The sequence below is a fragment of the Enhydra lutris genome, unplaced genomic scaffold (genome assembly GCF_002288905.1).
Source record: "Enhydra lutris kenyoni isolate GAN:26980312 unplaced genomic scaffold, ASM228890v2 scaffoldscaffold28, whole genome shotgun sequence".
In the NCBI taxonomy this organism is placed as follows: Eukaryota; Metazoa; Chordata; class Mammalia; order Carnivora; family Mustelidae; genus Enhydra; species Enhydra lutris.
The window spans coordinates 21,406,474-21,550,652 of NW_019154112.1; the positions used below are offsets into that span (position 1 = coordinate 21,406,474).

The 144,179-nt window shown below is 35.6% G+C and overlaps 1 protein-coding gene across 2 annotated transcripts; it reads left to right on the plus strand.

The window, feature by feature from the left end:
- The first annotated feature begins 3,714 nt into the window (after positions 1–3,714).
- LOC111152343 (bone morphogenetic protein 5) lies at positions 3,715–118,966 on the plus strand. 2 transcript variants are annotated; one of them, XM_022510845.1, is made up of 7 exons: positions 3,769–4,258; positions 63,444–63,636; positions 81,715–81,863; positions 102,281–102,475; positions 113,420–113,496; positions 114,686–114,796; positions 118,381–118,966. In XM_022510845.1, the coding sequence occupies exons 1-7, from the start codon at positions 3,769–3,771 to the stop codon at positions 118,528–118,530; spliced, it is 1,365 nt and encodes a 454-aa protein (XP_022366553.1). In that variant the 3' UTR covers positions 118,531–118,966. The 2 variants fall into 2 exon arrangements, with proteins under 2 accessions (XP_022366554.1, XP_022366553.1); XM_022510846.1 differs by lacking the exon at positions 114,686–114,796 and having other exon boundaries at positions 3,715–4,258; positions 118,381–118,530.
- The last annotated feature ends 25,213 nt before the right edge of the window (positions 118,967–144,179 follow it).

Here is a 144,179-nt window from a genome sequence, read left to right on the forward strand (position 1 = left end):
CTCTCTTTTACATGTGCTATGTTTTTGGCTCAAAAAGAGTGAGCTGAAGGCAGTTTAATATCACAGAAGCTGCTGTGTTCTGCCTGTGCATGTATATTCACCAAGAAGATTCTAGAAGGAGATGTTTTCCCCGAAGTCTCCCATTACTGGCAGTCTTTCCAGTCTCCTCAGCAATCTCCTTTCCACCCTTTCTCCTCATGCCCTCCAACACGATCCAAGATAGCTGCTGCTTAAGGATTTTATGATTGCATTAACATTATTTTGGACTATTTTCCAAACTTGAAAGATAATTTAGGAATGCAGATATCATGTATATTAGGTATCTGTCTTTAACTGCAGTCATGTCTTTCACTGAGGAACTTTTGTTTCAAGGAGAAACCAGCAACGAAACCAGAAGTGAAATATAAAGACCCTTCCAGACAAAACAGATTTACAAATGTTTCAACTTTCTTTTGAACAAGTTTCTTCTGAAAGGTTGTCTATTGGATGTAGGTTGTTTACATATTCGTGGACTAAATGCGTCAAATTTTGGTGAAGGAAAGAGAAAATGAACAGAAAGAATGACAGTAGAGAAGTACCTCTTAGCTGGATTCAATTGTCTCTGTACCCTACCAGAAGGTCACTCCCATTAGTATATAGCCCAGGCAAATATTACATTATGAGAGGTAGGTTTCTACGCAGGCTCCTCTTCTTGAAATGTAATTATCTTTAGGAACAATTCTTGAGATGCTTTGGGTGTTTCTCCAGTCCCACCTTCTTTCTCAGCATATATTTATTCAGTATGTTCAATGACTTATACAACTTTTAAATACATACTCTGAAATTTGGAATGTTTATACTTTGCAGTTACAGATACTTTATCTTTCAAATTGCTCTCATGTATATAAATACACATCTACCTGGGAATCCAAATTATGTAGTAAAATACATTTAATTGAAAATGAATCTGGCTTTTCATTTGGTGGTTAGCATTTCCCCTTTATTCCTGGCAAGTTTTTTTCTTCTTTATTTTCTTTCTCTCATTGCACATGTTGATCCTTTTGAAAAATGAATGTTTGCCAAATCTAGTTTCAGTTGGAAGGGAAGGTTGGGGGAGGGTGGATACTAGAGATTCTGACCAGAAATATTGGCATCTGATTTCCAACACAGAGGTAGGCTATATATGCCTGGTTAAGTGGTTAAATCACAATGACACTGATTGTTATTATAAATCATGCTTTGGGAAAATGAGTTTTTGTGACTCGTGACACCTAAACTCACTTTTATTTTTCATTTGTATCTTAGGAAAAAAAAAAAAAACGTGTGGAAGATAATAAACGTTGTTTCTTCCTCTAGTTTGGCCAATTTTTACTTGTAACTTTATGCTGTACTCTAGAGACATGAAGCGTATTCAGAACTTGATCATTTATTTAAAAATGTAGAGAGAAACTGTAGGCTTTAGTTGGGATTTGTTTTCTAAACACAGAGAAAAAGGTTTTTTGTTTTTGTTTTGTTCTTTTTTTTTTGGTCTCGACGTACTTGATTTGAATCCACAGCAATGACCAAAAATTCTTAGGTTGATTTGGACAGGAAATAAACAACTTCAAGAATTGTAGTGGTTTAAACCCTTTCTTATTGAAATAGTATCCCATCACTTGCTAACAACCTGCACTATCGCTCTTCATGTGGTATCGATTTTATAAAGGTGCTTCATGTATGTTGGTTCTTGGGTCTGCCACTGTGTGTCCGATATGGCTGCTAATAAAGAATCTTCAGTAGGGCAAATATGAAACAGCATTGTCAAGTTTTGGGGCAGTGGGTTTGTATAAGAAAAATGAGGCACACGGTAAGATTCTGCCAGCTCTTTCAGATATCTTGCCTTCACCAACAAACTGAAGAGTTGTGAAAAATATGCCTTCGCTTTAGACACTCAGAGGAAATATTTAAAAAGAGATTAAACAAGAAACCAGGCGCCTCTAAGTAGAGTAAAAGAAAAACATTAAAATTTCATAATAGTTCTAGAATTTGCTCGATAAATCTACACTGGTATCAGAATAATGTCCCAGACAATGAAAGTACTGTGAGCCCTAAGGTTAAGTGAGAGCTTGTAAGGAAAATTATAGCTGCACGAAAACATTGTAGACTTCTAAATTTTAAAGGCATTAAACATAAAGGATAAACACGTACTTTGCTCATTTCCTTGGATTAAGTATGGTATTTTAGAAAGGTGTGCACTTTCCCCATTATACCCATCAAATTTTGAAAACTCAAATTTCAATCTGCATGTAGTCATAGAGAATATTTGACTTGTGTTTATTTGCATGCGTTAAAACAAACCAAAGTACTGAGTATAACTTATGGGAAAAATCTAATTTGTAAGTCTGTTTACATTTCAACTGAAATGTCTTAAGAGTTAAGAATCATGACACTGTATCTTGGGGTATTTGTCTTTCAACCGTAACTGACTTAATAAGAGAAATGGAAATATATTTTTCTGTTTAAAATTTTTGTATTTAAAGATCATTAAAGCTGGGCTATCTCATCACCATTATTAAATTACTATAACTACTGCTTTGGGAGCTAGAATATATTTACTGCTGATTAGTTCTTTACTGTATTTTATTCTAAAAAGATCTGACTGTCATTAAGAAACAACAAATTAACCTCAATTTACAACTCTTCCTTTTATTTTTTAAGAAGTAAATTTTAATAACTCATAAAAACTAGAAATAACCTCAAATATAGAACTGAGATTTATGTTAATTTAGCCACAACCTGAGACTTAATATAAGAGTGTATTAAATGTGTACTATGAAAAGAAAGATATAAAAGAGTACTCTATAAAACTGGTGGCAGAATTTTCAGTGTGCTGCTTAAAACTGGCTTTGCCCCCACCCCAGGACATCTATGCCCCATGTATCACTGTGCTGTGTTAGATGCGTGGCTATAAAATTGTGAAAATGAAGACTTTTCTGGTAGCAGAAGGGTTAAGTTCTTTTTGCTTTACCAGTTTCAAATTACAATGAGAAGCCTCTTCTTTCCCAGCAGGGTTGTGCTTACATTACTCTTTAGATCTCCCTTGAAGAGGGCTGGTATATTTGTGCCTGCTGGAGGTGGAATTAACAGTTAGAAGGAGAAAGGGATTGAATGGACTTACAGGAAGGTTTTCAAGTAAATTCAGGGAAACACATTTACTTGAATAGTACAACCTTGAGTCTTATTTTACACTAAGACGACACAAAAGATGTTAAAGTTATCACCAAGCTGCCGGACAAATATATATTCCAACACCAAGGTGCAGATCAGCATAGATCTGTGATTCAGAAATCAGGATTTGTCTTGGAAAGAGCTCAAGGGTTGAGAAGAACTCAAGAGCAAGTGAAGATAACTTTGGGAACTACAGTTTATCAGAAGATCAACTTTCCTTGATTCAAATACCAAAGGCCTGATTACCATAAATTCCTATAGGAATGCATAGGTCATCTGATCAAATAATTTTATCTGTCTTCTGCTACATCAATGCAGCAAAAACTCTTAACAACTGTGGATAATTGGAAATCCAAGTTTCAGCTTTCTTAGAAATAACTATTCTTGACATATTCCAAAATATTTAAAATAGGACAGGAAAATCAGTGAGGATGTTATGTTCTGAAATGTCACTGTCATGAAGAATAGGTAAATTTGTTTTTTCAGCTACTGGGAAAACGCACCTCCTAGGAACTTAGATTTTTTTTTTTTTTAAAGAGGACAAGAAGGACTAAAAATATCAACTTTTGCTTTTGGACAAAAATGCATCTGACTGTATTTCTACTTAGGAGTATTGTGGGTTTCCTCTGGAGCTGCTGGGTTCTAGTGGGTTATGCAAAAGGAGGTTTGGGAGACAATCATGTTCACTCCAGTTTTATTTATAGAAGACTACGGAACCACGAAAGACGGGAAATACAGAGGGAAATTCTCTCTATCTTGGGTTTGCCTCATAGACCCAGACCATTTTCACCTGGAAAACAAGCTTCCTCTGCACCTCTCTTTATGCTGGACCTATACAATGCTATGGCCAATGAAGAAAATCCCGAAGAGTCGGAATACTCAGTGAGGGCATCCCTGGCAGGAGAGACCAGAGGAGCGAGGAAAGGATATGCAGCTTCTCCCAATGGGTACCCTCGTCGCATACAGTTATCTCGAACGACTCCTCTGACCACCCAGAGCCCACCTCTAGCCAGCCTACATGATACCAACTTTCTGAATGATGCTGACATGGTCATGAGCTTTGTCAATTTAGGTATGTTGTTCTTTTATTTGTTAAACGATGTTATTACTAAGTGGAAGTTTTTCTAATAGTAAAGTAGCAGCCTGGTAGGTGGTCATGTTTATATAAAGTCATTTTCTGTAACTCTCTTCTCCAGCTTCTGTTTCCTCTCTTTCATTGATACAATGTAAGATTTTGCTTTAGGCAACAAAGTCATACACACAGGTACATATATTTAATTTTTTAAATATGAAAAGCTAAAATTAAACACTTATAGTCAGGTAGATTTAGGTCCTTGAAATCTTGTTAAAATTTCAGTCATGCTTTAATGTGTAAATAAATAAGGCAGTAGTCTACAAAAAAGGAAAATTTATGAGGATAGCTGTGCTATGGGCAAAAAAATAATAATACAAATAAAAAAGAAGCGTTTGTAGATTGAAAACTAAAGTGTCTTTTTGGAACATTTTTTTGTTAGCAATTTAACAAACATGTAAGTATACATTTATTTGCCACCTAAAAACTCTCATTTGGCCGAGTCAGCTATTGTGAAAATATCAACATACAATTAACTAAGATCAAATAATTCTGAAAAAGATTACTATCAAAGATTTTCAGGGAGAGATTCTGAAAGTGTGAAAAATACTTTGGAAAAGAAGCTTCAAACTAACATTTCTTAACTTCTTAATGATGAAACGGTATCATACCCATTTGATTGTTTCCAGAAGCAAGAGAAATATAAAACATGCTATGATGGTCTCTACTTATGCAAAATCTTCCCTTTCCTTTAGGATAAAAAAAATGAATCAAAAACTTTTTTGATTAGCAGCATTATTAGAGAATACTTTTTTAAAAAATTATGTTTTACTCAAAGCTGATATTTTTGTGGCAGATTTAAAATATTGACAATATCAAATGGTAAATTAGTGCCCAGTATTTCATCTCTTAAAAATATTAAGGAGTTACCAATTTAGAGTGATTTCACAGGGCTGTATTTTTAAAAATGTTTTAGTAGAGACTAAAGATGAAAATTCGCTATCTTCAGACATTCAAAAAAATAACGTGGTATATAGTCAGTTTTGAAGACAAAATTTTATGAACAAATGTAATCAACTTGAAAGAATTAGAAACATTTTAATGTAAGAACTTTCGAAACTTTGTTTGAAAACTGTAATCTGCTTTGACTTAAAATTGACATGTTTTATCATACTTAATTAAAAACTTCCTTGTATAACATCTCAAAGAAAATAGTCTTTGAAAAGTCAGATAGCAACAAATTCAAATACATGAATGTTTTTGTAAAACATGTTGCTTCATATGCTCTGTTCATTTGCTCTTCGCAATCCTAGCATGAAGGATAAGGTGCTTAATAAATCAAGTTTCGTGTTGCTAGAGACAGAGGTCTCATTATTATAAGTTTCAGTAAGTCATCATTGGTTGCCCTAATCAGGTGTCCTGGAGGCCTTTTCTTCTACATACAATTAACAGGTTTCATTTGGAACCTTCAAGCCATTGAAATATGGTTTAATTTTAAATTAGTTTGATTGCTTTTTCCTAGTATAAGTGATATGCAATGTGGCTCATGGGATGTTTTACTTTGTTGCAATTTCTAAAGTATTATTCAGTAATTTAAAGGAGTTTTAATATTCTAATAGAAGAATTTCAATCTAGCATGATTTACATATGCATAAAACATATCACTGAAAAAATTAGTTCCGGTCACCTAAAATCTGACAGGGCAGACTGTGTCATGTATTTTAAAAAACAATAGCTCAGTCATGAATCTGTTCTAAAATATATATTTTGTTGAAATCAAATATTTTGATCATTCACAAAAGAAATATATTTGTTTTAGGAAGGAATTAAGTAGGATTTTTGAATCTGTATGCCATTACTTTTTATACATTTACACAGAATAAGAAAGCCAAAAACAATAATAAACAGTTTTAGTCAGTGACTTTTAGGGCCATTTTTATCATTAAAGTATACTTATATTTTTAAATCAATGAAATTTTGGTTGTATTGTTTGGATTATAACAACAAAGCAGTTTACTAACTATACCATGAAACACAATTATTTATCTTACTCTAGAGAAACAATATTAGATATAAACTTCAGAAGATATTTATTTTTATCATGCTTGAACTGCTGAATAGTGATTTATCCTCAATAATGAATTGTATTGCTTTTTCTCTATTTAATAATACAAAACTAAATGTCTCATGTAAAATTACTGACAAATTGATTCTGGTACTGAGTTTTTTCTAGTAGCCTCTGAGGAAAATTGAACCACAACTTTATTTTAACCTTAGACTGTGCCTTCTAATATATCCAAAGCTTACAATCAAACACTACTTAGTAAAATGTTTTAACTTCTGTATTTCTTCCATAATAAAATAGGTCAAAGCAGACTTAGAAAAGGTTAAAGTGTAATATCATGATTAACTGCACTAAGAATGTCAGTGGTTCTTAATGTAACATTCATTAACAAATAGTATTTTTTTATGTTCTTAAAAGACTCAGGAGGATTTTGTTCATTTATTTATGTTAGTATCTTAAAAGATATGCATATTGTGGAAACTAAGGGCAAATGATCAAATTAGCCATAAGCAAGGGATTTGTATTGAGGAAGTCACCTGGATATTTAAATATGTGAAAAGAATCTGTTGACAGTTCCCATAATAAGCTGAATTACACTAAAAAGATATGTCCTTTATAAAAACACAAATCTGTGTCATTTTCAAGTCAAATGATGGATTTTCTAGAATTATCTTGTCATTCAGAAAGACATTTTTTCTAACGTTAGTTTTGCTCATCAAGATCAATTAAACTCTGAATCACTTAACAAAATAATCTATTTTTAAAAATTCCAGATGAGATTAATTTTTTTTCATAAATGAAAAATAGATGAGAATTTCCTAAAAGAAAAAATAAAATGTGAATAAATTGCCTTAATGCTGATATAAACAACTGAACATGAAAACAAGCACCTTATTTTGACCTTTAATTTGTTTAAGTGATTTGGGTACTCTGAAGAGACAAATATTAATTATTGTGTGAAGAGAAACTTTCCACTCTATTGGATTCATTATTTTTAGGCCAATTTTTGTCAGTCTCTAGTGTTCAGCTTTTACAGGTTGACTCTTCTGCTTTGTCCCTAAAACTGTTGATCATTCCAGGCGTCCTTGCTCAGTCAATACCATGTCATTTCGTTGAGAACAAAAATATCTTTCTAGTAAATCTTTTCTTTTTTAATCATCTTTTTCAAAAATATTAAGGATCAGTTTATACATCAGATATCTACGCAAATAAAAGAAAAGATTAGGGAACTTGTTTGCAATTTTTAAATAAATCTGTTTACATTAAGATAAACATGTAGTGTATTTCTAAGATCTTTTACAATTTTGTTTGATTACTTGGCAATAGTACAATTAAAATGATACAACACGTGGATGTTTTAGAGGAAAGCACAAAAAACAGTGAAACAGGAAATTTACTTTCATGGTGTTCCCTGTCTACATGTATTTCTCTGATAAAGATGGAGGGTTTTTTGTTTTGTTTTGTTTTGTTTTGTTTTTTTAATGGTTTCTGGTCAGTTGACTTGGAGTCAAAAACTTCTTAGATATATTTTAAGAACATGTATTAATTCTAAGGGATGAAAGTACATGAATGTGTTGCTTGGATTTTTTTCATATTTTATAACAACATATTTAGCATGTTAAGATATGAAATAGAAAAAAAAAAATACTTTCAAAACTTTGAGTTAAACCCTTCTCCTCTTACTTCCCCAAATCATTAAACTCTCCCGGTACTGGAAGAAAAAAATGCTTATGTTCTCGTTTGACAGGTTTGAAAGACATCATTGATATTTATTGTTGCTTTTGGCTGACTCAAGTGCCCAGTGGAGAGGAATTTATACACAGATCTACCTAAAGATGCCTATCTGTGTAGTCTCTCCAACAGGGTTATTAACACTTGTGTAACATAAACTTACCTATAAACACATGCAAGATTTTTTGGGGGGAGGGGGCAGTGATGGGAATGTTGACAAGATGGTCTAAAACCATTATAGTACATATTCATAGATCCGCCTGGAATAACAAATGCTAATATTGGGTGAAACAATACTTCTTTTACACCTTTAACTTTTGAAGAGAGAAGAGGCTTGGGAGGGTGGAAATCTTTCTACTCTCTTCTTTAACAACCTTTTGCATTCATGATCGTGACCCAAGGGATTCTTGTTCTTTAAAGCCATATTATTGTCAAATGACAGGCATGGCTGCAGTGATAGGTATAATCATATAGTTTAATTAAAAGATTTTTCCTAATGTTAATAGCCACTCACAAATAGCCAGTTGTAAAAGTTTATTCAGAATTAACAGCTGGAACTGTGAAGGTATGATAACATAAATTCAGAGGGCATGGGGTGGCCTCACCCACTACTTCCAGTTCCCTCCTTTCATCCATTTTTTCAGTATTGCCTCCCTCTCTCACCCCCTTCCCTCACATGACTTGGCCTTTCCTCTTTAGTTCGATGGTCTCTACCTCCAGGCTTTCTTGGCACTCCTCTCTTTCTGTCCCCACCCCTTCCTGGGGTCCGCTTTTGGTCCTTGTTTCTTCATAGCTGGAGGCTGAGATTAGCTGAAAATCAATTAGTTACAGCTTGATCATTTAGGTACAGTCTCCTGTTTCTCTGGAGTTGAAAAGGAAAAGGTTATGATGTGCGAATTGCAGCCTCCACCCATCAGGAGAAAAGCTCCCCAGGGCATCAGAACTTCTCTGGCTGTTGCCATCCCCTGGAACTATTTCTCCACCATCCCATTCTTCTTTGCCTCCTCACCTCTCCCTGAGGATCCCATTGACAGAACTTAATTGTTTTTGCCTTCCCTATTTTATTACATAATTAAAATTTAAAAGGGGAAATGTAAGGGAAAGTTAGAAAAAAATAAGAAAAAACTGCAGCGCTGAACAAAGATGACACAAAAAAAATGCAATTCTGTTAGTTTATGAAATGCTTTAGCTTACATCATTTTTATTTCACACTCATGGCACATCCATGAAGAGATTAATTCCTTTCTTTAAGTTGAGAAGATAGGAGGACGAGGTAGGATAAAAGGATCAAGAGCAGAGAACAATGAGGATGAGACAGAGAAAGAAATAAAATACAAATTTTCTTAAAAAGCCCTTGGGAGAAAGAAAATGAATGAAATGAGTCATCAGAGGCTGGTCTTGGGGTGTGCAGGTGGAGGGCGTGTTGGGAAATCCTCAGTCCACCTCACTATGACACAGCAGCTAATTCCACATCCCAACCACATCAGCTCCAGGGGAAAACCCTTTCATCCTTCCACACTAAAATACCAAAGTGGGGAAAAAGGAGGGGGCCCTGTGTGTGTGTGTACAAGGAGCATACAGACGAGCTACTCACATTTACAGTCATAAATAATGTAGTGGCTCAGCTTGAAAAAACCACAGGTTAAAGGAAGAGGCTTCCCTGACGCACGGAGAGGGGCTGAGATCAGAGGAGCCACTGAAAGGGTTGGAGCCAAACAATGAATCCCTTGTTCGAAGCCATATTTATGAGTGCTTCTTTGCACCTTAAGTTCATATTTTATTGGCTGGGCTGTGGGATTTCCCCATTTGCTCATCTCTTGAAATAATACCCTTGGCTGAGATCTCCTTTAAAATGCACCAGTCAGCTCTGACAAATGGCTCATTTATTTGGGGAAAAGGGGATGGTGTGATTTTTTTTTTTTTTTTTTTTTTTTTTTTTGATGTCTGATAGGAATATGTAAGGTCCAGTTGTGGATCTTAAAATGGTGACAGTAAGATAAAAATAATAACTGGAGTAGTTACCTGCCGTTCTCCGAGATGTCTGTAAGAGTCCACATAATCAGGTAGTCACTCTTGACTGGTAGGAGTCTTGTCTAAATTAGTACAATTATAATGTCTAAATGAGTTAAAATGGTAAAATTATAATCTAAGAAAGTGAAAACAAAATCTATTGAAGTGTGCGACGTTTAATATGAAGGGAAAAAAAGATCTCTGATTAGTCAGAAGGATCTCTAGAGGTTTTGGGGAGAAGGAAAATGACAACAACCCCCCATAACCAAGGAGAGGGAGGCAGTGAGTTGCGTAAACATTCCATTACAAAACTTAAAAAGCAAGACCTTGTCTGGTTCTAAATAATTTGGTATAGAGACTAAACTAGGGTGTGCGCTGTTTTATAATTTCTAAACACTGAGGATCCCTGTCTTCATGATGATGTGGCCTTTCGTTTTTCTTTTTATAAGCCGCAAAATATTGGTGCTTGCAGGAGAAGAAGCAACCCTGTATTTTAGAAATACGTGAATCGAATTAAACTCTCTCTTAGTGTGTTTACTTCTTTCTGGAAGTAAATAACTTTTATTGTTCTTGTTGTTTCCCAGCTTTCCTCGAGTTGTTAGGAATAAAGAAAAAAGATTGAGAAAGGCAAGATAAGCAGATTTAAGTCTCATCTAGATTTTATTCAGAACTAAGAGGTCAAAAATGAGAGGATTTCTTAACATTTACAAACCTGTTCAGCTCTTCTTATGCTGTATGATATGAAAAACTCAATTTTGCTTGCTATGCACAGGTGTTCCGTCCCTATTGTGACTTTGTGATTAGCCTTCCTATGTAGGAGACACTGTTATTGCCAGTCTTAAGTGCGTGGCCTATTACGGCTCACATGGCTTCAGGGTTTAATGATAGGTTAAACGTGATTGTGTTCCTTTCGGTGTTTCTATCGCAGAAGTAGAGTAGCAAAGAAGAAGCTCCAATGCCTGAATTGGAGTCCCATATTCTACACCTTCTAGCAGTGTGACCTTGGGCATGTTACTTAAATCCTCTCTGTGTCCCTGGTTCCTTACCTAAAACATGCCAATAATGAGCATGCCTTCCTCATTGGGGGTGGAGAGGATGAAATGAATGAATACAAATGTAATTTTAAGAATAGCAGTTGGGACATAGTGAGCCCTCAGCCAAGAGCTGTTAAACTGTTACCAGTGTTGCACTTATCCCAAGTCTGCTCTGGCATCTGCAAGAGTGGCTAAGTAGTCTGTGGAGCCCAGTGCAAAATCAAAATCTGGGGCCTCTTGTTCAAAAATTATCGAGCATTCCAGCCTAGTGGCAGCAGATCATAAGCTCAGGCATGAGGTCCTTCTGAGTGTGGGGCCTGTGCAACTGCCCAGGTGACCTTCCAGAGAAGCCAGCCCTGCGTATTTGATTACATGTTGTGACGGCAGGAATCGTGCCCTATTCATCCTTTCTTATCCTCAGGGGTGGATCAGTGTCCCAGAAGGAAAGAGAGAGTATGTGCAAGCTGAATCATCTGAGGAGAGTTTACCTAATGCTGTAATGTTGATCATGCTGTGGGTAGAGCTTTCTGGCAAAATAGGGGATAATGCAGCTCCAGAACAGCAGAGGAGCCTTCTGTCAGTCCTTCTGGGCAGGGAGCAGAAACCATTACCAGAAAACTCAGAGGAGAGCTGCGTGGGGAAGATATCCTGCCAGGAACTGTGGCCTTTGTGAGAGGAATGCCATGCAGCCAATCCTGAAATACTCAGCAGGGAGGGAAACCAAGGACTAAATACTCAACCCCTACTTTTCTGCCATGTTCTCTTCGGCACCAAAAGCCACAGAGCCCTGGAGCCTCCTGGTGGAGCTCATGGCAGTCAGCTTCCTGGTGCTGAGAGCAGAGGAGAAAAAAGTGGAGAGCGGTTCTTGAGGCACGAACTGAAAATCTTCGGCACGAATCGGTAGATGAATATTAAGTGTTTAGTCAATGGAAGTTCCAGAATTACCTCAGTTTCAGTGCAAGTTAGTTATATGTCTGTGTGTGTGCATATATTTGTGCACACATATGTTAACCTTTGCCCTACTAATTTATTATAAAATTCAAGATAAAATCATGATTTCGTGTAGGAGTTATTAACTTCACCAGTTGGTGAAATGGCAGAATAGACATGATGTGTTGAAAAACTTTTAAATTGTATAGAGATCAGCAGGATCACATGATATATTAAAACTATTTTAGAACAAACTGAAATTAACAACAAAAACCAAAAATCCCGGGAGAAGTAGCACTTGCAGATCCCATGACAAACGGTGGACTGCAAACGCCAACCAGAAAACTCCGAATAGAAAGCACCAGTTCATGCAAATACACAGAGCAAATACCAAAAACAGACGATTTTTTCAATCTTTAGGTCTGCTCGTTCTCAATCTTATGTCTTCCTTCCTGAAGTGACCCATGACTGTGTGTTAAAGCATTTTGAATTCCGGGTACAATCAGACGATCTCCTCCCCAGGTAATGTAACAGGCAGAAATGTCAGGATGAGGCAAATTGGGATTATTGTTGTTCTTTGCTACCCTCAATCTCTGGCAGCTTTCTTGGGACTCAAAGCCATACACCCCCCTCGCCCCCATCCTTGAATCACATACAAGCGCACAGGAGAAAGGTGCCTTTCCCGTATTGTCTACGTTCCCCTTCTAAGTGCTAAGGATGGCAATTTTAACCCGATTTTACATCTGTAATTACCACAAGCCGTGGAAGAGAGGGTTCAACTTGGAAACTGTGTAGGCTCTTCTACAAATAACCTTGATGCAGACACTGAAGACTTACTTAGTGAGGAAGAAGGAAGGTCGTCAATTAGATAGGCTTTATGGCTCCTGTTATAGATGTTTTCTTTGCTCAGAGGGAACAGGGATCATTTAGTTCTTTAACTGTCTCCGTAGGGTGTAAGTGTAGGGGTTTTGGGATACCAGCTTTGCACAGCTGCATATCCTTGAGCAAACTATGTCGCTTTACTGGGACTGTTGCCTTCTCTGTCAAGTGGAGGTCCTAATACAGAATTGTACTTAGGTGAGGTTATAGGCCTGTAAGCCTCGTGAGAGAAGTACTCAATGCACAGCAACCACTCTTGCTACAACTAGTTGTACTAGAATTGAGTCTATGGTGTTCTAGTGTCAGAGGAGATCGACACCCAGGCCGCCAGACTGACAAATAAATCCTTGCTGGAATTGTGGAATATTATGCCCATGACTTTTCCTCTACCCAAAAGAAAATGAACCCTTGAATTTCCTTGACTCTGTCTTGGAGTTGGACTGTTGGTAGATTGCATTCCCTCATCTGGGTATCCTGGAAAAAGAGGCCAGTCCTCGACAGAGCCTATAGGTAACTGCGGGCCTTCCCTTTGAGCTCCCAAAGGCAACAGTTTCTGTGATGTACCACTGAGAGGGGCTTTTCATGTTACCTTTGCTCAGATTCTTCGAATGAACCCATGGTTTTACTTTAGTTCCAGATATTATCTGTCCTATTTGTTTGTTACGGGGAAGGGGAAACTGATTGTGGCCAAAGGGATATTATACAATTTGAAAATATTTGGTTGTGAAGGCATGGGCACTCTCTAAAAGACCCTTTGAAAGAGGAAAAAATGTCTTGAGTTTTAATGCTAATTTTCGTAAGTCAACTTTTTTTTTAGTTTTAGTTTTTTAAAAAGTTGATTTATGATGAAAATCTCGGTGAATAAACTCCTAACTGTAAATAGAAAAGCCACTCTGTTCAAATGATTACTCAATCCAGGAAATTTTCATATTGTATGTAATTCAAATCATGTTTGAATTTGTGTTTTTCTAATTTGAGGCAGTTCTTATTACTATTTGTATTATCATAATTTTGTTTCTATTTAATACCATTTAGCTTTAAGTATTTTGACTTTCCTAGACTGGGCTGTTTTGTTTTGTGTTCAGATGACATTCACATTTTTTTATTACTTTTCTTGAATTGCTTTCTGTTATAATATTTTGAATTAGGATGGGAACTTATGGGTTTAATCAGGAAAGTTGAACAAACGGCATACATGTTTACAATATACATATTGTAAAGTCATCACATTGACTTTTGATATTTTATAATACATTGAGTGGGGAAACCTGAATTTACTGTTTTTTTTTTCATTATTTGATAGCATGCTGAAAGATGATCTACTATTTCACTGTGATGAGTAATGTTCTTAAAATAAAATATGGATTCTAACTATATATATATTTTTTGATCTATTCAAATCAACATGTAAGATTTTTCTCTTCCATATTGCTGTGTCCAAACAGTTATCATTCTACTGTTAACAGTTACTTTGAGGAAGAATTTATCCAAATTAAGCAAACCATTATCATTCCAGCATGTGTGCATGTGATACATTTAAAATATAGGACATTGTCACATCCATATCATTTAAATTATAGTATAGTTGTAGCAGTAGTAATTAAAGCAACAAAAACAACAATAAATATAATTCTTATGCCAGAAACTGGACTGAGTGATTTGCATATATTATGTCAATTAATTTGCATCTCAATTGTATGCATAAATATTTTTCTTCTCCTATTTTGTTGATGTGAAAATTGAGACATGAGCAGAGATTCAATAACTTACAAAGGTCACCCAACTGATAAATGGCAGAATCCATACTGGCACTGTGATCTGTCTGGCTACTGGGATTTAGCTCGGTAACCTACTTTTGAAAAAGGTGTAATTTTTAATCGCAATGACGATAATGGTTTATACTTCTGGAAAGCGTCATTATGTACCTTATGTGGTTTTATCTGCATTGTCTAGCCCTTGCGGAAGTAGATACGATTCCACAGTTGACAGCTCTGGAAACTAGAGCTCTGAAAGGTCATTCATTCAGTCGTTTGACAAATAGAAGCTGATTACCTACTATGGGGTCAGGCACTGTGCGAAAGACTGTGCCTCTTTCACTGCCAACATCACAAGGCAAGAGGAGCGAGGTCTAGGCCCAGAATCCCTGGTTCTTGTGCCAGGATTTTTTTGCTCAATGTCACATACTTTGAAAAAATCCACACAAAAATTCCAGCACCCTGTACAATTAAAAGCACTCACTGACATTATCTGCAAGAATGTGTTTTGTTATTTAAATAACCATGTATAATGAACCTTCTGGGTATGGGGAAAATATTTTTTCAAATCTCAATCCCTTTACATTAATTTAAAATAAATAAACAAACAAATTAAAAAAAAAATAAAAGCCTGTTACCAGCAAACAGAACATTGGGAAGACTATTCGTCCAAAAGGCATAGAACACAGGTAGAACCCAGCTTCAGCAAAGCTTGGGGGCTCTTTCAGAAACCTGTATTTTTTAAGCTGTGGGTTTTTTTTACTTATACGGAGGCTCTGGTGATTTTAAAGGTAGTATTTAAAAACACTGTTTGCTTCCTGCACATTCCAGAAGCATACATTGGGCTTAAGCACTCATCGTTTTTTTTTTTTTTTTGTGTTGTACTGAGGAAAGAAGGGCAAAATGTCATAGAGTTTTTCAAAAAGAAGTTGTTTGATCCGGGCTACATCTTGACCCCTGACCTTCACTTACTTCTTTGTTTGTGTGCTAACAAGGTTGTGTCCAGTGTTTACTTTGTTCCTGTACACACTGAACATGATGTGGATTCAAGTGATACTCTGAGTCAGTGGAGACACATTTTCTAAAGTCAAAATGGGTAGAGAGTTCCAAGAATTGGTATAAAGACCTCTTTGCTTCCATTACTTTGAATTTACTCAGGATATTAGGCATTAGGCAATTATTGCTTCACATATGATGGGATTATGAGGGAAAATGGATTAATATTTTACTAGTGGGTTACTCTTCACCATCAGGCTGCTGGGTCCATGGAGTAAATATTGCAGCAAAACACAGATCCAAATCTGCTGGCCCGCCATCACGGAATAATCATCATAGCTACAAAACACCAGATTCCCCAAGTGAAATACTAAGAAGAGGAGAAGAGCTCAAGGCAGGTCATGATGTCTGCTCTCCTTGAAATTCGTGTCCTCCAGGTAGCCCTTATCCAGGGCTTGGGAGGTGCCAGACAGGGCGCTAACAGCATTTCAAGTATAACTCAATTAACTCTCACAACATGAGCCCAATCAGAGATGAGGAAAGTGAGACCCAGTGATGTTAAGTCCTTTGTCCCAAGTTCCACATCTCGTAAGAGGAGGAACTGGATTCAGAGTCCAAGCTCTTCACTGCTGTGCTGGGTCGTCTTTGTGAATGCAATGGGGAAGGTTGTCACTGGGACATTGTTTAACCTCCTTGTAAAGTTCTATATATTTCCCCATCATTTCAAGTATTGGGATATTTTCACTTCATTGGTCATGTTTTATATTTTAGGGAAAAATTGTGAAATAGTGAGATTGCTAAGAGTCTTATCCCTGGAGGTGGGCTCTCCCAGGACTTTCTCCTAACTGGGATGCTGTGGCCTTTGGAAAGAGGCAAATACTCACAATACTCACAGGCAGAGGGACAGGCAGCACTCTGCAGACACCAGTGGTACCGACCCTGGAGCCCTGCAACCAACTGAGGAAAGGAAATGTGATCTGTGTTGATTCCCAACTTCAGAAGATAGACTTGGCAAGAAGAGGAGTAATGCTTAGCAAAATGGAAGAGAGGCAGAATATCAAAGTTACAAACAGTAAAAGACCTCAAAAGCTGTCGTCGGAGACTGGCACAAACCAATAGTGGGTTCATTTGGATGCTGGGCAACTACCAGTCTGCTGGCCAGTATGAAGGCCCCTGGAGCATGGTGTCCAGCCTTGGATAAATGTCCTTGGCCTACCTTTTCTGACCCAAGCCTGTATTGGCCAGAGAATCTCATGAGAAGACTGCTGAGTGAATGTTTGGGCTTCAGGACCCCCTACAACCTACAGATTAGGAAATTCCTCTTGCTGTAGGTAACCTTGGCTTTGTCCTACTAGTTATGGCTGACATCTCCTCTGTGTTCTATCCAACACTGAGCCCTCCATGTTTAATACATATCTCTTAATCTGTGTAGCAGCTACAACTTGCGTGTGTAAAATGAGCTCACTCATTTCCCCAAACCACATGAACGCTAAATACATTCTTTCTCCTCCTCGGGTGTATTATGAATTAGAGGCTAAGGCCTTGAGATAATTAATTTTTTTTTTCCAAAAGGAAGCATTTTGGGTTGACAACATTTCTCAAAACAAAGTGATGAAGCTCATGAAGATAATTCATTTTCAGCTCTCCTCAGCAATCAAGAGGAATTATAAAAAGCAAGTATCATAGCTAACATGTCAACCTGTATCAAAACTCCTGACCGTTAATCTCTGCTTTGCAAAGCAAGCCAAGTGATAGCAGCAGAGTAAAGATGAGCACTTAGGATGTCACCTGCTAGTCTGTGTAACTATTCTGTCTCTTTATCTCTTTCTCTATTTGGCTTTACCTGACCACACCTACACAACCTATAGATTGTAACATAAAAAGTATCAATGGTCTCAGTATTTGATTTTTAATTATTCAAACTGAGATGTACTTAGGAAGACATGTGATAAAATGATTGCTCAGGAAGAGGTCAAAAATCATGTTTAGTTTTAATTCATCTTCATTGATGGTGACTAAATAACTAAGGCCCATGTTGACTCATAATTATTTAAATCTCTTGGGCACTTCAATCACAATCAAACTCTTTGTCATTTTCTTTTTTTTTTTTTTTTTTTTTAAAAAAATTTTTTTTTTTTTTTTTTTTTTTTTAGATTTAGTTATTTGAGACAGAGTGTGAACCAGTGGGGGGAGGAGCAAGGGGGAGAATCCTTAAGCAGACTCGCCACTGTGCACAGAGCCCCACGCAGGGTTGTTTCTCACCACCTGTGAGATCATGACCTGAGCCAAAATCAAGAGTCTGCTGCTTAACTGACTGAGCCATACAGATGGCCTTCCTAAAGTGTGTTTCTTTGAAAGCATTGCCATGTCTTCTTAAGAGTTGTTATCTGAAATTTGATAGTCAAATCAGCGTGGACTTTGCTGAGAAATGGTAATTAAATCAATTTCGATATTTCCAAGAGGAGACTTCTCAGTATCTTTATTGTGCTGATGAGCATTGTGAATCTCCTCAAGGAGGGATGATCGCCTGGTTTCATAAGCACTTTACGCTCTGGGACTCGCCTAACAGAGCACCATGGTGCCTAGTGTAATGGGGAACTCATTCTGAGAAATGTTCTTGCATGTGGAAATACCAGTTCATAAAAGCCATTTTGGAGATAGGGCAAGCAGGGCATTAAGATATTTGTTGATTCTGTGGTTACTTTACATCCAGATTAAAATGAAGCAGGAGAAACATTTTAATTCCACTGTCTAGAACCAACCATTCTTCAAACTTTCATATATTTTCTTCTATACTTTAAAAAAATACAACTTTTTCATCAGGTTGAACAATGTTTGTATAATGTATTATACCCTTTGTTCTTTAAAAGGCTTTTTTTTTTTAACCATTTAAGTATCACGAATATACAATGTTATATTAGTTTCAGGTACAGGATATGGTGATTTACAATTCTATACATTATGCAATGCTCACTACAATAAATGCAGTTACTTTCTGTCAACATACAAAGTTATTACAATATTATTGACTGTGTTCCCTATGCTATATTTCTCATCTCCCTTGATTTAGTTATTTTATAACTGGTAGCTTGTACCTCTTAATCCCCTCACCTATTTCACCTATCCCCCCACACCTCACCCCTTTGGCAACCAACTATTTGTTTTCTATATCTCTGAATCTGTTTGTTTTGTTTTGTAGATTCCACATATAAGCAAAACCATATGGTATTTGTCTTCCTCTGTTTTATTTCACTTAGCATAATACCCTCTAGGTCTCTCCATGTTGTCATAAATAGCAAGATTTCATTCTTTTGTGTGGCTGAATAACACACCACATCTTTATCATTCATCTGTCAATGGGCACTTAGGTTGCTTCTATATCTTGGCTATTGTAAATAATGCTGCAATGAACATAGGGGTGCATATATCTTTTTGAATTAGTGTTTGCATTTTCTTTGAATAAGTACCCCGTGTGGAATTACTGGATCATACGGTGTTTCCATTTCTAAATTTTTGGGGAACCTCCATACTGTTTTCCATAGTAGGTGGATTTACATAGGGAATTTACATTCCCACCAACAGTGCAATGGGGTTCCCTTTTCTCCACATCCTCACCAATAAGTTTTATTCCTTGTCTTTTTGATACTAGCCATTCTGACAGGTGTGAGGTAATACCTCATTGATGTTTTGATGTGCATTTCCCTGATGATGAGTGATGTTGAGCATCTTTTCATGTGTCTGCTGGCCATCTGTAGGTCTTCTTTGGATAAACGTCTGTTCAAGTTGTCTGCCCATTTTTATTTGGACGTGTGTGTGTGTGTGTGTGTGTGTGTGTGTCAAGTTGTATAAATTCTTTACACATTTTATTTTTTATTATGTTCAGTTACATATTTTAAATGTTAACCTCTTATTGGATAAATCATTTGTGAATCTCTTCTCCCCTTTTGTAAGTTGCCTTTTTGTTTTCTGGATGGTTTCTGTAGCTGTGTAAACCTTTTTATTTTGGTGAAGTCCCCATAGTCTATTTTTCATTTTGTTTCCCTTGTCTGAGGAAACATATTTGTAAATACTTTGCTAAGGCCTATGTCCAAGAGACTACTGCGAATGTTTTCTTTTAGGAGTTTTATGGTTTCAGGTCTCACCTTTTAGGTATTTAATTCATTTTGAGTTTATTTTTGTGTATAGTATAAGAAAATGGTCCAGTTTCATTCTTTTGCATGTAGCTGTCCAGTTTTCCCAGAGCCATTTATTGAACAGACTGTCTTTTTCACATTATATATTCTTGCCTCTTTTGTCTTTTTGCCCATAAGCATGGATTTATTTCTGGGTGCTTAGTTTTTCTTATTTTTTAGTATATGATTTTTCTTGTTTATTTATTTGTTCTTTATGAGCATATTTTTGATGACAAATATTTCACCTCAATAATTCAGCATTTCTATAAACATTCTTTCATTACAGGACATGCAGTTTTTCCAGTTTTTACTATCATATACTCTGTTACAATGTTTATCTGTATCTGTAAGTTTTGTAAACATCGCTGACACTTTCTGATTATTTTCTTAAAGTATGTTCTTAGAAAATGAATCATTCAATCATTGTTTTTTTAAATCTCCTGAAATATATTACTAAATTGTTTTAGTAAATTTGTTTCTTTTATACATGCAACAGCAAGTAAATGCTAATGCTATTTTTATCAAACTGAAACCTAAATTATATGATATATTTACATTTTTAATAATCTAAAACTCATGTTTTTAAAAAAGTTTATATTTCTTCTAAGATTGATTTTTTTTACATGTCTGTTATCCACTTATATTTTCTCTTTGGGAAGTTCTATGTTATTTTTGTTCATTTTTTAATTTGCCTTATTTCATGGTTGCTTATGCTTAGAAATCCCTCCTGTGACTAAATATTTAATAATTATTCACCTTTTTCCCATTTTTATGCTTGATTTTTACTTTTCCCCTAACTTGTCATTTGCATATAACAGTCACATAAAAACATTTTCAAATACTTAAGAGTTTGTAAAATCTATCTCCCACATTCCATTTTAGAAAGAATTGCTTGAAGGCATGCCGTGGCAGATTACTGAAATAGAAATTAAGAAAAATGGGGAATTCATGGTCTTTGAGGAGACCCAGTTTGAGAATTAAAATCAGCTGAGCAAATGGATTTGCTCTAAATAAACTTATGCCCAAATGCTCTGTAATTTAATTATAAAACATGCAGACACATATGACCTAAGAACAATTGGAATGCTGAAGTGTCCCAAGTATCTCATAGATTATACTACTTTAAAGACTCATTTTGGGATTGCAGAGAAGGAGTACTAAATACATGCATGTATTATGTTTTAATGCACAAGCAATTACCAACATTTGGCCACAAATTACATCCCCCAGTTTAGTATCCAAGTTTGATTTTTGAGTCTGAGTCTTCATTGCTTATAAGAAGCCCAAGATATTTCAGAATCACTTTTTTTTTTTTTTTTTTTTTTTTGGTCATCTGCAGTTATTGAGATGATCCCAATAATTGTGGAATATTCACAATCCAATTTCAACTCCTTGACCTCTTTTGCACCTTCTAGGTTGAGAGGGATATCTGAGGTTATGGAAAAATCCCAGGGTACATCTGTGTATTTGTTAGAGTAAAATATGGTCTCTAAATTCATATTTCTTCATTATACACATTCATCATTTTATCCACCTCTCTTAGCTTTGAAAAGTTTTCCGTCATACATAGTAACTTTTTGAGTTTTGACACTGTAACGTGGTATAGTTTTGAAAAGATATTTCAGAAACAGAGATCCAAATTTAGATATGATAGTGTGCTAACTACAATAGTAATTGGACTGAAGTGACAATCAAATAATTAGATAAATTCTGAATCAAGGGATGCAGACAATGTCTGAGGGCTGTGCAAGTAGAAGAAAGCAGGGGTCGGAATTTTATGATAGCAAGCCTAGAATTCCAAGGAAAATAAATAACATGAAGCAGAACCAGTCACTATGATCACAAACCATATAAAACTCAACCAAGCTTTAGCACTGTTCTTTATAAGGAAAGTGAGAAATCAAAATGCATAAAACATCCAATTCTGGAAGGATGAGTACAAGTTGGTAGAAACAAAATTGTTATATGAACTCCTACCACACATTTAAAACTACATAGTAGAGCACATATACAAATATAAAGTAATGATATACTTGAATAATGTAATAAAGTTACATTAATTGACACATCTCAAGGATTGCACTTTGAAATATATTGATATGTGTCAGATGGCATAAAGATACACATTTTTTGAGAATCCATGGGATGTTTAGATAAATCACTAATCCTATGACATACAAATTCTAAAATATAAAAGTTATGGATATCCAGAAGCACCTAAAACCATGTTTAGCATCATCAGTCTTAGGAAAATATTAATTAAAACTGCAGTAAGATGCCGCTATGTGTCCTAGAAATGGCTAAGATGGAAAAATGAAAAAAATAAAAAATAAAAACACCAACCAGTGTTGGCAAGGATATAGAACTCTTAAAAATTGTTGGCAGGAATGCAAAATGATAGGACTATTTAAAAAAAATCGTGAGTTTCTTATATATTACACATACACTTGCCATTGTGATCCAGAAATCTCACTTGTAGATATTTACTCTAGAGCAATATTATCCTAGGTCACAGAAAAACCTATACATAAATGCCAATAGAAACTCTCTTCATCATTACCCCAAAGCAGGAAGAATTAATTGTCCTTTAATAACTGAATGGTTAAACAAATAGTAGTGCATCCATTCAATGAAGTTCTCAACCATAAAGGAGAGAACCATTAATAAATAGTTCTATCTGTTTATCTAAAACAGATAAATCTAAAACACATTTTGCTAAGTGAGATATATCAGACCCAAAAGGCTACATATTGTATGGTTTCCTTATATTAAATTCTGGATAAAACAAAACTCTAGAGATGGGGAACACATGAGTGTTTGCCATGGATTAAATGTAGACAAGGAATTGACTACTAATGGAGCTTTAAGACAGTGACGGAACCATTCTGTATTTTGATTGTGGTGGTGGTCACAGAACTCTGCATTTGTCAAAAGCCATAGATCAACTAACATGTTTCATTTGTAAAAGTAAATTACAGGGAGAGCCTGGCTGGCTTAGTCTATAGACCATGAGACTCTTGATCTCAGGGTCCTGAGTTCAAGCCCCATGTTAGGTGTAGAGCTTACTTAAAACAAAATTACAAAGAGATAGGTATTTCATATGTCATATTTATAATTACATATTCATAAAATATAGATTATCTTTTTAAAAAATAGATCTTTTGGCTAAATTAAGAGAGAAGTTAAATGTTTAAAGAATAAGATTTAGAAAATGCCATAATACATGAAAATGTATCAAAACAACAGTGGTTGCCAAAACTAAACTCTGTGATAAATTCATGCCTTCAGAGCTTGTGTCCTAAAAGGAAAAATGGAAATATATATGTAGATAAATAAATTAAGTATTCTAGGCTGGCTCAGTCATGACCCCAGGGCTCTGAGATGGAGCCCCACGTCAAGCTCCCTGGTCAGCGGGGAGTCTGCTTCTCCCTCTCCCTCTGCCCCTGTTCCTGCTCTCTCTCTCTTGCTCACTTTCTCTCCAATAAACAAATAAAATCTAAAAAAAAATAATTAAGCATCTATTCAATTTACCACATAAATCCTAAAAGAGTGACATAGAAATAAAGACAAAATGTACTGAATGAGAAAACAAACTGTAGAAGTAAATAATCTAAGAGCTGTTAATTCAGAAGACCAAATAATCAACAAGTTTCTGGCAAATATTAGCAAAATAGAAAAGAAAAATAATACAAAGAGAAATAATATATAATTATAAATATTGACTTAACACTTTATAGATTACTACATTAACTCTCTGCTAATCAGCTGAAAATCTTAATGAGCTACCTCAGCAATTGAGAAACATGAATAAGTGAACAACATTGGTAATTATTAAAAGTTTGCCCAAAACATTATTTTTCAAAGGTTTGAAGCTTTGTCATTCGTGGATGGGTGGGAAAAAAAAAATGAAACAGAAAGTGAATGCCGCATAAACTGGCCCAGAATGCTAAAAATATGGCTACCTAGAAATTTTTAATAAATCAGCATACTTGGATAAGAAGATAGGAAAAAGAGAGAGCTCCTTTACTGTATAGCAGAAATCTTAATTAAAATTACTTGCAAATCAAATTAAAAAAATCCTGTGATAAAATCTTAATTAAAGTACTTGCAACATGAAAGTAAGTGTAACTTCAAATAGTCATTTAACTTTACCAGTTTAGCTTGATCCTAGAAATGAAAGGATGATTTAGTATCAGGGAATCTGCAAATTCAATAAATTATATGATCTTAGTTGATGGCATACCTAGAAGGCTAGACACTCAGAATAGATCATTTTAACATCTTGCTTCTCTCTATGACGGATTATTTTCAGTAATAATTGTGAAATGAATCCAGTAAAATAAAACCACAAAAATACAGTAAAACGTTTTTTATTGAATGACATATATATGTATATATATACGCGCACACACACACACACATACATATTCGTATATATGTATGTTTGCCAATAAAATGATTTAAAAATTACAGTATAAGAAAAGAGATACTAAATTAACATTTATAAATCCTATTAATGTATTTTTTTGAAGAAAAATAGAGAAAAATACTGACCAATAACAACATGTTGGTCAAAGACACAAAAAATAACATTAGAGTTTCTGTTTTCAAGCTTTCTGCAAATGATTTTTTTTTTTTAAGATTTCTATTTACTTGACAGAGAGAGAGAAGAGAGATGACAAGTAGGCAGAGAGGCAGGCAGAGAGAGAGGGGGAAACAGCCTCCCTGCTGAGCAGAGAGCCCGATGCAGGGCTCGATCCCAGGACCCTGGGACCATGACCTGAGCCGAAGCCAGAGGCTTCAACCCGCTGAGCCACCCAGGCGCCCCATCTGCAAATGATTTTTTTAAAACCTATCTTAGTTATGTTTGGCAGCAGTATAGTTATTTTTGTCAATTTGTTTTCACTCCCACTTGATTGAAGAATAATTTCTATAAATTTTAATTTTGAGAAGTTCCATTTCATACAACAACAGACATGCAAATAGTTAAGGAAAGTCATAAACATATGGTTAAATCTATTTGAGATTCACAAAAATCCTATTTCACTTTTCTAGAAATTACAACTCTATCCATCTGTGTTTCCTTGGATTACTTCTTCTATTGGCTTTCAAGTGTTGTCATGTTTGAAATATTTCTGCTGAAATATCTTCCCCAGAAAATTCATAATAAAATTCTGTTATTTGGTAAAAACTTCTGAAGTTCATAATGGTTCAGAATTGTTTGAGCTTGCTCTGGGTGCTATTTGTGTCACCAAGTCATGTGGCACTACATATTTCTGCATTTAAACAGATTAGGTATAAATAATGGAAGCACAGTGATTGTAAAGGAAAAATATAACTGAACTTAAGTTCTTACCCATGTGCATCGGGGTCGACTATTTAACCAACAGTTCTCCATATTAACCTCTACATAATACAGTGTTTATTAAGGGATAAATAATAAAAAATGTGCTAATTTAAAGTTTACATACATATTAGGAAAATACAACAGTAACAATAGCAACTTTTTTGAACTTTGATCAACACAAAATTATTTCTGGGAGAAATATTTTATCACTCACACTGTTTAGAGTTGCGGAGGTCTGGTGATAATAAGAAGCAAAGTGACAGTGTTGGTTGTGTTATTGTCTTTAATGAATCCCTTTCTTTCCTGGCCCTGGTGTGGATTGTTTCAACTGCCTACTCTTGGGACACCAGTGGTCTTAATAGAAAGTTAACGGCACACAATAAAAAGTCAATCCTTGATTTTGCTGGAGAGAGAAAGCTAGGAATGGAAAGATATTTTACTCACATGGCAAAGCCTATCACAAATGGACAGTACACATTTCAACACTAAAGACCTATTTAAAAAAAAAAAAACTAAACAAGATGACAGCATCCCACCAGTAATTAACAGGTCTGGAAGTCCTGAAAAATGCAACAAGTCCAACCATATACAGTTAATCTTTTTGTTTACTTGGGGAATCTACTGAAATTGTACTAAAATAGATCGGTTTGGCTATATGAGCATACATAATTCTAAAACTAAAAACACACAGAGTTCTTGAATATAAACAACCAATTAAAAATCTGATGAGAAAATTACATCCCAATGACAGTGGAAAAACTAACATAAAGACATGAAAAGTTTAATTGGAACCCTTAGCAAGAACATGTACAACCTTTATGACTAAAACTTTACATAAATCAAAAAGCTTTAAATAAATTCAGAAGCAAACCATTTTCCAAGTGAGAAGAGAGATGGAAAATATTGTCTTTGTAAATGAATATGGATTTACTATTATTCTGATTAAAACTCTTAACTGAATCTTTCTTGGATTTTGACCAAACATACTCAAGTTCATCTTGAAATGAAAATTAGTTAAGATCTAGTTGAAAAGGAAGTCTAGGAATCTTCTTATGAAATCTTAACATACATTGTAAGGCCCCCCCCCTTTTTTTTTGGTTCCTCTGCATTCTTCTTCTTTTTTTTATTTTTTTATTTTTTATTTCTTTTCAGCGTAATAGTATTCATTGTTTTTGCAATACACCCAGTGCTCCACGCAATACGTGCCCTCCCCCATACCCACCACCTGGTTCTCCCAACCTCCCACCCCCCGCCCCTTCAAAACCCTCAGGTTGTTTCTCAGAGTCCATAGTCTCTCATGATTCACCTTCCCTTCCAATTTCCATTGTAAGGCCTTATCAAGTATTACAACACATTATAATGAGGTAATCATAGAAGCAATGCAATATTTGTATATAACGACATATATATCCATGAAACAGAATAGCTAAGAAAGAATCATTACTATGCACAATAATTTAGTATACAATAAATGTGTACTTACAAATAAAAGTGGCATTAATATTCATTTAATTAACCTTATTTTGACAGATGATATCGTATTCATTTTAGTTGTGTAGCATGATTTTCATATATGTAAATATTGTGGAATGATTGCCATAGTCTACTTGGTTAACCTCTGTCACCACATAGAGTTACTCATTTTTGTGTATGTGCTAAGAGTTTTTAAGATCTACTCTATTAGCAAGTTTCAAATATACAATAGAGTATTTCAACTATAGTCATCATGTGGTGCAGGCTAATGTTTATTTTGAAGTATTCATTAGGGGAAAACTTCTACATTTAATGGGAATGGAAAAAATCTTGGAAAAAGGAGATAGTTTTTTACTATATCACAAATGAGCATTTTTTTCACCTAAGAAGAATAGAATTAGAAGATCAATATCAATTGATTAAAAAAATTGTAAAAAACAATAAATAAAATATAAATGTTACAAATTAAATGTATAATGAGCTTATATAAATTAGCACAAGCACAAGGCTCTAATAAATAAAATAGCAGGGAATATAATAGAGATATGGATCAAAGTACTGTTAAGGAATAAACAACCACTTATGCATGTGTTTTGAAAATCTATCACAGAATTCCCAGGAGGAAATGACCAGTTTCCTCCAGAGAACTTTTTCTCTGGGAATTTAATTGGTAGTGATTTTCTAGTTTTCTTTCTTGTATTTGCTACCGGTTTTCAAAAGGGCATATAATGATTATGCATTTTTATCATCAGAAATATATCTTATTAAAATACCTATACCAAAATTTCTTTACTTTCTGTATTTTATATAGGGTCCAGAATTTTCTGCATGCCTTCCACTCTTTCTTATTGAGCACCTATTATTTGCAGATCAAGATTTTTTATGTAGCCGGCTTCCTGAATTGGATCAACTTCAGTAGAGTGAGGGTAGATAGATAAATAAACAGAAAAATTTGCTGAATTTTCTTAGGAAGTGCTTGATACATTAAAAAAAAGTTTATCCTTAAAGCCTTTTTTTTTTTTTGGTAGTAGGAGGTATGAAAATCTGGGTCAGTGCCTTTTTTTTCCTGCATTTACTGGAAAGTTAATAGAATCTCCAACTCTCTTGTAGACTTATGCTCAAGGTATTTTTGCTCAATATGGTGTTTTGCTCTTATATGCGCAAGATATTTTTGCAATGAAATATACTTCTTAAGGATCTGATATAGCCCAAACTTAAACAAAGAAGGCTTTTCATTCTTTTAAAGCCACATTTCCTTATGATTTACTAGAGGAAACAGGTAGAATTCTTCTATCAGATGCTTTCTATGACATCTGATCAGAGTATGAACAGCCATAACTAGTGTTTAAAATTAACAAGTACTTTTTGTAGTACTTGATCCTTTTATGTTGATTTTTATTTTTATCAAAATTATACATGCATATGTTTTAAATTATGACATGAAGATTTTTTAAGAAAAATAAGAAGTACTCTCTATTTTCCAAGCCCACAGATTACTTTAAAATTTGATGGCTTTGCTACCCATATTCCTCTCCAGAAATATTCTAATAATATTCCCTGGGGTTGGAAGCCTGCTTTCCATACCCCTTCCAGAAGTATTACCACCCCATACCTTCAAGGAGGAACTGGTTTTGGATCCCCTCCATAGTCTTGGGAAATCTTTCTGTTCCATCTTGTTTCTCCTATCTATTTCCCCCAAAACAAACAAACAAACAACAACAAAAAACAGAATGGGAGGTTGCCTACAGGCCACCTCTGTTTTCTATCATAGAGCACAATCATCCCCTGAAAGAAAAGATAGTGCAAAGACCTATCTGGCTGTTTGGAACTGGGAAAGGAGAATTAAGAAGAAAATTATAAACAGCTTTCTTTTTCCTTACTCTATTAAAACTAGTCAAAGATGCAACAAACCACAACACTAACAATTTGTGCCACTACGCATTCTATGGAATATACAGAAGTATGGGACACAAACCTCCTTAAGGAGTTTATAGCCTGTTAGAAAGGTTAAAATAATAACTCTGGTAATAACCACCTAATACTATATACCTACATGCATTTCACAAAATGCTGGAGGGCTGTGTGTACATTTTATCATTTAAACCACTCTGCACTCTGTCAAGTGAGTCCTTTTTTTGACTCCCCATCTGCGGATGAAGAAGTCAGAGCTTGGAGAGGTTAAATAAATGTGCAAAGTCACATAACTAATAAGAAGATGAACTTGGAACTTATTCTACCAACCACCATATCAGACAGTTTTCAGCATTAGTAGATGCTAAATAAGTATTGAGCATGGATAGTTAATGATAGAATTTGTGATAACAGATATGTAGCTTATATGGCAGTGCTGCAGTCAAAAAAATAAATTATTGTTGTGAGGGTTTTTGGTGGAAAACAGCATGATCACTGTGAGCAGAGAGACAAGGGGTGATGGGAAACATGCACAGAATAAGGATCACACTGGATCAGGTTTATATTGTCTAGAATTTGGGACTGCAGATCTCTGTGGCATCGAGTAATGGCTTGAGTAGTGTGAGGATATAGGAGCATGCATGTATGATTGGGGTCCAGAGCTTCTGGTTATGGAGTTGTGAAGAGGAATGTTGGAAATGTGTATATAAAGTAAATAATGCATATATATAATCTATAAATGAATATACGTATGCCTGAATGTATATATGTATATATGTGTGTGTATGAGTGTATGTGTGTATAGATATTTTCTGTAAAGTGAAAACAGTTAACTTTTTTTTGCCATTAATGAATATTTTATTTTTTATTTTTTGTTTTTAACAAATATCCTTAATCTGTGAGCAGCCAAATATTTTTTTCTTTATAGGCATTCACTCTCTTAGTTGAATTTCTGATTAATTATGTTATGTAAAATACCTAACTTTTATATACTGCTTGCCATTCATCAGGCATGTTCTAAGCAATTTCTATCTGTTATCTCATTTAATCTTTAATAAAAAATATTTTTAAGTGCTATTATAAATCCCATTTTATGAATAAATAAAATAAAATATACAGAAGTTAAATAATTGGTCAAGGTTGTACAATTAGTAAAGGGCAGATGGGATTTAAATCCAGGTTACCCAAAACATGGTGATGTATTAGAGATAAACCTGACGTTTCACTCTAGGTCAAAATCTAGAATAAAAATATAGTCCCGGCAGATTTTGACAATTACTTTTTGTACCATGAGAGACTCCAAGATGTTCTTTGGCCTTAAGTTCAGGAGGAAACAAGTTGATAGGCCAACCAGAAAATGTATTGCAAGTTTAGACTTTATTAATAGATTATCAAAAGTAGGGTGGGGCAGCTGGGTAGCCCAGTCGGTTAAGCTGCCAACTCTTGATTTTTGGCTCAGGTCATGATCTCAGCGTCCTGGATCAAGCCCTGTGATGGGCTCCACAATCAATGTGGAGTCTGCTTGAGATTCTCTCCCTCGCCCTTTGCCCCTCCCCCTGCTCGCTCGCTTGCTCTCTCTGTCTCTCTCTCTAAAATATTTTTTTTTAAAGTAGGGTGGAAATAATTCTATTCTTATTGTTGATCAGATCAATCTAGGATTGTTTTCATTAATTTCTAGTCCCCATGATTTAAAAGACAGGTAGGGAAAATTCAGTAAGTTCACGTGGGGTGAGTGTAGGTTGTGAGGGTCGTTATCCATCCCTCACTTCTAGTCATTGTTATTGCAGTTTTCACCACTAGAATATGAACTCCGTAAGGACAGACACTTTGTCAGTTTTGTTTCTTGCCATACACCCAATCCCCAGAACTGTGTCTGGCCCATAGTGGGCTCATAATAGATATTTATTGAGGGAATAAATGATGACCATTTAGCCCGGAGAAGGGAAAATGCAGTGAGGTTAATTATTATCATCACAGATTTGAACTGAGTTTGCATAGAAGTGTGGTTAGACATAATCTGGAAGAGCCCTGAATGATTGGTTATCACATTCGAGCTCAAGATGAGGAAGCATTTTGTAAATATCCCAACCGCGCAAAGATAAAATAGGCTCTTACAGGTAATGTTCATTCCCTGATACCAAAGGTACTCAAATAGTGTCTACGTAATTTCTGAGTTAAGATTGAGAGGGGATCGTGGGCAGACTAGACACATTTTTTTTTTTAAAAAGATTTATTTATTTATTTATTTGACAGAGAGAGAGAGAGAGAGAGAGAGAGATCACAAGTAGGCAGAGAGGCAGGCAGAGAGAGAGGGGGATGCCGGCTCCCCACTGAGCAGAGAGCCCGATATGGGGCTCAATCCCAGGATCCTGAGATCATGACCTGAGCCGAAGGCAGTGGCCCAGCCCACTGAGCCACCCAGGTGCCCCAGACTAGACGCATTTTAAGAGCAGGTTTAACTCCACATTCTTTCATGACCAAAAAAAAAAAGAGAAAAATGACTACAGCAGCATCCTTTGTCCCACTTGATGTGTGGCCCATATTTAGAATCATAACATTTTGGGGTTGACAGACACTAGAGATCTTATAGAAAATGAAGTTGAAAACTAGGCAATGATATTATCCCCCTGCAACAAGCCCTCTGTAGTCATCCACAGACCACAGCATGAAGTCCCAGCTCCTCAGTCATCAGCAAAATATTTATTAAGCTCCAACTACATACCAGGCACTGTTTTCAACCCTGGGGTCATAGCAGGAAATGAGATAAACAAGGAGTTTCTTCTCACTGTGATGCCATCTGCCATCTGGTAGCTACACTTATGTATATGTGTATGAATGTATGTGTGTATATATTGAATTTATGAATAGTATGAATATATTGGACCATGAGTAGTGTGCCAATCAGCTAAACTTTGTGTATTCCTTAATGACAGAGATAGAAGATAAAATATAGTGACTGGGACGCAGGGCTTTCTTTGTTTACAAATTCACATTCTTTTGGCCTTTGAATGATTATACCAAAGTGACAGCAGTTGGTCAACCAGAAACCAGGAGTCAGCCGAATTTTTGCAGGATATTTATTCATACATTAGGGTGGTCTTCCAGGAAACAGAACAACAAACAGAACGTTTTACAAGCAGTGTTATAGAAATATACACAAAGAAGCATTCTGGTTGAAAGTAGAAACTTTTGGCCTTACACAGGGATGTCTAAATGTAGCAGTTTTGACCAAGAAAGTAAATAGGAGTCTTTAGAAAGTTGCTTTAAAAATAATGGCTTAAGAGTTAAACTGGCTATGTTCAAATCATTTATCTTTATAAAAAATCTTAACTGGAATACAATTAAAAGCACTTTCATTGGAAATATTAATGATCTCTACAAAAACACTGTAATAGTGATGTGATTTGCCCTAGGAGTCCTTTTCAAATTTTGGAGTGTAGTCTTTAGTTTGATAACATTTTTTAGAAGATTTTATTTATTTATTTGTCAGAGAGAGCACAAACAGGGGGAGCAGCAGACAGAGGGAGAAGCAGGCTCCCTATTGAGCAAGGAGCCTGATGTGGAACTCAATCCCAACACCCTGGGATCATGACCTGAGCCGAAGGCAGATGCTTAAAGGACTGAGCCACCCAGGCATCCACACATTCACAATATTGAGACGTATCACTGATATTTTGTGAGTGGAGTGTAAGACACTCAATAAACATTTCATACAATGAAGAATTTTCTGCGTCTTAACACAAATTTCTGATCTCCTATCAGACATGTCCTGTAGATGAAAAACTCAAACCTAGATTCTAACCCCATTTGACATCAAAATACAAAATACTTTTACATTTTTACATAGATTGGCTTCTTCATTAGCATATTTATTTTTCATATCAAAGAATGATTGTATTTGCTTGTCTTTGTTGGGTTCCAAATGTTCCAAACATTCCAAAATGTTCTATTTTGATAAATACCAGGGCTGATGGCAGTGCATACATTCGAAGCTGTTGCATGCCTGGTGATGTGCCCTTCTGACAGATTCTACTGGATAGATCGATTACTGTATCATAATGACTTTATATTGATGTTTTGGAAACTATGAAGGTAGGTAGGATACAATACCTAAGAGTTTTATTTCAAGATAGAAAAGGACACATTACAACATATTTAGCATGAAATGAAATGTTGGGTCTGCCTGGGCAGTCATGCACGTAAACCCTGGGCCCCCTATAGAAGACTACAGGGGCTCAGGTGCCTTTTAGAATGTGTTGACTGAACCCAGTTCCTGTATTTTCTTGCTATGCAAACTTAGGCAAGTAAATCTCTTGGAGCCTCATAGTTCGCATCTATAAAATAGGTATTGCAATTCTCACTAAGTGAGAAAGTAGAATTGTAGCTATACAGAGCTTGGGACAGATCTGGTCCAGAGTTAGGCCCTGGTGGTTGCTTTTTCTTTCCCTGCTTTAGGCAAGGGATTTCACCTTGGAACTACCACTTAACTACAAATATTTACTTTCCTGATGTGAATATTATCAAAACAATATAATCTACCCACACCTAATTATAACATCAGCTAAGGCTTAAATGTAATATAATGGAAGAATAAAACATAATTTATTCTTAAATATTATATAGTTAAATATGTAATGACTCGGGGTTTACTTCAGTAGATGAAATAATAAAATAGAAGCTTGTACCTGCTAGGAATGGAATATTGAATTTAAGACACGTAATATCAAAAGCCATTGTAGTAAAAAAACACACTGAAATAAGAGAGCTGACATTCAGGGGAATCTGAGCATATAAACTTGTGTTAGGGTAAGTAACGAGAGTAGTAAGTTAGGGTATAATGATGTTATGAGACTTTCAGGTTGCCATCTTTCTAATCTCACTTTGGGCAACATTTTTCTCTAATAATATAATGAGGACCAACCCAAACAACTATTGTGTGTCTTTGATAACATTCAGCAAAATATTAACAAAACGAAAGTTACCCAATCAGTACTGGTATTTCCCTTCCCATTTTATTTACTATGGACATATCACATTTAAATTATACATTGGCTACAGGATAGAGTGTCAAGTAAATGATTCAATAATTTCAAGTCAGCACCTTTATTCCCCTTATGTTTCCCTCTCTATGTTGAGCTTTTGTTGAATTACTCATACTTTCATGTAAGTTCTTGTGAAAACTTTTAGTATTATTATGTACTAAAGAATGGCCAGTCTATATTTATGAAGGTTAGCTTGGTGGCCATTCAAAGGCAATGTGGGGCCTGAAAAAATTCTTCCCTACGAGAAACTCTTGGCTTGCTCTTTCTGCTAAATGTCTATGCTCTGTACATTTCTCAAGCTCTCTGTAGGAACAGCATTGCTTCCTCTGAGATTTTCTGTACATTAGAACATTGGGGATCGGGAGTGGAGTTGGGGAGGAGAGGGAACTGGATTTGCTGTCCTTCTTCCCAAATACATTGTTCTATAAAGGTAAGGGCATGAGGAATTAAAATAGCTGCTTAATGGTACAATACATGTTTTCCAAGAAGACTGACTTGGGAAAATTTGATAAACGGAGCCTAAAGGCTTCATAGCTTATCTTCCAAGTCCGGGTGGGACAGAAGCACCACACCTTGCTCTGTGAATGACAGAAGACCAGTTCTTGTTTCCCTGTGTTTCTCTGAAAGTCTTCTTGCTGTAGTTTTAAGATAGCTCAACCTCATATTTTAATCCAGGTAAATATATTGGCTTTTTAAGTAATTTTAAAGAACACTATTACTATCACCCATAGATCTGCCTAGTAAATAAAAAAAAATCTTAAAGCTCGTGGGAGACACTCATCTTTATAGTAGATGAAGTGTTGCATATTCACACATTCCATGGAAATCTCACCACCTTTTGATTATATCACTGTATCAAAGCTTCCAGACCATAATTTTGTTTCAAGAGTTGCTCCACAGACCCATTTTAGGTTTAAGGTGAATTTTCTGCAGAGTGATTTAGTTACTTGCAGATGTCAAGTAATTTGTATGGTAAAATCATAGCTTGGAATAATTCATAAATTTCCATGTTTATTTTTTATTGTCTCAGCATATCTGATTTGTTGTGAAACTCAAGTTTCTTGGCAAAAATATAAATCTCATTATAAATATCCATTGAAGTAAATATGACAGCTCTGTTTCTTATTATGTGCATGTGCAGTGTAAAGATATTAGCCATAAAATTTGGTGAATGTCCTCTAGGGGATTTCAGATTTTAGTATGTTTTAAATAACTTGGAGAATAGTATTTGTTTATAGTTTTTCATGTGTATAGGAAATAATAAATACAATTGACAGTCATGTACATGGTGAATTAAACTGAAGCTATATGATATATATAAGGTGTCAGTTTTTTGCTTTTGAAATGAACTTAAAATGAATTTAATGTGTCAAAATCAATATTTCAAAATGTGCATTTTTTTAGCCAAACATCTAAGTCTTTTAGAAAATATTTTGGTAGGTGTTAAACAGCATAGTTACTTTTTTCTTACATAAGTTTTTGTCTTGAATATTTTACTTGTTATGAAATCGTAAGTACTTTTCTGTATAATTTCAAAATTATACTAGAGTTAAACTGTATGTTTGCTAGATTTTAAAGGGCAAGAAAACAAATTTTCAGTAGATTGTGTAATTTATAAAATTATTAATGAAAGCATTGGTATTCTATTTATCGAATACACATTGAATTTTAGTGATCTGCTGCGACCTATTCTGGAGTCTGAAGTTTGGGGAGAAAATAGTGTAATCTGCTCATGTGTAGATCTCACAAAATAACCCTAAAGGAAAAAGGCTATTCTAAAAAGGAAATTTCTTCCAGTTTAAATACATGACGTTAAAAGCGAGTTCACAAATATGCATAATCTGTTATAGCTATCACATGGCATAACTTCATGATCCTGTATCTTCCCTCTGCTATAGTTTTTATTTTTTAATTGAAAAAAAAAAACCTTGCTGTCTTTAGATTGATATTATAGGAAAGAAAACCCGACAAGGTTTTTATTCCATTTTCCACATCAAAATTTGATTAATGAGGCATGATGACAGCAGCACAGTTAAAAGAATTGATAGATTACCAGTGGGCCATCTCCAAATTCTGCTGCTTTTCCTTTTCTGGCTGCAAAAATCTTTCTGGGGGAGATAGTTTAATGGAATGGATGGAACAATCAACTTCCAGGCTCTTGCCGTGTTCAGATGCTTTATCCAAAGGGTGGTGGAAGCTTCATTAAACTCAAAGTAACTTATCCTGTAGCAACAAAACTGATTAATTGCGGGCTTCTCCCTCAGTCCCTTTCCCTCAGTGTATATGTTGGTAGAGATGTGAAGGGAGCTATTCATGGTCAAGTCTGACTTTTTGTGAGAACCCCGGGACTGATACTTATTTAAAATTTAAGAACAATTCCTTTGTAGTCAAACAAAAGTGCCATAATCTGAATTTTAAAATTATTCAGAGAATTCAAGTTTCTTTGCAGGATATTAAGGCTGTTATTTAGGGCAGGATATTAAGAGTACCAATTCTGGAGTCAAGCAAACCTGACTTTGCATCTTGGCTCAGACAGTAATGGAAAGCCTGGTTAACTCATTCAATATTCATTTATTAAGTGAATACCATGGGCCAGAGATTGCATTTGATATGATACTGTGCCAGATAAATAATTTCTGCTGTTTCAGATTAGTTAATTCAGACTACTCCACTGTACAGTGTAATAATTCCTCCATCCTATAAAATGGTTATATAAAGCTTCACTTCAAAGCTAGTATTTAATTTTTCTTATCAATAGAAGAAAAGAATTCCACCAATGTAGAATCTAGGCTATTACTTATTTCAGTTTTTCAGTTATTAAAGTTGAAATAATAAAACCGAAAAAACAAATGTAACAAATTCATCAGTGTGCTCAAATTACCTTTAGGTAGTAACTTAACTTATTACAGATCCTTTTATCTAAAAGTATTTACAGCTTATTTGGCTTTCACTATTCCTAATGATTGTGCTTGCAGAAGAGCCATCTAGTTCTTTAAAGAGATAGAGGCAGGGGAGCCTGGGTGGCTCAACTGGTTAAGCTCTGGCTTTGGCACAGGTCATGACCTTGGGGTCCTGGGGTCAAGCCCCCTCCTCCTGCTATGAGCCCTCCAAGGAGCCCCCATGAGCCCAGGGCCTATCTCCATACTCATCATCGAGTCTGTCTCTCTTTCTCTCTCCTTCTTCCCCTTCCCCCAGCTCATGCTCTCTCTCTTTCTCAAATAAGTCAATAAAATCTTAAAAAAAAAAAAAAGAGATAAAGGCAGGCTGATCAGTGTGAAATCTAAGGGCCTATATGTTAGGGAACTGAACTTGGAGGAAAAAAAACATTAAATCAAATATTATCAAATGGTTAAGACAACATGCAAATTTTTTAGGCTTTTGCTCCAAGTACTTAAATACCTGATGGAAACAATTTTTTAAATTTTATACCTGCATCAGGCAATCTAATGAACCAGCCAGTCTGCTTTAAAAGCTAAACGTTTATCAGTTAAGGCTAAAAATCATTTATCCTAACAGGGGTTACACAGAAAATAAAATGTTTTTTATATGGTGGAATGTAACCATGGACGTTATGTATTTCTTATTTGATAGGCCTATAAAAAAAGAAAATCTAGACAAGTCTTACTTTGTTTTTATTATTTTATTTTTGGCCTTTAAGTTTTCATAAGAATCAATGTCAATAGCTAGAAAATAGATTTAATGATGTCAATTCTTAAGAGATTGTCTCTGTTACAAGCAAGCAATTATTTTCTTTTTAGTTTCACAACAAAAATTAGATGAGTGAGGAAAAATAATTCTTTAAAGTTGATATATATTATTTTGGCTCAAACAAAAAATGATAAATAATATTTTTACCTCTGACCGTGACAGACTAACAGTCTTGGTCTTGAATTTTCAATGTTAAAAAACAGAACAAAACCAAGCAAAATAACCTATGAATCTGGAAAAACATGTACGAGGCAGTTTTTCTAGGCATCATTTCTGGGCAGTGGAGGCTTACAATCTTCAGTGAATGAGTACATGTGATGTGAGACCCATACTGGCTCAGGTTTTCTACGTGGAGGCATTCTGGGGAATCATATAGAAGAAGATAGAGCCTAAGCTAAGAGCAGCAGCTGCTGAGTTGAGGAAGTAGCTGATTGGAGTCTGGGGCTCCTGAGGCAGTTGGGAAACTTCCTATAGATGAGGGAACTTTGGCGCGGCACTTCTGCCCTCATGAAGTTGGTTAAGGGTTGGCTCTGCATGTACAGATTGAGACTCTGTGAGGCCTAGCAGAGAACATCGGCTCCAAGGATGACAAACAGATGGTCAAGTGATGGGACATGCAAGAGACCCACCCTACTCTAGTCCGGTAAGAGTGTGGAGACATTGCTGTCTTTGGACATGAAGCTAGCAACCCAGAGAGGCCATACTTTAGAAGCAAGGATACATAAGATAGGGCTTATAACTAGAAGTAAAGATAAACTAAAACAGTTCTACTTTGAAAAAATATTGTAATTTATAGGTGTGTGGGTGGCTCAGTCCGTCAAGCGTTTTCCTTCAGTTCAGGTCATGATCACAGTGTCCTGGGATAGAGCCCAGTGCCAAGGTCCTTGCTCAGAGGGAAGTCTGCTACTCCCTTGGCCTCTGCCCCGCCCCCTGCTCATGCTCTGTGTGTCTATCTTTCTCTCCTCAAATAAATAAGTAAAAATCTTAAAAAGAATAATTTTATATTAATGAAGGCTGACAGGATTAAAAGGATTAATCAGAAATGTAATTGTCTCTCAAAACAAATCTCAACAGATTTTAAAGAATGAAAATGTATGAACTCTCTACAATATAGCATTCATAATCATGGCTAAAATAATGATGTACTCTAGAGGAATGAAAGTGGAGATATTTCAAAGCAAGGCGACTTGCATTCTAAGAAACTCTAGAAGAAAATATTCAAGGTCAGGCAAATGATATTCACATTACAAAGGACATCTACATAAAATCTCCAGTTAACATTATACTGGGAGATGAAATATTGAGTCATTTCCCTCTGAGATAAAGAATAAGGTAGGGCCACCTGGCTGGCTTGGTTGGTAGAGCACACAACCCTTAATCTCTGGGTTGTGGGTTTAAGCACCACTTTAGGTATAGTGATTACTTAAAAATAAAATCTTTAAAAAGAAAAAAAAAGAATAAGATAAGAATATCTATGCTTATTATTGTATTAGAATACTTAGCCAGTAAAATACGTCAGGAAAATAATAAAAGATACAAAGACTTAAAAAGGAGAAGTAAAACACTTTATTTGCAGACAACATGTATATGTATAAAATCCTTTAAAAAGTTCTACACAATCACTAACAAAGATTAGTGGATTTAGCGAAGTCACAGCATTCAAAGTCAATATAAAATAATAATTGTATTTTTATATCTTGGCATCAAATGATTGGAAATTAAAATTTTAAAACGCTGTTTACTATAGCATCAAAAATAAATTTAACAAAATATATACAAGACCTTTATACTAAAAACTAAAAAACATAGCTGGAATAAATTAAAGAGATTTAAACAAAGGAAGGGATAGATTGCTTTCATGATTTGGAAAGCAGCTAATTTATACATTTAATGCTAAGCCAATTAAAAAACCAACCATCTTTTAAAAAGATCTAAATTGATAAACTGCCTTTAAAATGCATGTGGATATGAAAAAGACCTGGAATAGCCAAAGTAATCTTGGAAAAAGAAGAGCAAAGATGGAAGACTTGTGCTGTCTAGTTTCAGGATTTAGTATAAAGTTACGATGATCAAGACAATGCGCTATTAGAGTAAGAACAGGCAGATAGAGCAATGGAAGGGTATGGAGAGTTCTGACATAAACCTGCAGAATTACATTCAAAGAATTGTTGACTAAAGTGCCAAGGAGGAAAGGAAATTCAATGGGAAAGGAAAGTTTTCCCCACATATGGTGCTGAAACAACTGGATAAATGTACTGAAAAAATGAACCTTAACTCCTACCTCACACTCTACATGTAACCTGTGAGGCATCGTATAGATTCATAGCATGAAGGAATTCATAGAATCCATACAGATGGATCACAGAATTAAATGAAAAAAAATTATAATGCTTTTACACCAATATAGGACAATATCTTTATGACCCTGAAAGAACTAAATAACTTGTAACACTCTCTCCCTCCTTTTCTCTTTCTCTCTCTAGATAAATAGATAAATCAAACTTCACCAACATGAAAAACTTCTCTTCATAACACACCACTAAGAAAATGAAAAGTAAAGTCGTACCCCAGAGTAAACATTATCAGTTTACACAATTAGCCAAGGACTTGCATTTAAAATGAATATTGTATTCCTACAAACAGTAACAAGCTAACCCAATATCCAATAGTATATTGACGAGAAGACCGAATAGACACCTCAAAAACAATGATAGCAAAAAACATGAATATGTTTATGCATGTATTAGAAATGTTTATGAAAATGTATATAAATGGGAGAAACGAGAAAGTATGGAATATCATTTGCTATTAAGGAAATGTAAACAAAATACACACTGACCAAAAGAGCCTAATTTTAAAAAAGCAGCTGATGTTGGTAAAGATGCAGAGGAGCTGAACACTCATGAGTGGGAGTACAAAATGGTACAACTACTTCAGTACACTTTCTGGCAGTTTTTCAGAAAACTAAAAATACATGCAATATCCAGCACCCCTGCTTCTAGGTATTTATTTAAGAGACATTTAAAAAAATCTATGTTCACAAAAAGACTTCTACTAGAATATATATAGGAGTTTTATTCATATTATCTTATTTGAAATGACCCAAGTATCTGTCGATCAATAGATTTATCCATTCTAGGTAGGTTAAGATATATTTGAAACATTGAATAATACTTGAATAATTCTTTGTATATTTAGAGAATGAACAGATACAAAACATGAATAGATACAAAAACATGAATGAATGAATGAATCTCCAAGACATTTTGTTGAGTGAAAGAAGCCAGACATTTAAGCAAAACTAAGTTTTTAAGATAAGATTTTTTTTTTAAGATTTTATTTATTTATTTGTCATAGAGAGAGAGAGGGAGAGAGAGCAAGCACAGGCAGACAGAATGGCAGGCAGAGGCAGAGGGAGAAGCAGGCTCCCTGATGAGCAAGGAGCCCGATGTGGGACTCGATCCCAGGACACTGGGATCATGACCTGAGCCGAAGGCAGCTGCTTAACCAACTGAGCCACTCAGGCGTCCCTAAGTTAAGATTTTTAAGGTAAAATTAAAAGTAGTTATCTATGGTGACGGGGATTGACTGGAAAGGGACATGAGGGAACTGTCTAAAGCGAAGTAATTTATGTATGTATTTTTTGAGGTAATTTATATTTTGATTGGAATGTTGGCTCTATGAGTATATTCATTTGTCGGAATTCATCAAATTATGCAACTGCAGACCTCAAGATCTGTGCATCTCACTGTACAGCAATTATATCTCATTTGACAAACAGTTCCATTGGGACATCTGGGTGGCTATGTTGGCTAAGCGTCCAGTTCTTGATTTCAGCTCAGGTCATGATCTCAGGGTCATGAGATTGAACCCCACATGGGCCCCACATGGTCATGAGATTGAGTCCCACAGAGGATTCTTTCCCTCTGTCCCTCTGCCCCCACACTTGTGTGTGTGTGTGTGTGTGTGCTCATGCGCACACTTGCTTACTCTCTCTCAAAATAAAGAAATTCCATTAAAAAAACTTAAATATATGAATTTAGGCAATTAACTCCACATTTTTTTACATCAATGCGAAAATGACCTTCTGGTTGCAAAATGCTTTGGTATAGGCAAAGTATGCCAGAACATACTTCATGTATATGTACTGTATCAGTGTTGATGTATGTGTGTGTACAGTATATATGTGTCATGTATGCACACACACACATACAGATGATCCTTGCTTTTGCACTGTACTGGGTTAACTGAAATTTGTGTCTGTCAACTGTGTCCTTGCTTTGCAAGCTTCTGGCTTCTGTGACGTCTGAGACCATGGCAGAATAAGACAAAGTAAGGACACATTCCAATATGTACAAATTTCAGGTAACGTGGTACCATAGAAAGTGAGCCTGCGCTGTGTGTGGGGTGGGGGTGGGGGAGAAAGGAATGAGGGGAGTAGTATTTTTAGGGTGTGGATGGCCTATAGCGGCAATTAAGAGGTTGTCATTTTACTATATTCTGAGTTTGCTGGAATATTAGCAAACTTTACCCAATATCACTTCTAGTTCTTAGCCCCTGCCAACATTTCAGTTGTTTATGAAGTGTTAGAAAGTGTTAGAAAGAGATTTAGAAAACTGCCACAAGAAATTTAAAAAATGAAGAAATACCTTATGTGATGTGGGATATTTAATGTGTCCTAAAAGCCATCTAGGAGTTAGACAGAAGATTGAATATATATCAGTGATTAAGTATGAAAGCAAATGGTTTCTCTCCATGGTTTAATATTTTCCATATTATTTATTTTAGAAAATATTTAAAACCATCTAATTTAGAGAGTAAGTTTAAAAATCAGATGAATAATTATTAAAGTATCTCTGGTGAACAGATTATACAGGGAGAATTCAAATTTTATTGCCATAAATACCACAATATTAGTAAGATCTACTACTAGAAAAAGATTCCTAACACTTCATCTATTGGTGCATTTTTTTTTTCAAAATAGTTCAATGTAATAGCACTCTAATATTTGCCCTCTCTGTGGTTTCTATATACCTATTTGTTTTTTTTTTATTTAAAATTTTTTAAATTAATCATTTTTAATTTATTTTCAGCATAACAGTATTCATTGTTTTTGTACCACACCCAGTGTTCCATGCAATCCGTGCCCTCTCCTATACCCACCACCTGGTTCCCCCAACCTCCCACCCCCCCACCTCTTCAAACCCTTCAGATTGTTTTTCAGAGTCCATAGTCTCTCATTGTTCACCTCCCCTTCCAATTTCCCCCAACTTCCTTCTCCTAACTCCCCATGTCCTCCATGCTATTTGTTATGTTCCACAAATAAGTGAAACCATATGATAATTGACTCTCTCTGCTTGACTTATTTCACTCAGCATAATCTCCTCCAGTCCCGTCCATGTTGCTACAAAAGTTGGGTATTCATCCTTTCTGATGGAGGCATAATACTCCATAGTGTATATGGACCACATCTTCCTTATCCATTCATCCGTTGAAGGGCAGGCATCTTGGTTCTTTCCACAGTTTGGCAACCGTGGCCATTGCTGCTATAAACATTGGGGTACAGATGGCCCTTCTTTTCACTACATCTGTATCTTTGGGGTAAATACCCAGTAGTGCAATTGCAGGGTCATAGGGAAGCTCTATTTTTAATTTCTTGAGGAATCTTCACACTGTTCTCCAAAGAGGCTGCACCAACTTGCATTCCCACCAACAGGGTAAGAGGGTTCCCCTTTCTCCACATCCCCTCCAACACATGTTGTTTCCTGTCTTGCTAATTTTGGCCATTCTAACTGGTGTAAGGTGGTATCTCAATGTGGTTTTAATTTGAATCTCCCTGATGGCTAGTGATGATGAACATTTTTTCATGTGTCTGATAGCCATTTGTATGTCTTCATTGGAGAAGTATCTGTTCATATCTTCTGCCCATTTTTTGATATGATTATCTGTTTTGTGTGCGTTGAGTTTGAGGAGTTCTTTATAGATCCTGGATATCAATCTTTTGTCTGTACTGTCATTTGCAAATATCTTCTCCCATTCCGTGGGTTGCCTCTTTGTTTTCTTGACTGTTTCCTTTGCTGTGCAGAAGCTTTTGATTTTGATAAAGTCCCAAAACTTTATTTTGGCTTTTGTTTCCTTTGCCTTTGGAGACATATCTTGAAAGAAGTTGCTGTGGCTGATATCGAAGAGATTACTGCCTATGTTCTCCTCTAGGATTCTGATGGATTCCTGTCTCACGTTGAGGCTTTTTATCCATTTTGAGTTTATCTTTGTGTACGGTGTAAGAGAATGGTCGAGTTTCATTCTTCTACATATAGCTGCCCAGTTTTCCCAGCACCATTTATTGAAGAGACTGTCTTTTTTCCACTGTATATTTTTTCCTGTTTTGTCGAAGATTAACTGACCATAGAGTTGAGGGTCCATATCTGGGCTCTCTACTCTGTTCCACTGGTCTATGTGTCTGTTTTTATGCCAGTACCATGCTGTCTTGGTGATCACGGCTTTGTAGTAAAGCTTGAAATCAGGTAACATGATGCCCCCAGTTTTATTTTTGTTTTTCAACATTTCTTTAGCGATTCGGGGTCTCTTCTGGTTCCATACAAATTTTAGGATTATTTGCTCCAGCTCTTTGAAAAATACCGGTGGAATTTTGATTGGAATGGCATTAAAAGTATAGATTGCTCTAGGCAGTATAGACATTTTAACAATGTTTATTCTTCCGATCCAAGAGCATGGAATGGTCTTCCATCTTTTTATGTCTTCTTTAATTTCTTTCATGAGTGTTCTGTAGTTCCTAGAGTACAGATCCTTTACCTCTTTGGTTAGGTTTATTCTCAGGTATCTTATGGTTCTTGGTGCTATAGTAAATGGAATTGATTCTCTAATTTCCCTTTCTGTATTTTCATTGTTAGTATATACCTATTTGTTAAAGCTTATTTTGAGTTGTGTGAAATTCCAAAATGCAATTAGAAGGAAAAAGGATTAAGGGGAACATGTATATATTCATAATTTATACAGTTTGACAGAGGTGTAATAGCAAAAGTACCATGAAAATATGTGATTTTATAGAGGTTCTGTGGGATAATAATAGGACAGAAAATATTTTTTAAAAGATATAAATAACTTGGAGATGGCTCTGTTCTGGAGAACACCCACAGAAGTTTTTAAAGTAGCTTTTAATGAGACAACTTAAAAAGACTGGAATGATTTAGCCCAAATTAAATATCCATCTTTCTCTCTCTATCCATCCATCATCTCTCTAAAATAGTTGTATTTTGTAAGATAAAGGATTATTTTAACACTTGTAGTTAGACAATTTTAAGGAGTTCTTCCCATGCTTTCAATACCAAAAAAGCACATCGGATAGAACTATACCATAGAAATGTGAAGAACTTTGTTTATAATTAATTAATTTTAGTTACTCAATTAATTAAAAGTAATTAACTATTTTAGTCAATTAGTTTTAGTTAATTTTAATTAAAATTTTAAATTCAAATTTATTAAAATTTTAATTAAAATTAACTAAAACTAATTGACTAAAAACTAATTGACTAAATAAAATAAAACCAATTGACTAAAATTAATTAATTAACTTCAATTAAAAATTTAATTTTAATTAATTAATTTTAGTTGATTAACTATTAATTGATTATTGTGTTTAATTAATCAACACAGTATTTCTTCTGATTTTATTTTTTATATCCCCCAAGTTCCATATAAGAAGTGTGTTTAAATTGTACTGTGAGTAGGTATTTAAGATAGATCTATGAAGTTCCTAATATTGATATTTCACACTGGACCAAGAAATTACAGAGGTACAGCCTGGTGAGTCCAGAATTGTCAGCACTCTCTGGAACGTGTTAGTCGGCAAACCCCAGTCTGGGGGTGGGAGGGCAAACTAGATAATCTGGGAGGTCTTCCCGTGATACCTACTTAGGTGTGTGTATGAAGGGGGATTAATATTCTCCATCTTAGTGACGATCAACTGGGAGTCTACAAAGTCAGTAGATGAAAATCTTATTCTTACTACTATTCATCACAAACTAGATTCACTCAGACTATCAAGTCAGATTTTTATGCCAGACAATGAGACTATTACTTCTAGCCCTGAATCCCTTTAGAGTGGTGGGGGAAGGTTTTTGTTTGTTTTTGTTTTTGAGATAGGCTCTCTATTCTTTGAAAAATAATTCTCTGTGTGTACATGTTACAGGATTTGGTTAATGTTTACTCCTTCTTGATGTTAATAATTTTGTTGTAAAAATTCAGTAACCATCACTTTTAAAATTATTTTGAATTTTAGTTATGGACTTTATTTAGTACTGAATTTAAAAATGCATTTGTAGCCCTTAATTCATTATATCGCAAACTTTAAAGCTCAATAAATACCACCTGTAATTATTTATTAATAATTGTTTATTCTCTGCTGTTTTTATGAGTGTTTTTAGAATCTTGATCAAGTTCACACATGTATTAATTTTATTTTGTTTTGTCTTAAAATTGAGCCATGTATCTTACATGTCAATAGATAAAGAAATGTTTTTTGCTTTTTTTAAAAAGATTTTATTTACTTATTTGACAGAGAGACAGCGAGAGAGGAAAGACAAGCAGGGGGTTTGGGAGAGGGAGAAGCAGGCTGCCTGATGCAGGGCTCAGTGTGGGACTCAATCCCAGGACCCTGGGACCATGACCTGAGCAGAAGGCAGACGCCCAAGGACTGAGCCACCCAGGGGTCCTGATAATGAAATGGTCTTATGCATCTATTTAACATTTACTGCAGAAAAGAACAAATTAAGTATTTAATGGTGCTAAGACCTAGTGAAAACATACCAACAGTAGTGTAGGTTATATGCCTATTCTTTAGTTCTAAACCAGTGCTGTTTAACTTCAAATTTACCTCTCACTTTGGTTTTAAATTTAAGTTGAAACTGTTTGTAACACTTTCCCCCAAATAGTTTCTGACAGAAAATTCCTTTCTTAGTCCCCTGCCACTGAAGTGTTTTTCAAGTGTTACAAATCTGCTCTATCTGTTGCCTTTCCTCTTGAACACAATGAAGGCTACAGTTGGGATTCTAGAAGGGAAAAATGGGTTACTAGAAGTTGGACAGAATCCAAGCCTCAGACAGAGAGATGGAAAAATAGAACTATATAACCCTGAGCCCTGAACAATGCAGTTTAGTCTTAAGCACAAAAAATAGTGTCTACAATATGTATTCTGTTCCCCCTTCACAACTGCAAGCTGATCACTTTGTATAAAATAAGTGCCACTAAATACGAAGATTTGCAATTTGAGTTTATTTGCAAGATAGTATGTTGTGTAAAGGTTAAAGCAACATTGCTTAACCAAGTCAATGTTTTCCTGTACATGTGCATTTTAAATCAGTTAGGAAGTTTTGTCCCATCCATGTTACTTGCTTTTGTAAGGTTTTGATGAAATCTTGAATTTTCTTACCTTTTTTACTGTAGGGAGTTTGGTGGGGTGGGGTGGGGGCAGGGATTTGCGGAATGGGTCTTGGTTCTCCTGCAATTATATTTTAGATGGTATATTAAGTATAAAGTAAATGCTTCCCTGCAAATGGAGTTGTGTCAAAAATACTAAATAGAGGGGTGCCTGGGTGGCTCAGTGGGTTAAAGCCTCTGCCTTCTGCTCAGGTCATGATCCTAGGGTCGTAGGATCAAGCCCCATATCAGGCTCTCTGCTCAGCGGGGAGCCTGCTTTCCCCTCTTTCTCTGCCTGCCTCGCTGCCTACTTGTGATCTCTGTCTGTCAAAAAAAAAAAAAAAAAAAAAAAAAAAAAAAAAATATATATATATATATATATATATATATATATATATATATATACTAAATAGAGATTTCTAGTCACAAAGAAAGTTACCTCAAACGAACTGCATCCTGAATTTTACACCATTTGTTTGGTATATTATGAATCTGTTTCTGAAATCTCATCTGTGCTGTCAATTTCACATGGTCTTTTATTTTAAAAATGTATCAATGAGGGTATATAAATTGTGAATTTTACTTTTCTTGGAGAGTTGCATTCCCCATAACACACAGTATAATATCTACCACATGCAAAGTTTCAACAACATGGTAGTTGATTGCATTTTTATAGCCATAATCTCAGTGAATGGAATATAGACCTGAAAAAAAAAAGAAATACATGGACTAGCTGAGTGTAAATTTTCCTCTGAGACAATTCAGAATCTTAAAAAGATAAAGGCAGCCTTCCATGTTAGAGACAAGAGGGAAGCAATGTTAAACACCTGAGTATGTCATTTTATTTATCAGACTGATGTAGATAACATATACTTTTATTTCATTCTTTTCTCAGAATATAAATAGGAGTAAATGAAAGGCAGGATTCAAGGAGAGGGGAAAGGAAGTACCTGTTCTTGAAATCTAGCCATTTTAAAATGGCTTTAAGAGAACCATCAATTTCACATTTTATTTTTTTAATTTTAAAAAAATATTTTATTTATTTATTTGACAGACAGAGATCCCAAGTAGGCAGAGAGGCAGGCAGAGAGAGAGAGAGAGGGGAAGCAGGCTCCCTGCTGAGCAGAGAGCCTGATGCGGGCCTTGATCCCAGGACCCTGAGATCATGACCTGAGCCGAAGGCAGAGGCAGAGGCTTAACCCACTGAGCCACCCAGGCACCCCGACAATTTCATATTTTAACAAGCAAGATGTTAATCATTGATGAAAAAAAATGCTCTAATTTAATTAATTCTAATTTCATATTTCTTTCTGCAATCTTTACTTTTTTCTAGAATCCAAACACCTCAGAGAGCAATTAGCCAGTTGCCTATAGGAAAAGAACTTTCTTTACTTCCCCTGTCTCCCCTCTGTTCCCACCACTATTCTCTACCTAAAGTGGTGGCTGGATGATAAACAGTCAATAAATGCTAGCTGAATTTCTCTTCCTTCTTTCACAAAATACATACTACATTAGACAAGACATTATACACTTAGCATAATGTCACCTACTGTTTTGTGTTAATTATTACAATCTCATAATCATTATCATTGATTCTCCAAACATTCTAATATTATTAAATATCTAAGCTTCATAAATTCATTAGGATTTTATGACTAAATATAGAATATCCCATATGACTTTGAGTAAGAAGGAGATACACTATAGGTTCTAATTTCTACACCATCATTAATATATTTAACACCACAGACTTTGCTTTATTCTTCTGAGGTTGCTCTTTTGCCTACATGTTCTGTGACATCCCTTACTCGAATTCATTAAGAAATGAATATTAATGAGTTTGCCTTACTTACTCTCTCAGATGCCTTCAGTGTCTTTTTCAAATGAATCCTGTTAACTGTTTCCATTATCATTGTTAGCTTTCCCCTGTTTAATGAAGAGTCATATCACTGTTTTCAGCTTTAGCACGTTTCCTTCAAAAGCAAAAAGGAACAAATCTCGCTATAACTGGAAATATGAGAACCATATCTCTGTGATGAGATGGCTTTTATTGTCACTGTGTATTAGGAGCAATGTGGAGCAGACCACTCAGTGATGTTCATATGCTTTCAGGGTTATGCTTGATTTTCCCTTGTGATCACATATCAGGGGGTAAGAAAATAAAATGGAACTTGAAGGGTATTTTCTTTTTCTAAACAAGAGGAATTCATGGTATACTTAGATATGATTGTAGAAATAACACTAGCATTTTGCAGAGTCTAAATATCCCATACAGTACTCAATACCATGAGGATTACTGAAAATGCTCCCTAGCTTTAAATATTGCAAATCACTATGATTTATTTGTAAAGGAAAGACATCCACAGGAAAAGTGAGAGACAGTAGAATATTGAAATTAGTAAGAACACTGAGGCAGAGCATAAATATAAAATTTCAAAAAGAAATTTTGTAGCTTCTTGGAATGTTTCCTAAGAGGTACCCTGATGGGGTCAGATCTGGATTTGAAACTGCTCTATGGATTACTACTGTATGCATGAATTTAGATACATTATTGTTTCCTTGATTGCATATTTTGTATTTTATCAGCTGTATTTCACATATAAGTAAACATAAAGCCAACTGCTATAAAAAGTAAAACAAAGCACCATGCTAGCTATTTAAGTAAAATGTTTAGGTAAATGTTTCTGGAAGTTGAGCTAAACATAGCCTCTGAATAAAATTGTGGTTTAGTTTGTTTGACAGTTTTTAAAGGCCCCTTTTTGAGGAGATAGTGCCCTGGGAATTTGTTGGGGGTGGTGGTTGGTTGGAGTGTAGCAAGGCCAGGTCAACTGAAACATAGTGAGAAGCTATGAGCTTTTCCATAGTCTCAACATCTAGGCCCACCATGGTCAGCAACCAGCTCTGAGAAATAAGTCAAAAAAAGAAAACAAAAGACAGAAAAAGATTACTGTGAGAGGAAGTGACTATTCTCAGAGCACCCAGGCAGTGGGACTTTCAGGAGAGAGCAGGAACTTTATAAATATATGTCAAGAAAGCAACTTATAGGTACTAGTCTGGTTTGGGCTCACCTAGGTTTTGTCAGGTTCAAAGAACAGTATTAATGGGAAATGCCGTCTTTGCAATGTTAGCCTTCATGTTGAGTCACACCCAAGATGGGCTGTTAGCCTAGTGCCTGGAGCACAACTGTCATCCTGAGATATCCCTTCAAAATCATTCTGGAAATTATCTTTGGTTCTCTTGTGCTAAACCTCCTTTTTCCTATGGCCCATGCTTTCATTTTCTTTCTGGTTTACTTCCTCATTTTGGTGGTACAACTTGTATAGGACATTCCAAAGAAATTCTTTTGGGAATCAGATTTTTAATATCTTCCATGGCTTAAAGTATCCTTATTATGCCTTCATATTTGATGGCTAATTTAGTTGAGTCTGGTATTGTAGGGTGTAAATAACTTTTCATCATGATTTTGAAGGCATTTGCCCCTTTGTCTTCTAGATTACAGTGTTGTTTTTGAGCAGCTGGCATCCATTTTGATTCATGGGTTCCTACATATGTGATTTGTATTTTGTCTCTGGGAGCTCGGAGAATCTTTCTTCACAAAGCAGACACTTTCAGTCCTGAAACTGTTACGCTTTTGATCAGTGAACTGAATTAATTCTTCAATAATTTCCTCCCTTCCCCGCATCTCTCTTTATGGAATCATGACTATTGGGACCAGTTCTGGACTCATACTTTTCTTCCTCCTTCTTTCTTTGTTTAGTCTTCCTCTCCTGTTCTGTTTTGCACTCCTTTGATTTTGACTAATTGCTCTCCTTTCTGAAGAATTTTTCAACTTAATATTTCAAACTGAGATTGATTTTAGCCTTATTTAAAGAGATATTTTAGCAATGACTATGTGTTTGTTTGTTTTACAGCATCTTCTTGTTTCATGAATATAATATCTTCTCTTAGCTCTCAAAGGATATTATGGTAGCTTCTTAGTAGTGGTTTTTTTTTTTAAGTTCCTTCAAATTCCTCTTTTAGAGAGCTACTTTGTCTCTCTATTTGAAGGTAGAGAATTTTCTCAGATACCTAGTGATCTTTTTGTTTCTCTGCTTTTAGTCAATAGTGAGAGATTAAAAAACTGATTAGAAGATTTTCACGTATGGGTGGAACTTGTCAGTATCATTTTCTCTTTATGATATTCTTGCTTTGCCATTTTGTGGAGACTGAGTCCTTCTTCTGGAATGGCCAGATTTCAAATGAGAGGATTCTTCAATTCTCTTGTCTGCAAGTTAAAAGCCTGGCTATCAAACATTATGGGAACCAAATAGGGGAAAGAGGCCTGGGAACTCAGCATTCAGTATTCTTAAGTTTGTCTGGTTTCTCTGTTTTCAGTATGCTATCACACTCTCACTATACTACCAAACTCTCACTGTGTCTGCAGATGCCAACATTTCCTCTTGCCAGAAAATTTCCAAACTGAGACTCAATGGGGAAGAGCAGTCACTGAGCAGCACAGATGTGGAGCGCAATCTAAGAGTCCACCTCCTTCTTAAACATCTAGTACTCAGGTGTCCTTATTTTAACCTCAAACTCATCCTACTCATTTCTGGAGGTACTAGATAGTATCAGTTCCTGACCTTTTAGAGTAATATGTGGTTTAAATAAGGTTGGTCTTTAGCTTTTCCTATTGCTGAATTTGGTTCTTTATGAAACAGTACATATGAGTTAGTTGGATGGATTATTAAATAATGAGGAACATGTCAAATTTTAGCAACAAAAATATTAGGATACAGACTTTCTGATAATTGATATAAAATTGGGTTTGAGACTCAGGAAGTTGTTAAATTTGAACCTAAAATGAGACAGTCCACCTTGGATCTCAGAAGACTTATTGTTTCTTCCAGGTGTGCATCTTAAGAAACTTGGAAGGTTTGTATAGTTTGAACTCAAAACCAGATATTGCTCAATGATGAATTTTGCTCTGAGTTTTGTGGTTGACCCCAAATCCCAATATAAAGGAGAAGCCCAGGAGTGTGAAACCAGATCGACCAAAATCTGAGACTGTTCCTATGAATACTCTGAGACCGCTAAGGGTCCCTCGGCTCTACTTCCAGTGTGGTCTCCTTCAATAAATGTGGGAAGATCGTATAATTTCTTTATTGATTTTGGCACCTGTTACATCTTTATTAAATCTAACACATGTTCTGAAGTAGGTCTCCAATTACAGAAAACATCTTTTAGTTCAATGTATAGATTCATCTAACACCATTTTAATAATGTGCTATAAAGAAATGTTAAGCAAGTTATGTACTATCTGTCAATGTACAGACGGATGGAATAAACTTTAACTTTCAAGGAAGATGTTAGACAAACATAACAAATAAAAGCAGTTATAGTATTTATTTTTTGAACCGAAAAGTAACTAACAAAAACAAAACATATTTTCGAAGGGAGCAACTATTTTCAGTAATTTCGGAATAAGATTAAACAATTATGAACATGTTACCAAAGACTTGGTTATATATTTTATATATATACAGTGGAAGAATGAAATTCTTAAGCATTTTTATAGAGAGAAAAATCAATGAGAATATATGAATTATATTCAAAAACTACATAAATATTACCTTATAAAGCACATGAGTAATTCTGGAAATTCTTTTCTTTTCTTTTTTTTTTAAGATTTTATTTATTTATTTGACACAAAGAGAGATCACAAGTAGGCAGAGAGGCAGGCAGAGGGAGAAGGAAACAGGCTCCTTGCTGAGCAGAGAGCCTGATGCGGGGCTCGATCCCAGGACCCTGAGATCATGACCTGAGCCAAGGCAGAGGCTTTAACCCACTGAGCCACCCAGGCGCCCCTGGAAATTATTTTCAATACAATTTTATTAATAACCATAAAATGAAAACAATGCTATTTAATTTTTCTATTACTTTTTTCTCCTTCCCCAAGAATAATATGTCCATTTAAGAATCATAGAGATTCTATTAGTCTAGCATATATTTTTAAGTTTTAAGATAGTTAGTGAAAACTGAAAAACAAATACATGGCATTGAGATTCTAAGTTATCATTGTTTATTTGAATTCCTTTCAAAGAAGAAAGGAGAAAAAAGGAATATATTGTTAGGAATAATAGTACATTGTAATATTGGCAGGACTCATTTAAGAATAAATGGTTGAAGGATTCTACTTTTGGCTAAGTTGGAGTAACAGGGTCTACATACGCTCCCTCCTGAAACAACCAACAAACCAAAAAGAGAACCAGAGGTTGACTATATATTCCTATATTCATTCATTCCACATGTATATTGAACACGTACTACGTGTCAGAGGTTGAGGTAGGAATCGAATGTACGGCAATGAGCCAAGCAAAAGTGTTGCTGTTCTCAAGTTTAAAATCTCGTGTGGGAGACAGAGAGCAAATAAACACTTCCTAGGAAACAAACAGACGCTTCCAAGGCTCCTTATGGTCCTTGCCTAAGCAGACAGATAGATAAGCTACCCTTATATTACTTAGAGTACATGTGTAATATATTCTATATATCATTCTATTCCTTTTCTTAAAAACCTGTAAACTATGTAGTTATGTCTCTAATAACCTTATATGTCATTAAACACAATCACATTTCTCTGTGACCTCTTTCCATCTACCAAAATTCACTGATGCAACCCATTTGGTGGCAGCAATTCAATTTGCTTTTGTTTCGAAATGACAGACTGAACTGCAGATTGAACTTGAGTGAACTCTATTAAAGGTATTGTATCAATTTAAAATCTAAAGCACTAAATTTGAGAAAGACATTTATATGTTCAGCTATAAAAATTCTCATGTCCTTCATACTCTGTAAACTCTGCTTTAAACTTCCTTTTACCCCCATAGAGAAATTCCAAACAAATTTATTCTGGTTTTTCTTTCTTCCCATTAAATATAATTCTTTTTTGCTGGATACAAGGTTTCTAAAGTTCTCTGAAAGGAGCAATGAGTACATTAAAATTGTGATATGAAAAAAAATCTTTATTATATAAATAAAGTTATGAAAACCCTGACAACTGCTTCACTTAGGATGAGGTCCTTCAGTTTGACATCATGTGTACAATGAGATCAAAATTATCTCTGAATTATAACCAAAGGAAGTGAGAATAGATTTCAGGCTTGGGGAAGGGCTGTTGAAGGGATAATAGACTTTTGATGTCTGTCTTGTCACAGTAGCACAATAGCTAATTCCTGTGACTCCTGACCTTTTGTGTCTCCTAACCAAGTATTGACATTAATCTACTGCTTATCTGTCACCCACCACATTGTATAGTTCCAGTCTCTGTTTTCAATTATCAGTCATTAGAGAAGGCACTGAGCAATTTCAGAAGAAAACTCACAAAACCTTTGACCTGTTTTTGTCAGATAACCACAAGCATTCACTGTAGATAAACTATCATAGCGTTGTAGTCAAGATGTAAAGGAAGGTTCTTTGCCATATCCCAACTTACTGTAACCTCTGTCACCTTCGGATGGCTAAAAATCAACTGTTTTATTTTACTGATGGAACAGAAGAATTCACGAGGTCATTCAGTGAAATCTGGTGAGATTAGAATGGTTGACCTCTAGCTGCCAGGCAATCTATAAAACCCACAGATTTTTCTACTAAAGAAAACATGAGAACTAAATATTTACCAAGAGGTGATTATCAGACAGCTGTGCTTTTCTGTTGAGTTCTTATAGACAAACACAAACTTTTCTCAAATATTTGTACACAGTGTGATGGAAATCCATTATTTAATTACTAAATATACACACTCATCACTAAATAATCATTTATTACACAAAGTGAATTAGACAGGTATTCTGTATTTACCCTAAACTATTTTTGAAATTAAATATTAATATTCAATCTACAAAAGATGAACATTTGTTTTAAATTCCAACTCATAATTTCTTGTATAAAAAACTTCTTATAAATGGGGCGCCTGGGTGGCTCAGTGGGTTAAGCCTCTGCCTTCGGCTCAGGTCATGATCTCCGCATTGGGCTCTCTGCTCAGCGGGCAGCCTGCTTCCCCCTCTCTCTCTGCCTGCCTCTCTGCCTACTTGTGATCTCTCTCTGTCAAATGAATAAATAAAATCTTAAAAAAAAAAACAAAAAACAAAAAAAAAATCTTCTTATAAAAATCAATAACAAAATATTTTCTGTGCTTTATGATGCATTGTTGTCCTCAGGGGGAAAAATAACTAAGTGACACTCAGAGTCCCTTAAAAGAGAGGTGTCAGAATCAGTAAATTTGATTAGAGTATGGGTAATATGTGAATGTCAAAATATGCACAACGGTGTTCTCTACTTTACACATGTGAAATAGCCAAGCTAGGTATCAAGTAAATACAATTATTTTCTATCCACTCTTGTAAAAATCTAGCTCTAGCCTGAAAGTTTTTAACTCCACTATAATGAATTTTAAAAACCCATAATATTAATCCCCTTTATTAAGATACCTATATTCCAGATCCAGTGACATTTTGATAATCAAAAAGGCTGTGTTTTTTAGGACAGGTAGCAAATTTTCTATACTTAAATTTTATCTACCATTTCCCATATACAAAGTTCTGTTTGGCTTTTATTCAGGAATATAAAGATAAGAAGCAAAACAAGAAGAAAACATGGATATTTCTCTAAAATGTCTTAACCATGGGTGACATAATAATACAATGCAAGTGGAAAGTGATTAATAGGATAGCTACCGCTTTTTGAGAACTTGCTGTATTCTGGACACTTACACTAAGATGCTCTCAAATATCATTTAACTTTTACTACACACTGGAGTAGACGTTTTAATTATCTATCTCCATTTTAAAGATGGATAAATAAAAGCATAGGGATGTTGAATCACTTTCCTAATATCACACTCTTTACTAAGTTAGGTAAATTATATTGAATTCAAGGTTTTCTTACCTCACATCCAGCACTCTTAATCATGCCATGTCCATTATCTAAAGGGAAGTACGGAAAAAGTGTTATGGGGTCCTCAGCAGGAGAAATTAACATGGACAGAAATTTTTGTAGTAGTGTTTGTGGTATTAGAACTGGAGATTTTTAAAAAAGATTTTATTTTTTAATTTGCGGGAGATAAAGAGTATAAGTAGGGAGAGAAGCAGACTCCCCACTGAGCAGGGAGCCAGACATGGGGCTCCATCCCAGGACCCTGGGATCATGACCTGAGCCAAAGGTAGATGCCACCCAGGTGCCCTGGAACTGGGGATGTTAAGTAAAGGTGGATTTGAAGTTCTGAAAATGGGGAGAGCATCTTAGAGAACAAGGTGAAGAAAACCATCAAGTTAGGACAGGGAGAGGATTATTAAGGCATCATTAACTCTTCCAACTTTCTTTCAAAATTGAGTGTTGACTATATACTTGCCTGTTATATTGATTATAAAAATATAAGTTCCTGTCTTTAATTATTAGAAGATTGAATAAATGGAAAAGTAGCCCAGTAGCTATTTTTAGGATAACCAAGATGAATATATGTGGAAGACAAGAAAAAGAAAAGCAGTCCTCTGACAGCCAGGGGATGGACTGCATCCAATAAGGGAGAAGGAAAAAAAAATTGAAATGTATTAATTTTATCAAATAAAAATGATTAACTTATTGATATCATAGTTTATTATTATACAATATATCCATTTTCATGCCAATGCTCAATCTGTAAAGCTATCCTTATAGTAATCTAGATAACTACTGAGGGCTGAGTGCTGGGTTCCTCCAGTCCAAGGGCAAGTAGAACACACATCAATTTACCCCAGTTCCAAGCTCTCTTTGTACAAGATTGAATTCTTTGTGTTCCTAAGTCGCTTATGTTTGTTAAAGCAAAATAACATTTAGATATTGGATGCTTAATTAAATTTTATAAATTTCAAAATTACATGTATTCAAAATTGATTCAGGAAACCAATCTGTTTAGCCATTTCATTAAAATATTTAAAGTATTTAGCCATCTCACCTTTCTTTTGAGATTTCCTTCTCTATAAAACTGAATTCAGGAAGCATTTATGAAAACAAGTAAGAGCATTTTAACTACAGAACATGTGAAAGCCAATTGAATTGTTCTTTGAAACAATACGTTCAGGGAGACAGTTTTCTCTCCTTCAGGTCAAACCTGACTGTGATGTTAAGAGGCTCTTAGGGTTTCTGGAATCTGGAGTTTACCACACTCTCTGGAATGGTTATCCCTTCAAAGGAGCATGTGTGTGTGAGCTCACCAATCAATGAATAGGCCATTCTAGGACCAGTTTATGTTTCTCACTGGACTAGTCTGTGAAGGATGTCTTGTGAAGTGATACTTCTGGGTAGTCACATGTTATCTTTGCCTTTTTCCCCCTTTTACTTTAAAATGCAACGCAGATAAGTAATAATTCTATGAGTAATCGCTTAATGATTTTTTGCACTCAGCAGCAAACCATGATCTGTACTCTTTCAACAGCTGGTGAGGCTCCTGGGAGGACGCTATCTTTGCCCTGCAGCTACTGATTCTATTTGTGTCTTCCGTGTTATAGCCCTTGTGTGGGAGATTGAGACTGATTGCCTGTGAATGCGTCTCTTGAAGAGGGCAGATAAATCACTACAGAGATAAAACTGCAATCCTCTGACAATTAATTCTACTCTTCAGATATGGTAGACATGAAAATCTTTAATCGGGACATTTCCATCCAATCTTTACTAATGATAAAGACATTCAGAGAGGTGTCTGTCTGGGAGTGAGAGGGACTGCAATCAGTCATGAACTTCTGTTAAGTCATACCTCAGCAATAAAAGGGTCCCGTGTCTGTCTTTAAACAAGAGAAGCTTAATCTTTGCGAAACGTTGGCGATTTAGAGCATTTAGAATGTAGTTTGGTGCTTCTGTTTCTTTTAACTGTTTCTTTGTACTGTCAGCCCATGAATCATGGAATGTGAATCTTTTGATTCATATTTTACCTCTTGGATGCTTTGATGTGGCCACTTTTTAGAACCAAATAATAATAATAAATTCTCTGGTTCTGTCAGCATAGGGGAGCTTCTGGTTGCTCCAGGCAGTTCAGGTAGATGCAAGTGTTTGGAATAGACGACACCCTGCTTCCTAGAAGAGAATATTCACCACCATTGTTGTGACTGTGTTTTGAATGGTAAACTATCAATTTTGCTGAATTTTTGGTGGTTTCTCTGAGTATGCACATATATATATATATATATATATATATATATATATGCAGGAAAGCAACTGCTTTTAATTTTTGCAGAACACAATATTGACAGCCATCATGTCACATAAGTAAACAATCCTATGTTGGGAGATTTTTTTAACCTTTATGGTGATATTCATTGGCGTGCACCTAGCAATCTTCCAAACAAGCATGTATCCTAACTGGCAGTGGGAGAAGAGTGGGTGGCACTCGTGTACTACTGTATGACCATTAGCAAAACATGGCCTATGGACCTTGTTAGATATGTAGGCAGATATGAAAAAAGCAGTCTGGGCAGGTCACTGTGTTCTCTTTTTAAATGCAATTTTCATAAATGAATTGATTGATACAGATGTGCATTTTTAATCTACTTATGTGTGTTCCCAAACTCTCCTTTCCACTTCCCAGCAGAGAAATGGCGTCTGTGGTATGGGATAAAGGAATGGTCTTCACTACAGAAAAGGGTCAACCTCCTGACCTCAGTATGCTTTAACATATGTAATTCTATCCCCTTGACCAATCTGGATCTGCATTCAATGAGCGAAACCTCCTGCCTTCGTTTTTGTTTTTTTGTTTGTTTCTTGTTTGTCCAGTGATTAAGAGAGTCTTTTCTAGAATGCAATAGGAATGTAATTATGATTTTATGGAGTCACATATTTTAACCTGGCAATACAGATTTTGTTAGAAATGATGATAAAAATGATTGAGGAATCTTATGGCATTTAGTGGGTTTAACATTCAACTTAAAGAGTGATTTGAGAGAACCAAATAGTTAATACAATAGGAATTAAAAAAACAAAAATCTTATGTTTCTGATTTTTTTCTTGTTTATTTGTTTATCTTTTAAGCTTTCCAAGCCATTTATAACTGCAGTGGGTTATAATACACTGCATATATGGTGAAACAATGCTTAATATGTACCCAAATCATCAGATATAAACACAGCAGGGATAGCACCTATAAAAATCTTACACTTAAATATAAAACATGTCTGTATATTCTTTTTCATCTATTTTGGGAGGGTAGTTTTGGTAGTAGGTCTGGTGGAGAAAATATTGGAATATAGAAAGATCCAGTTGGTCAGTTACATTTATTTTTAAATATGGTTGTAGTAAAAGGATGATCTTGCATACTAATACAGATGTTATATAATATTAATTCACGTTATAATTACAATCACATGCTTATTCATAAAAATTTCCTTAGGTAAGAAATGGCATCAATATTAAATAAGTGAATATAACATGACATTTACTACAATAAAGATTGGAGGGACTGAGTTCTAGAAGAATGAGCAGAATCCAGAAAGTATGACATCTTTTATGGAGTAGGAGCAACATAGAGGAGAATGAAAGCTTCAGAAGATCAACTTTGCTGAGTGATAATGAGATAAAACAAACAAAACTACATCCAAGAAAACCAAACAGTGTTATGTTGTTGAGGACTTGGGAACTGAATTTTTTTTTTTTAATTTTATTTGTTTATTTGACAGAGAGAGAGAGAGTGAAAGAGCATACACAAGGAGGGGGAGCAGTAGAGGGAGAGGGAGCAGCAGGCTCCCCATTGAGTAGGGAGCCTGATGTGGGGCTTGATCCCAGGACGCTGGGATCGTGACCTAAGCTGAAAGCAGATGCTTAACTGACTGAGTCACTCAGGCACCCTGGGAATTGAATTCTTGACTGTGGAATGAAATTTGCTCTCTCCCAATTATTCATAGTGGGCTTTGGGGCAAGTTATAGAAACTTAGAGACATAAGTAAGGTCTGAGATTAAACGAAGCACGTGCCAAACCAATGAGAGTTAGAGAAATTATCATGCCTTTCCTCAATAGGTAATGCGGCAGGACGGCACTTAGTGAAGAGATAGAATCAGATTTTCATCCAGTCATACAGTCTTCGGTTCAGTATTTCTTAGACTTCTTTGGGTCAAGTGTTATTTGTGTTAGATGCTAATTAACCATTATTGATCAAGCCCTTATTCTCCAGCCTATTCTCCACCTTTTTGCGTCCTGCTTGAGAAACATTGTATAAATATAGTAGCTATGAACTAGTCTCTAAGTACAGAACAGTAGGATGTCATTACATAGGTGGTATGGACATTGAGCAAAGATTTATAATAAGCTTTAGAAGACAGACATCTGTTATCACCTAGCTGTCATCACCCAATTTCTTATTCTTAAATTAGGGGTATTAATATTTGACACTTCCCTAGCTTTGCTCTTTGAGGTAACTGAGATTACCTTGTGAATGTTGGTGAGCATCATTAGGAGTGCAAGGCTATATATATAAATACACATTTTATTCCATTATTCACTCCAACATGTCCCATGAAATTTACTAGTGCAATTATAATTCAAAGCAATAGGATATAGGAATTTGAGTCACTGGACAAATCTGCACTGCAACTTTATTTTGTGTGGTATATTTAATATAGAATTTTATTAAACTCTTTGAAAATTTGTCCCCTTAAGGGGTTAGGTTAAATAGCCTGGATTAAAAAACTGAAATTTTAGAATAACAGCTGAAATTCTAGCTTTCCACCTTATTATATTAACATCTCACGGGGGATTCCAGAACAGTAGATGACTTTACATAATATGAATTCAATACTTATTTGCATTATGCAGGTGCATGCTTTAGATTGGATCCCAACAAACTCACGTCTCAGGCTTTATTTTGAGGACTGTAAGTTTGGTTTTTTTGGGGGGTTGTCTAAATTTCAAATATAAAATTGATAATGAAAAATCACACGGCAGGGGCGCCTGGGTGGCTCAGTGGGTTGGGCCGCTGCCTTCGGCTCAGGTCATGATCCCAGGTCCTGGGTTCAAGCCCTGCATCGGGCTTTCTGCTCAGCAGGGAGCCTGCTTCCTCCTCTCTCTCTGCCTGCCTCTCTGCCTACTTGTGATTTCTCTCTGTCAAATAAATAAATAAAATGTTTAAAAAAAAATCACACGGCAACTGTTATTTAGAATTTTAAATATTGATTTTCAGAACAGAAAAAATGTATTTTTGAATGCCTGGTTGGTGCATTTATGAAAAAATATGCAATTCCTCAAGCAGAGTCTGGAACAGGGCAATCTAGTCAAACACATGAACGTTTCTGCAGCAAAGCAATAAATATTTATATAAAGTAGGATAAATAGAGACTTTAAGTTGCCTCAGATCAGCTAATTTCCAGTTCTCCTGCCAAATTAACTTGAAGCCAAACATTCATTTTTCAGAGCTTTTTGAATTTTCAGCTTGTATATCTGGGATTTCAGATTTCATTCCTTGGTGGCCTTAAATTCTTGATTCATATTCTTGGGTATTTATTCTGTCTCCTCAGTTACTCATCTTCAATGTGAAGATAATAGTAGAAACTACCTCACTGGTTGTTACAAAGTATAATATGTTGCTCTTAATACAATGCTTAAAACAGGACCAGAATATAATGGGGGCTATTTAAATACTGTTTTATAATATCATCTACTTCATTTAAATCAGGATCAGAAAAGAACAGGTTTGCAGTGGATTAAATTCAGTCCACTGTAAACAAAAGCTGTGTCAAGTTTTAACATGACAAGTTTTAAGGCACTTTCCGTTAGTAGATATCCAGTTTGTAGGCATTTTCTACCCTTGCACTTTCCCTCTCACACAGCCAAGTTGGGAGAATGGGCAAATAGAGCCATGGGAGAGGTGTTCGTACCAGTCTCTTCTATTGGCAATAGAAGTTTAGACAGAAAAGAGGTGTAAATTATGGACTAAAATAGCATCCTAAAAATGAGATTATCTTCCTTATTTAGGGAAAAGTTGATGGATGATCTCTCTGGCAGTGGACCTCTCTTAGGACCGAGATAGTGATATTTAAAAAAACAAAAAAAAAACCAAAAACCAAAAACAAAAAACAAAAAAAAACAAAACATGACTCATATGAGGTGATGTCAGCCAGAGAGCCCAAGAGCACCATCCTTGCCAAGCTCAACGGGACAAAAATGCCCCCATGCGTAACTTATATTTTTCTTTGCTGGCTTAGTTATGGGAGGTAGAGATGGAGATGAGCTCCTTGCTCTCCTAAACAACCTCCTACTCCTGGGCAAAATAAACTGAAGATTTTTTTGAAGTATATAAGGCAACAAATCATGCATTTCTTTGTCACGAGCTTCCTCACAGACGTGGAACCCATCTGGCCGTGGAACACAGAGTTCTAGCTTCCTTGGCTTCCACAGTCATTCCTGGATGGTCATGACCCTCTTCTCTCTTCCTTAATATTAATCTTTCCCCTAGTTTAAGACCCCAGGTTTCAGATATTTATAGCAGTGTTGATATGATTTTAATGAACCCTCTCAAGATATTTTCATATCTTCATGCAATTTTTTCAACTTGTGAATTCATTTATAGAACTTAAACATTTTTATCTTCTTGTAACAAATTTTTGGCCATGAAACATCACTGAGAACATGCACAAGTGCTATTACAGGCTGTAATTATGAGATACCTCGTGCATAGTGCTTTGCAGTGAGATTTTTGTGATCCTGTCTTACAGTATCCTAGATAACGGAGATTTTGAGAAAGCTACCAATATTGAGAAACATAACTCCATCCAATGATAGTGCAGTACTAAAAAAAAATGAGTCCTTTGAATAGATAATTCCTTAAGAAGGCGTTTGGTGCCCAGTGGCTATAGACTGTTATGAAATGACACTCTATTTTGCAAAGCCAGGTTATATAATAATATGCCTGGCACTTACTGTCCTGAATTCTTCAACATTCCATCATGTTCCCAAGAGGAAAAGTTCTCTGACTTCATTTAGCAGGAAGGTTGTTGAAGGGGGAAAATATGTTTCCCTGTATTTTGAGTAAGAACAGACAGAGGTCTTTGGACGGCTTTATGCTGCACCATGGGTAAGGAGGTTGTACTAAACAATCTATAAGAAGTAATAAAAGTGCTATTTTTTTAAAATAAAAGAACATTTTATTTGCTAAAAGGAGAAAAAAAAATTCTGGGGAAGGCATTTTTGGAATACTCTTTCTTGTGAACATGAATTTGTTTCATTGACTTGACCTTTATAGTGTCATAAACATGGTCCTTATGTGCCTGCAGTTTCTCAGTCCTTCCGATTTTCCTCCCTCAGGTGTGCTAAATCTCATCACTGACTTCACCTGGATCCCTGGGGGTTTCTATAACTTATTTCTAATTCCTGTACGAACCCTTCTGTGTTCTGGTACCTGATACATGTTAGTAATCATTTTACAACCTTTGCTTTTTAAAATATTTTTGGATAGCCTTTCTATTTAAGATCCAGGAATTTGTATGAAACCACTGAGGTTATATTGCTTCTGAACTAAAGGTTGTTGGTTTGTGGAATTTCCTTCCACTGGAAACATGTATGGGTCTGTGGCTCTAGTGTTTTCCCAGTTTTATAATATCCTACTTGTTTGTTTTCATTTTCAAAGCTGGAGCATTTACTATTAATTTCCATATTTTATAAAGGACTAACTTTTTTCCTTCCTTCCTTTTTTTTTTTTTTTCCTTCTTCAGTTGAAAGAGACAAAGATTTTTCTCACCAGCGAAGGCATTACAAAGAATTCCGGTTTGATCTGACTCAAATTCCTCATGGGGAAGCAGTGACAGCGGCTGAATTCCGAATATACAAGGACCAGAGCAATAGTCGATTTGAAAATGAAACAATTAAGATTAGCATATATCAGATCATCAAGGAATACAGCAATAGGTAATGACTTTATATCTAACTTACTATGCAAACACAGGCTAATTGTAGTAAAAATCACTGATAACCCATGTGATCTATCAAATCATCTTTTCTTTGGATGTAAAGACATTGAAAACCAGGTATAGACACATTGAAAGAGTGATTGATCTGAAATGTGCCTTCCACATTCCCTAGATAGTCCTTCCTCTTGACACCAATCTGTATACTAGATGGTCTCATGCTTCCCAGGCCCCTTGTTTCATTTTGTAAATGAGAAAACTTCCATTTTAGTATGCACACATAAAACCGATAATTAAAATGATTTAAATAACTTGGTGTTTTGTAAGTTAGAGAAGAATAGCGTTATTACTCCCTGGCATGAATGTAAATTGCCTGTGTGTATTTATGTGTATTTTGATATAAGGCATTACCTTTGTAGCAGGTTCTGACCATTAACCTTTATGTCTTCTGTCTGTAAAATGCTTAATTCAAAATGGTGCAAAAATGAACAGATAACCTGAAATACTAAATATATGGAAACTTCAGTTGATAATTACCGCAAGTGAACTGTCAAACAGAAGAGTTGAAAAAAAAGCATAGTAGAATTCTCTGACCTTTCCTCCAGTGAAGAAGTCTCTTGGTTAACACCTTTATAGGTGATAAGCTACCTTTGTTGGACAGTTCTTCTGTTATCGTTGTTTTTTTTAACTCTTTTTTTTTTGAAAGATTTTATTTATTTATTTGACAGGCAGAGATCACAAGCAGGCAGAGAGGCAGGCAGAGAGAGAGGAAGGGAAGCAGGCTCCCTGCTGAGCAGAGGGCCTGATGCAGGGCTGTATCCCAAGACCCTGAGATCATGACCTGAGCCGAAGGTAGAGGCTTTACCCAATGAGCCACCCAGGCGCCCCTGTTTTTTTTTTTTTTTAACTCTTAATTGATATGTCATATTCAGGTGAAATCTTTCTCCAGTAGCTTGCAATCATTAGATCTAGATCTATCCTTTGGTGAAATGGTATGTCATTCTTTGATGAGATAGATATTTAAAGACAGCTATCTTTTCCCCTCCTATGCTCCTCCCTCTCCTTGTTGAATATTTCTAGTCCCTGATGTTAAGATTTTTCTTGGTCTTTAAGAATGCCAGAGTTCCCAGTGGGTACTCAATGGGACAAGAGCCCCTCATAATGCTCAATGAAGAAAAAAAATAAAAAGCTTCTGAGATCAAATCTATTTGAAAATCCTACCTGTTAAACCATTCTTTAGGAAGTTCACAATGCACATTAGAATATTAAATTCTTAGGGGCACCTGGGTGGCTCAGTCATTAAGCGTCTGCCTTGGGCTCAGGACATGATCCCAGGGTCCTGGGATCAAGTCCCGCATCAGGCTCCCTGCTCAGCGGGAGGCCTGCTTCTCCCTCTCCCACTCCCCTCGCTTGTGTTCCCTCTCACTGTGTTTCTCTCTCTCTGCTAAATAAATAAATAAAATCTTAAAAAAAAAAAAGAATATTAAATTCTTAGAAAAGGTTTAGAGTAAAGAAACCTTGTCTTCCTCAAAATTATTTGACTATGAAATCTTTTTCTTTGGGTATATAATACTTAATACCCATGAAACACTGTTTCAGCCAGACAGATTTTAGTAAGTGCTGATCTTATTTTAAGAGCAGTAACTCCAAGGTAGATAAATCTTGTGTTTGTTTCTTAGCTTAAACATTTACTAGCTATTTGTCTATGGGTGGATTTTTGTTTGTTTAAATCTCAGTCCAGTGGTTTCATTTGTAAAATAAGTATACTAAATTTGGGTGGGGTGTTGTTTTTGTCAGAGAAAGAACCTGGCATATCACATTGTTTTTTTAATACTAAAATACTAAATATATTGATATTTTAATACTAAATAATGATGGTGTCTTTAAAAATTAAGTGATGAGAGGGGGTGCCTGTGTGGCTCAGTCTATTGAGCATCTGCCTTCGGGTCCTGGGGACCTATGTAGTTGGGTTCTTAGAGAGGAGTCTGCTTCTCCCTCTCCTTCTGCCCTTCCCCCTGCTTATGCTCTCTCTCTCTCTCAAATAAATAGATAAAGTTAAAAAAATAAGATTAAGTGATGAGAAGGCACCTGGGTGGCTCCCTTGGTTAAGTGTCGGCCTTCAGCTCATGTCATTATCCCAGAGTCCAGGGATCCAGCCCAGTGTCAGCTTTTATTTAAATCTATTGTTGTATATGTTCAGGATATTATTTTTTAAAATATTTTATTTATTTATTTGACAGACAGAGATCACAAGTAGGCAGAGAGGCAGGCAGAGAGAGAGAGAGGAGGAATCAGGCTCCCCGCTGAGCAGAGAGCCCGATGCAGGGCTCGATCCCAGGATCCTGGGATTATGACCTGAGCCGAAGGCAGAGGCTTTAACCCACTGAGCCACCCAGGTGCCCCAGGATTTTTTTTTTTTTAAGATTTTTTTTATTTGGGGGTGCCTGGGTGGCTCAGTGGGTTAAGCCTCTGCCTTCAGCTCATGTCATGATCTCAGGGTCCTGGGATCGAGCCCCGAATCGGGCTCTCTGCTCAGCGGGGAACCTGATTCCTCCTCTCTCTCTCTCTGCCTGCCTCTCTGCCTACTTGTGGTCTCTCTTTCTCTCTGTCCAATAAAAATAAATAAAATCTTTAAAAAAAAAAGATTTTTTTTTTATTTGTCAGAAAGAAAGCAGAAGCATGGAGAGCTGTAGGTAGAACAGGCAGAGCAGGTAGAGGGAGAAGCAGGTTCCCTGCTGAGAAAGGAGCCTGATGCAGGACTTGATCCCAGGACCGGGAGATCATGACCTGAGCCGAAGGCAGATGCTAACTGACTGAGTCACCCAGGTGCCCCTGCTCAGGATATTTTTAAATGTTATCCACTGAACTAGCCATCCATTTCACTTTCTTTCACCTCTATTTTTTAAGTATGTGAATTGCATAACTTAAGACATAATAAACATGATTAAAAAAAGGACTACTAGAAGAGACTATTGATAATAATTTATAGATTGATTCCTGATCAATCCATGCTGATTTTTATGAATAATACATGTGGGAATATTTATGGGTATTGATGCTTAGCTTATCAGATTTCACAGTTTTGAGAATTTTAATTTCTTCAAACAACGAAACATTTGTTTATCTTGAAATTTTGCTAATTCTCTAATAATACCTGGTTTGAAAAACATTGCTCTCAGTGTTTCTACAACGGCATCTGCATGTTTTTTCAGTACTCTTGAGTATAATTTGGCTAAGTCTTTACTTATTTTAACATGTGTTTAGAGCTATTCTAAGATCCGAGATTTCCTACTATCCTTGATATTTTCCCTAAATCTTTGAGAAATGATTTCTAAAATCTAAAGTACATGTATATATTTGATTGATACTCTCTTGACTTGCCATTCTAAACTCTAAGATAGTATAGATTGCAAAGGTTTCCATCCAATTTACTGAATAGCATTTATAAAAGTTCAGTTCAGTAAATTAAATTCCATGTCAATTCAATTCACTTAAGTTGACATTCTTGAAATCTACTATCACGTATTGTTGCTGAATTGTCCTATAGGTTTATGCTCTACTTACTGTTTTCTGTGGGTTTTGTTTTTGCTAATATATATAGGCTTTTTCCCAGTTATCTTTTTCAATCTCTGAAACATGCAAACTCACACACGTATACCCTACATTTCAGTTTTATATACTATTGATCAGCTGAAAGAATCTCTGGCAAAATGCTTTCCTTGTCTTTGAAATAGGCATTCATCCATTACTAGAGCCTCGTTCATCCAGTGTAAGAAAATGCCTTGTCTTTGTCATACATCCAGGACTCACTTTTTGCACTCCCCTCTTTGTTCAAAATATATCTATGTAAGGGATGGCTGATATGGAAACAGCACATGTGCCTCTTAGAATATTTCAAGTTTCCATGTGGGATTTCAGCCACCTAGAAAATAGTGATGTATACCAATAAGAGCATGGACTTTGGAATTCCTCTATGGGGGAAGCTGCTGTATATCTTAGGATCTCAAGTTTACAAATATGAAAAGAATAAAAACAATAATAAGTATTTCAGAACAGTAGAAGTATTGCAGATGATTTGAGAAGAACTAGTGCTTATCACAGTACAAAGACTATAGTTGATACTTTATAAATACATTGGTCAGCATATACTCATATAGCTCAGTAAGAGTATCTATTTTGTAAGGGTTTAGAGGATTATATCCATAGGGGAGCCAAAAGTAGGTGGTTATTACAGTAACAATAACTACCATTTATGGATACCTGTTTTTATGTACAGATCAAGTAAGTAATATGATGCCAGGTGCCTTTACTTAATAAAAAAACACCAGATCTTTGATTCATAAAAAAGCAATTGGTACATTTTTAAGTTTATTAATGAAATGAATATCACCCAACTTAACAGCAACATCATGGAAGCTATCTCTGAACTTGCCCCTGAAAGCATATGTTAAACAAATAATCAAACTCTTCTTTGAAATACAGTTGAAGAGTGATGGAGATGGGAGACTAGTTATTTATGAATTACAAAGAAATATCAGAGATGTAGACAAACTGGATTCACATATAAATGTTTACTACAGTATTATTATTTGCAATCACATAACTCGTTAAACAGAAAATGTCATACTTCATTTTATGGAAAATGGAGGTACTATACTTTATATAACAAGTAGAAATGGTGTTTTAAAAAATATTTGATAACACTAGAAGGTTCTCAGACTATAACATTAATTGATTAACATATGGGGCGTAACTATACTATTTTAAATAAATTCATATGGAAAACAGATCAGAAGGAAGCACTGTTTATTGCAGTCTTGTGGGTTTGAAATTTTAATTCTTACCCTTTTATGTACTTTCTAAATTTTTATAGCTAACATTGTTTTTATAATCAGAAACAAGTTTAATTATAGTTGAGACAAAGACAATAATGAAACAACCTCATGCTACAGATTTCTTTACAAAATAGCCTTCCCAAGGTACTCTTGCCAGAGGTAGAGGTGGGCAAAAACCAAAACAAAACTGAACAAAACACTAGCATTTAGCAGTAATTTCTCTTACTTTTAATTAAGCTGCAGAAGTCACTTGTCCCCCACAGAAAATGAAGATAGCTAAGTAAATCTATATCTTTCCTTTCCACTAATGGGAAGTTATTGTGCCAACTGGGAACCTTGACTTTAAGTCTCTGAAAGTGAGGAGGAACAGATTAAAAGTACTTCATTTATACATCATGTCATCACAGTTCAAACAGAAAAAAAATTTAATTTTAAAAAGTACTTCTGAACTGGGTATTATATGTACATGATGAATCACCAAATTCTACTCCTGAAACCAATATTACACTATATGTTAACTATCTAGACTTTAAATAAAAACTAAAAAAAAGGTACTTTTGAAATCCAATTATTATTATATTTTGTTTAGTATTACTTATCTATGGCTTCATATATTTTTTAAGTCAAGAACTAAAAGGGAAGTAGGAAAAGAAAAAGAGGCTAATACTTCTGGCCATTTTCAAAGCTAGGGTCACCTCTTAAAATTTCTATGTAAAACTTCTATCTTCAGACTTGTGGGTTTTATTTTGCTTAGTGTTTTGAATTAAACTCAGAAACAATTGAACTGTCAGTGCAGACCGTTCTTCAATACAGTGCATTCAACAATGCATCTGTAAATTTCACATACATAAAGCTCACTTTCCCTAATGTTATTATTGAGGAGTGTTGTGGTGGGGATGCTTGAGGAAACTCAGACTGATGTTTTGTAGCTATGTTTTATATTCAAAACATTGTCTAATCTATTAACCATCTAATATATGACTTTTTTGACAGTGTTAGGCAATGAAAATTTTTTAAAAGACCCATTATGTCATCTCTTTCACATGTATTTATCTTAGTGAGACTTAGAAGTCTTAAAATAATATGTTCTAGTTCTACCATCTCCCACCTCTCCCATTTGTTCCTACTCATATTTAAATGTGTGCAATTTAAAGGAGCGTTCTGATATTTATCCAGATTTTTATTTTTCTTGGTAAAAAGTTAACACACTTTGCATCATTTCACTTATTTAGCCTTTTCATATAAGGCTGACAGCCCCAGATTCTATATAGAAGGCCTTGCTCTTCGGTCACACCTCATATATCTGACATTATTGGGAAATGAGGTTTCCACATGATTGAATTTTCCAGATAATTCAGCTGAGGTCGGCATGCTTTTGCTGAGCGCCTACCATGTAGCAAGCACAAGGGACATAAAGCCGAGTAAATAAAATCTCCAAAGCTCATAGCCTGGGGGCTAGGGGCTGTGGTGGGCCTGCCGCACACAGACTTTAATAACTATAATACAATGTGCTAAGCACTATGATGTAAGTATGCACTAAGTGTTGTGGAAACACAAATGAAGGGGAAATTAATTCTTCATGTGGGAAGGTGAGGGACCTTAAGGGAAGCCACTGAGAGGAGTGCACCCTTGAGCTGGGCTTTTCAAGATGAGTAGAATTTTCTATAGTTGGAGGTAAAGAGACTTGAGAGGGAGAGGGAGAGGGAGGAACCGAGAGACAGAAACAGAGAGAGGGGTGTGTCCTAGGAGAAATATCCCTGAGTATTAAAATGTTTAAATGTATAGAGAATTAAATAATTCAAGTAAAACTATCAGTGCCAATATCACTGTTACTAAGGATAGCAGCCGGCAATTATCCATTTAATGAGCACTCACCATGGGTCTGGCACTGTGCTGAGTGCTGTACTTGAATTAATTTCTTTACACACATATGCACATGCATATGTATGCATGTGCCTGTGTATGTACATGTATGTGCATGTGTCTGTGCACATATATGCACACATGTGCATACGTATGTATAAATGTGCTATGCAGGACTCAACCTTTTCCTAATGTTCTGCTATGAATATAAATTTTTGTACTCCATTGTAAAAACATTTTAAGCTAGCCTGCTCGATGTCATTAGCCACCTTCACTACTTGGATATATTTAGTTGAGCTGTCATCATTCCAGTTCACAGTCAGCTTCATATTTACATCATCTCCCCCATCCTGTTTTGCTAAGATTTGTGATTCTTCTGTGGACATGCTTCAGAATGTACACTGACAATTTCCACTCAGGAAGACTTCATGGGCTCTTGAGAGCAGGATAGCAGAGCAGGACGCTCCATGGCTGGTGCCATTTTCTCTATACAGGCCAGTACACAAGCACAGCTTGCGTCTCTTCGGTGTGCAGGGATTCGTGCTCCCTTTCCCTGGTTCTCAGCGAGGACAGTGTGGGCTCCAGGGAACATTTTGCAATGTCTGGAGACATTTTTGACGGTCGCAGTGGATGAGGGTGGGAGGATGAAGCGCTAGTGGAGTCTGGTGGGTAGAAATGCTGGGATAGTGGGAGATGCAAGTAAACCTTCTACAATGGACTTCTCCTCTACCCAATAGAGAGTGCCCTTGATGTCCACAATGCTGAGGTTGAGAAATCCTGTTCTATTTAAGAGTTTAAGCTATAAATTCAAAAAATGGGCATAAAGTGCTAGTCCATCAATTTTTTCTTTGACTAATTTCATATTTTGCATCCTAAGACTCATAGCACGGAATAGCTTTTCAAGTCCTAAGAGCTCTTGGTGCATGGCTTATTGATTAGGAGGCATTAAAAGTGGTTGGACGATCTGTAAGAGTCTTACTTCTTTGTTTCTTGTCGCATGAGGGGGCCTCCTATGTGTATATATATCTCTAGTAGCACATGTTTAGAATCTCTGCAGGGGAAAAATATGGGATGATATAATGCCAGGAAACCTGTTAAACATTAACAATATCTTAGCAATTAAAAAAAAAACTCTGCAGAAAGAAAACTGAATTTTCATAGTGAGAATTCAACTTGTTTTTCTATTTTCCCATGCTTGTCATTCAACTTCATCTAATATTATTATTTTACCAGTTTACATTTGTACCCTTGAAATGTAAATACAACATTGAGTTAGATATTCTGAAAATTGATGCTCTGTGAGATTCATAGAATTTTATTATTTCACATTTGTTTTGGTAGAAAAAAAATCAGCTGAAAATATCAGTCAGCTGACAGAGTCAAATTCTAACACTTTTAAGCTAATGTTGTTCCTGAAAGAAACTCTTGGCAAAAATTCCAGAGAATATAATTTATTAAATTGTCCCCTGTTAACATGTTCCGTACTAGAGTTGTACATTGGGCTCCTTAAATGTTGCTGTGATATATATGTCAAATGCCCAGAGAAAGACGTATGCTTGGTCCTTGGGTGGCTGTCATTGCATTTTTTGAGACTTGATAAGCTATTCAAAGGCAAAGGGTGATGGAAGGAGGTGAAATACTTGTAACAGTAGAAATTTTGTAAAGACTGGAGAAGTCCTGCAGACTGTAAGGTTCATGTCTTATAGAAATAGAGGAATGCCACTTTTCCTCCAAAGTTTATCTGTGTAACTTCCAGTCAATTTCTGAAAGCTTTTCTTGACCAAGTTTAGTGCTTGGTGGTTAGATTATAGAATGATTACACTCTTGGTTAACTACTTCTTCTCTCTTTATATTATATAATATATAATGTATGTGTGTATATATATATATATATATACACACATACACATGAATAAATAAATCTAACTGAAAACATATTGAACTGAAGAATATTTCTCTTTTGTTATCTCTTATTATTGATTATATAAATAATATTACTTCCTTTTGATAAGTTCTCAACTTAATTTTTTTCCCTCTGATTTAGGGACAAAGATCCATTATGGATTATATGCATCAATAAATGTTACTAAAGTTAAAGAGAATGAATGAATACCTATATCTAAAATTTATAATTACAGGTTATTAAAGAACTTTTGCAGTAATAATTGCATAAATCACTTATGATTCTAATTATGCCACCAAGCATAATATATACTACTTATTAATATATATACTTACATGTGATAAATGTGCTTTGGTAAGAGAATAGTAATTATAAAAAAAAGAAAATAACAATTTTAGTTTGCAAAGCATTTCTTATTTGTGCATCCTTTCACCTCTGCAATATATTTTTGAGATAGGTATTATTTTAATCTTTACTTAAAGAAGAAAAAACAAGTTCAGAAAGATGACTTAAAGGGCATAATTGTTCTAAGCAAAGCCAATGTATAGCAAGTCATTGTTGAAATTAAGCAGATACCAATTCCACCTACAACTATGATTCTTTGCTTTATAAAGGTATACTTATAAAGAAGATCATTATAACTTTGCTTTAAATCCTCTCACTTTCTTATATTTATTCATCCCTCAACTCCTGCAATTTGATTCTCATAATCCCATTCTACTGATTATCCATCAACATCAGCCACAAACAGCCTCCTGGTTACCAAATCTTACAGACACTTTTTCATTCTTTGATACTGCATACCACCTCCTATTTAATATGTGAAACACCCCAACTAGAGAACTGTATTAGTTTGCAAAATCTACTGTAACAACTTATCAAAAATTTGAATGGCTTAATACAACAGAAATTTGTTTTCTAACAGTTTTGGAGGCCTGAAGTCCAAAGGCAAGGTTCTGCAAGGGCCACATTCCTTCCAAAACCTCCAAGAAAGGATCCTTTCCTGGTAGCCCCAGATATTCTTTGGCTTGTGTCAGCATAATTTCAATCTCTGCTTTTGTCTTTCTTTAGCTATCTTCCTTCTGAGTGTGTCTGTCTGTGTCTCCTCTTATAAAGAGAGCAGCCATACTGGATTAGCCCCACCTGATGACCAAATCTCAACTTGATTACACTGTAAGGACCCTATTTTCAAATAAGGTCATATTTCTAGGTGCCTGGGATTAAGACTTCAACATATCATTTTGAAGGACACAATTCAATGCATAGCAGGGAGTATGTCAACTAGTGTTGGGTAAGAGCAATAGAATCATATATGTGATAAAGAATAAAGGACTTACAGTGATTTGTCTTTCTGCCATTGTGGGACCTGGTTAAAGAGTTCATGTGAGGCTGTTGCTTCTGCTTCTGGTGATGGGTCTGAAGTTTGTAGTATAGGCAACTGGGAAGGGAAATGGATGTAGGGTAGGAGAGCATGAAGAGAAATAACACCTGGGGGGATAAGCTGGAACTCCAAGGACATATTGGAAACCATTCTACTTCTCAGAAAGACTCAACTTCAATGATGTGAGTGAGCCGTAGGGTAAGCTGGTAAACTTCACCATGAGCTCCACATACCCTTTGTTTAGGATGTGGAAAAAGTGAAGGGGATGACCTGGCAGGAGGAACTGTGGGCCAGGATTTGGAGAAAGTGATGTTACTGAGATCCAATGGAAGATGGAAAAGCACCAGACCCAGCTGCTCCCCACAATAAGGTGAGCCAGCAGATCAGCAGCAGTGCATGTGAGCAGGAGGAAACCTGGCACTTTACCAATCTTCCAAGCATAAACTTGGCTGCTGCTTCCCTTCAACTCCTGCACAGATTTCTTGTATGACTAACCTTAACATAGACACAAACAGGGAAGAGAATTTTGGGAGCCTGGGTTTCAGTTTAGCTGATTTGACAAAGTATAAAACCACAGCAGTCCATCTTTGTCAAACTGACACCAACACATACATTCTATAACCATTCATACTTTCCAAAAATATAATAGGCAAATCATTCTCTGATTTTTTATCCATCTTTGGATGTTATTCAATACTTTTCTAGCTGGGTCATATTGCCCATTTGATATCCTGTCACTTCAATACAAAATATGAAGTTAGCTACCATCAAAACTACTTATACTAGATGGGAAGGGAAAAAAAGAATTGGTTCATAGGGTACAAATACATTAATATCAAAATAAGAAAGGAATACTCACAACTGTTACAACCCTCGCTCTGTACCTGGTCACATGGTGGTAGTTGGTATTTATAATTTCCTTTTTCTGCTATGTAATCCATATCCTTTTTGTTTTCACCAACCACTACTGCCAGTCATTGGTCCTTATCTAGTGAAGTAAAAAAAATACTCATTCTAGAAGTGTCTGGGCCATTAGTAGTAATGCCTGCATTGAGCTCTAGTTTTCCACTGACTTTTATCATAGGACATGGGAGAACTAAAGGGTGTTTCAGGTGAGGTCTTATATTTCAGACATGCTCCTTTCTCATACTGTGGTAGAATCAACCTAGTTTCCTCTTTGATACTTAGGGTTGATCAACCCGCATACTATAGCAGCACTTTATCAGCTTGTTGATTCACTGGCCTGAAGAGCCCAAAGTGACCACATGGATGTCTCATTTTCTAACTTAATGGAACCACTGCTAAGCTATTAATGGTACCATTCTACTATTAGGAACTAAGAACTCTGGTCCAACATTTTGGGGCCAAGCAGCAACGTTTTTGCTCATCGGATCAGGAAGAGTGAGTAAGAGGAGCTACTCCTGTGTCTACCGCTTGGTTTCTAGACTCAAGAGAGAGGGCTGTGAGAGAAATAGTCATATACTGGTTGCTGTTATAGAGCATATAAATCTTCCTGAGGATATTAGTCCATTTGTATAAGACACTGATGACCAACTGGAGGCTTCAGTCTTCAAAGAGGCCATTTCCTTGTCCTATCAGGCCATCTGCTACAAGGCAATGGGTAACATAGTAAGACCAAAGAATTCCATGAGCATGAGTCCATTCTGCACTTCATTTGCTGTTAAATGAGCTTTTTGGTCAGAAGCAGCTTTGAAATTCCATGATAGTAAATAGGGTATTCTGTAATTTCATGGATAGTGATATTGGCAGAGACCTTATAGGCAGAGAAGGAAAATTTGTATCCACAGTACCTATTCCAGTGAGAATCAGTACTGCTCTTCTATGATGTAAGTGACTCAATATAATTGACCAAATACAAGGTAGCTGTTTAATCCCTCTAGGGAATGATACCATAAGGATTTATTATAGGGATTTGACCTTATGCAACTGTGGAAGTTAACAGTCTATGTAAGGCGGTTGCTCTACATTTGATGCTGGGCCTAAGATCCTCAGAGAAGGCTGGAAGAAAAGATGGGTGAGTTGGGGAAAGGAAGGACAAAGTAGAACCTGAAACAATGATCTGGAAGGCATGAGGACAAATTGGAATCGATCTTCCAGTCTCCAATTTCAATGATGCAGATGATTTCCTTGCTATCAAATCTTTCCGCATAGATATGTCCTCATGTCTGACCCTGGATTCAGAGAAATTGAACAAGAAGATTCACTGGAATCTGAAGGAGCTGCAGGCTTACCTGCTGCCCCACACCAAAAGGGTTAACAAGCATATCTCGACAGTATGCCTAAGCTGTAATAACACTTGAACATGTGGAAGTCTTCCAAGCATAAATATGGCTACTACTTCACTTTCACTTTCCAAATCTTACCTAAATTTCTTTTGTGGCCAACCCTACTCCAGAACCTTACAAGGTAGTTACAGTTTAGTTAAACTGATACAATATAAAACCCACATTGGGAGTCAATATATGTTAAACTGAAAGAGTGAGTTAGTGAGTAGATGGATGAATGGCTTTACAAAATGTCTCAGGTCACTCCTTGGCTCAAATTCTACCATCTTGTTTTGGGTTGGTGGCTCCTCTCAAACTTTTGGTATTCCAGTCCAAAAACCACTTATCTTTTGGTATAAGGAAAATAGTCAAAATATAGTTGGGACTAAAGAGAGCTGCCATTATATAAAACAAAGTGTTCTGAAAGTGAAATATGGAGAACTGAGATCTGCTCTCCCATTTGGCTGAGTAACCATAAGAAATAATTTGATCTCTCTTTAAATTTTCTCATCAATAAAATAACAGTTTGGCTCAGTAATTTATATTCCACTTAGTTTTAGTATTCTTTGATCAATTTTTATTACCTTCAGAGGTAGAATCTCAGACTAGCTAATTTCACATCAGACATTTTTCATCATAATTTTTTATTTAGTTTTAAAATAAGACTACTCCCTTTAGTCAGCTATTTAGACAGTAGAGAAAGTTAACATTTCCAATGATCAAAACTGCATCCATACTGGGCATGTCTACATACTATATATGCCTGATCATACAGAGAACATATAATCATGATATGATCATATAAAGATGATATCTGTTTTACCCAAGTAAAAGATCCAAAAAATTGGAGAAATTGAATATTTATATAATGGATTTATTTTAAACACAGCTATATAATGAATGCAGTTAAATAATACAAAAAAGTTTACTCATATAATTATGTGTAAAATACTTATATAGTCATATTCCTTGTTTACTCTCAAAATATATATGTGAAAGCTTTTAAACTTTTTACATGCAGTTTGACATCATGTCTATCACAGTATTTTAGGTCATGTGTCACAATACTACAAATCACATCATCTTCAGATCCATCTGTATTGTCTGAAAAATAGCATTTTTTTCAATCTGTGTATGATGCTGGCATTGGAAGTAGTATGTTATCAAAAGCACCAGTACATACACATTTGTTGTTATTATTGTTTATTTTTAGGCTTTTCTAGAAGGACAGATATTATATCCACAAAACAATTTCTGACTCTATGCTTATATAAGTGATTTTTAAGAGAGTGACTTACAAAGACAATTACTGGATTTTTCAAGACAACACACCCAGGAAGAGTTACTGAATTTCCTTGTGTGTCTTCTTTTTCTCTGCCTCCTTCTTATCCTCTCCTTCTTGCTCCCACCCTCATTCTTTCTGCTCCTTCCCTTATCATTGTTCTTCCTCCTTTCTTCTTTAGTTGTAACCAATTCTATTGCTACCATCTCAAAGAACCCCCAAATAATCTTGACTCAGGTCATTTGATGGTAATGTGACTCCACAAATAAAACTTTCCCAAATTTCACAGGTCAAAATTAAACAATTCAGAGCCATCTGTGTTATAACACACCAAGTAAAACTTCACCTGTAATTTTCCTCTTGTGCATAAACAATGAATTTTGGAACACTGAAAAAAATAAAATTAGATTAATAAAAGATATTCAGATTATATTACATTTGGTTTTTTAAGGAGGGGTTACCATAGTATATTTTAAACATTGTAGAAACTGAGACAGGAATTCCTTAATTGTTCAAGCTCTGTCTGATCCCCAGATCCTTTTTTATCTTTACATTACACTGATATCTACATAATGATGGTAAGATAAATTTTAGCTCTTCTCTTGTCACATTCTTAAATATATAACCTTCATTTTCTCATTCCATCAATCTATATTTTTGAGTTGTAAGTATGATGACAATTCAAAGCTTATTAAATTTTGGCTCCTGCTGTTCAGTCCTTAGTAAAGTACCTATGCTTCCTACCCTTCTGGTATTTTCAGATTCCCAAGGCACATATGCAAAACTCTTTCCTCTCTCAGTAAAATGAAAAGCACCCTTGCTAATCAATATCTACAGTCCACCAATTCCCATTACTAAACATGTTTAAGCCTTTGGACATGATTAAAGTAAGTTCCATGCAAATGTGTACCAAACTGTAAATGTGTGTGTGTGTGTGTGTGTGTGTGTGTGTGTGTGTGTGTGTGTATACACATACACATACATATTATTCACCTTTGAGTAACTATTTTTAATATATTTATATATTTCACATGTAAGAAGTCTATATGCATGCTATAAATCCTTAATCTGTTAAGTATAACTCTGTACTTAACACTTGCATGATGACTTCATTTAGCTATATAAGAAATTGTTATGCTGATTTATATCATAGTCTAGACAAGTGTTCAAATTCTTTCTGAAAAAGAAAAAACAAATTTTAGTAATGATGAATTATTTTAATCAGTATAAGTTTACTTTGACATATTTGTTTTTGAAAACATTTCAATGTTGATAATTGTTGTAACATAAACATGGAACATTCACATCTCTCCCTCAAATCATATATTGAAGTCTGAGCCTCCAGGACCTCAGCATGTGACCTTATTTGGAGATAGGGTCTTTAAAGAGATAATTAAATTAAAACAAGGCAATTAGGGCATCTTAATAAAAAGGGAAAATTTGGACCCAGAGACACACGGAGGGAAGATGATATGAAGACACAAGGAAAAGATGAACAGCTACAAGAGACAGTGACAGGTCTAGAACAGATACTTCCCTCATCACTCTCAAAAGAACCAGCCCTACCTACACCTTGATTTGGACTTCCAGCCCCCAGAACTGTGAGACAATAAATTTCTGTTATTTAAGCCACTCAGTCTATGTTACTTTGTGATGGCAGCCTTAGAAAACTAATACAATACCACTGTGAAACATTTGCTTATACACATCCATGTAAATGGACTCTATTGCCCTTGCTAGAATGTAGATTTTAATTTTAGTTTCATTGTTATGATTATAAACAATATACAGAAATTTTATTATGGATTTATTTCTGCTACAAGTAAATATATTTTGCTACATATCTATTTTTTCTCTACTGCATTCCTTTTAAATGAATTAATATTTTAAAATATCTTTTATTAGGTATTTCCAGAATTTCTATAAAAACTTCAGGTAAAAATAGTAAGATGAGACAACTTTAACAGGTTTATTTTATACTGTTCATTGGACATAGTATTTCTACTATTTCTAGTGATGTAAGTTCCATTTTTAGTGGAGTAATTTTGTACTTCAAAAGAAATCACATCTAAATTTCTACAGAATGGGTAGGGATTTATTTCTAAGAGACTTCTATGAAAGGAACTACATGAGTGAAAATTGCAGAATTGTTACCGTTGTGTTGATTAATAATAGACTTCATTCTTCCAAAGTGTATTCTGTTGCTTGTGGGTAATACAGAAGAACTTCTAGAAGAGGAGAGAGGAAAAATTAAAGAAAAGAATTTATCAGTCAAAAATAAAATAGCTTTGGTCAGGAATAGAAACCATGGAGCTTATGAAAGCAATGGAAACTTCAAAACTTTTCAGAGGGGGAACTAGAAATGTATGGATTTTTCAAACTACACCGTCTGCCTAGATTAACCTTCCGATGAATTGCAAGTTGTATCTCTGAAATTCAGATATTTAGGGCTTGCTTGAATCCTTTGGCTGACACTTTTTCTAAATATATCCATTAAAACTGAAACCATTTTCTTCACAGACATGCTTGAAAATTTGGGTACCTGGATGTCGATAATTTGGGGATTTTTTTTTTCTGGAAAAATACCACAATCTCAAAATAATAGAAAATATTACCTGGATAACTACTTAAAGATACTTGTTACTTAGTGGAAATTGTTCTCAAATTTTACCTCTTTGTTCTTTTTTGTTCTTCAAGTGTTTGTTTATTTCAGGCCAAGTGTGGCATTATAAACTCTGCAGACTTCAGTAGAACATTGATGCCATATTTCAAATTGAAAGCAGGCTTGACAGCAGGGTAGCACTTGAGTATTTCCCAAGCTACAGGGTGACTCCTGTTTCAGAACCCGATAATGTGATTAAATTATTCCAATATTATAGTTTCAAAAGATATTTACCAAATATCTCAAGAATTTAAGGATAATTTGTATTTCTCAAGTTTTGTTTACTTGATGAGTTTTCCACCTTAGGAAGAAGAGGGACAGTTTGACTGATATCCCTTCTTAATATGAATAGAATGGGTCCTGAAAATTCAAGTCAGAACTAATGGAATATTTTCATTGCGTTGTAGTTTATGCTTGCCATATGTCTTTGGTATCTCAAACTAAGTCCCATGTTAGATATGAAAAGATGTCTGTACCCCTCTTTTGGTAAACATTGTGATTAAAGCTGTGAAGGAGAATGAAATTTGCATCAATGGGATTAGGGTACCTGGATGATTTAAATAATCATAATGCCTTTATTTTAACTTCTCTAGGTTAGTGAAAGAATGAATAAATTAAGTTGAAATAAAGAGAATGAAGATGCAGCTTCTGAAATATTAAGAATCTTCACTCTGTTAAAACAGTTAAACTTTCAATGATAATAGAGTTTTCTTCTTAAATCATATATATGTACATATATACATATATATATACATAATTTGTTTTTACTCAAAATTTGCTTTTTACATTTTGTAAGCCACCTTTGAAGTGACTTGTGTGATGCAGCTAGATGGCAATGCAGAATATTATTTAACATGGGTGATTATGACATAGCTTTGCCTTTCCTCGTATAAATAATATGTCCTTAAACAGATTTAGCACAGTATCAAAGTCAGAAAAATACGTAATAGTGTATGTCTATGCTCCTTTGAAGAAGAGCTGCTGTAAGGATTAAATGTTGGGCATATGTAACTTTTAGATCAGAGGCTGCCTGTAGTAAGGATATCATAAATTAAGCAGTTCACTATAACTCAACAAATATTCATACATTTGGAAATTTAATGCTATAGTTAAGATTGATAAATGTTAATTACAGTGACCCTGTGGAGACTATTCTCAAACATATGCGTTGGTAATTATAGCTGATGTTAAAGCAAGTCAGGGTGTATCTGCTGCTCAATTCGTGGGATTGATTCATCCTTTAGTCCAATGGTGTGGTTTGAGAGCCTCTCTTGGCCTCTGCTATCCGTAAAGTAACTTTATAATCAAAATGGAAAATGAAATGAAAAATAAAGATATACATTATATAATGGGAAAAAAAAACAAGTATAATGAAAATGAAAAATAAGGGAAAATTATCTCTAAAGCAGATGCTTGCCTGCCCTTGCTCCATTGCTTTGACTGTCCACATTCATCGAAATTAGAGTAGCCACTTTCTCATCCATTTCCACTCAGTTTGATCCTTGCTAGTGAACTTGCCAGGAAGGGCTGCTTACAGACAGGAGTTTCAGGGAACACTGATTATCAGAGCCCAAATCTAGATCACTAAGTCAGTTTGTAAGGGCCAGTGAAGAGCAGGAAAATGGAAATTACTTTCAGGTATTACTAATTTGCACCAGACTTGGGTTGTGGGCCCAACAATAAAACGTTCTGTATCTTATTACTCATCACTTGAGTCACTTGTTCCTCTTGTTCTTTAATTAACTTTTGTTACTTTTTTTAACTTTTGTTATTTTAAAGAGTGCCTTTGGAATGTTTTCACTTAAGTATAGGAAATGATCATCTTCATTCACACTCTTAACTTTTTTTGTTGTTCTTTTTCTCCGTAGGGATGCAGATCTGTTCCTGTTAGACACAAGAAAGGCCCAAGCTTTAGATGTGGGTTGGCTTGTCTTCGATATCACTGTGACCAGCAATCATTGGGTAATTAATCCACAGAATAACTTGGGTTTACAACTCTGTGCAGAAACAGGAGATGGTAAGCAATGAATTTCAAATATTTTTTGTGACACTAGTTTTGACACATTGAGAGTTATAGCTTTCCATACAATTTGACCAAGATAGAATAGATTGTTTTATACTTACAATGGGCAAGGTAGCACCTGCCATAGAATAGTGCGATATATTAATTAGTTAATTGATTTACAAGCGTATTTTCCCGACACACGTTTATTTTAAGACTTTATAGTAGGCACAGAGGAGTAAAGAAGAATTAGATATTGTTTCTCACTCTCAAGGAAAGAAGTTTTTAATCTAGTATTGAAGACCTGTGCACAAACAAGTAGGACTACAGTAATATAGTAGCTCCAAAAGAAAGCTATATACAAAGGGCTATGAATCTATGTCCTGATTGTGATGGTAGTTATACAACTATGTAGTTTGTAAGAATTTATAAGCTGTGCATTGGAATAAATATTATTATGTGTAAAAGATATCTCAAAATAACTAAAAATAACAGTTATATATAATATATATATTATTGAACACAGCTTTATATATATAATATATTATATATAGTATTATACAGTGGTGCTAGGGAAACAGGAAAAGGAGCTACTAATAATACAAGGGGAGAAGGGAAGATGGAGATAGAAAGAGGCACAAAATCCTGCAGAAAATATCATTGTTAGGTCTTAACATATTCCAATATTGGGTCTAAGACAACAGCTCCAGAATCACCTGTGGGGTAGAAGGGTTTTTAGGAAATCTTCATTTTGAAGATGCTCCAGAAATTATTCCTGTGCTCACAAGTATTCATTGAGCACCTGTGTGTGGTGTGCTTGGCTAGATGCTGGAGATAAAATGGTAAGCAAGTGCAGAAACAGTCCCCTGAGATTTTCAGTTGAGTGAGTCTCGAGTAGTGATCACTTAGTCATATTAGTGAATGGGTGATACTGCCTACTGAGATGAGCCCAGTGGATTTAGAAGTGTAGAACTGTGAATGAGTCTGAACTACAGTCTTAAAGATCAGGAAGACGTGATTGGGGGAAAAAGTCAGGGGCAGGCATTTCAGACAAATGGAAGAGAATGGGCCAAGACTGTGGTGAAAGGGGTCTTTCCACATTCCAGCAGGAGGCCAGGGAAGCAAGGCCAGTTTATTCAGAGATTGCTGTCCTTTGATCACTCAAAGAGTCCAAAAAGTTTAATTCCAAATCTGGACTTTCAAATCATTTAAAATTATATTTCTCATGATAAGAGTATAGAACATAATTTATTTAATGATTTGTGAGTACTTTTTATCTATTCAGAAGTAGACCTAGTGGATTTCCATTGTGCTCTTGCCCCACATCCTGCAATGTGAATACCAGGCCCAGGGAAGGTAGTTTATAAAAGGATGATTAATTAGAGGGCGTGCCTTATTTAAGCTTTACTGCCTGGAGTTTTCTGCAGGCTCAAGCAAGAGACACATTCAGTAGCTCTAGAGTTTGTCTTACTCCATCCTCTGCTGTATTACACTAAAGCCTTGTTTAAAAAAGACAGAGTTAAGTAGAAGTTGGGTCTGACTTGGGTTTCTTGCAAAGGGGTTTATTGCTATAAGCAATAGGACCTCACAGTAGCATTGTTTTACCTCTATAACCAGATTTACAGTGTAAGAATAATACTATAACCAACGTTGGTACTCCAAGGATTGCATATATGAAATGAGGTTGACAGCTACAAATTAAATTTATTACAGAGTTCATCTAGTGAAAGCTTCATGCTTCAGATCTTGACCTAGAAAAAGAGTTCTTGGTGTTATTGATGAGTTTCAGACATTTTCCCACTACATCTAGACTTCCATAGATTTCAATTACAATGCTGAATTTTAATTTTTTTATGAACAATTCAAATATTTTGAATTGTAAGCTATTTTCCAATTATGACTTTGAGATTACCATTAAGGATTTTCAGAGTTCAAGCATTATAAAGGAAGACAGAGAAAAGCCCATATTTAAATAATCTTGCAAGAATTCTTACAATGTCAAACTACTGTACATTTGTGGTCAGAAATGTGACTGGGAAATCAGTACTGTGGGGGTGAGCAGTCGTTTCTTCCCTGGTATGTGGCCCAAACAAGAAAAATTAAATTAGTGGTGTGTACTTCTCCCAGTCTTCTCCTTGGGGAGATGCTTGAAATGTTTAACTAAACAACTCAAGAGATCTGTGAAATATGATCAGCCTTTTCATTCCCTACCCACTCATACCCCACTTGAAAATTCTGAAATTTCTCTCTTGTTTTTCATCTCTTCCTAAGAATATGTTATATTTTGGAGTTCCTTTCCCCTGATTTATTTCTCTTATATATTAATTTGACTTTAAATTATTTTGGTATTATTTATGGGGGGTTTTGTGTTTGCTTTTGAACCTAAAATAAGTATTTCACTTTTTTTCAAAGGCTTCCCAATCCTTTATTTAAGTGTTAGGTTGTCTACAGCCTTTGTTGCTTTTCTTTATCTCTTTAATATTGTCTGATATGAAAATATTAAAATGGTTAAATATGTTAGGCAAGCTGGCTTTGTGCATTTCAGCAATACTTAAAACAGATTTTCAACAGAGCTGGAGCATATTTGGTCTTGAGAAATAAAGTGACCTCCCCTGGCACCTTAGTTTTATTAACTGCAACCTCATGGAGAATCTACTTGTGACATTTCTCTGTAAATATGGATAACCAGATGCTTCAGCTTATTATTGCTTCATTCATTGCTACTGCTGATGTTCTCAACATGATATTGTGATATTGCTTCAAACAGAGCAGACAAAGCCAATTCTGCATACATCCATTTGTTGATTATCTACTTATCCATTTGTTTGACATAAAATTACTGAGTACCTATACAGGGAAGACATGTTAAAGGGCAATATAATCTTAGAGACAGACATAGGTAGCTAATTTTAGCAAAAGTAAAGTGCCCTAAATGCTAAAAATAGTGGTATCCTCAAGACACTCCAGGAAAATGGAAGAGAGAGGGTTAATTCCAAATGGGACAGAGCCTAAAGGTCTGTGATTCAGGTAACTTTTAAGCCAGGTCAGTTGAGTAAGATATTTTTAAAAAATGGAGATGAGAAGAGAGATAGTTGTGGAGTGGTGGTGAGATCAGGAAGAGGGAATCCATTCCTGGATGATGAAATAATGAGACTAAATGCAGAGAATGGCAAAATGGCATGGTATAGTCTGGAAAAAGTCAATAGTTCAGAGTCGGCTAGAGCAACTTTCACGTCTAAAATATGACTGCAGATGCTATTAGGAAAGTGATTTGGAGGCAAATCATAGAGGGAAAATGAAATCTCACTTATGTATAATATATTCTTGTTGCTTGATCACACGTCATAAAAGAACCAGACCTGCTGCTTTACTCAATCACAGCAACACCATCGTGATTACATGTTTGAATGAATGTCAGTTTCACGAGGTCATAGGATGTGTATTGCTCCTTCACAGTCGCGCCCTCTGTGCTTGGCATAATGCAAGTTGTGGGTAGGCATTAAAAATGCGTATTGAATCATCACTGAATGAGTTTTCGATTTAAAAGACTTTTATACATCACCTACCACTGAACACGTTACTGCTAGAAAACATTCCAAACTGTAACTTTTGGGTGATTATTAACCAAATCTGTTTGGTGTAACACAGGGGCAGAATTTTGTACCCAACTCACAGTATAGTAGTTAAAACGGGTTCAGTCGTAAGGTGAGAAAATCAATGATGTATATTATTAAATTTTGATTATCCTGCTCCTGAAAAAAAAAAAAAGGAAAGAGGCTGAAGTTTGTATTTTAGAAATCAAAACATTGCTGAAATCAAAAATTGCATGATGATTCCTAAGAGGGAACTGAAGAAAAATACCAGTTTATGAAGTACTTTTTTTAGAAATTTGACAAATGAACTGCTGTGGATTTGGCAGGAGAGTTTAAGGATATTCTATTGATTTTCTTTTTTCATACAGAATAATTCTCCAAGATCCACATGTTTGTTTCAAGAAAATAAAGCAAACATATGAGCAGGCTAACCAAAAAGAAACACTGCTGCTTCTTAACGGTCAAATCTGGAAATTCCAGACAAGTGGTTGGATCCACTTGTGCAAAATCAGTTTCAAAGTTCTTAAGCGTTCTCTCATGGTGGTTAATAAATCTCTGTGATTAGATAGTTACTCTTTTTTTTTAAGATTTTATTTATTTATTTATTTGCGAGAGAGAGCATGAGAGGGGGTAGGTCAGCGGGAAAAGTAGACTCCCCGCTGAGCAGGAAACCCGATGTAGGACTTGATCCTGGGACTCCAGGGTCATGACCTGAGCCAAAGGCAGTCACTTAACCAACTGAGCCACCCAGGCACCCTAAGTACTCTTTTTTAAATAGCAAATGAGTAGGCTTAAGTCTGTTTTATAATTTATTGTAAGATTTTCAGCTCACCAAATTATAAAAAATTTATTAATTATCTGACTTAGTAGGTCTTTATTAAGATTGATGATAAATCTATGGTATCATTATCCCTTATACATATATACATACACAGTTTATTACACAGATAGCAATTTAACTGAACTTTTAAGACTTAGAATTTCCCTCCAAACACTATAATTTCCCACTGTTTGATGCTTTATATAGTTTAAACCTTCCAAGTAAATTAATTCTTTTTTCAAACTTGGGTTTATAGAATAATTAGAGATGGAAAAACAAAGAGAGTATTTTTGGGTTCATTAGAATGTCTTTTAAAAAATCCTATGTTTTCAGACATTTTAGGTTTGGCAATACTCAGATTGAATTTTGCCAATGACTTTTTTTCTTTTCTATTCAAACCCACTTATACGTCAAAGAAAATTCAATCCGTATGTTTCTGATTCATTTGTATTCAAGTCATCAAAATGTTGTTTTGTCAGACTATTGTTTAATGTCCAAGAAACATTATAAAGTTCTTTTTTAAAATAAGACTCTAATATCCATTTTTCTTTGAATGAAGTTGTGGCATAATCTTTAAGTATATCAAGGTAAAAATTAAGATTTATAGATAGATATTTCAAAGTTTCACTTAATTTTATAGCCAAATCAAGAAAACAGATTTCAGAGGTATTAAACTTTCAATTTAAATTCCATTGTAATTGATACTTAAATAAAAGATAAATAAATGTATTATTATTGTTACAGATAAGAGAATGTAAAGTTTTGATTCTTATTTTTTTGATATTTAATTTAATTTAATTAAGGAGGATAAATAAAGAGAATAAGTAGCTGCAATCTGGAAGTACAAATTCTAAGAAGAAATCATTAGGAAAACTAGATTCGAATCTTGGCTCTGACAAGGTAGTTCATATTATAGCCATAGCATTAGTAAAATCAGTGTAATAGTAATAACTTGCAAAGATAGCGTGAGACTGTATTAGGTAATAGTACCTGGCACACGGTAAGATAGCAATAAAAGGTCTTTATGCTGAATATCAGGGTGAGAGAACATACAGAGACTTTGCACTTACTCCGGGGGGACTCATTTAATTTAGAATCAATTTCTTTCTTTTCTTCCTTTAGTTTTTTTTTTTTTACTAAGGAGGTTGTACAGATGGCTAGATGATTTAAAGGAGTTTTAGATAAATTTGCAAATGATAGTCCACTGGAAAAAGGCAGGATTGTTGATATGTTCTTAAACTTCGAGTTGGCAGCACAGTGTATAGACAGCTATGTTATTAGGCTCATGTCTAATAACTTTGGCTAATAAAGTGATTATTGGTAGGAAACTTTTAGATATATTCCTGAATGGGATATGAAGTCAATAGAAATGAGCACTCAGAGATGAGTATCCTGACTGATTGATTGCTTACATTGGTTAGATATTTATAGGTACCAGAGACTATCAAATTATCAGTACTTAATGTAGTACCTTTCTAGAGTCCCAATCATCTTATTCTTAGAAAATGTAGATATTTGGGGGATAACTAATTGTTTCAATGAAAATAAGGGAAATAAGCTTTTTGTCACTTGATAGGCTTATAAATGTAGGGGTAACTGATTAAAGGCTGGTCTATTTTACCATCAGAATACATTTCCAGGAGTGCCTGGGTGGCTCAGTTGGTTGAGCATCTGACTCTTGATTTCAGCTCTGGTCATGATCTCAGAGTCCTGAGATCAAGTCCCATTTCTAGCTTTGTGCTTGGCTCTGAGTATGCTTGAGATTCTTTCTCCCTCTCCTCCTGCCCCTCCCCCTAGCTGGTGCACGGATGCTCTCTCTCTCTCTCTCCCCCCCCCAAAATAAATAAATAAATCTTTAAAAAAAGAAAAAGAAAAAATTTCCGACCCAAAGATGCTTCAGTATAAATATACTAAATATAAATACACTGAATTCAGTATAAATATACTAGCATTTGGCTTCATAAGCTTATTCGCATCTAGATGGGTTCTTACAAAAAATGTAGAATTACAAGCAGTATTTTAATGTTTGTAGAAGATGTGGGTAAAGAAATATTGGTAGTCTTTGCTAAATAGTCTTTTCTAAATATGTTATCCTGATATTGATAGCACATTGCATAAAATCCCCACTATATAAATGCCATTTTCTATAAACTAATCAGAAGATGGAAGGTATCTTATGAGTTCATTGGAAGAACATCAGAGAAGATCTTCCCGAAAAGTCAAGGAAACAAACCATTGTCCCACGCTAGTCAGTAGTTATATTTCCAGACATCATAAAGTGTCAAAATTAGAGCATTTTTTCCTGCTTGTTCATATACAAGTGTTTTCTCTGTCTACTTTTAGAAATTACACATATCAGAACTTTTCTAAAAGCAAATTTAATCTATTATTTTCACCATTATTGTGCAGACTTAAAAAAACACATTGACTTAACTTATCAGCACTATTAGATTGAAAGTGGGTATTTTTGAACTTTTATTACCCAGGGTTCTAAGTTGTGGGTTTTTTGTTGTTGTTGTTTACTGCTTGAAATTGACAGCTGCCTCATGTACATTAATAATAAGGAATGGAATTAATCATTTTTTCTACAGCCTTGAGGTGTGTGCTAATTGCTAATTTTTCTTACTAGGTGCAGAGTAATTTAACCTACTGATAAAAATCATCTTCAAAATTGCAGTGTCCTGTAATTTCTTTTAAATATGCTGTGTTAAAAATTGGATTTTCCTAAAATTCCATGACATCTTTTGAATTACAGAATATATATCCCTTGTTTTTTTTTGCTTTTCAAACTTCCAATTTAAAAATTTTTTAAATTTAAATTTAATTAACATATAATATATTATTAGTTTCAGAGGTAGAGATGAATGATTCATCAGTGTTGTGTAATTCCCAGTACTTATTACATCACATGCCCTCCTTAATGTCATCACCCAGTTACTCCATCCCCCAACTCCCCTCCTCTCTAGCAACCCTCAGTTTGTTTCTTATAGTTTAGAGTCTCTTATGGTTTGTCTCCCTCTCTGATTTTGTCTTGTTTTATTTTTCCTCTCTTTCCCTAAGATTCTCTGTTTTGTTTCTTAAATTCCACATATGAGTGAGGTTATATGCTAATTGTCTTCCTCTGGTTGACTTATTTCACTCAGCATAATACCCTCTAGTTACATCCAGAATATATATTCCTAATTAGGAAAATATATCCTAGTCCTCATGTCACTATATATTAAACAAATGTACAAGGTACTAACTTAAGATTCGTTTGTGGAATGCAAGTATGTTTATGTGAGGCAATTGAAGAGTTCTTTTTTTTTTTTTTTAAAGATTTTATTTATTTATCTGACAGAGAGAGATCACAAGCAGGCAGAGAGGCAGGCAGAGAGAGAGGAGGAAGCAGGCTCCCCGCTGAGCAGAGAGCCTGATGCGGGGCTTGATCCCAGGACCCTGAGATCATGACCTGAGCCGAAGGCAGCGGCTTAACCCACTGAGCCACCCAGGCGCCCCAATTGAAGAGTTCTTAATGTAATATCTGCTTAAATTTAATGTCCTGGAATCTGCTTTCTTAAAATGGAAGTATTTGGTTATATAAGTTTGTTGTGTTACCCTAAGGATTCCTAGGACAGTCATTTTTACCTCAGAGAAAAAATCTGTAAATTAAGCCCCTGTGTTGTCAGATGACTATTTATCTGTGTCAAGGATCAGATGATCTATGTGGTTAGTTAATCTGAATATCAGCTGACATAGTGCTAATAAGTAGCAGAAGAAATTCAGAGATCAAGGGTGGTATTTTTCTTTTTGTCCTGCTGTTTTGACTACAGTTTCCCATTATTTATCTAAGTTCAAAAAGTTGAATTATGTCTGCTTATCAGAGGATCTTTTAAACATTTTGAGATTTGATAATATTCTCTTCCCTTATCTGAACTTTATCTTATAAAGCAATTAAGTCACTTTTGTTCATAAAACCATATGGCTCCCGTTAGCTGAATTTATGATGATGACAATTGGCTTCAAATAAATAAATGAGTCTCCATATCCAAGAAATGGCAAGAATCACATATCTTGCTAAATGTTCTGAAAATAAGAAGGAACATATACCCCTATGATTTGTTCTAGGTAAATATTAGTATAAATGAAGTAGTTCTTTATGTACTGTTTAATGTTAAGGATAATTAGAGCATACTTGCTTGACTTTTAGATGAATATGTAAGGATAAATTAGGAAGATAGTTGAAGAATAGTTAACTTCAGATACTTACATAAATAAATAAGTAAAATTGAACTTTTACACCACAGCCCAGAAATTAAATCAATATGGAAACTTAAAAAAAAATAGCTGATTTAGGTACAAGGAAAAAAATGCCTAATAAACGGAAGTTGATGACTATAGAATAATTTGTACTGTGAAGGAATGAGCTACATATGACTGGAAGAATCCACCATTTTTTTGACATTTTCTGTAGGCATCATGAGATTGCATGAAATAATTTATCAGGTAATTGTAATTTATGAGCTTAAATTTATACTTCAACCTTATACATATATAAATATTGTGTTCAGAGAGGGTGCAGTGAATAGAAATGTGCCATCTTAAAGGAGCTCAATATTAAATAGTTACATTCAAACCAAAACTCAAGATATATAAAATCAGAGATGGATAAACTGGTAAGAGAAGCAAGAAATGTTAGACATCTCATGAACTTTCTTTTGAGGTAAGTGCGTGCATGCGTGTGTGTGTGTGTGTGTGTGTAGAGAAAATATTCAGTCATAAACACATTCTCAAGGAGTCATGGAGGAATCAGATATAAGTTCATCATTGATAATCTATAATTGTTAATTTCTAGAGTGGTCTTGTGACAGAATTTAGAAAGATTATACTTTCTTTTATTTTAAGGGCCACAGTAACATTTTCAGTATTGTAACAACACATAAAACTTAATCTAAATTTTTCTAGAATATTTTCTTTAAAGTGGCTTCTGTTTCTATGATATTTCTACAGAATTTAAAAAACATTAAAACATAAGTTTATCTATGGCAGTGTATTAGTTTCTAAAAATCATGCTTTGTGTGAATCAAGCCATGGAGTGGTATTTATAAGATGGCTAAAAGAAACAACTGCATTGGTCATTTTATGTGAATGTTTCAGAAAAGTTCCCATTGAGAAGAATTCCATATCTTTTTTACCATATCTTTATGGTAAAAATGACTAGATGTCTACCGAAAATAAATATGACATAGATTTCCCTTGGGGTTTAAAAATCAGTATTGTTAATTTTCCAAACCCATGTAAGCTGTGACCTATGGGTTTTCTAACCCGTGTAATGTCTTAAAGAACATCAGAGAACATATATCTTTCCTGTAAGCTTCAGAATTTTTTCTGTTTTCCCACTGCATAAAAATGAGCAAAATCATCAATATGCCTTTCATGACCAGGATAACTAAACATAAATATTGAAGCACTGGTAAATTTGTGCTTTGTTCAACCCAAGATTTTATTAATTCTCTTATTAGTCATATACAGTTTTCATAAACTATACTTCATGTATTTTCCAACTCACTCTATTTATCAAAATTTACTATCTATATAAAAATCGTTTTTTTTAAAGGTTTTATTTATTTATTTGACAGAGATCACAAGTAGGCAGAAAGGCAGGCAGAGAGAGAGAGAGAGGAGGAAGCAGGCTCCCCACCGAGCAGAGAGCCCGATGTGGGGCTCGATCCCAGAACCCTGGGATAATGACTGAAGCTGAAGGCAGAGGCTTTAACCCACTAAGCCACCTAGGTGGCCCATAAATCTGTTTTTTTAATATCCTGATTTTCACAGTGTTTTTTACTGACATCAATTATTCTTTCATGTTAATATTTCATTTTTTTAGTTCTTTATGATTAATCTGAGTTTTACTTCCTAGATACATCTTTAGTTCATTCTAGATAAATATTCAAACCATGTGTTTGCTGTGATGGTCAATTGCAGTAATATTAATAACTAATGGAAACTAACATTTACTGAGAGCTTACTGAATGCCAGGCATTTTGCTAGCTCTTTAAATGGAATGTCTACTTTATCTTCATGATTATCCTATTTTTACATGAGGAAACTCAGCCTTAGGAAGCTGAAGAATTTTGCCCATGAATCTAACAATGACTTATTTTCAGAGCTAGCTTTAATATACTATGACTTTCACAAATTATACGAATTTTGTACAAATTCTAAACTGAAAAAATAAATGTATTTTTGGAATTTCCAAATTTAAAAATACTATTAATAATAATCATTATGGGACAAAGTTGAACTTTGTGTTGGCTCTGTTGGGAATCACTTTTGGGTTTTTGTGTTTTCTGTCTGGAATTGAATTGTGATCTGCCCTACAAAAGGTAACGGCATTTTAACCATATTTTTTGTTTTCTAAATCTAACTACTTCAGCATTTCTTTCAGCCCCTTACATGATTAATTTGATAAATTCACAAATTGAGAAGGTAATTTTCCTTTGCCAGTGATTCACTTCAACATGTAATTAAATTAGCCAAATTTAATTTCTTTATTTTGAATTTAATAATGAACATCCCTTTCCCTTATGTACAATGTCTTTCACTAATGTATTTTGATAGGTTCTCCTCCCATTTTCTCTCCCTTAATCCATATTCCCTATCATGGAATCCTCATATCAACCTCCCTCACTGCCCTTTTTAATTGCCAACTGGTGCTCAGGTTGTGAAGCCAGGGTACAGCAAAGTCGCCCTGAGGCCAGTCAAGCATGCAGTTTCCAGATTTATTAATTTGCTATTTTATAAAAAGTCGGTGTGAAGTTAATCCTTTCTCCCATCTCACCTTCCCATCTTCCAGCATCAAAGCTGACAGTGAGTTGGTATTGTTTCAACCCTAAAGAGATCTTGGACTACCTGGATTGTGTTTTGGGAGCAACACATTGGGGTAATTCTTTCCTAAAAAATTTGAAAGAAAAAAAAAAAATCCTCTGTCAATGAAAGATGTTTTTAATTGTTCATGTGTTTGTTTTGTTTTTTTCCCTGTAAGTTGAGCTTAATTGGGTCATGTGCTTTTCTAAAAACCTTGCATTTTGACCAAAATGATTAGAATGTAATTTATAGATGTTTTCATTCTGCTGGAAATGAAGAATCATGATTCTGGTATCTTTTAAAATATTACATCTTTTTTTGATATCTATATTTTTTTTCTCTGATCAGTATCCTGAATGGGCCTCTTAGAGCCTAATTTAGTCTTACATAAAGATTTGTAGGGAGAAAATGATTTTCTTTTATAAGTAGATACTGATTATGGAATATATTCAGTAGTAAATGGAAAACCTTGAATATGCTATTTTACCATGGCTCATATGTTTTAAAACTAGGTTTTAATGGCAGTTTTCTTTGTTTTAATTTATAGTGTGTATATATTTCAGTGAGAGACACACAGTAAACATAATTTGCTTATCCAAATTTTAGCGTCGTAACTCAAAAACATACATGAAGAAGAGTTTTGAAATCAATGATTTAAAGTAGGCAGAGACAAACAGGAGTTAGTTAGTCTTGCTTCATTATCTGGTGAAAGATGTAGTCTACCATTTTTTAGATTTCCCTTAATGAAAAGGGATACGGAAGTGTTTGGCTACATCTGTATTTCTGTTTTTGATTTTCCCTAATTCAGAACAGTAACTATGGATCACCAACCTTGCCAAATAAATGCCAAGGTCAGGGACATATGCCAGTTTTTGTTGCTTTTTATATTCCCGATTCTAGACTCTAATTCTGGTTTAACTAGTGATCTGAGGGGTGAATATTTTCATGGTAATATTGATTTAGGGCCATGAAGAATATGAGATTCTCCTTATTCCCACCGTGCACTGGAGTTAACTATGTCTTTGCCATTGTTCTTTCCATTGTGAGTTTAACTTATTGCTAGTCTGTATTTTTCAAAGACATATGTAAAAATAACAGCAGGATGGGTTTTGCATTATGAGCAGAGAACACAGTGGGAAGAAAAGAGAAGCTTTAGTTGCTATAAGGCATGCTCAGTCACCATGTTCTGTGCTGCTGAGAATTAAACTTTGGCACACTTGGCGTAGGCTCATGTGCATGAGAGGAAAACCAAAAAAGAGGCACAAAAGTGTATGACAACCAGGGCCCATAGTTGTGTCATAAGAGGTGATCAAAATTTGTAGAGGAAAATACCTTGAGAGGGAAATTACATATTCCAGCTCCTTAAAAACGCAGGCTAATTTCTCTGTAGTATGACAAGTTTTGATTTGAATGGAATATAAACTGAGGCCATCACTTGCCCTTCCATGGCTGGCAAGTCGTGTTGAATCCTTATTTTCTTGCTTACTAAGGAAAGTCCGACCTTGAACTTAACAAAAGCAGCGGCTATAACACTGTTCTTCCAGACACCACGTGTGTATCACTGACAGATCTGAGATGGATGGTGTTCCTCCAGTCTTCTCTAGGTAGAAAGCAGAAACTCAAGACAAAGCAACAGCCCCAACCAATCTTTAACAAAGGGGTACATTATGTACTTAAAGGAATAGCATACTACTTCAGGGTTCACAGGGCTGAGTTAAAAATCTGATCCTTCTCTGAGTCTTATTTTATTCATTTTTAAAATGTAATCCTTGCCTTATTGTACAGAGTAAATATGAGACATATGAATCTTCAATAGACGACAGCTGTTTTGTTGTTACAAGTATTGAATGAGCTAAGCTTCTCAATTTCCAATTTTCTTGATCCTTTGGGAGGGCGTTCTTATTACTACTTTTGGGTACCTGCTATATTTATATGTGGAGGTATTTACATGATTTCTCTCTGAAGGAATATAGCTGATAGAAATATAAAAGATTTACTTAGGCTATGAAATCAGATGTTGCTGCTGAGGGTGACCAAAAGGTACCACTCTTGGGACCCAGCTGTTACTTTGTATGCGGATGGCTCAGAGGGATGCTTTTCCTCTGGGGAACATCATGGCATCCTGATGGTGTGACTGGTTGTTTATGTGAGGCAGGCCAGTTTATAGTTTTGCCAGAGCCAGAGACATGAGAACCTGGTGAAGAAAAGTTCTGCTTTTGCTTCACTCAAATGTATGTTTTGTGATCCAGCCTTCATATGTGAAGGGAAGAGTTAAATCCCAAATGTCTCTAATTTTTTTTTCCCCCTCAAAAGTAGACACTGATGATAGCATATGTATTTGGTATCTTAGTATCAGTTCTTCACCGCAGATTTTGGAAAATATCTTTTACTCTCTTCACACTCTTTTATCAGGTGTCCAAATAAGATTCCCTTTCATTTTGGTGGTATGAACCAGCCTAAAGATTCTGGAAGTGGCTTGTGATAATTTCACAGGTTCATTTATCAAACTGTAAAGAAAGATCAAACATTTAAAGAGCCATGCTTTTCTGTATGGTAATAATTCTTTTGAATCATATATCATGTAAGCTGGTCAAAAAGAGTGTTTCTTTTAGACACTCATCAGTTTCTTAAGTAACTGTATTAAGTTCATTTCAAAGACCTTTCACCTCCTAGAGATAAAATGAAGTGTGAAATTAAATTAATTTCACTGCTATCAAACAAATTAAAATGAGTTTGAATTCTAAAAGTTTTTTTCACTGGTATCTTAACACATCAAAAAAGTTTTTAAAGACTTTTGGGTTGATAGTCTGCTGAAACTCTGCCTTGTTAGAGTTTTACTTAAATCTATGATTTTAAAGGAAAGACGTGTGTGTGTGTGTGTGTGTGTGCGCACGCGCACACTTTTTTATTTTTAAAAGGCACATAATAACTGGAAAAAAGGCTAAAAATAATTCACCCTTTTCATGGTTTTGTGAAAAGAATGTTTCTGCTTTCTTAAAATAAATGAGGACTGTAAGACCAACTGCTAACCAATCTTTTGGGAGCATGTGACAGATGATGTCTGTAAAGCTTGTAGGGTCTCAGGAGAAAGGCACTATATATAACGCAAAGAGCTATTAAAAAGTAAGTGCTTATGTGAAGGTAAACTGCAGTTCCTAGTTTGAGATTCATATTTCCGCCAGCTGAAAACAAGGCCTGAGTCAGAGACATTTGTTGGGCTCGTCAGACCTGAGACAGTAAGCCTCCTCATCTCGGAATGATGTCCCATGGAAGGAGACCGATCGTTTCCATCACCTCAGCTCCACTCTTGGTGCAATAAAACACTCGAGTGTTCTGGACGGCTTCCACAACTAGGCACAAACCTGGCCCTGATACTTTATGGTTCTTGGTCTCTCTTTCCCTAGGCCCTCCTTCCTGGAGTCTCTTGAGCTGCAGTTCTCAAGTTTTTGCATCCCCCTCCCCAGCCCATCATGCCTCCATTCATTGTGCCAATGCTTCTGACCAAATAATCTACTTTTTTCTTCTAATCTCCACCACTTTCTCAAACTGCGGGGCATTATAGTGCCTTCAACAAAATGTTTAGAAAAAATTTCAAGTCTTTAAAAGTTGTGGTTTTTTTGTTCTTTGTTTTTTGGTTTTTTTTTTTTTTTTTTTTTTTTTGAGAAAAGGAGGGCGTCTGGGGGAGGAGCAGAGGGAGAGGGAGACAGAGAACCTTAAGCAGGCTCCATGACCAGTGTAAAGCCTGATGCGGGGTTTGATCGCACGACCCTAAGATCATGACCTGAGCAGAAACAAGTCAGAGGCTTAACTGACTGAGGCACCCAGGCACCCCCAGATTTCAACTCTTTAAAAAATTTCTTCCTCCTTTAAACTTCTTTAACTTTCAGTCATCTCAGGTATAGAGGAAAATGGAGTTCTTCTACTGCTGGTTTACCAGGAATGGTAACCACATTTCTTGTCTACAGGTAATTTTCAACTCCTAGTTTATGTCACTGTGTCAGGATATGGTTCTCAGTTGTCCTCCATGGATTTCAGTCCTCTGATGTGTCTTTTTACTATCAGCCACAGAGTCCTATCCTATTCACATAAATTATGATATTTGTCCTTTTGTTTTTCACACCTTTTCATAATGAGTGTATAATTATAATATATATTTAATATAAAATAAAGCAGTTATTTTTAATTTACTCTTTTAAATGTCAGTATAAAAAAGAGAATGGGGACATCTAGCAAAGGCATTACATGCAGAGCCCAGCTTGTTAAACAGAGTCTCAGAATTACTTTGAAGAATTAAAGATCTTACTATCTTGCATTCATTCTAAAGTTCAAAAGCTTTTCCAGAAATCTCTTAACAATGAGTTTTCAGTATCACTGAAATAGTTTATAATCCTAGATTTTCCTTGCTTTTGTTTGAGGTTATAAGCGATGGAAACCATCTTGAAAATAAGAAAGTTCTGAGCACAAACATAAAATTCTGTTTGTGATACTTCAAATCTGTGTACTTATATCTGGCAATATGCCAGTGTTTTTACTATAAAACTAGAAACTATGGAAATGTTATCAAATTATAACAGAGTTGAAATTTATAGCTAGATTACAACCCGCTTAATTTAAGTTAATTTGAGTTTAAATGTATATGGAAGTTAAATAGACAAAATCCTGTCTTCCCTGCATTCCTTAAAATCTGATATAAAGATGATTTAGTCTGTATTCTTAGTAGAGAATTCTGCACATTTTAAATCATCTGTTTCTAAAAAGGGTAAAATTCCAGTATAATTTAGAGTCACAGAAACTATAATTTAAGAGCACCAGAATCAAATTTAATCACAGATTGAAAATAAATACAGATCAGAAGGGTATGTGGATTGGAAACAATGCACTGGTTTGTCTTCTATGAAATAGTCCATAAAGGATGCTGCAAGAGTCTTTTTCAAGATGAAGGAAAGGTAATTTAGGCACAAGTTCCATCCCAGGTGTTTTGGGTTAAGCAGTCAATTACTGTGGGTTTACAGGAGGAAAAAAACTGGAATTTATGCAAACATCTCAGAGCGATATCAACATTTAGACTGATAAATCCTCAAATGCATGTTTTTCAAACTGTGTATTTTGCAGGGAAACTAAATGCTCATATTTGGAACCACTTATCCTTATAGTATCAACATGCCTCCAAAGAGCTGTTTTATGTCAGAGCCTCCTTTAATAACCCTATTTTTAAAGAAATAAACATTTTCAAAGTCACATTTTCCAAAAAGAATGGTCTGAAATGCAAAACCAGTAGGTTTGGGATAGAGCTTTTGTTTGCCACTCTACCTTCACAATGACTGTACATTTCAAATAGTTCTTGTGCCCTTAGGCACATGTGAATACAATATCCTGACCCCCTTGCTTATACAAAGGCATGAGGGTCAGAGTGGCAGGTCTGGAAGTCTCCAGTCTCCAACTTCAGTTATGGCAAAATTGAGCAAGTTAGAGCCCCAGACTCAGATATTTCCCTCTTGATTTTTGGGTGAAAAGTGTAATCATTTCTTCGGAAGATATCGTCCCAAGCCCATCTTTACTCACTCTGTAGTTAATGAAACTGAGAAATAATATCCCCATATATTTGCTGCTCAAATTGTCTCTTTTCCCCTACACACCCTGGGTCATTGTTCTGAATTTATACTTTCTGGGTTCTTTCCCGTGACGTTGTTCTATGCTCTGTGCTTGGTGAAATAAACCTAGCAATGTTCTGGCTATGCCTAGGCATGCCTAAATCCTCAGGGGATGAAGCCTGGGCCCAAGCTCATCCCCCTTCTATTTAATATTCTTTTTATTACTCGACCCCATTTCCGTTTTCACCATATATTCAATCTTTAATCCTTCTATAGCTATAGGTTTTAGTTAGAAATCAAATGTAAGGATCACCTTTGAAAAATAAAACCACAGTGATACACACCTACGTATAATTTTCCTATATCAAAATGTTTTAGGTAAGCCTTCTTTATACACTTGCAATATCTAAAGCACACTGTACATTTAATAATAAAATTCAACATACTCAAATCAATTTTATAAAAGACTCACTATTTTTAATACATGCAATATAGTCTTTCTGTTAACACTTTTAGCAAAAACAACTGCTCAGCCGTTCACAAAGGCTTGGTCCTCGTAATCGGTACAGGTATATTGTGTCTGAAGGCACAGGAGCTCAAGACCAAGAGTGACTGAGCAAGCATTAACTTATGGAATCTTAATAGTCACTTCATTGCTGAAGTAAAAAGGAAACCAAAAGGAAACTTAATAATATCAAAAGTTATTTTAAAGGGAGTTCACGTTGGTTTGAAGACTACTTTGCTTCACACACAATATCTACCTTTGTAAAACCCAAGAAACCCATATTTGTAACATACACACATCTTTACAGTTTTCAGAACATAAACCTTTTAGAGCAGTATTATTTCTCCACAGATCAAAAATTACAGTATTGAAAGTCTTTAGAATGACAATAAAAGAAACTCTCTTGCAAACCCCGGGGAAACTTGGAACTTTGCATTAAGTGGTTGTTTAACTATAAAAGGGGCAGTGTGTGTTGTAATGAATGGAAAACCCACTTTACCTCTACTCCATTTGCGAACATCTTGTGGCAACCTATTTTAGTATTAGAGAGATCATATATTAAAAATGATTTCTGTGGTCATGGATGTACACAAGTAAAAATTTAGTTCCTGTTAAATTAACACTTCATTAAAAAATCAAAATAAAAGCTCAACAAATACATTTTATGTTGTACTCCAAGATAGAAAAAAATTATTTTTGAAGAACAGATCGCCAGTTATTCTATTCCACAACAGTCAAGTTTCTCAGTTCTTTTTTTTTTTTTTTTCTTTCGCTGAGCTCTCTGTCACTGGAAACATCTTAAACCAATTTCAAGTGCTGCACCTGAATAAATATGTTGTAAAAGTGTTTATGTATTGAAGTGGGTCAGTTCAAGGTATGGTATTTGGCTGGAACTTCTAATTTCTCTTTTTACAGCAAAAGGGCTGCCAGAAGGAGGAAGTCTGAGCTGAATTAATACATTTGTTACAGTGGAAGTAGAATGGAAACTGCTCTGACCACAAATCAAACTGCCTCTTTCATTTATGCCAGTGATAGAGTTTTTCTAAGAAATATAGACTCTGGCAGACTGCCACTGTAAGTTTGCATTTAAAAGAGAAACCTATATGCTTATTTGTTTAAGGTTTACTGCCTTGATTATTTGGAAGTTCTTTCTTCGGTAGGACTGGGTATAGTGGCATTTGTAGGCAGATCCCGCCCGTTTTAATAATTGTGGGAACCAAACAAATTTTCCCCAATACGTTGTAGAACAATTGATGAGGCCACGGATGCTGCTTGGATCAGCACACACGCTTCTTTTTTTTTTCTTTTTTTAACCAATACCTCCACATTTAAAGGACCTCTGTGTCCCTCCCAACAGCTGCACAGCCTCACATGACACAGTCTCATTTTCTGACGGTAGAAGGTCTCTGCACAATACAAGTATACACAAAAGTGTTTATGCTGCCAAAATAAATTTTGTTAAGAGCAAGAGTTTATTTGCTAAAATGCCATTGATGCCGTTTCAAGGAATTGTTTTCCTTTTCTTGCTTCTAAGGTGGGTCAGGTCTTATAATGGACTGAGGTTACTCCACAGTCTTTACTGAATAAATATTTTAAGAAAACACGCACATCTCTCAGGGGGCAAGGCAGAGTCAATCATGCACATATTTCAAACCACATTATATATGACTCTTAAAAGATTGGTAACTTCTGTATCTAGAGTAGAAACTTTGCATGAGTTTTTAGTAATTCTCAACTAAATTTACAACCTAAGGTTAAATAGTTCATCCTCCTTGGGTGATTTCATGGAACTAGATATCAGCCAATGAGAGATATATATATCTCAGATTAAAAAATATATATAAATATATATATTTATAATATATATTATATAATATGCATCATAATATTATATAATATAAATATATAAAATATATGTGTATAATATAGCCACAGATATATATATATATTTTAAAAATTCAGTGATTTTTTTTTTTAATTAGAAGACCATAACTAGAGTGAATTGTAAAGAGGGGAAAATAGTAATACTTAACTTCTAGAGTATTTGTAGAACCAAATTAAATATTGCATAGCAAACACTTAGAAAAATACCTAGCACATACATAGCAAGTGCTCCAAATACCTTTGGCATTATTGTTAGTATTATTATTACTACCCAGTGGGAGAGGTTCTTTATTAACAACTACTTCTAGTCTGTAGGACACCTTGACCTCTAACGCATTGCTGTGCAGGCTCTGATTGCAGTCATTCTCTGATACACAACCACACCAGCAGGCTCGGAAGGGTCCGGCATGCAGACTGGTTTAAAGACAAAAGTGAGTCTCCAAACTCACCTGGAACTTTTCTTTCTTAGAGTCTCTAGGCTTGGTTAACAAGTTTCAAAATCTCTTCAGTAAACATTCAGGTGTGTCCAAAACTCAGAGAAGGAGGAACTCTGAAATTGCTCTGATTACTTCAAAATACTTGGCATTGAGAAAGAACTGGAATTTAAAGCAAAACTCCATCTCCAGCAGGGCTTCTAGAATGACCTGTGATGTGAAGAGCTTTAAGTAGAGCATAGCTTTGTAAAGTTTGCTGGGCACAGGCCCGAGGTGAAGGGGAAGGCTCTCAGCACTAATTAACACTTGAAAGGCTTGAAAAAGCTGAAGAAAGTAAAAACACCCAGGCAGCCATTCAGCTTTTATCACTTAGAGGAAAATTATAGGGCATTTAATGCAGAAGAGTCCATAGCTAATATTTTTGAAATTGTTATTTAATGTGGACATTTCCAGGCTGATGGTAATCAAGCCTTTCCGTCTGAAATATCGCTGACTTCCAGGTCTGAGAAGGATCAGTTAGTGAAGGCAGCCTGAGGGCGTTCTGTGGTGAAGAATGATGCAAAATGTAAGACCCAGCATGGATAATTGTCTGTACCGGCAAACTTTCAATGTTTATAAAAATCCTTGGCCTGCAAGGAAAACATTCTGATAATGTTTTCAAAAATAATGTTCCTTTTTCAAAGCACTCTCAGAATTCATTCACGTCAGGTAAACCTTCTTTCTTTCTCATAAACCAAGTGCTTGCGCTTTCTGTTCCAGGACGCAGTATCAATGTGAAATCCGCGGGTCTTGTGGGAAGACACGGGCCTCAGTCCAAACAACCGTTCATGGTGGCCTTCTTCAAGGCAAGCGAGGTACTCCTTCGATCCGTGAGAGCCGCTAACAAACGGAAAAATCAAAACCGCAATAAATCCAGCTCTCATCAGGACTCCTCCAGAATGTCCAGCGTTGGAGGTAAGATTAAGCCGGAGCAACGGTTGTGCACAGAGAGTTATGGGGTCATATGTTGCAAATCAAGTAGCCACAGTAAATCTACCCTCTGGATATACCTTCGTTTGGTCTATTAAATCATCTGGTAATGTTTCGAACATCCTCAGAATGTTTCATCAGTGAATCACTCAGTAATTCATTTCAAAATAAGTATGACTTGCCTTTGTATGTTGAAAGATTCAGTTCAAATTAAAATCAAGCTGGAGGTAATAAAATTATGAAATGGCTACATCAACAAAGTCTAGTCAAAACTCAACTACACAACTCCCTGAGCTGTCTTCCCCAGGGCCTCTCAGACGTGGATGGGCAACCAGGTAACTCAACAAAAAAAGATTTCTTCAGTACTTAAGACGACACATGTGAAGCATGCAATTTCCATTCTCTCTGACAATAAAAACAGCAGAGATTATATGGAAATTGAGGTACTATTTACATTTCCATTAATTATTTGGAAGACTATTATCTAGATAATCTGCTTTGTGTGTGTGTATATACATACACACCTATGTAAAAAACCTAGTAACAAAATATTACAGATGCACAATGATCCCAACGTGCTTGCAATTTAATCCATCAATTGATAGAAAAGGAGATAAAAGTATAGTCGATCTGAATGAGTCCAATTGCCAAAATCTGAAGTTACAGAATCATTTTATTTATACCAGTAAGTACCTTGTTTAGTCCAGGTTGCAAACAGACTTTCATAAGCTGTTCTTAGATGAAAATGATGGCTGTTTTATTCCAAGAAATTTTCTTTATCTCTAAAAAGTAAATCTGTTTGAAGGGGAAAATTTATCCTAGAACATCCCAACTTAGTACAATATGTTTGTTCATTTGAAAAATATGTGTTCTGTGTTAATGGCCACCATATGCAGTGTACTTGCCAGGCCCAATCGATGAGCTGGTGAACAAAACAGACATGATCCCTGCATATGGTATTCAAGCAAATTAGAATGCTTTACCCTTCCAAAAAGACACATTCAGACAGTATTTGCCATTATTCCTGAAATCTTCACCCCACCCCCACTCCTGCCCTGGCACTTGAAACTGATAAATCATACTATACTTTTTTTTATTACTCAAATATGTATGAGTGCTAGGTAAGAATGATTATAAATAAAACGATATACATATCTATATGTGTATGTGTGTGTATATATATATTTTGCATACATTTTACATGCACCTGGGACTCTCAGCAAAAATACCAAATTGGAATTCATTGGAATCTTCCTAAAATATGGGCACCAGGGCAATCATGTTAGAAGTCTATTTGATATATTTAGTAACAGAAATGAGGAAGATTTCTATATGAAATATTACTATATAGAGAGTAATATTGTAAAGTAGTTTTCCTGAACAAATAAGTTTAACTGCATTTTTCACATGAAAGTAAAACATGATATTAGTGCCTTGTTACAAAGCTATTTTATAAAGATCTTCACAAGGTATTTAGCTTGGCAAAAATTATAATTGCTGAATATGAAAGATGGAGAAAAATAACTTTCTAAGACCTTTTCTTCCTTGTAAATACTAGCCTGTCAAAGTTGTATATTTTTCTTTTCATGTAGAATGGTTCTGAAATTGGTTGAAATGTTTTTAATTTGATGTAACAGACTGCATTAAAGAAAAAGGTTTGTTAAACCATGAATAGAAGAGTGAATAATTTTTGAGGAAATTACAAAGGGAAAAGTGTAAGTTGCATACTTATTATTGGAGCACATAAGGACTGTGGCAATGGCGTTCCAGAGACTGAAATCATCAAAGCCCTTTTCCCTATTGGTGAACTCTATTTATCTTCTCTCTCTGATCACAAGCAACAAATGTACTTCTATAACTAGAGATGAATAAAACACATGGAGCAGAAATCGTGTAACTTTTCACCAGTTTCCTAACACCATTTAGAGTACAAAATTTATTCTACTCTAAACTGATATTTTCTTTTTAAAAAGTGTGTCATTGGCAGTCATTTCTGTGAAATAGGTGGTAGATAGTTTTGGAGCATGATCATATTTTGGTACTAAGAAAGAAAGTAGCTGGTTTGTGTCTATGAGACGTAACCTTTCAATAGGTAGTAATCAAGCAGCTGGGAAAAGGTCTCCTAGGATTTGGCCTAACAGACAGGGGTTTAAGGAAAGGGAATGCTAATATAAACAAAAAATTTGATACTTAGGAAACTTGAAATGCCAGTGAAATTTTAAAATTATTCAAATATAAATAATAAATGCTGTAATAGTACCAAGCCTTTATAATAAAATACTGTTTGAAGACTACAAGGCTAAGAGAGAAGCCAGTGGGGGGGAAGAAAGTTGTATTAGATGTTTGCATGATTACATTTTTTTCTGTATGTGCCAAATGTCAAAAGTCTCAGTTCAGGAGAATTAAAATCCAGGTCATTTTTGCTTTCTTTACCCAATTTTTTCCCTATTTCAAAGAGTCTTACCTTCCAGCTTCTCAATGATCCTTTGTTCTTCTATACTCCTATGGAAAATCTTAGAACAATGTCTAGCACAAAATAGGAAATGGTTAAATAAATTAATATATCCACTGAATGGAAAAAACGAAATTCTTCTTTCAGATGAATATGCACAGAAAGAGTGTCCCCAGATTTTCTGCAGAAACTGTCCCTCTTTGTTCCTCTTCAGATATTTGGCAAAGAGACTGAGCAAACATGTTGTGTGAGATACTGCCTCTTTCATGAGGAGGCAGCACAGTGGATGTTTATTTGAATTTGGGTAGGGAGGAAAGGAAATGGAGGTGATAGCTAATTTTTTAGTTAGCTTAAAAATGCTTTAGGTACCTGGGTGATAAGGTCTTAAAGAACCTACTGAGAGCAAGATACTCTTCTAAGGACTATATGAGAGCTGAAAAGAATAGAGTACTAAGAATTTGGAAGAATTAATAAGACAAATGGCAAGTCCTCTAGAATTGCTTGTAAAGATTGCTGACTGTGTGCTGGATATTAGGGACTTTTGAAGGTGAATCCAATCCTTAGTGGCCCTGCCTGACACCATGGTGATTTCTTAGGCCGAGTCTTTCCAAGAGTTATTAAAATGGAAACATTCTCTACTTACTCTCGACTCTGATAGGTAATGTCTTTTGCCTAATATAGACAATGTAAACTCATATCTCTTGGACAAACAGATGTTAATCAAAATCAGAAAGAATAATAATTATAACTACTTCTTTAGAATGTTCTATAGCATATAATTAATACATATTTTCATTATTTAAAGATAATAAAATCATCAGTAAAACTAAAGTTCTCTCTTGAACACCTAAATCCTTTTGTGATAGGTTACTCGGATACACTTATATCAACATAGTACCTTTACTCACAAATCTATACCTCCATATATATATACATATATATATATATCTCTTTTGGAGAATATATTTTATTATGTGTGTTTAATCACATAAATGGTATATTGTATGTATTTTTAAGGACTATTTTTTTGACAGACAGAGATTACAGGTAGGCAGAGAGGCAGGCAGAGAGAGAGAGAGAGAGGAAGGGAAGCAGGCTCCCTGCTGAGCAGAAAGCCTGATGTGGGGCTGGATCCCAGGACGCTGGGAGACCTGAGCTGAAGGCAGAGGCTTTAACCCACTGAGCCACCTAGGCGCCTCTTTAAGGACTATTTTTTAAAGCAATTTTAGGTTCTCAACAAGATTGAGAGGAAAGTACAAAGATTTCCCATATACCCTGTCTCACACTGCCTAGCCTCCCCCATTATCAACACTACTCATGAGAATAGTGCTTTCTTACTAAGGATGAATCACAAGGATGAATCTATAATTGTCCAAAGTGCATAGTTTACATTAGGGTTCACTCTTGGTGTTTACATTCTGTGGGTTTAGACAAATATTTAATGACATGTATCCATCATTGTGGTATCTTACAGAGTACTTTCACTGCCCTCAAAACCCTCTTTCCTCTGGCTCTTCATCCCTCCCTCCCCTTAGTAACCACTGATCTTTTTATTATCCTCATAGCTTTGACTTACAGGAATATAATAGAGTTGGTTTTATGGATTTTTTTTAAACAATATATCTCAGCCATCTTTCAAATTGAGTGACCTCATTCTTTTTAACCATTGCAATATAGTCAACAGCGCTTGTATCAGAGTTTATTTGGTCACGCCACTCTTAAAAGACATTTTGATTGGGGCGCCTGGGTGGCTCAGTGGGTTAAGCCTCTGCCTTCAGCTCAGGTCACGATCTCAGGGTCCTGGGATCGAGCCCCACATCGGGCTCTCTGCACAGCAGGGAGCCTGCTTCCCCCTCTCTCTCTGCCTGCTTCTCTGCCTACTTGTGATCTCTCTCTCTGTTGAATAAATCAATAAAATCTTTAAAAAAAAAAAAAAAAAAAAAGACATTTTGATTGTTTCCAAATTGGGGCTCTCAAGATGAAGGCTGAAGTGAAAATCTTACAAGGTGGCACGTGTGAGAATGTTTCTAATCCACTTGATTTCTATAATAATTAACACTAAAAACTGTTATTTGTGCCCTGAATCCCACAAAAGTTTTGGAAATCCCTCCTAAAACAGCAATTTTGGTGTCTATATTATCTCTCTGTACATTTATTTACCTATCATCTATTTCATTTTGTCATTTAGTCCTGGGTCCACTACTTACTATTTGTATAATGTTGGATAACATATTACCTTTCCCTGCCTCTGTGTCTTCATCTGTAAAGTGAGAATATTAATAGTATTTGCTCCCTAGGATGAGATTACATGAGTTGTGAGGATTAAATTAATTAATATGTGTAAAGAACTAAGAACAGTAGGGTATGTTTATTTCATGTTAGCCATTAACATTGTTACTTCTGAAATGAGTTCATGTGGTTTGGTTTTTCAGAAATGGTACATAAAGAGTTTAGACTCTTACATCTGAGAAAAGTAGAACTTCTCTTCATAAAAAGTACCAATACTCCTGGTCACTTAATTGGAATTTCTTGGTCTTTGAGACTTCAGAAGAAAGAAGGATGTTCGAAATTGTAACTGATTTGGCCAATCTACCTGAGCAATTAATTATATAATATAAAATAAATGTGTCAATAGACATTAATGCATTGTGTCTGTTGCCAAGTCTCTGTCTAGAGAGAATCCTTAGAATATATCTGGGCACGATTTACTGTAAAAAAGATTTATTCAGTATTAAATAAGTACCCTTTGTGTGATATGCACACTATTAACTATACACTGAGAAAAGATGGATAGCTGAGCATCTTGCTTCTTAAAAAACAGTCCCACAGACAATAGGAAAGACATGAGCGTTAGTAATTATTAAGAGGTCAATTCTATTAGAGTAGGTATAGAGTACTGAATAATAGGAAAGATAGAGCACCTAAGCAGCCCTGGTTATGGCTCCAAAGACTTCATGAAGAACTTATGGAAAATGTCTATAAAGACATTTGGAGGGGTGGGTGAAGCCATTCCAGACTGATGTGCAGTTACAGAGCCATGTACTCATGTTCAATAGCTGGGCATACAAGTTTTCTAGTGTGAGAGGTGTGAGAAAAGCTAGAAAAATATGGAGGGACCAAATTATAAAGACTAGGGTACGCAATAGTAAGGAACTATGGTGTCTTCATGTAGGCAATTGGAAAAAGGAGTGCCATAACCAGATATGCATTTTAAAAAGTTATATTTGACATCAGAGTGAAGGATGGGATGCCAAGGGAGGAAATTGAGAGCCCAAATAATGATTAGGAATCTAATCCAACTCTCTAAGCAGTGAAGATTATAAATTGGAGAAAGGGGAAATGGAAACCAAAACATGTGAGATGAGACCAGCAGAGGGTGAAAAAACAGGACTCTGGATTTGGAGTGTCAAGAATAAGTGGACGGTATTAGGAAAAGATATGGATGTGAGCTTAAATGAAACAAAGGACTTGACAGTACCATAGAAAATAAAAGAAAAAAAATCAGCAATGCAGACTCCCATGGAAATTTAGTCCTTTCATTATATGCAAGGAGAAAAAGCAATTCCATAAAAAAGACAAAGACTTATGGTCAGAGATGGAGGAGGGAGAGCGGGGGTGAACTGTTACCCTAGGACAAAGTTACTGGAAGAGGATGTTGAGGAAGTATGAGGTAACCGAGAGAGCAAAGGGCTTCTGACAGGTTATCTAGACTAGAAATCAGTCAGTAAGTGGACTTTGTGGACCAGTTTAATGGTAGGACATGAGAGAGGAAGAAAGAAAGTCAAGAAACTTACCAAATGTTCTTACTTGGGTCACTAGATGACAGATGATCCTGTTAACAAAGTAGCAAACATCTAAAGAGTGCAAGGTTTGTGGGTAAACCTTTTGTCAGTAAGCTCAAAGATGAGGATATTAGTTGGGTCATCCTTATAGGCACTTTGCTAACCAGAGTTAAGCAAACATACCAGATAGTTGTTATTTTGTGGTATCTGTTCTGCATCAGACATTTCTACACATAGACAAATACAATTATTTGTAAAAACATCAATAAAAGTAATTCCTAGTGGGTTGTACATAAATTCAAGCAAGGAATTCACTGGATATGGAAGATTGTGATTAAGATAGAATAGTAGTAGCATTTTTAAATCTCTCAACTTTGAAGGGATTGTTAGGTGCTTGGGGTTTATCATGAATTTCTCTACCCCCAGGGCCATATCAAAATTTACATTATTAATAGTCTATTATAGCATTATTCCTGCTTCTTTACCACTTATACCTTCATCTATTTGTCATTTCCACTTTTTGTGAATTAGCAAAAATCCCCATGCTTAGGTTCTGGCTTCCTTTGTCTCCTTTTTCTGTTGGGAACTGATCATGAGAATGCTAACACCTCTTTTGTTTTTGAAACACAGTATCTCACTGTATCTGGCTTGTTTAAGCTTTTGACATGACATTCTATTTTGAATTTTCTTTTCTTTTCTAAATATATCTACATTTCATCCCTTAAAGAAGCCAATCTTAGATTTAAAAAAATAAAAAATGAAATCCATATTAGTATGTGGAGTTGTCTGGATTTAATTTTTTTCCCCCTACTTCCTTGCTAAGCTAACCCATGTCTATTTATTTGGTTGTCTGTTTTTCAGAGACTGGTGGACAGACCTTTGAAGTGTTATGTAGAGTTCAGACTTTTTTGGGGGGGGCACTTTTAACCTCTATGTAGTTTTTTTAGCAATTTTTTTTCTACAACAAAATAATGTCTTAAAAGTTTAACTAAGAAAAGGATTAAATTTGTACTGTTTAGAGAAATTGATCATAAAGAAGTTTATGTAAAGTATTTAACAAAACTTTCAATATTTTGGCCCTGGTTTCCAATAGTGTTACCATTAAAAGACAAAACAAAGAAATGCTGCATTTAGAACATGGGCATTTTGGTTGAGGAATGTCAGCATGGTTTTCTAGAGTGCTTGTAGCACCAGAACATTTTAGTAATTTCTGTTAGAATTCTTCATTTGTAGGCAGGTTAATCTATGGTAGGTGGCATTATGTCCATTTCATGTTAATTTTCGAGGGGCTATCAATCACTATTTTTTCGAGATACATAAATTTCATTTCCTTGCCCTTCCTCCTTTAGTTTATTCTGCCAACCATTTATAGTAAACCTAACTGCAGACTTTGCTGGTTTGGGTACAACATTTACTTCACTCATCCATTAATTTTTATTTCTAACAGAATAAGCATATGGTCCTCATGCTCTATGAAATCAGACTCTTGGACTCAGATTCTGTTATAAATTTCATTGCTCATTACCTTTATGTGATGTTACATTATATATATCACTTAGTACGAAAAGCTGCATAGATGGAACAGATCTATTTTGACTTTAAGTGTACTTTATTTTTTTTATAAACATGGAATTCATATAACTATACACATAGTTTATGGCTTTTCGTATATATATGTGTATGTGTTATTGGCTACAATGTCTTTATTCGTGTTCAGTGTTTTTAATTAAGACAAGGATGAATGAATAAATATTCCCATTATTGTCTAATGCAGGGGCTGGTGAAGCAAGGCCCTGTGGCCTATTTTTGTATGAACCAGTTACTAAGAATGGCTTTTACATTTTTAAACGCTTGAAAAAGACTCAGAGGAAGGATAACATTTTGTTTCCCATAGAAATAATATGAAAATCAAATTTTTAGCATCCAGAAGTAAAATTTTATTGGAATATAGCAATATCCATCCATTACATAGTCCATGACTGCTTTCATGCTATAGTGGCAAAGTTGAGTCATTGCAAGGGAAGACTCCACAGACTAAATACTATCTTAAAAAAAAAAGAAAAAAAAAGTTTCCTGACCCCTGGTCTAATGCATAGCTGACTTTTTTTTCCTCTAAATTTCAAAAAGTTTAATCAAATAATTAAACTAATACCAGCATCAATAATTTCTTTTCCCTAAAAGTGATACAGGGAACTTGTCCATTTCATGTTAATGTACTTCGTGTTACAATATGCTTGTCCATTGCCTGGGCAAAATTAACTCCTTGTGCTAGTCTGATCAGGGAAAAAGTTTGCCCAAAGAGTAAGAGTGAGGCACTCCAAATAAATTCTCTTTCTCCATTTTCCATCATTAGCTACATATTTAATTTGTTTTAATGAAGCTAGTTGCAGAGCATAACTGTGGTGTAGAAGTAAAAACGTCTGAGTTCAAGATTTAATCATTATTTTGTATTCAAGACAGAAATAAAGAATTACTTGAAGTAACTGTGAAAGGATGACAAGAGACTCTAAGACAGGCTCCATGGATTTTTGAAGTGCCTACGTTTTCATTAGAGGTTGAAGATAATTAAACTGGAAGGTGACATCTTAGGACACGCTACTCTGCCTAGTAAACTACTACATGGATTTGACAGAGATGACTGCAGAGTGAATGTAGCAGTTATTCCTAGAAGAAAAAAAAATTAGTTGTCTTCTTTGAAAATAAATTATTTTGCTGACTCCCTTACCTTATATTTTTTCCTCTTTGCTATTTCGTATTGGAAATAATAAAGATGGGTTAGCTTTTAGAATGTTATTTGTATAAAGTGTGAACAAACGCCAAAGAAGACAACAGAGATTTTCTATAAAGCTCTGTGTTTCTTTGGTATTACTTTAGTCCAGATGCAATATTGAGGCTCTCCATTAATCCCTAATTCTTTTTTCTCTTTCCTTTTTTTTTTTTTTTTTTTTTTAAAGAGTGAGCAAGAGCACAAGAGCACAAGAGGGTGGGGGAGAGGCAAAGAGAGAAGGGGAGAGAGAGAAATTTAAGTAGGCTACACATAGCACAGAGTCTGACGCAGACCTTGATTTCATGACACTGAGATCACCACCTGAGCTGAAATCAGGAGTTGGGTGCTTAACCCAGTGTGCCTTCCAGGCGCTCCTATCCTTAATTTTTTTGCACAATTATAAAAGGTTATGGGTTTTTCAGATTATATTCTAAAATATGTAAAGAATATAATGTATTTCCTTCCCCTCAAGTCATTTGTGGAACACATTGGGGAATTCATTTATTAATTCCTCAAATATTTATTGAGTACCTACTGTGTGTCAGAGACTATTTCTGAAACTTAGGATGTATCAGTGGACCAAACAGAACCAAATAAGATTTTTGACTTTGTAGTGCTGACACTCTAGAGGGAGGAAAAAGACAAGAAGCAATGCACATAGTAAATGAGTAAAAGGCATAGCATATTAAAAAATAAGTGAAAGGGAAAAAAATAAGAGCAAGGTAAGGGAGATCAAGAATACCATGGTGGGAGTTGTGATCTTAAATAGGGTAGTTAGTGAAGTCTTCATTGACAAGATGGAGCTTAAGTGAAAAGCTGAAGAAGCTATAGATGTTAGCCATATATGAGTGTGTGTGTGTGTATGGAGAGAGAGAGAGAGAGATAGGCTCTAAGATGGGAGGAAGCTACCTGGGTAGAAAACAGCAAGGAGGTGTCATGGCCAGAATGGAGTGAAGGAGAGGAAGAATAGTAGGAAATGAGTCGAAGAGGTAATGGGGTCAAATCAGATAGGACTTTGTAAACCACAGAGGATATTTCACCCTTAGTGATGCAGGGAAACCCAGTGGGACTTCTTGCTGGGGAGTGATATAATTTGAGTTACTTGTTAGAAGGTCTACTTGATTGCTTTGTTGTAGATGAGCAAGGGCAGAAGCAAGGAGAATTAGCAATGAGAATATTGCGGTGATTCAGGGGAAAGATGATGGTGGTTTAGACCAGGACCAGTCATGGAGGTGGTAAGAATAGGTGGGTTTTGGACCTATTTGATGGTAGAATGTGTAGGATTTCTTAATAGAATGCATGTGAGAGTAAGAGAAAAAAACAGCATATTTTAACATTCTCTCTCTCTCTTTCTCTGTCTTTGCTGGGAAAGCTGTCATCAGTCAAAAATAGAAGGGTCTACATGTTGGACAGGTTTTGGGGGAAAAATCAAAAGTTCAACTTTGAGTATTCTGAGTTTAATGTATTTATTAAAATAAAATCAACTCTGTAAGGTCCCAATTGGTACTTTCCAGTGTCTGCTCATGGAAGATGTTAAAAAACATTGTATGAGTATTTAGTATGTATAAATATATTAAGTACCTCTATAGTATGAATTACTTAGTAAATGAGGATTCATTGAGCAGCTAGTACTCAATGAATGGCAGGCATCAGATTTGTGCACCATAAAACAGAGAGTCTAACCAAATTCTTGTTAGAACCTCGCAAGGTAAATGATACTGACTCAACTTTACAGAAGAAGAAACTCAGGACAAGTGATTTGCCTACAGTTCACCAGGTTAGCTAAGTGGCTCTAAGCTTTAAGATTCAAACTCGTATTTTGCAACATCAAAGACAGCTTCCATTTAATTTTATCAGTGATCTTGCAAAAGAAATAATAGGATACCTGTTAAGCTGCTGTTTGTTTAAAATCTGATTTTTATCTTCAGATTATAACACAAGTGAACAAAAACAAGCCTGTAAGAAGCATGAACTCTATGTGAGTTTCCGGGATCTGGGATGGCAGGTAAGAACTTAGGTGGTTCCTTTCTGTTTTATTATAAATCCGAGGTTACTCGTAATCTTTGTTAGTAATCTTTCCAATACACTAACCAATTATTTTTGATGACTCTTCAGTACATGGGCTATCCACATCATTTTATTTCCCCATTATCCTACCACCACTGAAACATTATTATCAGAGTTTACAGTAAAAAACAACTATGCTGAAGAAGAAGAAATGTAACTCAGTGATATTTTAGAAGGTGGGAAAAGGTGCTGTTGTTTAAATATCCCGAAGTTTTCATTCTAATAACAGTTTTTCAGATTAATTTGAGCAATACCATTTGCCCCCCAGGTCTCAAACTCTAGGGCTAGGAAATAAAATCCTTGACTATAATGTCTGTCATAAAGTAGAGCCACAGGAAAAAAAAGAATGTTTTTTCCCCTGAACCTAAGGGTTTTATTGCTGTCTTTTCCACATGCTTCACAAACACGGTGAGGAGGAGGATTTAATCAAAATAGTTTTTAGTTTCCCTATGTATTGATAGTTTAAATTGAAGTTTTTAGATTACATTATCCGATTACAATGGATTCACAGAATTGAATTTGGGCTATCTCGTTGAAAAGTAATATTAAAATGTAAGCATTTTAAACTTTTATGATAAACTTTCAACACGATTCATTTCTTCTAAAGAGACTATAAAGTTAACACGTGAATGGAAAGAAAAACAGCAAAAGGAACAAATATTAAAGCTCTCAGAGGTTGTCAGGTTTCTAAAACCAGGAATGAGTTATTAAGGAGTAATAGGAATTATCTCAATTAAGTTTATTCTTCTTTTCCTTTCTGGTTCCCTTGAACTTTCCAGAGTTCATCATTTCCTGTTTAAACAATATTTACAATGCTACTTAATGATTATGGTTTTATTTATGAATACATGAATTAATGCATACTATGAATAGCCTACGTAGCAAACTCTGGGAGAAATTACAGAGGGCAATTTCTTGTGAAAATACTTGTGTTGTAAACTTCAGCTTAAAAATAAATTAAGGGCTTGAGGGTAGCTATCTTGTTAGAATAATTGTTGGATGAAGAAGAGAAACCTAGACAGACTAAATGTGGGTATTATTTCAGAATTACTTGATTTTTATTTTGATGATTTCTTTTATTCCTTTTCTTCTTTCTTTCTTTTTCTTTTTGTGTGTGTGCATTCTAGGACTGGATTATAGCACCAGAAGGATATGCTGCATTTTATTGTGATGGAGAATGTTCTTTTCCACTCAATGCCCACATGAATGCCACCAACCATGCCATAGTTCAGACTCTGGTATGCCTTTGTTTTTGTAGAATTGAAAATGGTTTATGATGCAAGCATCATATAAATGTTATTTTAAAGGAAAACATCCAGTTATAGCTGTAAATGCATTATTTTTTCTTTAAAATTCCCTTGGGACTTTTTTTTTTTTCTTTTTAGAGTCAAAGTAATAATTGTGGGTATAGTCAAGAAATTCAGACTGTTTTAAAGAATAGTCCTGATTCCAGAATGGAGAAGACTTCAGTTAGGAAAATTGGAGTAACCACATGAAGTGGTCACTCTGCACTGATTTCTTCGCTGTGCAGTATGACTAACCACACAGGTTCCCAGGGGCTGTTTCTAACCTAGCAATTCATTAGTAACCATTGCAAAAACATTGAATAATAGCCTTACTAAATTTCATCTGAGGGCTTTTACTCTAATTATTAAAGAATGTTTCACCACAATACTTCAGTATTATGAAACTTCTTCGAGTAGACTATAAGTAGAAGATTCATTTCTATTTCATGATCTTTATTGTTTTTTTAATAATCTTTAAGGTGGAATTTCATCTTCATTTTTTCCTTTCCTCACTCTGGCATTCAGCAGTGATTTAATCTCTAATAACTTGGGCTTATTTTTATGAAAACAATAATGAAATGTTGATTTTGTGGTCTCTAAATGGTTGTACTGTATTTAACGAGCTCATGAAACCTCTTGAGAGCCTGACGCACCTGCCTTATGGTGTGTGACTTACTGATCTGGCAGAGGGACAGTCTCTGGAAGACTAAGTGAGAGGCTCCTAAAAGGTGCAATAGATCATGTGATAAAATTCTGAATTAATATTTGGGTGAATAAGAACATTTTAACCATATGTCATCAAGAGAGAAGGAAAAGGATATGTTGTTTTAGATTTAAGACTTAGTGACAGAAGTTGCTCTTTGGCAGATGCCAGTAGGAGAGCAGTAGCCAGGAGGAAAAAATAATCTATCTTTATGGGTGAGTCTTGTTTATGATCAACAAAAAAATGGAACTACTAGAATTTGTGAGTTGACTCTTAAGGTTATTTTTTTTTGGAATTTACTTAAAATTGAAAGCTGATGAAAAGACTATGCCAGTTTTCTTCTGAATAAGGAATGGTATATATAAATTGGCAGATTAAATCCTTGAATGGCTTGATGTTTTCTGGTGTGGACATCATAGGTATTGGAGAAGAGTAGACACCAGAGAGGCATGTCTATGGCAACTAGAGCATGGGTATTGTCCAAAACTTTGGAAATAACCTTGGAGTAAAGAGAAACAGAGAGATAAATACATGTTTTGAAAGGCAGTCATTTACAAATATTTTTCTTTTTCTTCTTGACCAATGAGATTGCCTACTTCTGTGCCATATGCAAAGAATAAAGGAAATTCCTAGGGAAATTTTAAGATTTGTTATGCTTTCATATTTGCTATACCTACCAATAGAAGTGCTTCTTGATGCAGGATATCATTTCTGGGGGTTGAGAAAAAGAATCTCTGTGAACTGTAGCCATCTATCCTTGCCTATGAGAATTCTATGATGACCCAAAATGCAATCACATAGAGAGAAATGCTGCTATTTCGAGCCTTGAAAGACTCGCCATGATGCCTGTCTTTCTGTAGGGTCAAAGCAATAGCCACTGTTAGCTTATAGAGGAATGACACTTCGTTTCTCAGAAAATTCTTTGCCTCTTTATATTGTCTTCTTAATGACTCAGAAAGCACACTTCTGCTTCATTGAATTTGATACATCCTAATATATCAAAGGCAGCCTCAGACTGAGCAATGCTTAATTATTGAAAAAACTCTGTCAAAATACTCTTCCTCTCATTTTTTTTTCTTATTTCTTATGAATATATAACCACGTATTGTCAGCTTTTAGGGCTATAGTCTAGAAGGCAGTGTCAAAAACCAAACATTTTAAAAAAAAATTTGACATGGACTTGGAACAAGTCCCTGCTCTGCTTCACTATCCTGAGACATGGGATGTAAGTCATTGCAAAACTTGAAGCATACATGGGAAGTTTGATTTTTTTTCCTGGCATTGTGCACTCTGTATGCTTGTTCTGTGAAGGACATGAAACAAGAAGACATGCTTGTTGCTAAAGGAAAGCATATTTATGACTAATATGTTTGAGAAACCAGTCAAGAACAATCCATTTTTTTTTTTTTTTTCAGAATGATTGCTTTGTGAAGCTGCCAAGGCCATTGAAATAAGGGGTTATCAATCATGTATGTGTGGGTTATGTAAGATCAAGCTGATGAGGGACACAAGCCTGCATCTGAAATTTGTCTAAACTATCCAACTTTTAGTTTTGTGAGGTCCTAGGAAATTTCAAGTTCATGTCAGATCACCTCATTTTTCCTGCTGTTTCTGTCCACATGCAGGACTCCTATATCATTTCAGCCAGGACATTGTGCAGCCAAAACTCTAAGAGGCTGTATTTGCTTTTTGTGGATCCCGTAAGACTCATCAGTGGGACTTCCCATAAACTCCTTTCGGGGAAGGGCCAGGGTAGCTGGGTGGGAAAGGGGGAACCATGTACTGGCTCCTTGCTCAATGACTGCAAATTATAGGCAGACTGCCAGTCTGATCAAAATGTGAACAAACTCTATGCTTAAGCATTTCACTTTCAGTGTACAGCTACCTTTTGAGGCTCTTGGAGGAGAGGGATATTCAATTTGTAAACTATCTAGGCTCCTTGCTTCTGATTTAGCTAAACGTGCTTTTTGGCACTTGTCTAGGAGAGAAGGAAAGCAAAAGGGTATTAAACTCCAGCCAGTCTGGTAAAAATTTCTGTAGAGAAGAGTTGAAATCATTGCTTTAAAATAAGTTTTGGGTTATACCTGGAGTTCACTTTGCTGTGATTTTTATGTTTCCTTTATTGTGGAAAATTAAAAGTGGGTGTAACTTTTATGAGTTGTTGTTTAATTGTCCTTTAAAAAATAATTCTTAGATTCAAATCTTTCTACAGTCTAATCATGTCCCTTCATGAATTCACATTTATAACTTCTGCATTTCTTATGAAGTAAATAGGAGTCATTCTAACCAAAAGCAACTCAGTGCTAGTTCCCATGTACTTTCCCCCAGGAAAATTTCCACTGAATATTTCATTGAAGGAATTTTCCTTACTTGGTAGAGTATTTTTGAAGGCCCCAACACATAATGAGAATAGGTGAGTTGAGTCTAGGTGTTCACGCCTAAAAATACATCCTTCCCTACCAGTCCCCAACCTCCACCCCAGCCATTGAACATAAATAGAAGAGTGATAGCTTAACGGTGTATCCGATTGTGTGACAAAACAAGAATATTATTTGAGGGTGCCTGGGTGGCTCAGTGGGTTAAAGCCTCTGCCTTCAGCTCAGGTCATGATCTCAGGGTCCTGGGATAGAGTTCCGCATCGGGCTCTCTGCTCCGCAGGGAGCCTGCTTCCCCTTCTTTCTTTGCCTGCCTCTCTGCCTACTTGTGATCTCTTTCTCTGTCAAATAAATAAATAAGATCTTTAAAAAAACCCGCCAAGAATATTATTTGAAAGCTGTGGACAAAATGTCTATCTCATTTCTTTAAAAAAAAAAAAAATGTTTTTCTTTCCCAGGTTCATCTGATGTTTCCTGACCACGTACCGAAGCCTTGCTGTGCTCCAACCAAATTAAATGCCATCTCTGTGCTGTACTTTGATGACAGCTCCAATGTCATCTTGAAAAAATACAGAAATATGGTAGTGCGTTCGTGTGGCTGCCACTGATATTAAATAATATTGGTAATAAGAAAAAGATCTGTATTAAGGTTTAGAACTACAATAAAAAGTATGCTTTCACACAAGAAGGGAATTTCATAGAATTACTCTGGCTCATTTCATCTCTGTACCTATGTACAATATTGTGTATATAGTTACTTTTATTTATTTAAAGGTATATATTCTCCTTTGTGGATGCCTTAGCAATAAAATCTATTCTATAGGTCTATTACACAATAGATAGCCCAGTGTAACTTTCAATGGGATATGCTAAGTCCAATTCAATTCCATGTCAACATTTTTCCTAATGTGATTTTTATATAATTTTCTGAAGTTAGAACTCCTTTGCATGTTAATCACTGATAAAGGACATTGAATGCATTTGGCTATGTGGTACCTGTGAAATGGATAGGTTGTTTATTTAGAAATAAAACTAAAAAAAAAAAAAAATAACAACCCAAACAAATGCTTGGATAAACACAATTTTTCTTTCAGAGTTTCTGCTACATTAGATAAAGTGAAATGTTGAACTGGATTTGAATAAATAAACAGTAGGCAGAACATAGAAGCTGAGAGATTACACATAATTGTTGTAACTGTTTGCTTTAACAGCATTGATGTAACTGGAGGAGTGCATTCCTTCTTGGCTTGTGGACTATAGATTTTGCAAAGTGCTCAAAGCTTCAGGAATTCTGTGGAGACAGGCTTGAGCCTGTGTCCATAACTTTCCAATTAACACTAAAATCTTGTAGTACAACCTTCTTACCTCAAATAAATCATGTCTGCCTATTATCTAGAACACTACTGCTGCAGATTTTTTTTTTTCAGATTTAAAAACAGTCCAAAATAAAGAAACATTTACATGCGCTCCACTTCTCTCCCCACAGACAAGAGTCATTGCATACATAAAACATAGCGGAGCGAAGATGCCGACAGAGCCATTTTCCTTAGCTCTCCTTTATGACTGAGTCTGCTGATTGATGGGATGCAAGGGATTTTATTTAGGGTAAAAGCACTGAAACTAAACTGAAGGAAATTACCAAAAATCCCGGAATGGCTTTGACAGAATTGCCATTTTGAAAGAACAGCTGAAATCCATTTTTCATATCTTTGAGAACGAGCTCAATGAAAACCTTATTTTGTGAGGGGATTTTGGAAACCTCCCTCCAAGCACAAATAATTCCAAACGGGAAGGTTCTGATGTGTGCATGTGCATGTGTATTCTTCCCCCTGAAATTAATTTATTTTCTTTCTTTGCCTTCTAAGGCTTTTCTTTAACACACACTAACTTTTGGAAGAATGACATTTAGATGGATTACTCGCTCTTTGTTGTGGCTCTACAGTTAAGCTTATTTACAGCTCATCTAAAATATTCATAAAACACCATTAATTAACCACCTTTTTGGACCTTTCAAGTAAAACTTGTATCAGAAATAGCTTCAGAAATATTATGGTCTCGCTTATAATTCAGGTATATTACAATGTTGTTTGAGAATACAGTTTATCTCAAAGAAAATTTGATAATAACTATATTGGGGGTACATTAAGTAATATATTTTTAAATAAATAGTGTACCATTGTAAGAAAAAGAAATGGAAGTCTATTATATTATTCTTTAAATGTGCTGTTTAAATATATTTCTATATTTTAAAATATATTAAACTTGTGATGCTAGTTTCTACTGATTTGGCTCTTTATTTAAGAGGGACACAAAAATGTGAGTATGTCATAAGCTGAGATGCTAAGAATATCAGCTGTAAAATGTTGGTGGGTTACATGATTCCTTATGTTCTTTTTAATTGCCGAAACTGGTTTTTGTGTTTTTAATAAATAATCCACTGTTAAATGGACAAAGCAACAATCCATGAATTAAGATTCTTCTTAATCTGCCCAAGCAGTAAAGACATTTTTAAAATAGCAAAAACCATAGGGATGAAAAAATATCTCACTTGTTCGTTTTCACTTGAGAGGAGGTAATTGGCATCAGTATTTTCATAATTTTTCAGATTAGATACATGAATATATGTACATATATGCAATACGCTCAGTTAAATTATTCTCAAATAGCTATTAGAGTAAATTTGTACTATTTCTTTAGTAATACTTAAGCTATTATCAGAAACCAGAATAATTTAGCTTGTTTTAACAGGATCTAAACAACTTAGGGTTTTTTAGCTAGTTAGGTATTGGCTTTTCCTTTGTGTGTTAGTTTTAAAATTTCTTGCTTTATATGTATTTTGCCTTGTAGAGTGGCCCTAATTCTTTCTGAAAGTAGAAGGGTATAAATCACAAATACCAAGTTCTTTAAACTAAGGCAAAAATAAATCGTCTATAGTGAACTAAAGAAATAAGAAAAACACAAGAAAGGAAAATCCAAAATTATTTTTTTCTCAAGAACTGTCATTTTATAATCCCTATATCACCGTCATCGAATCTGAGCCAGAGTCTACTGGCTACTCTACAGTCTGGCAAGTATCATCTCCCAAGAAATTTACAATGAGTGATGTTTTTGATGCAGTTCCATTCAAGGCAGAAGAAATGCTCTTTCCCAAACACAAGTCACTGTCTCATAACTACTCAGTCAACTGCTCAATCTATCATCCAATTTCCACTTGGAAATTATCTGCAGTTCTAGGTTTTCTCCTTTGTATTTTACTTTATTTTTATTTTTTCTGCCTGGAAAGTTAGAAGTTAGAACTGAAGATGCCTTCGCCGATGAAACATATACGTTGTTATGTATACATGTATACATCTGTATGTTATCAAGTTTGGTTAAGATCATAATTGAGGAGAAAGTAGGAGAAACAGAAAGAAAGGAGAAACAGTCAATGCCAGTATTTATTCTTATTTAGACAGCAAAGTGACACTATATCCAAGTTAGCAATTTAAAAAGAGCAAAGGTTCTGCAAAATTACCTCAACGTCTGTTGTAATATTTGTTAACACTTATTTGGAACATGGGTCTTTCAAAGACAGAAGAACCTGGATCAGATATAGCCTTAAAAAAAAAAAAAAGGAAATTTCAGAAGTTTTAAAACATGCACCTTAACCTTTGCGTCTCAGTTTCCACTTTGCAGATGCAGCTAGTCTCTCATCATTCCTCAAAGGTCAACATATATACACAATGGAGAGAGAATGGGTAGATGCACTACAGCTGCTGGAGGTTATCTATAGAAGGATGGGAGACAAAATACTGCATAAACAGCCCCTGGACTCAGCCATTTGGAATAGAACAGAAGCTGAGCGGTTAGTGAGGTGAGCAGTACTTTTTCCCCCCAGTTCATTGTGGCTGCTAGTATGTGGTGAAATGTAATAGAACCTACTTAAAAAGCTGGACTGTGTTTATTTTCCTGCGGATACCTATAGAAAGAGCCCAAACTAGGGAAATAATCCTCTACCTCAAGCCCCAGGCCTGTAAGATGTCATAGATTCTGTATCTTTATACTTTCTTCAATAATTCACATTTGCCCACATACATACACAAACTTATAAATAAGTGTATTTTTATATGTTTTAAAGAAGAGGAATAAAAACACAAATAAAAAAATACTTTAAGTGAACCAATAGGACTTTGGGGAAAGAAAAATATAATACAATGGGGAATTTGAGAGAACTTAAAGTATATGAGGATCAAAGGGAATTTGAACATCCATTTAATCAGTATTCTGGAAAACTGGAGACAACTTTTTTTTTCAAGATCTTATTTATTCACATGACAGACAGAGATCACAAGTAGTCAGAGAGGCAGGCAGAGAGAGAGGGGGAAGCAGGTTCCTCTCGGAGCAGAGAGCCCCGTGCCTGGCTGATCCCAGGACCCTGGCTGGGATCACAACCTGAGCCCAAGGCAGAGGCTTTAACCCACTGAGCCACCCATGTGCCTCATGGAGACAACTTTTAGGCTAACAGCTGACCTCTTTATCAGAGCTGGCTCCTCGACTGGCAAGTCAGTCAACAGGTAATGTCTATCTTCAGAATGCTAAGGGAAAATAACTGTCAGATGGAATTCTATGTCTAGCAAAACTATTCCAAACTTTAGGGCAAAATAAAAAAAACATTCAAGTAAAACTGAGAGAGAATTTATCATCAACAGCAAAGGTACTGCTAAAGGTTCTACTTCAGGAAGAAGGACAACCCCAAAAGGAAATGCCTGCAATGATGATGAGCAAGAAGATGGGAGACACGGGGCTAGGCTGAAATAAATAATATGTCTCCTAATTGTGGTTTTAGAAATCAAGAGAATGAAACAGTATCAAATCAGGTTGAGAGTAAACTATAGTACCATTGTATGACATATAGTGGAAGGTAGATGGTAGGAAATAAGAAGCTTTGCATTTTACTTAATGATGATTAAATTAAACTCATTAACTTCAGAACACAAAGTAGCGTGTATATTTTAAATCAGGATTGACAACATTTTTCTGTAAAGGATGTGATAATCAAATTTTAGGCTTGGGGTCTCTGTCCCAACTCCTCAACTCTGCTGCAGGAGCATGAAAGTGGCCATAGACAATATGCATGCTAATATGTGTAGCTGTATTCCAATAAGATTTTACTTAAAAAAAATGCGGTGGGTGAGGTTTGGCCCACAGTCCGTGTACTTTGCCGACCCACGTTCTAAACTAGTAGAAGGGATAATTGTAATGTGGTAACATACAATCAATTTGACAAGACAAAAAAGATGAAAAAGGTTTCAAAAACATTGATGTTTTGGGGCCCCTGGGTGGCTGAGTGGGTTAAAGCCTCTGCCTTCGGCTCGGGTCATGATCCCAGGGTTCTGGGATCGAGCCCCGCATCGGGCTCTCTGCTCAGCGGGGAGCCTGCTTCCCCCCCTCTCTCTGCCTGCCTCTCTGCCTACTTGTGATCTCTCTCTGTCAAATGAATAAATGAAATCTTTTTTAAAAAATTATGTTTTAAAATATATATGGTTTTAAAAAACATAGCATATATGGGAAATACAGCATATCCATACATAGTCACAATCCATACATAGTCACATAACATTATATGTAAACAGACTGAAAAGATCACTACTGCCAGATTGGATTTAAGATAACTTCAACAGCTAGCAATGTTCTGTTCAAAAACGGTATACCTAAAACTTTAAATCACAGGAAGGTTGAGAGTAAAAAGAAGGTTTATACCTGCAGAATACCCACCACAGGAAAACTGGGTTAATTATATTAATAAAGTATATTTACACTTTAATACAAACCAGCCATTACTGTTTTGAATATAAGGACATACTGTTGCCTGTTGATTTTTGGCATATTTTCTCATAAAATTGTTTCTAGAATAATTTTTTAAATTACATGTTTAAAATTAATTTAAAAAGGACCTTATTTTGGCATTCAAAGTTATTCTCTTAAGGTTATTAAGACTCTGGTGATTTGAACCTTTTTATTTTTTTAGAGAGAGAGTGTGTGCATGTGGTGGAGGGTGGGGTGGGGGAGGGGCAGAGGGAGAGAGGAAAGAGAATCTTAACAGGCAGGCTCCATGTCCAGTACAGAGCCCCCGGGTGGGGCTCAATTTCACAACACTGAAATCAGGACCTGAGCCGAAATCAGGAGTTAGATGCTCAACTGACTGAGCCACCCAGGTCTCCAAGACTCTGGAAATTTGAAAATTACTTGTCTTTAAGATGAAAGTTCACAGTATTGTATTCAACAATGCATGTTGATGTCAGTGAGACGCTCTGAGGTGATTCCACTTAGACAATTAAATAAAGCCTATATGACAGAACAAGCACTTTTCCAAAGATGTTATGACAAGAAGGAAGAATATTTGAAAAATCTTGGCTATGGAACATAATGGGTCCAATGAATCTCCTTTCACACCAACCTCCAAGGACTACTATTAGATGAAAGTAAAATATCTCCTGTATCCCCAGTACACTAATATAGCTTCTGAGCCTTGATAACATTTTTCTGTTCACCGGGAATACCCTCCTTAAATTCTTCCTGCTGATATTCTCCTGATTCCTGGAGTGACTTCTCATTTGCTATTTCCTTCAAAAAGACCTAATACACCAAACCAGATGTGTTTAATCCCTCTAATAAACCACTACAACACTCCTGCTTCCGAGACACGCATCACATTATGCCAGCTACTACAGTTATTTGGAAAATGAGGAAGTCCTACGATGTTCACTCATTTATTAATTCCCTAAATACTATCATAAAGATCTTCTCATAGTTGATGTTCTATAAATTTGGAAATGAATAGAAGGTGGCTTAATTTATTATTTTAATGGAAAATAAAGAGCAAACATAAAAGGAATACTGTCGAAGCTGAGTGAGGGCACTCAATTTTTTATTTTATTTTATTTTTAAAACAAGGTGTGCAAATTTTTAAAAAGATTTTATTTATTTTTTTGATAAAGAGACACAGCGAGAGAGGGAACACAAGCAGGGGGAGTGGAAGAGGGAGAAGCAGGCTTCCCGCTGAGTAGGGAGCCCAACAGGGGGCTCGATTCCAGGACCCTGGGATCATGACCTGAACTGAAGGCAGATGCTTAATGACTGAGCCACACAGGCACTCCTCAATTTTTTGTTTTAAAACAAAATGTCCCAAGCAACACATCTTTCACTTTTAGGGCATTCTAACCTGCATTTCATTAGGTTTCTTTCTTTCTTTCTTTTCTACTTTCCTCCTTCCTTCCCTCCCTTCCTTTCTTCTTCTTGTTCTCCTCCTTCTTCCTCTTCTTCTCCTCCTTCTTCTTGTTTTTTCCCTGAGATTTTATCTTCTTCCTTTGCTTGGGACATACTCTTCTGCTTCTTCATTTTGCTTGGCTCAGCATTGGTTTCTATGCCTGAGGTGAAACAGCCACCTCTCCCAATATTGAAGGAGCAGCCTTGTGTCATTGCTGAACCTCAGCATTCAAACTTTCCTAGCTCTTGGTTGTCTCAAATCTTTGTGAGACAAGCAGCCTACCTATTCTTAATAGCTCTCAGTAGTTGAGGGTGTGCCATGATGACTCAGTGACTGACCAGGGGAGGATCTCAGTCAGCCCCTAGATTCAACATGAATGGAAGCCACACCCTCAGGCAGCAGATTTTAAAGTATGAAATTATATATAAGTCTTTTGGGACCAGAAGTGAACCCCTCCTGGTCACCATCATCAGGCAATCTGGAGGGCTTTCCTGAGAGGCAGTAGCAAAAATCAGGGCTCCAGATGAGCATCTAAGCTCCCTTTTAGGAGATACTACGACCTGGAGTAAGGTAGAGGGAGAGTGCAAAAATGGTGTCCTTCTCCCTGTTCCCTGAGAGCATCTCTACAGTTTCTAGTTGTGCACCAAACCCGAAGCCTACTTGTAAGGCCAAAGCTCCAAAGCAGGCCTCTTTCACAGAAAGGCTGTGGGTGTGTTTCAATCTGTTATCTGTGCAGTACCCTGGGGAGGGTAGACTGTCAAGCATAGTCTCTGATTGTTGCCCTCCTATGGGGCCTAGGAAAACAAGTGTCCCTGGCCTCCAGAATCAGGCAATCAAGGGGTGTCCCCTGGGTGGTAGCTGCAAAAACTGGGTCATCATACATAAAACTCAGGGCAGCAAACATATGTACACACTTTCCTGCAGGAGATAATTGCACTCTGGAAAGTGCAAAGATGGCTCCCACTGGCAGAAGCAAGGCAGGGAGAGTGAAAAGATTGTACCTGCTTTAAAAAAAAGAGAGAGAGAGAGAAAAGGAAAGAAAAAGAAAAGGCAGGCAGGCAGGAAGGAAGAAAGGAAGGAAGGAATGGGGGAGGGAGGGAAGGAGAAGGAAGGAAGGGAGGGAAGAAAGGAGGGAGAAAAGAGAGATAGTGCCTGCTGGCTTTAACAAGGCAGAGGGAGAGGCTTTAACAAGGCAGAGGGGAGGCTTTAACAAGATAGCATCCACCAGCCTCCAACTGTGGAACATACCCCAGCAGGCCCCAGCCCCTCGGACTGACCGGTGCTTTGGAATCAGCAAAGGAGCCTCTTTCACATAAAATCTGGGTGCTTTTCAAAGGGCTGCTTCTGCACTGTCCCTGAGACGGGTGAGTTTGCAATCGAGCACTTTAAACTGTTTCTCAGTTCACCTCAGTTCTGCAAACTCTCTAGAGCACAAGCACAGCTAGTCTTTAAAATCAGATGTTTTGTGGGCTCTTCGCTCAGGGGCTGGTCTTAAAAGGTGGCGTGCCTAATGTGAAGAACAAACCCTTTGCCCCTCACAGAGGAGCTCTGGATTTTGAGCTGCCTCCTTGGATCTCTGGGCTGGGGGTAGCGCTTATGGCGAGATTGTGTTTCAGACTTTCCTCCGACATTCAATGTGGTTTCTGTCTAGTTTGCCCAACATGAAGGGGTTGCTTTGCTAGTTTTTAGATTTTTTAAAGGAAATTGTTCCGTTTATAGCTGTAGATTCCATACGCCTATGGAGGAGGTAAATTCAGGACCTTTTTATGTTGTCATCTTGAACTGGGAACCTTGAAGGCATTCTAATTGGCATAAAACAAGGAGCACAATATGGAGCCCACAGGATGATTTAGTACTTCTAAATTATAAATGGGGAAATAAAGGTCTTCAGAAAGTAGAAAGTGCTACATCATTCATGTAGTGGTGACACAGAACTGAACATAGAGACAAAAGGAGTTATTTATGTAGTCATCTGTGGAAAAACATTCCAGGCCGTGGTAGCAACAAGTGTGTTTGGCGCTTCTGAGAAGCGAGGAAGCTAGGTCATGGGGCCATGGTAGAGTAGAGTGAGTGTTCAGACCAGAGGAAAGACATGTATTCACGGAGATGGCAGGGAGTCACGTGGTGTGGAGTCTTAAAGCCCACCACAAGGACTTTGAACTTTTACTCTGAAATGAAAAGACATTCAGAGTTTTTTGAGTAGAAGAGGTCATGACTTATGTTTTAAAAGGAACGTCAGCTGTTGTGAGGAGAACCCTGGGTAAGACCGAAACAGATGCAGAAAGACGGTGGAGGGGATTTCGAAATCATCTGGTCTTAAAGAGTATGGTAACTTGGACCAATGTGGTAAATTGTGGAAGTGGTGAAAAGTCATTAGAATCTGGAAATATTTCAGAGGGAGAGTAGACAGGATTTGCTAATGGGATATGACAGAGTGTGAGTTAAAGGTGACTCCCATTACTATGGCCTGAGTAAATGGAAGAAGAATCATTTACGGAGCTCCAGCGTAGGGTGGGGCGGGATTGCCCCGAGGAGTGGAGAGTTCGATTCGGGTTATGTTCACTTCTGAGTGAAAGTTCCAAAAAGTGGTTAGAAATACAAGCCCTGAGATTACAGGGGAGGTCCCAGGCAGAGATATAAATCTGTAAATTATTAGTATATAGGTGATACATAAAGCCAAGCAATCAATGAGATCACGGCTGCAAGTAGTATGGCAGTTAAGTGAGAAGGCTTCTCAGCTTTTACTACCCCCTGACTAATCACGCCCGAGGACTACCTACTGGAAACAGGCATTGACTTGAAGAAAATCAACATAGGTGTGCTCCTGTCTGTCACAGGGCTTTGTGAATCAGGTTGTCTGTTTATTGGGAAAACTCAGTTGGACCTCCCTATGGGTATTGTAGAAAATAAAATTAAGGTATTAGTTTACTAAATAACTTTCTATCATTTTGTAATAATAATGCTTGCTGTACTTTTAAGAGAGTCAAAGGAGTTTCGAAGAGTGAAGGTGGCAGTGAGAAAAAAAAGGATGAAGCTAAATATCTGGGAATTTTTGTATAAAATGTCATTGGCATAAATGTTATATGCACACAGGTTCTTCATGAAAAACAAATACAAAATAATACATTATTTTCCATCAAATCTGTATAGACATGTATATGTAATAAGGGGGACAATACCTTTAAAGGGAGCATAAAAGGCTCAGGAGAAACACAATGAAAATATTTCTAATTTAAAATTTTACTGAACATTAAAATGGCTCTTTAAGGAAAGACTGAAAACCTTTCATTGAAGCGCTGCTGATTTTTGATCATCCCTATATCTCAGCATTGACAAGGGCCAATTCCATCTTGATTTTTTTTTTAAGTTTTCTTTTTTTTTTTCCTTTAAGATTTTTATTTATTTATTTGAGGGAAAATGAGAGCACAAGATGGGGAAGGGCCACAGGGAGAAGCAGTCACCCCTGAACAGGGAGCCCGATACGGCGCTTGATCCTGGGACTCCAGGATCATGACCTGAGCTAAAGGCAGTTGCTTAACCAACTGAGCCACCCAGAGACCCCCATCTTGAAACTTTTAATTGCAAACTCCCTAGCATATTATTTTTTTTCATGTACACAGCTTTATTTTGAGCTAAAATTAGAGCTATTTTTCTGTTTGTAAAACTGAAACTTTTTTTTTTTTTTTTTTTTTTTTTTTTTTTGTTTTTAAAAATAAAAATTTTTTTTTTTTTTTTTTTTTTTTGCATTAGGACCTAGTAAGTAAGAGATAGTGAGTTTGTTTTCAGGATCACTGTGTATACTGATACAGAAGAATTTATATCACAAGGAAACAATGTGAATAGGAGTCCAAAATTTTCTAGATGTCTAGTATCAGTGTCACTGTTTTACAGGTACACAATATTATTAAGGGGTTAAGACGTTTTACTTACCATTAGACACAATCATGTATCATGTTTTCATACTAATTACAAAAATAGACTATATGGTTTATTTTTTGCCAGTACCTTTCTTTAATCTGTGATGCTTACTCTTATTTTTAATCTTACTAGTTTTAAAGGTCAGTGCCTCAAATTTTGTCTGTAGAGCCTGAAGAAGTCTTTTAAGTATGCTCTGTATTTTATTTGTTTTATTATTCAAAGCTTCTAACAGCTCTCTGAGGGAGTGCTGTATGCTAGATGGTGTTCTGGGAGTCAATTGAGAGGAGCTTAGCCAAGTCTGTTGCATGTTTAACTACAGTGAACATTTTTGAAGAAGTCTGTTTTCTTGCTTTTCTTTTCAAGCATCTCCTCACAAGGATGTAGAGAGTGCCAAACAATCAAATTAGGAAGACAGATGCTTAATCTGTTTCAAAATAAATGTACTAAAACAGTTTACTGTAATATTATCTGTGAAAAAGAAAATGAAATAAGAAAACGGCTTGTCATGAAAAAGCTATGTAGATTGACAAGTGTGTAACTTTATGTTGCGTAGCTTTCCTTGGTGAAGAGTTTGAGTTCCTACTTATTAGCTAAATGCACATGAGACATACATTAAGATGAGAAGACAAAAAAATTAAAACAATGAATGAGGAAAGGTATAGGAATAATCCAGTAGGAAAATGAGTAAAAATTTGAGCAAGCATTTCCCAGAGAAGGAAATAATTGTCAAGTAATACTTGAACAATGTTCAACCTCACTAACTTTATAAAAAGGCAAGTAAAGACCACAGTGAGATAGCTTTTCATACCAGATTGGCAGATAGTTTTTATTAAAGAAAGAAATATTGACTGTTGTAGAGAATTTGGATCATTATGCTGCTAATGGGAGTATAAGTTATTGGTAAAATAATTTTGAAAACAATTTAGCATAATCTTGTAAAGAATATTCACAGACTTTACCACCTAATGAGTCCCCTTCTAAATATTCACCAATAGAAATGTTTCTGAAGATTTGAACTGGAAAATTATACAAGAAGGTTTATGACAAAAGTGTTCATCTGAGGAAAGAAAACAAATATATGTATGTTACAACTAAAAAGCCAGACAGGACACAGCTGTTCATCTATAGAAAATGGCCTAATATGTCCTATAACAGTGATATCAGCAAGCCACAACTCTGGATAAATCTCACAAGCATAGTTTTGGAAAAATAAAATATTGTAGAAGATTATATGTGGTATGATGTAATTTTTCTAAATCTCAAAATAAAGTAAAACTAAATAATACATCTGTAGGCATATGTATGTATGTGTACATTAACAAATAGCAAGGGAATTATAAAAAAAAAATCAAAATTCAAGATAATGGTTAGCCCAAAAGGATGGGAAAGTGATCTTAATTGAGGATGGAGCTATTTGTAATGCTATTTCTTAGTATGAATGGTAGTATAAATAACTGAGTTTATCAGTATTTTTAAAAATGTATCTATACATTATTTCTCAGCTTTTATTTATAAAAGAACACCTTTACATCTTAGTGAGTTGCAACAGTGATTTACTCGCTCACAATTCATGGATCAGCAGGTTGGGCTAGACTCAGCTCTCCCTGTTCTACGGATCTTATCTGGACTCCCTCCTGATGCTGTAGTCAGTTTTTGCATCTGCTAGGGCTGGATGGCCTTACGTAGCATTATTCATGTCTGTCAGTTGGTGTAGGCTGTTGATTGGTGCTGCTTCAGCTAGTAGTGATAGGGGTGGCTAGGCCAGGTCTCCAGTAGGCTTATTTCCATGCTAGTCATTACAGAATTCCTAGCAGAAGGTAGAAAGCACAGTCCAATGTGCAGGTCCATTCAAGGTCTTGTATCACATTTTCCATTATCCCATAAGCCAAAGCAAATCATGTGAACCAACCCAGAGTCCATGTGGGAGGGAAATACGGAAGATCACGAATATGGATAGGCATGAACAAATTGGGGGTTATTACTGTAGTTACTGTTATTACTATAACACTCTATCACATTCATTTTCAAATGCATATTACTTTGCATACTTTTAATATTGTATCATAACAGTCTTAAAAAAAAAAAGGAAGAAAATGAGCAGCACCTAGAGAGAGATACAGGTAGAGTTCAGGATGTTTAATGGAGGAAAGGTAATTGTGGATCAAGCACTCAAGTCAGGGTCCAAGCAAAGGAAGCATTTGATACAAGACTTGATAAATATGGCAGGATAAGGTTTGGGGAGTGATAATGTATTACAGTCTAACAATAAATAATCTTGAAGCAAGAAAAGGAAAAGGCTGAAGTGGGATTTGTTTACTGTTTAATTTTTATTGAAACAACAGGTTTAAATGACAGCACTTGGAAATATAAAAGCCTATAGATATATAGGAAGGCATCAAATAACACAGGGACTTGAATGATAGGAGGAACAACATGAAACTTACATGTTGGGGAAAAAAATAATTAAGGGAATAACATTAAAAAAATACAAAAAAAAAAACCCCAAAAAGTTAATTTTGTCTCTCCTCCCAATCTCCTTTCCTCTTCACCATAGACACACACATAACTAACTCTCTGACTGGAAACCATATTTCCCAGACCAAATTGAGACTCGTTCGAGCTTCATAACAAAGTTGTCACCAAGAAATAGAAGAGGAAGTGATGGATGCAACATTTTCCTCACTCGAAGCAAGGAAATTGATAGGTCTGGACTCTTTTCCCTACTCTTGAACTGGAATGTTAGAATGTGGGATTTTTCCACCAGATTCCAGAGAGAGGGGGACTTTGTTTTTATGTTGAGTTCTCTCAGTTACAATAAGTTAGCTATTGTAATTAACATAGGCTATCAGGCAGCTGTGTGAAAGAAAGTATGGTGGTCTACAAGGTTAATACAAAATTTTGGCAAGAAAGAATAGCAAAAAGGACTTTATATTCATGTTATTTCTCATATATTGGTAAAGGCTGCCTGGAAGTTATTTGTCCAGAAAGGTCTTAGGTTGAGTTTATACATGGTTTAAAAAAAAAAAAAAAAAAAGGAGGTGGCTGAAATTCACTAACACTGCCATCACCTTAGTTCTAGCCCTTATTTCTCAACACTCCCGCTATAATTACCTCCTAGTAAGCCTCCCTCTCCACTCTTGTCTGTGGCCAATCAGCTAAGGATTAGGTAAATTCTCTAAAATATAATTCTCATCACGTCTTTCCCTTGCTTAAAACCATTCAATTTCTCCCCATCTCCTGTAGAATAATATCCTAGGTCTTTAGCATACGTACAAGACTCTTAACATATTGGAGTCCGTTTCCTCGTGTTTAATTGGGGATAATAACAACTCTCTAATAGTTCTTATGAATATTGGTAACAATACTTTCAGCTCACACAGTATAGTTCTTGGCACAAAGAGAGAAATTCGTAAGTGGTTGCTCTAATTCTTGTGGCAAGAGAGTCCTGAGCAGACTCCATCAAAAATTCCCGTGGGTTATGACTGTAGGAAGTAAGCTAGAAAGACAAACAGATCCGTTCACAGAGTTCACTGCATACAAACTGGCCTTCTTGAGAGTTATTGTCATGATAGACAATAAAATGAAACCTATTTTAAAGAGCACATTACTTTAAGATGATTTCTGAATCAAGAATCTGATCAAGTTTAGAGTTTCTGCATTTATCAGGATAAAATGATGCTCTTAAGTCTTTCACCTGTATCCTGAACATGTTCTTAGAACTTTCTTCCTGTGATCCTAAGAGCCCACATACCTGTTAAACAAGCCAGTGAAAAGAACATGAATATGGTTCTTTATTTCCTTAAAATGAACCTGCCTGATCTTCGAGAAAATATTGCTTAAAGATACAGAACATGTGCTTCACAAAACACTGCACATGATATACGAAATGGTGGGAAATCAGAAAAGCCTGATACTGTAATTTTATTCATGATGATTTTAAAAATCCTTGTGAAAGTTATAAATGGACTAAAAGAACTCTGATATTGGAATCTAAATTTCAGGAAGAAGAGCTATTATTTAGATAATTGTGGATAAATACCTAATTTTTTTCAAACTAAAAGTCATTGCTAAAACTGTTGGGATTTTTTCATCTTCATTGTTTACCTTCTGTCATATCAGAAGTATATGGCTGGTCACAAAGGACTTAAAAACAAATGGGGTGATGCAATTAAAAAAAACAATTTAGCAGGAAAAGAGGAAATAGATTGCCTTAGCTCCAATTTAGAGAATGAATGGGAGGCAGGAAAGAAGCCCAGGGAGCAGAATGTCCATTCTCCACATTCTTTGTTATCTTTGCTATTCCATTATCACATTCATGGTTGTGAATTAGTGTCTACTAGATACTAAAAGAAGAGCTCAAGTATGTGGCGTCAAACTTTCTCTAAAGAATGAAGCTTAGGGACCACCTTCCTCTAAATGACTTCCCTAACCAGGCAGTTTGGAAGAGGTATTTTCTGAATGGTATCTTTATGCATCAGGAGAGGTTTCCTATGTATGTTTAAAAGCAAATGAACAGTGGGGAGCTCTGCCTACTTGTGATCTCTCTCTGTCAAATAAATAAATAAAATCTTTAAAAGCAAATGAAACCTTCTAGTAACAAAGGTGGATAGCTCTTGGGGCCCATAGGGTTAGAGAAGCCATAGGAGAAGCTAGAGGAGAATCCTATATGCTACAGACAGTGTTATGGTAGACTCTATTAATAGACCCAGTTACTCAGCCTTTCCCGTACCATACCCTTTGTTGATGGACTTAAAGTTCCTTTCACTAAAAAGATGAATTGTATTAATTATTTTACAATTCCTTTTCCTTTAATTTTTCAGACAGTAATATGTAATACCTGAAAAGGAATAGTTGAACAACAGGAATTAAACAACTTGGCAAGAAAAATACTTTGGTATAAGAGGGTCATTTGATGCTTTCCTTCTCCAGAGCTCAGCTTCCAAGAACTTCTTCTCTGTAACATTGGCCTTGGACCCTCTGACTATATTGTCCCTCACAGAAGTTCAAGAAATGGCTTATATATATATTTATTTATATTAATCTCTTTACTACATGTTGGCTAACTGAACATAATAACAAAAGAATTTAAAAAATAGCATTTTTAATGGCACATTCTATGATAGGAGCAACATTAGGAGCAGCAATAATAACCTACAAATAGCAACAGCAGTGACAAACTATTGAAACTTGGTTAAACATTCTGTATGACAGGAGCACCTGGGTGGCTCAGCTGGTTAGGCTTCTGACTCTTGATTTGTCTCAGGTCATGATTGCAGGGTCCTGTGACGGAGCCTCTGCTTGTCCTTCTCCCTGCCTCTTCCCCTACACTCTCTCTCTCACCTCTCTCTCTCCCCCTCTCCCAAGTAAATAAATAAATAAAATATTTTTAAAAATTCTGTATGAGAGGTAAAACTGATGAAAAGGGAGTTCAGTAAAAATAAACTTAGCAGCCTTTATATTAGCAGAAAATACTATATATTCTAAAAAGTATTAAAAGCAATACAAGAAGAGAAGCAAGATGATGATAATTAGTCCATATCTACTTTATCAAGCATCTCAGTAGTTTAATTTAGATAAGTATCTTTTACAAATAATATATTAAGATTTTAGAATTTTGAATGGCATAGTTCTGGCTCATAAAAGAGGTCAATCTAATGTAATCATAATTTCTCTCACCTGGATTTCAGCATCTCTAACTGGATTAACAAACCAGAGCTCTAGAGCCGGTTTATAAACATTTGTTAGGACATTTAAAAACAACGTTACCCTAAAATCTTTGGATACAATTTTAATTCCAGGAAAATTAAGTATAGGTGCTTGGGATTGAAGATTTCAGTCTGAATATATTTACGGGGCATTCTTACAATCAAAAAAATGTAACTTTAGGGGCGCCTGGGTGGCTCAGTGGGATAAAGCCTCTGCCTTCAGCTCAGGTCATGATCTCAGGGTCCTGGGATCAAGCCCTGCATGGAGCTGTCTGCTCAGCTTGGAGCCTGCTTCCCCGCCTGCCTCCCCCGCCCCCGCCCCGCCTCTCTGCTTACTTATCATCTCTGTCTGTCAAATAAATAAATAAAATCTTAAAAAAAAAGGTAACTTTAAAATACTCAGTCACACTACATAGATACAACTTGAGGTTGTTTTTTAGTTGAAATAGAAGTAAAATAGTCATACTACATAGATACAACTTGAGGTTCTTTTTTAGTTGGAATATAAGTGAGTATAGTAATAAGGTAGAGAAATAGTTCTATTTTATCAATGGGATCTTCATTTTAGAATCACTAATTTTAAGATTATATAAAGTGTCAACATGAAAAATTAATTTCAAACCCATCTCCTGTAGTAATAAAAGTTTTGACTTCCCATCATGCAATTACCCAAGTTCCATATTAAGTTAATGTGAGTTAAATAAAGGATAGGTGAAATTATAAACAGCTGGTTAAATCTTTACAGGTTTAAGTACCACATTGATCTGATGCAATAGGCAATTACTTTTTCACATGGTGAAGAGGATATATAGTACACTTTTTCCACTAAAGCTGATGGAAACTTTTCTTGTGAAATCAGGAAGAGTGTGTTGGTGGAAAGTAACTATTTATCTTGATTGGATATTTCGACTGTGCCATATTTTCAAGGTAATTATTTAACCAAACACAGTATCTCTAGAGCCAGTTTATCCTTAATGATCTAATTACCAGAATTGTGGTTTTTGTCAGGTTTTGCTTCATGAGAGTCAAGGAATTTAATTAATATATTTAATATATTAAATATTTTGTATTATTAAATGGATGTGTATCTTAAATTTAGGAGTCTATATCTGTCCTATGGTATGAGACTGTAAGCTTCCTGAAGGCAAAATTTGTATGTGTTTAGCCTTATCCCTGTTGTTTCTAAAAACTCTCCAAGTAGACTTTGCTGAAATATAAATGAGTAGGGGCGCCTGGGTGGCTCTGTCAGTTAAGCATCTGCCTTCAGCTCAGGTCATGATCCCAGGGTTCTGGAGACAATTCCCACATCAGGCTCCCTGCTCAGTGGGGAGCCCGCTTCTCTCTCTGTCTGTTGCTCCCCCTGCTTGTGTGTGTTCTCTCTTTCTGACAAATAAATAAATGAAATCTTAAAAATATATAGATAAATGAGTAGATGAAAGAAAGAAACAATACCATTCAGGTTTTATCACTTACCAGGTAAGAGATGTATGTTATCGGAGTTATTTCTTGAGCTTATTACTTAGTACTTACTTAGACTTTTATATTTTTCCTCTAAATTTTCCAAATCCAGAACTACTCATCTCAGAGTCTTTGATTTCTTTATGCCATTTATATGTCTTTAGCAGTAGACTCACAGTATATTAGGTCTTTCCCTCCAAAGGGCACTTGATTATTAATGACCTTACATAATACCTTTTGTCAGGTGCTATCACTTCGTGTTAAGAGCTGTTTGACTCCTATCTTGAAATATTAATGAGACTTTGCCTGCCCTCTACCCAATTTTAGTGAGATGACCAATACCTAAGTCCTCACATTTTTCTGAAAGTTCTTTCCTATAACCCCTTCGTTATGTGTTGAAACCTAATGTTGCAAGAAATAGAATGATTATAAAAAAAAAATATATATATATATATATATAATAAATAATTAAACAAATAACAACAACAACAACTACAAAAACTAGAATTGAAGGCACAGAGAATGATTTCTGGGAACTTCAGTGTAACCATCCAGAGGAGCCAGTGTGGTAGTATCGAATCTTCAGGCTCCTTGCCTCATTAGAGGCAACTCAGAGGCTGTTTCGCACTTGAGTGTGCTCCTATGGGGTCAGGCCAAAGAGCCTCTTAGACAGATTTTGCCTGAGATTTCACTCATGCTTGATGTATTAGTTTCCTATTGCAGCTGAAACAAATTACCACAAACTCAGTGGCTTAAAAGTACACAAACTGCAAGTTCGGAAGTCCAGAATTGGTTCCTTTGGGCTAATGGAGTGTTGACAGTGCTGAGTCCTGCTGAAGGCTCGAAGGGAGAAGTATTTCTTTGTCTTTTCTAGAATCTGAAAGCTGTCTTCATTTCTTGACTTGTAGGCTCTTTTTTCATCCTCAAAGCCAATGTAGTAGCATATTCAAATCTCAGTCTCTGACATTCCTACCTCCTTCTTTCACTTTCAAGAGTTCTTATGATTAGGCCTACCTGGGTAATCCAGCATAATGTATTTTAAGATCCTTAATATAATCATAGCAGTAAGGTTCCTTCTGCCATAATAATAACAGATTCATAAGTTCCAGAGTTTAGAATGTGCAGTTTGGGGTTTTTGGCTGTTGTTGTTGTGGGCGGTGGGGTGACATTATCCCTCCTATCACACTTAGCATCCTCCCTTACTGCCTCCCCCAATATAATAGTTTCCCCTAGAAGCATTTCTACAATAAATCACTTACACAGGACTTCTTGTCTAAGGAAATGTTTCTGGGAAACATGACCAAAATACAGAGCATTTGACAATTTAAGAAAATAACAAATATCTATTAAAACTAAGGTCTATAATTGATTCAGGAAAGCTTCTGGTTTACATGTTTACCTCTTCTTCTACCCAGGGTTTCATTGAAATGATTGGGATCAACATTTTAAATGAAGAATCAAAACATAATAGTATTGGAAAACAGGAAATAGAGCTACCAGTGGACCCAAAAGTTTAAACAAACCCTGGAAGCTAAAAAACAGGTGGGATGGAATTAATGGAGAAAACAGAGCAGAAGAATCCAAGCCAAGATTCCAGAAGTGAGAGCAATCAATCCTAATGGAGCCCATGAGAAACTCTAAGATCAGTGACAATACAAAGACTAGGAGATGGTTTTAGGAATCATCAGGGAAATTAATTAATTAAATAAATGCTTTAGTAGTAGCTAGGCCTGGAGAGCTATCCCTCTCCCTCCTCCTCTGCTATATACACAGATGATATGACTGACAGCAACAGCATTTACCTCCAGACTAGAACCTAACACCTGTCTGGGGAGTATTCTAGAATGAGTTTGGGCCTGTGAGAGAAGTGGAGAAGGATTTGAAATAGCTCCAGACCTTTACATCAGACACAGAGAAAATATTAAAAGAAAGAGAAAGAGAAGAAGAAAAAGAAATTTTCACCTGAGAGTAGTGAATTACAGTAAATGACTTTATCCTCAGAGTAAAAGTCTCTTTGATTTGATAATTAAGGGCATCTCTAACCTATTGGCTGGCACTGCTCTATTTCCAAGTACTCTACAAATGGTATCGATCTGTTGACATGATCCCACTGTCTAAGAAAAACCAATCGATTCTCTCATTCAAAGGTGAAGCTCTTGAGAAACTGACACACAACCAAGGAGAAAATCCATGAAACAACTCTGTACTTTTTGTGTAAATGTGAGTTAGGAGGTAAGAGCAACACATCTTTGGAATATACACACCATAAATATAAGAAAACATGTCTACTAACCCCCAAGAAATCAAAAGTGGTATATGGAATAAAGGGAATTTAAAAATTTCTAACAGGTATATTCTCAGGTTTCTCAAGTTTGGTACTACTGACACTTTGAACCAGATAATTTTTCTAGAGTGCTTTCCTGTGAATTGTACGATGTTTAGCAACATCCATGACCACTAGGTCTCAGTAGCAACTGTCATAACTGTGGTAAGTTGCCAAATGTCTTCTTGAAGGCTAATTCACTTGAGAAACACCAGGTTTATTCAGCGAGATTGAGAGACTATCATATAAATAAAGAATAGATTGTATCCAAAGAATGAACAATTAACAAAAAAAATTGTAATAAACAAGTATTTTTTTTTCCCCCAAAATTGAAACAAATCAAATGAGTGGGACAAAGAATAAAAAGACTTAAGGGCAAAAACAAACTAAGGATTTATAATAAAACAAGGAGCTCTCCCATAATGCAGAGTTAAATGCAAATGCAAAAACACATGAAAACACATGGAAGGTAGATCTAGAAGATATTTAAGAACATGTTCAGAAGAGAGGGAAAGAATGAAAAGATGGAAGAAACTAATCAAATAAATATTAAAATAAAATTTTAAAATACTAAAATAAAATTTCCCCAAGCTACGGCAAGGCAATTCTTCGGCCAAAAGGGATGAACTAAGAAAAGCCTACATATGAAAGCCTCCTGGTGAAAGATCAAAATAACCATGAAGAGGGAAAAAATTCTAAAGTCTTTTAGATAAATAGATGAAACACAAAAAACAGATTACATGTAAGTGAGTTAAAGATGTTGCAGTGACTCAAAGATAACATTGGGCACTAGGAAACAATAGAACAGGGCTTTCAATTTCTTTCAAAAAAATATTTCCAACTTAGAATTCTATGCCAAGCCACATTATAAAGAAAGTAAAAGGGTAAAATACATTTTAAAATTCATAATATCTCTTAGAATATTTCCTGCTCATGTGCCCCTAATGAAAATAAAATGACTCAAGAAAATTAAAAAGAGAACTATGTGAGAAGGATATCTTCAGGGAAGAGTGAGAGCTGAGTATGGCCATGAAAACAAAGGAAGGTTGAAAACCTTAGCAGAAAATATACTGCACCATGGTGGTTGACACATTCTCCTATGGGTTTTAGGGACTTAGTAAGGTAGGAATGCATATCTTCTCTAGGAGTTTAATCTCATTTCTTAATTGTGCACTAAGTTACGTTGTTATCATCACATATTATTTGTATTCTTTACGTGTTAAAATGAGCTATTTATTAAATCAAACAAAACTGAGTTGTTGACCAGAATGCTGAGATAATAAAATATAGATGTAAGTGTTCCAGGTACCTATTAGTGACTTGAAACCTAGCAGCTTAAAACAATAATAATCATGTTATCTCTTAATGATTTGGAAGACTGACTTGTCCCAACTACTCTGTGACTACAGTCAGATGGTGGCTGAGACTAGCATCATCTCCAAGACCTCCTCCCATGTCTGGTGGTTGGTCCTCTCTGCCAACTAGGACCTCAGGTGGCCCTGTGGGCTGAGACACCTACACAAAGCCTTTCCTTGTGATCTGGATTTCTTCAGAGTATGGTGGCAGGTATCCAAGAATGAATATACCAAGAGAACAATGAAAAAGCTGTGTTGTCTTTGGTGACCTCCCTTAGAAGTCAAGTAGCATTATTTCTGCTGTTTTCCCAAGCATGTGAGGGTGTAAGGGAAGAGATCTAGTATCTTGCACCTTGATGATAGGAGAGTCAACATCACATTGTAAGATTAGGGGGGGAGATCTTACCTTGGAAAATACAATCTGCCATGATTCCCAATGCCCTTGGGAAACAAATAGAAGAAGGTAATGGAGTACAGTTTTAATAAATTCTTCATTTTTATAGTGGCTAAGCAATAGTTACATTTCACATCAAAATAGAGGAGTATAAGTATGTTATTTAAAATCATAACTATAACAGCAGGATTGGCCAATTCTGGAGAGCATCTGGGGTAGGGAATGGGGAATAGGGTTTTTTTTTTTTTTTTAACTGCCAGTCTACATTGTTATTCATTTTACTAAATAACTTATTAAATAGTCATTATCAATTTACTAAATAAAAAGTTATTTATAATCTTAAATTTATATACATTTTTAATTTATAATAGAATATAATACACTATATAAGCTTTTATTTAATATAACCATTTTATAAAATGAAAGAAAAAATTGAGATACAGTGAGTATTCAGCAATTATGGACATTTATTTCATCTCTAACAACAAATATTCATTGGGCACTTAGCATCTCATGTGCTAAAATCAGGAAGTTCTAGGTATTGACAAAGAGCTGAAAGGAAGGTTAACATTTATTTTTTATTTTTTTTAAGATTTTATTTATTTATTTGACAGACAGAGATCACCAGTAGGCAGAGAGGCAGGCAGAGAGAGAGGAAGGGAAGCAGGCTCCCCACTGAGCAGAGAGCCAGATGCGGGCCTAGATCCCAGGACCCTGGGATCATGACCTGAGCCAAAGACAGAGGCTTTAACCCACTGAGCCACCCAGGCGCCCCAGTTAACGTTTATTTGGTGTGATTTCTTAATTTTTATAGTGGGAAACTATATCTAAGGAAAGATGCCTATTTTGTCCAGAAACTACAATTTTTTGGTAGTAAAAGTATTATAGGCAGAATTCTAAAGGTGTCTACACCAGCTTCTTTTCCCTGGGTTTCTTAATCAAACCCTAATCCCTAATCTACTGTTAACGGGACTTTGCAGATGGAATTAAGGTTGCTTGTCAGGTCACTTTGAAGTAGGGAGATCATCCTGGACCACCTTCATGGGCCCCATCTAATTACAGAAACTCTCTAAAGCAGAAAAGGAAGACAGAATAACCACAGAAGGATGTAGCGGAAATGGATAGCTGGAGAGATGAGGCAGGAGGGGAGGTAAAGTGTGAGATGGCCATGCCCAATATTGCTGACTCTGAAGACCGAGGAAGGCAGGCATGAGGCAAGAGAATACGGGCAGCTTCTAGAGGCTGAGCATAGTCACCAACTGATACCCAGCAAGGAAATCAGTACTACCACACTGCAAGGAATAGCCTAGGAAATTCAGAAGAACCAGTTAAGTTAATAGAGACTTCTGACTTACAGAATTCGAAGGTCATAAGTGTGTACTGTGTTAAACTGTTAACTTTGTGGCAATTTGTTCCGGCAATAATAGAAAGGGAATAAAGAACTAAAATTGTAGCCAAGTTCTTCTGACACCTCCTTTTTTTCTTCTTGAAATGGACAAAAATTAGAACAGTTTTGTCACTCAAATTGTGTTATGATTTAGTTTGCTGGGTAGGAACCACCTGCACCCCTGAAAAAAAAAAACTGTCAAAATTGTTCCAACAGTCCTTTAGATGCAAGACTTTCTCTAGGTTACCCCCTCAATAAGTTCCTTAAAGCCAGCCCTTTCCTGATTAAAACTCTTCAGAGCATAGGGATAGAAGGAACATGTCTCAATTTCATAAAAGCCATCTATGAAAAGTCCACAGCGAATATCATTCTCAATGGGGAAAAACTGAGAATCTTTCCCTTAAGATCAGGAACATGACAAGGATGCTCACTCTCACCACTATTGTTCAACATAGTACTGGAAGTCCTAGCAACAGCAATTAGAAAATAAAAAGAAATAAAATATATTCAAATTGGCAAAGAAGAAGTCAAGCTCTCTCTTTTCACAGACGACATGATACTTTATGTGGAAAACCCAAAAAACTCCACCCCCAAATTATTAGAACTCACACAGCAATTCAGTAATGTAGCAGGATACAAAATCAAAGGACAGAAATCAGTTGCTTTCCTATGCACTAACAATGTAACTGTAGAAAGAGGAATTAGGGAATCGATTCCATTTACAATGGCACCAAAAACCTGAAGATAACTTGGAATAAACCTAGCCAAAGAGGTAAAGGATCTATACTCTAGGAACTACAGAACACTTATGAAGGAACTTGAAGAAGACACAAAAAGATGGAAAAACATTCCATGTGCATGGATTGGAAGAATAAACGTTGTTAAAATGTCTGTGCTGCCTAGAACAATCTATACTTTTTTTAAAAAAAGATTTTGTTATTTATTTAACAGAGAGATACACAACGAGAGGAGGAACACATGCAAGGGGAATGGGAAAGGGAAAAGCAGGCTTTCCACTAATCAGGGAGCCCAATGCAGACCTCAATCCCAGGACTCTGGGTTCATCACCTGAGCTGAAGGCAGACACTTAACAACTGAGCCACCCAGGTGTCCCAGCAATCTATACTTTCAACACCATCCCAATCAAAATACCAATGGAATTTTTCAAAGTGCTGGAACAAACAGTCATAAAATTTGTATGGAACCAGAGAAGACCCCAAATCACCAAGGAATTGTTGAAAAAGAAAAAGCTGGGGGCATTACGTTGCCTGATTTCAAGCTATATTACAAAGCTGTGATCACCAAGACAGCACGGTACTGGCACAAAAAACAGACACATAGACCAATGGAACAGAACAGAGAACTCAGATATGAACCCTCACATCTATGGTCATCTAATCTTTGACAAAGCAGGAAAAAATATCCAATGAAAAAAAGACAGTCTTTTCCAAGAGCAGTGCTGGGAAAATTGGGTGGCTATATATAGAAGAATGAAACTAGACACACTCTCTTACACCATACACAAAGATAAATTCTAAATGCTTGAAAGACCACAATGTAAGACAAGAATCCATCAAAATCCTAGAGGAGAACATAGTAACCTTTTCAACATCAGCTTCTTTCAAGACACATCTGCAAAGGCAAGGGAAACTAAAGCAAAACGAACTTTTGGGACTTCATCAAGATAAAAGCTTCTGCACAGCAAAGGAAACAGTCAATAAAAAAAAAAAGAGACACCCCTTAGAATTGGAGAAGATATTTGCAAATGACACTACAGATAGAGAGCTGGTATCCAAGATCTATAAAGAACTTCTCAAATTCAACACCCAAAAAACCAAATAATCAAGTCAAAAAATGGGCAGAAACATGTACAGACAGTTCTCCAAAGAAGACATACAAATAGCTAACATACACATGAAAAAATGTTCAACATCATCAGCCTTCAGGGAATTTCAAGACAATATCACATTAAGATAACACCTTACACTAGTTAGAATGGCAAAAATTGACAAGACAAGAAACAACAAATGTTGGAGAGGATGTGGAGAAAGGGGAACCCTCTTACATTGTTCATGGGAATGCAAGTTGGTGCAGCCACTTTGGAAAACAGTGTGGAGGTTCCTCAAAAAGCTAAAAATAGAGCTACCTAACAACTTCACTATTGGGTATTTACCCCAAAGATACAGATGTAGTGAAAAGAAGGGCCATAAGCACCCCAATGTTCTTAACAGCAATGTCCAAAGCCAAACTATGGAAGGAGCTGAGGTGCCCTTCAACAGATGAATGGATAAGATATGGTTGATACATACAATGGGATATTACTCAGCCATCAGAAGAATGAATACCCAACTTTTGCATCAACATGAATGGAACTGGAGGACATTATGTTAAGTGAAATAAGTCAAACAGAGAAAGACAATTATCAAATGGTTTTACGTTTTTGTGGAACATAAGGAATAGCATGGAGGATA

Bases quoted from the DNA above. Each gene is read 5' to 3' on its own strand.
- LOC111152343 (XM_022510845.1), top strand. From the start codon at position 3,769: ATGCATCTGACTGTATTTCTACTTAGGAGTATTGTGGGTTTCCTCTGG. The intron at 63,637-81,714 runs GTAATGACTTTA...TTTTCTCCGTAG, and splicing joins ATCAAGGAATACAGCAATAG to GGATGCAGATCTGTTCCTGT. The intron at 113,497-114,685 runs GTAAGAACTTAG...TGTGCATTCTAG, and splicing joins TCCGGGATCTGGGATGGCAG to GACTGGATTATAGCACCAGA.